Source organism: Limanda limanda, chromosome 20, assembly GCF_963576545.1.
Source record: "Limanda limanda chromosome 20, fLimLim1.1, whole genome shotgun sequence".
In the NCBI taxonomy this organism is placed as follows: Eukaryota; Metazoa; Chordata; class Actinopteri; order Pleuronectiformes; family Pleuronectidae; genus Limanda; species Limanda limanda.
The window spans coordinates 2,541,664-2,685,842 of record NC_083655.1 but is presented as its reverse complement, the minus strand read 5'-3'; the positions used below and the strand labels follow the sequence as shown (position 1 = coordinate 2,685,842).

The 144,179-nt window shown below is 43.0% G+C and overlaps 8 protein-coding genes across 9 annotated transcripts in view; 4 read left to right on the top strand and 4 right to left on the bottom strand.

Moving 5' to 3' along the window:
- Positions 1-11,668: 11,668 nt before the first annotated feature.
- ptchd1 (patched domain containing 1) lies at positions 11,669-22,803 on the bottom strand. The gene is made up of 5 exons (XM_061094332.1): positions 22,456-22,803; positions 17,075-17,789; positions 13,238-13,659; positions 12,914-13,042; positions 11,669-12,769 (listed from the first exon to the last, which is right to left on the bottom strand). The coding sequence occupies exons 1-5, from the start codon at positions 22,801-22,803 to the stop codon at positions 11,669-11,671; spliced, it is 2,715 nt and encodes a 904-aa protein (XP_060950315.1).
- A 10,653-nt stretch (positions 22,804-33,456) lies between these two features.
- Positions 33,457-46,723, bottom strand: phex (phosphate regulating endopeptidase homolog, X-linked). Its single transcript, XM_061093591.1, has 22 exons — positions 46,527-46,723; positions 43,517-43,573; positions 43,263-43,424; positions 43,069-43,152; positions 42,711-42,937; positions 42,507-42,575; positions 40,840-40,956; positions 40,543-40,626; positions 40,041-40,183; positions 39,777-39,870; positions 38,692-38,820; positions 38,188-38,289; positions 37,383-37,460; positions 37,026-37,129; positions 36,702-36,760; positions 36,420-36,474; positions 35,966-36,033; positions 35,605-35,735; positions 35,407-35,472; positions 35,100-35,204; positions 34,326-34,402; positions 33,457-34,214 (listed from the first exon to the last, which is right to left on the bottom strand). Exons 1-22 carry the CDS (start codon positions 46,648-46,650, stop codon positions 34,112-34,114), a joined length of 2,238 nt encoding a protein of 745 aa, XP_060949574.1. The 5' UTR covers positions 46,651-46,723; the 3' UTR covers positions 33,457-34,111.
- A 2,792-nt stretch (positions 46,724-49,515) lies between these two features.
- Positions 49,516-60,311, bottom strand: mbtps2 (membrane-bound transcription factor peptidase, site 2). Its single transcript, XM_061093672.1, has 11 exons — positions 60,009-60,311; positions 58,530-58,678; positions 57,424-57,562; positions 56,213-56,316; positions 55,776-55,903; positions 53,514-53,632; positions 53,190-53,370; positions 52,055-52,158; positions 51,402-51,600; positions 51,105-51,180; positions 49,516-50,511 (listed from the first exon to the last, which is right to left on the bottom strand). Exons 1-11 carry the CDS (start codon positions 60,081-60,083, stop codon positions 50,289-50,291), a joined length of 1,497 nt encoding a protein of 498 aa, XP_060949655.1. The 5' UTR covers positions 60,084-60,311; the 3' UTR covers positions 49,516-50,288.
- A 3,288-nt stretch (positions 60,312-63,599) lies between these two features.
- On the top strand, positions 63,600-68,979 carry smpx (small muscle protein X-linked). The gene is made up of 4 exons (XM_061094210.1): positions 63,600-63,722; positions 65,552-65,611; positions 68,424-68,510; positions 68,830-68,979. Exons 2-4 carry the CDS (start codon positions 65,576-65,578, stop codon positions 68,977-68,979), a joined length of 273 nt encoding a protein of 90 aa, XP_060950193.1. The 5' UTR covers positions 63,600-63,722; positions 65,552-65,575.
- A 4,907-nt stretch (positions 68,980-73,886) lies between these two features.
- LOC133027183 (kelch-like protein 34) lies at positions 73,887-75,689 on the top strand. The gene has a single exon (XM_061094213.1). It carries the CDS (start codon positions 73,887-73,889, stop codon positions 75,687-75,689), a length of 1,803 nt encoding a protein of 600 aa, XP_060950196.1.
- Positions 75,690-79,003: 3,314 nt separating this feature from the next.
- cnksr2a (connector enhancer of kinase suppressor of Ras 2a) lies at positions 79,004-114,653 on the bottom strand. Its single transcript, XM_061093990.1, has 24 exons — positions 114,590-114,653; positions 103,483-103,646; positions 102,338-102,540; positions 96,619-96,706; positions 95,983-96,024; positions 94,464-94,583; positions 94,276-94,335; positions 93,846-93,914; positions 92,898-93,044; positions 92,129-92,241; positions 91,836-91,990; positions 91,133-91,222; positions 89,431-89,645; positions 87,742-87,793; positions 85,377-85,552; positions 84,750-84,823; positions 84,559-84,630; positions 83,952-84,019; positions 83,688-83,785; positions 82,946-83,164; positions 82,715-82,856; positions 82,297-82,521; positions 81,405-81,592; positions 79,004-79,204 (listed from the first exon to the last, which is right to left on the bottom strand). The coding sequence occupies exons 1-24, from the start codon at positions 114,651-114,653 to the stop codon at positions 79,004-79,006; spliced, it is 3,045 nt and encodes a 1,014-aa protein (XP_060949973.1).
- A 3,080-nt stretch (positions 114,654-117,733) lies between these two features.
- On the top strand, positions 117,734-132,430 carry LOC133027230 (uncharacterized). The gene is made up of 7 exons (XM_061094262.1): positions 117,734-120,257; positions 120,463-120,580; positions 122,376-122,616; positions 124,014-124,069; positions 127,450-130,043; positions 130,256-130,373; positions 132,182-132,430. The coding sequence occupies exons 1-7, from the start codon at positions 117,734-117,736 to the stop codon at positions 132,423-132,425; spliced, it is 5,895 nt and encodes a 1,964-aa protein (XP_060950245.1). The 3' UTR covers positions 132,426-132,430.
- A 10,649-nt stretch (positions 132,431-143,079) lies between these two features.
- The window catches only part of LOC133026731 (toll-like receptor 13), a 4,430-nt gene continuing 3,330 nt past the window's right edge, over positions 143,080-144,179 (top strand). The window contains exons 1-2 of one of the 2 annotated variants that reach the window (XM_061093669.1): positions 143,080-143,239; positions 143,359-143,870. In XM_061093669.1, the coding sequence (XP_060949652.1) occupies positions 143,429-143,870 (442 nt within the window). In that variant the 5' untranslated portion in view covers positions 143,080-143,239; positions 143,359-143,428. Of the gene's footprint in view, positions 143,240-143,358 lie in introns of both variants that reach the window. The other variant, XM_061093668.1, reaches the window with a different exon arrangement.

The following is a 144,179-nucleotide window of genomic DNA, read 5'->3' as shown; positions in this document are numbered from 1 at the left end:
TTTTTTGAGAATTTTGAGAGAGGATATTTAGGTAAAGTCTTGTTTTTTGTGTGGAAGTTTAAACTTCTGCACACACACACACATCACATCTGACCCCAAACCTAACCCAGGTCCACTGGTGTTTATTTGATGGTCCTAAAGAGGCAGCAAAAACAAGTATACACTCAAATGTTTGTACTAAGCTTAAAATGGTCCTCACAAAGATAAAAGTAAAGGAACACACACACACACACACACACAAACTGCCTTGACTTGAATGTGTTTCTCTGCCTTATTCAAGTGTCTGCATTCCTGTTGGTGTTTTGCATACACAGAATGTTAATGTGCATTTGCGTGTGAGGTGTGTTCTCACTTTGTAAGTACAGGTGTGTTTGTGTTCACACTATCGTGACCATATGTGAAACTTTTCATATTTTGATAGTTTATTCATTTTTAATTCCGGCTTAATGTCTTTTTTTTCTGACCTGCTGTTAACAAGCTGAAACTGAACTGGAATGATTGGGACTTGTGTTGTGACGGATTGGGAATAAACAACGACTGATTGATGAGTTCTCACCGACTCTCTCCACCTCTCCCATGATACTCGCTCGTGCCTTCTCACTTCCCGCTTGCTGCAGTGCAGGCGCTCCGGCGAGCTGCAGATCACACGCTGAGACGGCGTGGATGAGCTTCAGCAGCACGCCGCAGGTCGTATTTCTGGAAATAAAAGGTTCAAGTCAGAAAAAGAAATCTCAAATACATGTATACAGCAAAAATACCGTGTGACATGATTTACTTCATGTACCTTTGTTCACCACAGGAAACCTCGACTACCTGAGAAGAGAGAGAGAGAAGAGTTGCATGTGTCTGTGTCTTCTGGGGGAAGTTTTATTCTGAAAAGTGCAATGATGTTTCCTGTTGCTGTGACACACTGACCTGAACATTTGTTCCACCCTCACAGAAAATCTGTGGTGCATTTACTCTGCAGCCGAACGCTTGGGTCAGCTGTGAGTGAGATGGAGAGACAGAGGCAGACAGATGCTGAGATGACAGCAAATAAAACACACATACACTTATATGCATACAATAATCAGGAGTTACAGCCCTAGATAACTGGAATCATCTCGACTTTAGCTTCAAACAGAACTCTGTACAAAAAGGGTCACGATGCTGGTTCATCTCACTCAGTTTGAGTCTAAAAATTCCATGTTTCTTAATTTCCGTGTGTTACACAACTATAAATGTTCCCCAGAACAATTCAAAACTAATTTCAGGTGATTCACATGCTTGGAATGTTCTGTTATTATGGCACGATTACGCTGCTGCTCTTACCATCTAATCCTGGGCCTGAAATACTTGTTTGTGACAATGAGGCTTTTAAAGTTATTAATAAGAGACGACAGGGTGGAGACATAAAGTTCACTGAAAGAACAACAAAGAGGATGAAGTGAAGATTTCTCTCTCACCAGATCTGTCACATCTTTTCTGATTTCACTGCTGTTTCCGGCCTCAACACTTAGGAACATCCAAAAATAAGCATCTGCGGAAAGATCAGAAATTGTTTGCACCCAAATATAGGATTGTATTAATAAAACGTCCTGATGGGACACAGCGTTAATATTTCTCACCTGAATCGGAACAGAGTCCACTGATGTTACAGTTTAATGGTGGTGAACCTAAAAGAATCGAGAAAACAATTAGACAACATTATAAACTATATATACACACTATGTAATATAACTTTTTGTTATTTGAAGTTATTGTCATTATTATGTTTCCGGAGATACAAGACATGATGCACAAAACTATAAAAAAATAACCACAAACTGATTTTATCTTTAATCTCTGCCATTGTTTATCCTTAAGTGATATTATTTTGCTATCATAAAACCATTAGGGGGAAATTCTTATACTAAATTATACTTGATTGTATAATTAGTATCTTTTCAGCATCCTTGACATTAGAAAGTTATCATAGTTTACATAAATGATGGGAAAAAACTTTTGACATTTTACTGTTATATTGTATAAATAGAACAGATTGCCACGATGGACAAAAATAGTGGGATTGAAACTATTCTTAGAGTTATACACCTTTTTTTTTGATTAACCGAATAACAAAAGTATTTAGTCAGACAAAACAGGCTTTGCTCTCTCCCACTAGACGATGTGTAACTTCTGCCTTGATCTAAATTAGTTTTAAAGTCTTTATGGTTCGTCGTCTCACACAGAGACACAAGGAGTCTGACAGCGTCTGCATCGCTCACCTGTGGTCGTGGGCGTCTGGCTGCTCAGGAGAGAGGCAGCCGTTGATATGACAGGACCTGAGGTAGTTTCTGCTGACGGCAGGGAAAAGGAAGCAGGAAGACACAGGTCGAGTAAGAATGAGAATTGAATATTTTCATCTGAGATGTAATTATAAAAAAGGACACTTACCTGGTGGAGGTAACAATATGCGTTGAAATGAAGTAATTCCTTAAAACAACAAATGTCATTAAAGATTTGCTGCTTCAACAATCTTCTTCTATCTGTATATCAATCTTGAGATTAAAACAACAAAACCGATTTAACAGCCCTCTCCCTGTATCACAAACGTACAGACACACAAGCATATACACACAACATGCATGCGAGTGTGTAGGTCACCTGAAGACGTGTCATTAGTAACACTTCTGCGAGCACGACCTCTCACCCGTCTGTGGTCTACAGGAAACATGGAAACATGCAATATTCAACAACTAACATGCTCTACACACACATGCACAACTACTGTACAGACAAGTGTTGGAGATGGAGACACAAGCACAGAGGAGCCGAGAGTATTGTTCAAACCTCATATGTATGTTCATCTATAGCAGTATTTCACTTTCCTACGCATTTCTAACTATTATGTCTGCACATGTATTACTTTGCAGATTTGACTCTATCATTAATCATTGAGTTTTAATGTTTTACCCAGAATTGTAATGTTTTATTTCACGCCTCTTCTTGAAATGCTGCCGTCACATAGGTCGTCATAGGTTTCATGAGAACTTGACAACTGGAATGTTTATTCTCTCTCATGTTTTGTTTGTTCTTTTATAATAATATTTTACATGGATCTATGCCAGTTTTTCTTTAGATACATCATGTGAAAGAACTGGCTTGGAAAACATTCTAAAGCTGCTTTCAGACAAGCACTGAACTCCAGAGAACCTCCGGACTATCCCTGAAGTCAGAGCTTCTGGACTTTCTGCTGGTTAAAAATGGGAGAAATAATAAAGACAAGACGAATATCTCAGGATGAGAAAGTGGTAGGATACACGTACAAGACGCAGAAGCAGACGTCAGGAGAGATTTTAGTGATAAGGTCAGACTCCAGGTTCAATGACCTTTGACACGCGATGTCCACAGCGGAATTAATAGGTTACATCCTGGCTCTGCTGGCTGCTCCACCCCTCACCTGAATGCTAACTCAGGAGAAAGTGCGGAGTCTTATTCTGTGGACACCCTCCAGAGATCATGCTAGAATAAGATGCATGCTTGAAAACTTCTAAACATCATCATGCGAACATCCAGTGCTTTGTCTTCGGTTAAACAAAGCAGAGAGAATTCATGAATTCTATGATAAAGACAAAGAAAATACAACCTTGCATTCTCTGGTAAATGCAAATTCTATCCATGCACAGAATCGAAATGTCTTTAAGATCCAGACAGGTTCATGCGTGTATCTCTCACCACATGGAAGGTACTGGTCCGTCTGTCTGGCATTGGGACTGATGACACCCCAGTAACGGGAGTCCCAGCCGATCACGGTGCCGTCCTCGCAGAGGTCATGGTTTTCCAGGTCGTCCCAAATCCGGAACATGTACAGCTCCACTCGTCCGAGCCGGGCCACCGAGTGTCTGTCTCTGAGACGGCAGCCCAGCCGCAAGGAGCCGGAGGCCGGGATGGCCTGAGCGACCACGGTCCTCTCGGCCACCGTTTGCAAATCGACCTGGAACATTCACACAGATCTGGTGTCATGAACGAGAAAGTCATGAAGTGAAAGTTCCAAGATTTAGTCTGGAAACCTGGCTCCTCTAGTTGTCAGTTCTACCAGAAAAGGACCTTGCTAAATGGACGTAAGCTAAGTTAAAATGTATAATATATACTCTAAGTATGATGCTTCATATCTTTCATAAAAAATTGGGCAAAAAATGACTCACTGTGTACACACACTTGTACACAGCAGATATTACCTCCAGGCGGAAGGAGTTGCGTCCTATGTCCCTCCTGAGACACACCCTGTGCCAGCGCATCAGGGACAACCGGAAGGGAAACCGGTGTCGGACCCTGAGCAGCCACACGTACAGCGCCCCGTCGTCCCCCTCCAGACCCAGGTCGGGCCGGGGGGCGTACACCGAGCTGTAGGAGAAGGCCACCCAGGATCCAGGCACCAGCACACGGATGTCCACGCACACGGTGGTCTGGTAGAGCAGAGGCATGGCGTCCCTGTCCTGCAGGGTCCAGTGGTCCTCACAGCCGTTTAGTACCGCCTTGGTGTCTCCCAGGAAATGGCCATGTGCTGTAAAAGGGAGAAAGACATGCAGCTGTTAAGGTATAATTTTAATACGTGGCTGCTCTCGTTGCAGAAATAGTCTCATAAACTCTCCGATCCACAGTAAATAGTTCACCTTGCTTTATAGAGATATATAGATTTGAATTAAATGCCTATTTCTTTGTATAAAATAAATATTCACAACTAATATCTCTAAACGAGTCTACCTCTGGGTGGAGCAGCTGCCAGCAGCAGAAACCAGGTGACCAGAAGGAAAAGGTGTTTCCATCTCCATCGTTCTTCAAAGCCATACATTCTCCTGAAAAACCAAAAATACATTTTTACATAAATTCACATTAGATGAGACAAGGTTCTTCCTCTTTCCACCGAATATTCAAATTTCCTTTCCAGCGTTATTTAGGTTGACCACAAAATGGCTTCTGTCTGTCTGTGTGTGTTTGTGCCAGCTTCTCGTGTTCCTGTTCCTATTCCCGTGGTTGTGTGTAGCTGATACCTACAGTGTGTGTTCCTGCTCTGGGATATCACAGGAATTCTTTTTAAGAGCTCGTGAACTAAAACGATCAAGTTTTATCTGTGGCTTTGTCTGCAGCGGGGGGGTGAGCTGCAGGGCAGGGCTGGACTCAGCAGATTGGGTTACAGCTCGCTAAATTCACACCTTTATAAGTTACAGGTTATTGTTGCGTGTGTCTCTGTGGTTGATACACTTCAGTTTACGCCTATAAAACTTAGATATGATACAGGAGAAGACAATACGCAGAATGCTTCGTCACCTAGATGCGGAAAAAGGGGAATTCAACAAGGAAAAGACATAAAACAACATCGACTCTTTGACCGTTTTCCTCTGTGTGTTGATTTCATTCTATCTATTTATAGGAAATCAGGACAAGGCCCTCAGAGGTCCTTTATTTTTATAATCTCCAGAAAAAGAACTGAGCTGATTGTGTCGTGTCCTCGCTGCATTAGTTTCCTCTTCAGGTGTAACAGTAATTGCCTGAGCAAATATTATGATTGAACTGTTTGTTACAAACAAACTGTTCCTTCAGCCCTGTTCTCTTACCGTAACCTCATCTTAATTAAAGTAAATGCGTCATTAAAACAATTAAGGGGATATTTGCGTATACATTTACACACGTCATGATTTAATTCCAATGCAGGGAGTGGAGGATCCAGCAGCACACGCCTTTTGGAAGTTTATCCACATTTGATTCTGTTGACCCATAAAATGACTCAACAACTGTCTCATTTAGTCTCATTTGACAGTTTGGAAGAATTAAAGTCAGAGTCAGTGCTGCAGATTCAAGTTTAAATCAGATATTAGGTTGTTTTTTGTCTTTGCTTGATTTGAAACAGACACAGATGTCGAGTAACATCAGCAAACATCCTAATTACTCCGCTGTGGAGACAGAGCTGTGTGTTTGCATGTGATCATTGTGTGTTCTGTGTGTCACCTCAGAAGGAGAAACCCTGCCCGCCTGTCGGAGCCTCATGGCGACACAGAAACCACTCAGTCATTGTCATGCTTTAACTTCTGTTCCCACAGTCTGACTTTCTTTGAAGTTCAAGAAAAGCGTGAAAGAAAACTCCGCGGACACATTTCTTGAATTTTTCTTTGTGTTTCCTGATCTTCCGCAGAGCCACTTAGCACTTACCGTGGTTACAAAAACAAATGCACAACCTTTAATGTGTTAAATGTGTGTTAAAAAGATGAAATATTAAGTTGCAGCCGTGTCCCACTTAAAGCTGTGTGTTAGTTATGTTGTGTTTTCTTGTTCTGTGTTGATGCTCCGGAGCTTCTTCAGAATTATGAGTCGTGCTCAAACGTAACCAGAGCTTTTTATAAAAAGTTTATTTTGCAGAGTGAAGATAGAAAACGTTGTGTTCATCCTACCTGGTTTATCTGCAGTGAAGATTCCTGCTTTATTATTATTTACGTGTGTGATTTATTTATACATTTCAATGATCTTCTGAACTGCTGTTAATCTTTCATTCATTGTTAAACAAACGACACAATCTTCAAACCCAAATTTGAATTTAATTCGATATAAAACACTGAACCAACAAAACAATCGTTGAGCCTTTGCTTCGAAGAGAAAGTGCCGAACAGGAAGTGATAAAGTGGATGTTGTTGCCATGATGGAGATTAGCATTCATCGCAGTTCAGTCCGTCCCTGTCTCAGTCCGATATGGTGAAATAAATATAGTTTGGTGGCGATTTATGAACTTAGGTTTGATCAACCGACCGCTGCTGGAGTTTATCGGAGGACACAGAAGAAGACATGTTGAACTCTTTTCGCAGAGGGAAGACACACAGGCCCACTAACTGCTACAGAGCGCTTGTATATTAAATTTGTATTATCTAGTTTCTAAATTGCACCAAACTCTGAACTGAACTTCCCAGAACCACCAAGAACACACAGGCCCAGTGTGAAGTTGATTAAATGACCAGTTTGTGAAATATGAGTTCCACGTACAGATGTTTGTGGAATTAGGTCGATTATCAAGTTCTTTTCTCAAACTCAAGAGTATTTTCTACATAAGTGTGAAAGAAGTCTTTCAATTTCTTACCTGATGCTTTTTAGATGCATCCTCAGTGTTTATACGTATGTTACTGATATATGTGAGTCCTATGGAGGAGGACTTGTCATCACAAGTTGCTCTGGTTCCTCCATCCCTCCCTTCATCTCGTTCATCCGCCTTTCATGAGTCCAAAAGTGCCAAGATATCTCTCTCTGTCTTCCTCTCCTTCTTGTCTTTCCTGGTGATGCCTCCCCTCCCTTCTTCCCTTGTCTCTTTCCTCACTTGCTCCTCGCCGTCCCTCCTGTGTCCACCTGTCTCTTACATAGAAGTATCGTCTGTCAAGTCGTGAACTCGGGATTTCTGAAATGTGATTTCTGCCCGAGGGTAGACGGCTCACGTAATGATGACACACCTCCACAGAAGAGAGGGAGGAGGGACGAGTCGACAGATAATGACTTCAACCAAGTTTGACAAATGTGTTTCTGTTACAGGTTTTACAGGATGAAGGGTCAGACAGGTCACAGACAGGACAGCCTTTGTCTAATGTGTGTTTATGTGTGTGTGTGTGTGTGGTCTTACATGAGTGTTTGTGTGTCCTTGAGAAAAAAGCACAGTGATGGCGATGAGAAGAAGATTGTACAAAACCAAAAGCAGAAAGAAATGGCACAATAGATTATGAAATGTTGAATTCAATGTCGACAAACTGGTTGAACGTCTTCTGCTTCTTGCTTTGTGTCTTACTCACTCACACACACCCGCACACACGCGCACTCTCACACTCTCCCACACGCATGTGGCCGGGCTGTGAATTTGAAGAATGGAACCTGACGTTGGACGTAAAATGAAACCAAACAAGAAGTGAGACGCCTCAGAGTGACTCTTCAAATCCGTGTGTTTTAAACTTTCCTGCAGCCTAATGTCTGTGAGCGGGACAGAGTTTTACTGATGTTGTGGGGACCGACAGGAGTTTACCCAGTCTAATAAAGGGGATTTGTTTTCCTTATGGGGACACGAGTCTATAAATCATTACATTTCTATATGACATGTATTAAATGTAAGGTTTAGGTGCAGAGAACACGACTGTGTGAGTGTGTGTGGTGACAAGGCGACTGGATCCTTGAGGTGTTGACCATCTTGTTGCCACAAGGGGGCGATGAAGCCTACAGTGGTTCCTGTTTTTTCCACTGGGGCTCAAGTATCAGCCTTTGTTCATTTTTACTGAGGGATGACAAAACAGTATCAGATCTGCGGAGCTCGTCGCACGTTACCGCTCGGCTCCGGTGACGCAGCATTCTTGGGCGTGTCCCCCAGCAGCGTGCATGTAAGTGTGTCAGGGACAGACGGCAGACGGCAAATTATTCAAACTCATTGCGGTTTGGTTGGAGTGATACAATCTAGAACAAGTGACGCTTTGTCAGAGCACATGTTAAGATTTGCATATGTGCTTCCTGGGCCAGAATTGGAATGGTTATGTTTTTCATATGAACCAAAGGAGACGCAAAAATGGCCAAGACAACGACAAGCAGACACAACATGAAGACAGAGAGATGACAAACAGCCACAAAGACACTTAATACGACAACAAAGACACACAGGAAGTCATTTGTAGTCACTTTGTGTCCCTTCCCGTCCGGGTGTCTGGTTTCCGATGCGGTGACCTTTCACGTGTCTGTTCCGTGCTGCACCCAGAGGCCTGTTGTCTCACCATCCATCTCCACCACTGTACTTGTGAAACCAAACAGTGGACGCAACAGGGAACAGGAGTGACAGCGCGTGGGAGGTGTCGGCGTTTCCTCAATCTTTAGTTTGAACCGATGGGTCATTAGTCAAAGATTGCTAAACACTTCTCGAGTACTTCACGGTTTTGGAATTCTTTGTCCCAGCTCGTTGTGCAATGAAGACGTTTTCCAAAAAGAAAAGAAAGTTCATGTTTTATCTCACAGCAGATCAGCAGATTCTGTGTGTGGATACAATTTACAAAGAGCTGCATCAGCTCTGTATTTTTCTAAGCGCTCTAAGAACCAAGGGCGATGCAGCCCACAGCTGGTGGTCCCTTCACCTTGAAGCTCACGCACGTGCTCTTAAAGAAAAACCATCAGGCGGTGACTCCTGCTTAGAGCCTGAACAATACTTTCATTCAGCCGAGTGTCAGGGAGGAGCGTGGATCAACAATAGCGAGCGCTCCCACACACAGACCTTCAGCCAGCGAGACGCATTCAGGAAGAAAAAGGCAACGAGCTCCTTCGCTTCAGGGGGCGAGATTCACAGGAGGATGAGAGAGAACAGCACTTCCATCGGCTGCTGGTTCCTCAAACCATTAAAACAAGGTCATGAATTTACAGCGCTGAGGCAAAATGTGTCACCACAAATACATTGATCCAACACACACGGTGAATAACACGTCCATCTGTATCTTCACCTCGCGATGGAGAAAAGAATCGAAAATAATAACATTGTATTGATGATTTTGCAGTTTTGAAATGAGCTTCTTGTAATTATGCTCTGGTTTTTTGGTTTGTCAGCAATGTTCTGATTGGATGCTTTCCCAGTTTGGGATGAGATCTACAGCTCTCGCTCCGATGTAGTTGCTGCGAGTCGCTTTGGACTAAACAATCTGAAGTAATGATGGTTTCAGGGCGATTTCACACCCATGTTGTTTGCTCCGGACCTTCTGCCATGTCTGTTTGGTGTCGCAACCAAAATAAGAGGTGTGAAACGCGCCCCAGGCTAGAGTCTGGACCTACGCACCAAGATTTCATCTAACCTGAAGGGGTGGCTTCACACTGACCCAGGGTTCGGTTTGTTTGCAGTGAGAAAACACACTGTTCTGAGTTTTGGACCAGTTGCAGGAAGTTGAAATATCATTAAATAATAGAAGAAGAGAAAGATGAGGAAGTGTCTCGCTGGATTGTTTCCAGTCGTCACCAAAGACAACATCATGTTTATACAACGTTAATGTTGCTGGTAGTAATAGCATCATGTTAGAGTAGGTTTATTAATGTTATTTATTAAAGAATTGCCGATTTCAGACGCAAACCCATCTACAAACCAATCCACGTCAAGTATAGGTGATGGCAAGATGTTTGTATGTAAAACATATTTCATAAAATCTCATTAGAATCATTAAAACCCAATAAATGATTTAGACAAAACACCTTTTCATCCAAAAATACAAGATTGTTCAAAACATCACAGCTGAAGAGGTGTCTTCAGTCTGCATCACACTGACCCAGGGTTCGGTTTGTTTGCAGTGAGAAAACACACTGTTCTGAGTTTTGGACCAGTTACAGGAAGTTGAAATATCTTTAAATAATAGAAGAAGAGAAAGATGAGGAAGTGTCTCGCTGGATTGTTTCCAGTCGTCACCAAAGACGACATCGTGTTTACACAACGTTAATGTTGCTGGTATTAATAGCATCATGTTACAGTAGGTTTATTAATGTTATTTATTACGAAATTGCTGATGTCAGACGCACGCCCATCTGCAAACCAATCCACGTAAAGAATAGATGACGGCAAGATGTTTGTATGTGACACACATTTCATAAAATCAAATAAAATCTCATTAGAATCATTAAAACCCAATAAATGATTTAGACAAAACACCTTTTCATCCAAAAATACAAGATTGTTCAAAACATCACAGCTGAAGAGGTGTCTTCAGTTTGCATCACACTGACCCAGGGTTCGGTTTGTTTGCAGTGAGAAAACACACTGTTCTGAGTTTTGGACCAGTTACAGGAAGTTGAGATATGATTAAATAATAGAAGAAGAGAAAGATGAGGAAGTGTCTCGCAGGATTGTTTCCATTGGTCACCAAAGACAACATCATGTTTATACAACGTTAATGTTGCTGGTAGTAATAGCATCATGTTACAGTAGGTTTATAAATGTTATTTATTAAAAAATTGCCGATGTCAGACGCAAACCCATCTACAAACCAATCCACGTGAAGTATAGGTGACGGCAGGATGTTTGTATGTAAATCATATTTCATAAAATCAAATAAAATCTCATTAGAATCATTAAAACGCAATAAATGATTTAGACAAAACACCTTTTCATCCAAAAACATAAGATTTTCCAAAACATCACAGCTGAAGACCAAGTTTCCTTCATTTGATTTTATTTGTCCAGAATTAAAGTAGAAATACTGGAGTTATACAGATGATTGCCTCATGTCGTTGTAGCTGAACTTGTGCAACTTGATAATGTGGACAGAAAGCAGGAGCCAAACAATGTGATCGGATACAAAGCAAAGTTCTGGAGACGAGCGAAAAGTGCAACACTTCCTCTGTCGTCGGGTCACATCCAGGGGGCGTGACCTCGGCCCATCCTCCACTCCTGATTGGCTACTTAAGAAAACAAGCCTCATTAACATGCCACACAGCGCTAGCAACAAGCAGGTAACCATGGATACACTGCGCTGGAAACCTGTCTGTTGTTTTACTGGCCTCCTACTCTCCTTCACTTCCCTCTCGACCTTCACACTCTATTCTTCCTCCCAGCGCTCTCCTCCGTTTCTTCCTCTCTCCATTCTTGTCTGCAGTGTGCAGTGGCGGCTACTACAATCAACCGCTCGCCAGTTGCCGTGGCAACCGGGGGCCTGAAAAACACAACACCGCCGTGTGATCAGACTGTGGTGATCTGGTCGACCACTCGTGTGCTGTCGTTCATCTCCACACACTCCACCTCCTGTCTCGGCCCCTCCCCTCCGGGCCCTTGGCCCTCGGTCTTGGAGGGGGGCAGGAAGGTGAGGAGCGTGGGCAGGAACGCCAGCGTGTGCAGCGCCGAGCATCCGGCCGTGAGCGTGAGGCAGCGGAACAGTGTGTGTGTGAGGTTGGACCGCACGGAGCCAACCGGCACCAGGGCGGCGCCGTAGCAGATGAGCGTCTGTAGAGAGGGAACGCCGTGTCTCTCCAGCGCCACTCTCACCCAGCGAGTCCTGCTCTCGCCCCGGCCCGAGGCGAAGCCACAGAGGAGGGGCCCGCTGCAGTCCGCCGAGTGACCCAACGCCGAGATCAGACACAGCACGGACATGCAGTCCAGCTCCACGCCCCACAAGGTCATGAAGCCCAGCACGCCGAACTGCACGGAGAGCAGGGTGAGGCCCAGCCAGACGGAGACCAGCGGCTCCACCACGGCCAGCGAGGACAGACCCAACAGGAAGAGCACCGCCAGCAGTGAGTGTCTGAGGGGCGAGCTCACCGCCGCGGCGTAGCGGTCCAGGTAGACAAAGGAGGGGTTGAAGATCAGGAAGCGAACGCGCGAGGTCAGTGACAAGCGCCGCAGCGTGTCCAGCAGCACCGACATCTCCTCGCGCTTGTTCTCCGTCGTCTTGGCCACCAGGAAGATCCTCGACGCCGCCACGTCCGGCTCCTCCCCCTGACCGCGCTCGGCAAATATGATGTCGTCGGCGAAGTGGGCGAACTGCGGCTCGTGGAGGAAGGCGTGGCGGAGCGTGTGGGTGAAGTTTTCCCGCGGCTGGCTGGTGGACAGGTTGCGGTCCGACAGGTAGTTCAGGTACGCCTCCAGCCAGCTGATCCTCTGGAAGCCCTTGGCGTATTCCAGCAGGTCCCGCTGCACCGAGGCATTCCAGTAGGGGGCGCTTTCGTAGATATAAAATCCAATGACGGGGGAGTACGAGCTGAAATACCGCTGCTGGGCACGGGTGTACAATACGGTCGTTGTATCCATGGCAACCAGCGCACTGGGGTCCGAACCCTGCGTCACCTGTTGACGACAGAAAGTGTTAGTGTCAGACTGAGGAGAACATTTCTGATGATGTGTGTGTGTGTGTGTGTGTGTGTGTGTGTGTGTGTGTGTGTGTGTGTGTGTGTGTGTATGTGTGTGTGTGTGTGTGTGTGCGTGCTTCACCTGCAGAAAGCCCATCAATCCAAAGGAGATGTAAACCAGGTACAGCAGAACCACAAAGGGTTTGACGTAAGTGTTTGTGATCCAGTCTCCATAGCAACGCCTCACGCACCCCAGCAGGAGGTGCGAGTCCTGAGGATGAGGCTCGGCGCTGAGCGTGGTCTGCGTGTGAGCGGCGTGGGAGGGCGGATGGACGTGCGTGGCGTTCTCCACATGTTCGTGTCCGTGTGAGTTGTGGTTGTTCCCGGTGTGAGGGTGCGTGTGTGCGTGCGTGTGCGTCAGGTTGGGATTGGGCGGGTGGGCGTGGCTGTGGGCGTGGCTGTGTGCGACCCCGTGTGGCGCGTTGGTGGTTTGGGTCTCGTCCTGGTAGCGGGTGTACATCAGACACCGGTACCAGGCCGGTTTAGAGTCCAGCCGGTCCGGTTTGGGGACTCTCCGGCAGAAGCAGCCGTGTCGGTATCCCGTCTCCAGGTAGCCGGTGAACACCAGGCAGGAGCTGTAGAAGGACAACATGTAAACGTAGCTGATGGTGACGGCTAAGGCGGCGGTGCGGCAGAAGAGTCTGACGGCCTCCATGTTGGTGAGCGGCGAGGCGGCCAGGCCCAGGGTCATCAGGTGGAGCATGGTGGAGCCGGAGAACCGCAGCATGACGTCCTCGAAGACGCTCGCCACGCGCTCCTTCACGTGCTGGTCCTCCCGGGTCCGTCTCCACGACGACAGCATCTCGAAGGAGCCGAAGAGCCCGTGACCTGACGGCAAACAGAGAGAGAGAGAGGGAGGATTCATATCGGAGGGTTGTGCTTTATTACAGATGTACCCAGACGAAATTACTCAAGGGTGACTTTTATGTATTTATAATTTTAAATCTGCACATAATCGATGTTTTTATAACAGGAGCTGATAGAATTAGAGTTAAAGAGATTATCCTAATCCATCACGGGGAAGGAGACGGGCGAAACGAATTTCCGAAGCCACCGGACGAGCACTTTGGACGAAGAAAATCATCTCCTAACGTTAAATGGAGTCACGCAGCGAAAACTCAATGCAAAGGTCCATGACTTTGCAGTTTCCCTCAGAGCTAACAAGCATTTTTGATTCTTTAAGCTCATTGACTCACAGACTGGAGTAACTCGTATTTAGATATGTGAACCCAGCACCTGCTTCCTGACAGTTGATGCAGCTTTAAATAACAACTTAAAGATTTGTTAAAGGCATCTCTGCATTTCCTTGAAGAGGAGCAGCTGCTTGATCCAAAACACGTCGCTAACTGATGCTACGCTAACCTCAATGTTCAACGTTTCTCTCCAAAGCACACACTGGATTTGTGCGAATAACAAGACAAAATAAAGCCTAAAAATCAAGGTTTTTCCTCAGAAGCCTCGGCGCTATAAATCCGAGCTTATTTCCAACCAACCCCATTTCTTTTTATTGATCCCATTTGGCCTCGTTCTACGTAGCACGTGGAAGTGGAAGTGGAACTGAGCCTGTATTTTATATGTCACATCTCAACTGTAAATATGTGAAACGCCAGATTAAGATACATTTATTTATCCCACACACATGCACAGACATGCAAAGGCACACTCATGCAAGGGGAAATTTAACCTCTGCTTTTAACCCATCTGGTGCAGGACACACAGAGCAGTGAGCAGCCATGTACGGCGCCCGGGGAGCAGATGTTGGGGCAGTAAGGTGCCTTGCTCAGGGGCACTAGACAGGGTAGGGAGAATCCTCTTGGATTTTTGGACAGATCAATCCAGGTTCGTCTTTTGTTGTGGATTCCAACCAGAGACGAACCAGAGACCTTTTCTGCCCATAGTCCAAGTTTCTGCCACTAGTCCACCGTCTATATAGATATAGATGTTACATATACAGATGTTACACACCATGGAAATGCTGATTTCTCCTGACTTTGTGGATGTTAACCATTGCAGCAGCAGCAGCATAGCAACACAACTTATTCCCAGTTCTACATGAATAAAGCTAAAGGTTTTGAAACCTATGCATTGATGAATATACAGATGTACAGCTTCTAACAGGTAACATCTGGAAACGTCACTGCTCATTTGCCGGTCGACGCCGCATCTCCTGTAAAGACGTCCACTCTCATGTGAAGGCACATACGTGTCAATATGCATGAAGCAGATGTTTTTTAATGGTTGCCTCGCCGGTGGTTGCCATGGCACCCGTGAGTCACCAGTGACACAAGTACCTCCCCCTCCCTCCTTCTCTCTCTCTCTCTATTGACCTCGTCCATGGCAAAACACTTAACACCTTAGCAGAGGGCTTAACATAACAACACTTCGGGCGTGGGTGCAGCCGAGGAAGTCTGCAGATCTGTGGCGCGTGTGCAAAAGAGCTGGATCTGCCTCGTGAGGTAATTCATAAAAACAAAAAGGTGCAACTCGAAATGAAACAACAAATACAGACCAACGAGTCATCTGTGAACGTGGGATCACTGCAGAGTTCGGTACGAGGGAGGAACCGTTGTCTTTGCGATCGATACACGGCTCCACCCCAGTGAGGATTTTGATTGAAAAACTCGATTTGGGCTAAAAACCGGCTGTGAGTAGCATCACCATCACTATCATTTGACATCGGACACAAACCCCGAGCAGCTCCAGCCTTCACTTTAGAGACGATAGTGTGATATATGTGTTCAATAATTAAGTTATGACTCCCTCAGAAGGAAAAAGGATTCCCCACCCGGGCTGCGGTTTAACCATTCACCACATTAACGTCTATTTATGTTGGAAACAAGCTTTGCAAATTAATAAGTCTTAAAACGCGTCTTCATTTACGACCACGTCTTATTCTTATCCTTCACAGTAATCCAGCACATTTGTCCTTTTTTTCTCTCCTCACACTTCCTCCCACCTTTTTCTTTCTGCCCACCGGCATTATGAAAAATCCCCGCCCCCCCTCCCACCCCCCCCGCTGTCTGCTCGTCTTCCTCCTAACTTCATTTTCTGCTCAGAGAACCTGTATCTCAGGAGTGATATTCCATCAAACCCCCCTCCTCTTCATCTCTTTTCCGCATGTTTCCTCCGTTCACTCTACGGTTATTTTAAGCCGGTAACAGCAGCTTCTCCTCCTCCACATTACACAGTAATTATGGTATAGACTACATGTGTGCATTAGCAGCTACACACAGCACATCCCAGTGTGTAGTATTTATGCACCGAGATAAACTGCCTGTTCTCCCTCACATGCGTTTCCACTTTACTCCTCTTTTGTTCACATTTTAATTACTGCATCATGACTTCTTCTGTCTGCTGTTTAAAAGCAGTTTATATTAACAAAGCCAATTAAAACATATAAATATATATATATAAATTTATAAATCTTTATTGTTAACATCCATGTTTATTTAACCTGGTGATATCTTTCTCAGTTCATCATTTATACAGCTGCAAATCAATAACTGAATATAAGGAGCCATCCCTGAGTAATATCCCTCATTTTCTATTCATGACAGATACTGCAGCCAGCCACCAGGTGATTGAGACACTTTGGCTTCACTTTTGGAAGATGTCCATCTTTATATTCAGTCTATAGGAGAAACCCATTTCATTTAATTTAAGCGTGGATCTGCACAATGTTGCAAATGGGGCTAAAGCTTTTTTAATTTATGTAGCACTAAGAGTTATTGCCTTTGACAAATATGAGCTTTACTGAGTCCAACTCTGGTTGTAGAGGCTTGGACGGCGTTCACAAACCAATTTGTCATGTTGCTGCAGATAGAAACATCAAATTATAACATTTAAATCACTTTGTTCTGAAAGTCAAACCAGGCACAGAGTGGAGGATCTTCTGCTCTGGATTGGATCCAACTCAACCACTTTGATTTTTTAGAACCTTTCCAGTTTGAGCTTTCTCTCCCTGTCAGAAATCCGGCCTCCCCCTCACCGCCTCAACCACTTGTCAGTCACATTGATGATGTGTCGACTTTGAAATGGCGTTCCGCCTGAGGCTGGCATCTGCAGGACCCGTCACAGGTGCTGAGAGAGCCGACCACAGACAGTCTGGGACTTACAGACAGAACCACAGTCGCTCTGTCGTGTAGCAGCTTCGCCTTTCTGTGATTTCTCTCTTTCACTTTTATGTCGTTGTTGCTTATTTATTTATTGTTTAACCATCAGAAAATATCCGTTTGAAACTCACCCAGCATGACGAAGGGGATCCCCAGGTACGTGGAGTTGTAGGTGGCCCCGGTCAGGTTCAGTATCCCAGCAGCAGTGAGGCCCGACAGTGTGATGGACAGTAAAGCCAGGAGTCCCAACCAGGGTTTGGACCTCACACAGTCCCTCATCGAGCAGCAGAGGACGGCCAACACGCCGCACGCCCCCAAGCTGACCAACAGGGGGCGATGTGCCAGCACTGAGGAGAACTGGAAGTCTGTCCTCAGAGAAGAGGACGTGGAGGGGTAGAGCCCCAGCTTGGGGTGCAACGCCCCAAAGTGCTGCAGCTCTGCACAGAAGGCCTTCTCCCATTGGCCGGCCACCCGGTCCATGAGGCCGCCTCGGGCTTGGAGGTAGTAGGTGAGCTGCAGCGCCCGGGCAGAGCGCACGCCTTCGCCTTTGCCCCCCGTCCCCAGACCTCGCACCGCCCCGCTGGGACCCCACCCCTGCACCCCCCCCAGCTGGTGCCCGATGTACGCCTGGCGCCCGTCCGCCAGCTGCGTGATGGGGTACCGCAGGACCGGGGCGGAGGTGTTGGAGCTGCGAGCGGACTGGATCTCCTCCATGGCGCGGATGATGTCATCGATGATGCAGACGTTCTTGTCGTCCGGGAGGCAGAGGTAGGAGAAGGAGTAGTTGAAGCTGTTGAGGCCTGAGGCCGGGACCGTCACCTGCATCTGGTAGATCCGCCTGTGGAGCTGAAGAACACACACACAACAAGGAGGTTCATTAAGTGAGCTCAGCTTCCTGGAGCCTAATTCCATCTGGATAAAGTGCAACAGGCTTAAAAAGAAAGATCCATGAAAGGTTCTCTCTGTGCAAAGGGAGACGACTTTGTGTATTTTGACTTTGCAGGTGTTTGTGTAAAGGACGTCTGTGGAAATGTGTGTGTTTGTCTGTGTGTCTTCACCCGACAGCAAAACAATAGTGGTCTCTGAATCCTCCTCCGTCCACCGAGAGGACAGCAGTGCCAGCATCCAGCACAGAGCTGGTTACTAAGCAACAGGCCTGATGCCAGTGTCTGCCACAGCCAATATGGGTGGCTTGTTGTGTGTGTGTGTGTGTTTGTGTCGTGTGTGTGTGTTGTGTAGTGCGTGTGTGTGCAGGAAAGTCAGTTAAAATTGATTTATTTTGAAAGTTACTTCCTTGAACCACCCTGTCCTGATGTTGTAAGATACAAACGTTGATAAAATTGTTCATTTAATTTGAATGATTACGATCTTTCGTTAGTAGCTTCCTGGTACCAGCCATAAAATTCCTGGACATGAAATGCGATGATATTGTTTTTCATATAGGAAGAATGTAACAGGAAATGTTTCTGCTCAGACTCGTTCACAACAACAGGGAAAAGACCCAACACTGCACACAACACATGCTAATGATATAATAAAATGATTTTAACAACCTTGTAGCTGTTTGGACTTTAAGGGTTAGGGAACATTTGTTTAAATGTGAATATTTTATATAAAAACATTGAATGCAAACTGATTTTACTATGATCTATCTCAATAGTTACCAGAACAGTTTACTTAAAATCCCCAATGTGCACCTCATGGTTGTCATGGAAATTATTAAATCTAACTGTTCTCTTTTGAAATGTAACACAAACATGTTGTTCACATAGCTATGCTCAAAGTACAGGTGGAATGACCTAAAGAACATCGGTATAAAATCTAAGTAATGTTTGCGTCTGCCTGATACCAGTAAATGTCTGTTTGTTTGGCCATGGATGAACTTGATACTATTTGATGTTCCAAATGTCTATTCCCTCAGGAGAGGAGGATGACTGTTGCCTCTTTTCTGATAGGTTCCAACCACTGAACTCATGATGTTCGCGTGGTATCGGAAGATGATGTAGGGACCGTCAGATTGTGTATTTAAGACAGCCTTCCTCTCAGCCAAATTGTCAGACCTTCAATACCTGCAATGGTGTTGAAAGCTCTGTCCCACTTGGCCAAGTGCTCGCTCAGAAACTCTGTTTGTGTTCAACTCTATTCTCTGTAAATTGTTTTCTTTACCATTAATTAAATACTTTGATATCATTGAATTGATCACTCAGTCTGATGGTCTATTTCCTCACCTGGGAATTAAAACAAAATTCCCAGCACAATGGTGGCGCTACAGGAGGAGTGAGGTGAGGACGACAGTCAGCCATGACTGTGACTGCAGTGTTTTATGGGAACAGCTGTGGAGATATTTCAGTCCGGTACAAAGAGACCAATAAAAAACACTGCTGCAGTAACCGAGGCCCTGATGTTTGTTTGTGTGTCTTCACGTCACATTAAGAGAAATTTAACACGGCTTTCTAATACAATGGAGACGTGTGCAGGCAGCAAACATCTGTCTGAAACATCTGCAGCGAAGGCCCGAGTGTTTCCTGCTTGTTCAAAAAGCATCTTCAGACTCACACGGCTGCACAGACACTAATCAATGATGCACAGAATAAATAACAGAAGAGGAGGACATGTCTGTGTCTTCAGCTCGGCCGAGTGCAGTCAATGGTTGTGACTCACAAATCCTACTATTATTTCAAGAGCTGGTTTCACAGCTCATGCAACCGCAGCTGCAGCAGCTTCCTCTGAGAGCGAGCGCATGCAACAAGTACCCGGGCAGAGAGGGGCCGCTGAAAGGCATTCTGGGAAATAAAAAGAACTCGCACCCTGCAGTAGACCAGGCAGCGGAGACAGAAGATGAGAAGGGATAACAACAGAAACAATGTAAGGTTATATAACAGTGGATGTTTCTCTTTCAGGCACCAACCTGCTTCCTCTCTCTGTGGCGGTAAACAGAGCCTTAAAGCAACCGGGCTCTAAGTGTGGCAGTCCTCCGTGGACCGGCGCTGTTTACTTAAACTGGGTCACGATAAAGCATCTTTCAGGCGTGCACCGGAGTCTGGAGGTTTTCCAGGACTTTTTCCTGCCAACCTCCAAGTAAAAAGGGCTGGAAAATGTCCAAGTGAGCCCATGTGAGAATAGTAGGGCCGAGGATGAGGGTCACGTTGAAGGAAGAAGATTTCAAAAGTAGAAACTTACGACAATAAATTCGTAATATTACAAGAATATGAATTTCTAAGTCTTCCCGGGCGCCGCCCCTCATCTGAATGTTCCAGACAAACCTCTGGAATATGTCTGGACTCAATTTTCCAGAGTTGATGCCTGAAAACAGCTAAAGAGACCCATGGAAACACAAGCTCCACATTAGAGCTCCACATTAGAGCTTTAAGACTCGGGCCTGTTAGTCAGCACGCTCTGATTACAAACTCATAACTTCATCAAATCTTTTGACTAATTGCTCCAGAGGTGTCGAGCTTCTCCTCGTAAATCAGCCATAAGAAGACCGGCGTGGAGACAAGAGGCGTCTGTGCTCCTCTTTGTAATTAAAATGCTCCGCTCCATAACTTTTGAGGTTGTCTGGGACGCTTGGAACAGGACGCCGGCGTTACGTTTAATCACCGTCAATCAGCGAGGACGGAGAGGAAGACACGTCCACCGGGTTGGTGCTCGGGGCCGGCAGACGCTGACCTTCGACCCCAGTGTGTGTTTATAATGGTTTTTTTTCTTACAGCTTGACTGGAGTTTTGATGTGACGTGTTTTTTATGCAACTTAAAGAACTAAAGTGGCAGATTGTCCTCCTTCTGCAGCGATGCGTGGATGGAAGCAGCCCCTGGGACCTTCTCCAGGGAACTTTACAGTCCTCAAATCACTGATTAAATGTGTGTGTGTGTGTGTAGTTGTCTGAGAGAGAGAGAGAGAGGGAGAGAGAGAGAGAGAGATGGTGCATGCCCTACAAACATTACCTCTTTGAAATAAGAAACAAAGCAATTTAAAATGTGAAAATTATATTTTGAAGCTGCTCCATTTATAATTTTGACTCTATTTGATTTTAATACGAGACTTTCTACACATGATGTTACTGAATTAGGCTAATTATATTTTATATGTTTTTCAGGACCAATATCCATTAAATACCGTTGACTTTATAGAAATAGTTTGTAAATGTGTCTTTTTAAGTCCAGATTGAAAACAGAAGTGCCTTCATCTCAACTATTTAACTAAATCTAAGGTCAAACCATCTTTGCATTTTATTTGACCGTTTGTTCTTACAGCTTGACTGGAGTTTTGATGTCACGTGTTTTTTATGCAACTTAAAGAACTAAAGTTGGAGATTGTCCTCCTTCTGCAGCAATGCGTGGATGGAAGCAGCCCCTGGGACCTTCTCCAGGGAACTTTACAGTCCTCAAATCACTGATTAAATGTGTGTGAGAGAGAGAGAGAGAGAGAGAGAGAGAGAGAGAGAGAGAACTGAGACGTTGACTTTATAGAAATAGTTTGTAAATGTGTCTTTTTAAGTCCAGATTGAAAATGTAAGTTCCTTCAAGACAACTATTTAACTAAATCTAAGGTCAAACCATCTTTGCATTTTTTTTGTTATTTTACATATTTCAATTAACTGGTTTTTTTACAGGTTTCTCATTTAAAATGTCTCTGACCTCTTTTGTTCTTCTGGTTTTAACTTTCTTTAACCTCCTTTCTGATTTTAACCTGATTTATCTTCTGCCCATGGTCGTGCAGTGCGCGTGCACGTACCTTCAGGATGGTCTCCAGGTGACCCGGGTCACCTGGATAAGGTATATAAGATAAGGCTATAATTACAATTTATATGTTTTTCAGGACCAATATCCATTAAATACCGTTGACTTTATAGAAATACTTTTAAAATGTGTCTTTTTAAGTCCAGATTGAAAACGGAAGTCAATCAATTAATCAATCAAATTTTATTTGTATAGCCCACATTCACAAATAACCATTCGTCTCATAGGGCTTTAACATGGTGAGACATCCTCTGTCCTTAACCCTCAGCAAGAGTCAGGACAAACTACTAAAAACCCTTTTAACAGAAAAAACTACTAAAAACCCTTTTAACAGGTAAAAATATGTAGAAACCTCAGAGAGACACATGTGAGGATCCGTCTCCCAGGACGGACAGAAGTGCAACAGATATCAAGTGTAGAGGAGAACATCATCAGGATTAAAGTTTTTAGCAGCATTGATGAGGGTAAACATTTTTGAAGGATAACTTCAATACTATATGTCAAGTAGTCCTGCTGCATCATAGTCTGTGATCAAGTGGCTTCATCTCAACTATTTTACAGAATCTAAGGTCAAACCATCTCAAACCATATTTGACTGTTTCACATATTTCTATTAACAGTTTTTTACAGGTTAATCATTTTAAATGTCTCTGACCTCTTGTGTTCTTCTGGTTTTAACTTTCTTTAACCTCCTTTCTGATTTTAACCTGATTTATCTTCTGCCCCTTGGTTCTACCTGTGTCTGTGTCGTGTCTGCAGGTCGTGCACGTACCTTCAGGATGGTCTCCAGGTGACCCGGGTCCAGCACGCTGCCCTTCCGGCTTGTGACGATGACGCGCCCGTACCTCCCGGGGGTCTGCAGGTCCGAGTAGAGGGCGTGCTTGGACCGGTTCACCGGGAACAGGCTGTCCACCAGGTTGCCCTCGATCTTGGCCAGGCTGTGCTTGGGAGCGAGCAGGTCCTCCACGTCCTCCTCCACCCGGTACCGGCTGAAGCTGGCGCCCAGCAGGATGGACAGGAGCACCGGCGCCGAGGCGAAGAACACCGGGTGGCTGGCCACGAACCGGCCCAGCGCCCGGAAGCAGGTCCGCAGGCCCGAGTGCAACACCTGGCGCAGCATCCTAGCGCCCGGCCGAGGCTCGAGCCGCTCCCACCGACCGGAAAGCCCCGGAGCACCGGAGAGCATCAGGGGCCGCCGGACGCATGGGGGGGGCTCCGTGGCTCTCAGGGAGGAGAGGTGCCGCCGGGTGGTGGCAGGAGGAGGTGTCCCCGGAGCAGGAGGTCAGCAGCCGGGGAGAAGCCAGCCCGAGATCCCCGGGGTTCTCTCATCCGCTGGAGGGACACAGAGGAGACAAGAGAGCGTTAGAGGACCCGGGGTCTGAGCAACATGTACCGGGGTCTCAGGAGCCTGCAACCCGGGGTCTCTGGAGCCTGCAGCCCGTGGTCTCAGGATCCTGCAACCCGGGGTCTGAGCAACATGTACCGGGGTCTCAGCAGCCTGCAACCCGGGGTCTCTGGAGCCTGCAACCCGGGGTCTGAGCAACATGTACCGGGGTCTCAGGAGCCTGCAACCCGGGATTCAGCAGCATGCAACCCGGGGTCTGAGCAACATGTACCGGGGTCTCAGGAGCCTGCAGCCCGGGGTCTCAGGAGCCTGCAACCCGGGGTCTGAGCAACATGTACCGGGGTCTCAGGAGCCTGCAGCCCGGTATTCAGCAGCCTGCAACCCGGGGTCTCAGGATACTGCAACCCGGGATTCAGGATCCTGCAACCCGGGATTCAGGATCCTGCAACCCGGGATTCAGGATCCTGCAACCCGGGGTCTCAGCAGCCTGCAGCCCGGCATTCAGGATCCTGCAGCCCGGCATTCAGGATCCTGCAGCCCGGGATTCAGCAGCCTGCAACCCGGGATTCAGCAGCCTGCAGCCCGGCATTCAGGATCCTGCAGCCCGGCATTCAGGATCCTGCAGCCCGGGATTCAGCAGCCTGCAACCCGGGATTCAGCAGCCTGCAGCCCGGGATTCAGCAGCCTGCAACCCGGGATTCAGGATCCTGCAGCCCGGCATTCAGCAGCCTGCAGCCCGGGATTCAGGATCCTGCAGCCCGGGATTCAGCAGCCTGCAGCCCGGGGTTCAGCAGCCTGCAGCCCGCATCAGAAAAAGCATCGCAGCGCCAAATCTCGTCCGGTAATTGGCGGATCACACCTCGGACTCCCCGCTGTGCAGCCGCGCACTCGGACAGGTTGCAGACACACACACACACACACACACACCGGCTGGGGGGGTGGGAGGGGTGGGTTAGGTTGGGGGGGTGCACATACCTGCAGAGGGGAACCAGGGGGGCCGACCCCGTGATGACGGAGTGGATCCTCTCATCCATCGCGTCCAGCTCCACCCTTCATCCTCCCGGTGTCGTGGTGGTGTCGCGGTCCGGTCGCCTGGCTGGAAGTGACGCGGTGTGGGGGGGACGGGGGGGACGGGGGGTGGATCAGGCCGGTGTTTGGGTTTTCCTCTGCGGCAGAAGGCGTCCCTGTCCTCCGCCCTGTCCTCCTCCTCTTCTCCTCCTCCTCTTCTCCTCCTCTCCTCCTCCTCTCCGCTGGTTGTGCTCCTCCGCCGCCGGGCTGCTGTCTCCCGGCAGCTCTGCTCCGATCCGGGGGAAGACACGTCACTGAGCACCGGCTTAGAACCGGGGACCGTCTCTCTCTCTCTCTCTCTCTCTCTCTGATTCTCTCTCTCTCTCTGTTTCTCTCTCTCTCTGATTCTCTCTCTCTCTGTTTCTCTCTCCCTCTCTCTCTATCTCTGACTCTCTCTCTCTCTGAATCTCTCTCTGTTTCTCTCTCTCTCTCTCTCTCTCTCTCTCTCTCTGATTCTCTCGGTTTCTCTCGCTCTCTCTCTCCCTCTCTGTTTCTCTCTCTCGCTTTACTCTCTCTCTCTCTGAATATCTCTCTCTGTCTCTGTGTTTCTGTCGGTCTCCCTCTCTCTCTCTCTCCCCTCTCTCTCTCTCTCGCTCTCTCCCCTCTCTCTCTCTCTCTCTCTCTCTCTCTCTCTCTCTCTCTCTGTGTGATTATCTCTCTCTCTGACTCTGTTTCTCTCTCTCACTCTCTGTTTCTCTCTCTCTCCTCTCTCTCTCTCACTCTCTGTTTCTCTCTCTCTCCTCTCTCTCTCTGACTCTATCTCTCTGATTCTCTCTCTCTCTCTCTAGCTCTGTCTGTCTCTCCTCTCTCTTTCTCTCTCTCTCTCGGTTTCTCTCGCTCTCTCTCTCCCTCTCCCTCTCTCCTCTCTCTCTCTGACTCTCTCTCTCTGATTCTCTCTCTCCTCTCTCTCTCTCTCTATCTCTGTCTGTCTCTCCTCTCTCTTTCTCTCCATCTCTCTCAGTCTCTCATTCTGTCTCACCCCCCTCTCTCTCTCTTTCTCTCTCTCCGTGCCCTCTCTCCTCTCTCTCTCTCTGACTCTATCTCTCTGATTCTCTCTCTCTCTCTATCTCTGTCTGTCTCTCCTCTCTCTTTCTCTCTCTCTCTCTCTCTCTCGGTTTCTCTCACTCTCTCTCTCCCTCTCTCCTCTATCTCTCTGACTCTATCTCTCTGATTCTCTCTCTCCTCTCTCTCTCTCTCTCTCTCTCTGTCTATCTCTCCTCTCTCTTTCTCTCCATCTCTCTCCCCCCTCTCTCTCCCCCTCTCCTCTCTCTCTTCCACTCTGAGACCCCTTTCTCCTGCCCCGCCCCTCTCTCTCACTTTCTCTCTTCCTCTACCACAATGCAGAGGAAGAGAGAAACAAACAAACTAAAAGTCATTAGACTGAGTGGCACCAAGTGTGTGTCTGTGTCTGTGCAGAGATGATACTATAATATTTCTATCAATCCAGATAAATATATTTTCCAGCATTTTATATTGTATAGTGGCTCTAACACAATGTCAAAGTCAAGATAAAAGAAAAGCAAAAGAAAACAAAAACAAAAGCACAACACAAATAATTAAACACGACAACAAAAACATTAAACATTAACTATTGAACAATACACCAAAAACACAACAAATCACCTAAAACATACAGAAAAAGCATGACAACCAATAATCAAACAAAACACAACAACAGAAACACAACAAATCAAGTAAAACAACAAACAACACAATAGATCACAAAACACAAAAAATCACAAACCACAGCAGCATAAACTTCTGACAGAAGTAGCTGCTGCTCGTCACTGATTGGACGAACTCAAAGTCTTTTAAAGAAAATGCTGACAAAGCGTGTTTGTCGTTGTGTTTGGTTTGTTGTGTTGTTGTCACTTCATATCTGCTAAGAACTACTTTAACCTATTGTGTGTTTATAAATGATAGAAAGTGAGTTTTATTCTTGCTGCTGTTCTGAGGATTCATGTAAAATGACAAGAAACATAATCCTCTATATATTTTATATTTTATTTAAACCTGTTGGAGTTTTATTTTGTATTTTATCAATTTACCCTTTGACATGTGCAACTTCATAAATTTGCGAAGTCACATATCGTCATACAGCGACAAGTGTGTGTGTGTGTGTCTGTGTGTGTGTGTGTGTGTGTGTGTCCTAGTTGAAGATTCATGAAGCGTCTCTTAGGTTTGATGTTGAGTAGCCAGTTGCTATGGCAACCAGACAAATTACTTTTTTTTTTTAACACAGCCCAGGTTCCCATGGCAACGTTGATGCCACCCATCCCCCCGAAAAAAACACACACATACTAGCACACCCACATTACACCTCCACACATACACACACACCTTCTCTCTCTCTTTGTGTGTCTGTCACACACACCTGCTGGCTCTCAATCTGCTTATAGAGTGGATGTGTCAGATACAAAAGAGAGAGAGAGAGAGACACACACACACAGACAGACACACACAGAGCAGGGAGATAACAGTGTGATGTAGACGTACGGAGATCACACACTCTTCCCGTCTGCCTGCGTATTTAAACCCATGAAATCAAATGGACAAACTGTGTGTAATGGTGCACACGGGGACACACTAATGGCTCCGGCCTCACAGGGAAGCATCAATCAGGGCGTTGTGTAATAAAAACATCCAGATACGCACAGAACAAGCTTTTCTTTTACCTGTTCGCATTCACAAGAAGAACAAAAGAAAATCTGTTTCACAAGCAAAGAAAACTCCTAAAATCCTAAAAATAGAACATTTAGCAATTGTGTATCTGAAGAAAAACAAGGACTCACAACACTCACATTCACGGAGAAACAACATTCATCTTACCGTTATAAATGGGGAAGTTGGAAAATTTATGTATTTTTCATTGATTTCTGCTGCTGCAGTAATTGGTTTATCGGTGGAGAACCCACATCCATCTTCAGTGTGCATTAGCCATTACCTGATATAACTCATTTAGTTAATAAAGATGATTTCATTATCCTGTTAAGCTGCATCCACTGCCTGTGCCCACCTGTTGCTGCTGCTCCGGACCCTTTGAACCAGGGTCACTCACAGTTGATCAGGAGTTTTCACCTGAATCTGCAGCTTCGTGTCGACTTCACGCAGCTTCACGCTCTTTGCTTCACTCGTTCTGTTCCCTCTCGCTGCTGCAGGATCATGGGAAATAATGTGGTTTTGGTTGAAATGTGAATAATTACATTCACTCCGACCTCGCGGTGAATCTTTCTCTCTGTTATCCAAGGCCACAATCTTTTCTCTCACCTCAACTAAGTGCTGCGGGCGTCCAAACATCCCCAAAGTGAAACCATGCTCTCGGCACTGCGAGTGGATTATTACACGGCACGATCGGAACATTTTAAATTTGATTCAAAAATAGGTCACGAGCGTAGAATGTATATATAGATGGACGAGATGACATCTATCCAAAGGTGAAGCTGAAACATCTTGATCGCCATCTGGTGGCTGGCTTTGGTATCGATCATAAACCTCACCTTCTCCGTGTTAGCAGATGGGACAGCTACAAAATAGTTTGAGTACATTTAAGTACAGAGGTTTGTTCCTGTGTTTGATTTAATTAGTTATTTGACACTTTATATATAAGGTCATGCTTGACAGTTGACCTTGACTCCGGATTGGTTGAGGACGTCCAGACTAAAGTGTCAAATAATGTCAAAAAAACACAAAATGGCAACACCTGTATCCAAGATATGTCATATTTGTACAACAGGTGAAACTGATGCATCTTGATCGCCATCTGGTGGCTGGCTTTGGTATAGATAATACATAAACCTCACCTTCTCCATGTTAGCAGATGGGACAGCAAAAACAAAATTAAAGTACATGTTTAATACATTTTATTCAAAGATAGTTTCTGTCATTTTAGGTAGTTTTTAATCCAAAGAGGTTTGTTCGGATGTACATTTTGTTTTTTGACACTATATATATAAGGTCATGATTGACAGCTGACCCTAACTCCGGATTGGTTGAGGACATCCAGACTAAAGCGTCAAATAATGTCAAAAAAACACAAAATGGCAACACCTGTTTCCAAGATATGTCATTTTTGGAGAAAGAGGAGAAGTGTTTATATATTTATATACACTGCTAACTACTTTGCACAATCCACCAATGGGCTCTTTTTTATGTAAGGGGACAGTTTCTCATAATAACTCAAGATGAGCAGCTATTACTTCAACAAGGTGTTAACATGCTTCTGAGGGTTAATCCGCCTGTTGGGAAAAGGAACACGAGCAACGGTTCTGAGAAAAAACCTGGATTAAAAACTGGGAAAAGGCAACAACATCTGTTTATACACGTTCTAATCCACTATTCAATTAGGCGTCAATTAGCCTTTAATCCCCATTAGCCGTCCGGCGCGAGACGAGCGGAGCAGGAATGAATGAGCCAGCGTCCCCCCCCCCCCCGGGGAGGAAGGAAGAGCAGAATGGAAAATGAAAGACTGCAGAGATATACGGGGGCTCGAGGCAGTTTCTGATAAGAAAAGTACTAATTAGTGTCGCTGAATGATTTATAGAAATCAGAAGTGTGTGTGAGTGTGTGTGTGTGTGTGTGTGTGTGTGTGACAGCGAGAGGAAGGTGGAGAAAATGAATGGGCTCCATTTTTACCGGGCTATTTTCAGCACCTACAGAAACAAAGGAGGGGAAAATCCTCCAGGGCTGGAAAGCTGTGACCTACGACGTACTTCAACACACAGACCCACATTCACACAAGAGGAGGGAAATGGTTCTGGCAGCAAAGAGGAGAGCATCAGGTTGTTGTTCCTCTTGTGTTTGTCAATCTGCCTGACATCCTCCCTCTATTATTAAAGAGCGCTATATGGACGCAGGGTCGGTCGAGGGCCGGTATACTTTTATACATTTGTAGAATCGGCTCCTCCCTCTGCGTCCACGCTCCTCCACCGCCCACCTTCCTCTTTCTTACACCCCTCCCATCCCCCAATCCATCTGTTTTGGTTGAGGCCATCTATTAATAAAGAGTCTATCCCTTCATTTTCCATTTCCCCCGTTCTCCTGTATTATTTATTTACCCATCTATCCGTAGTTACATGGGGCAGATACGGTTGCCAAGATCGGAACGCATCCAATCTGCCTTTCTGCGGGGACAAACTTTACCCGTTATGAGAAATCAAGACTTCATTTCACCCCAACTCCTCAAGTTGGATCCCAAATATGTTAAACCCTGAGCCGCTGAGATTTATAATTTTAGCACAGGCTCAGTTTGGCAGCTCTTCATATTCAAATGAAGAGAATCTGCAGAAAGTGTTACAGCGGCTGAGTCAGTTCAAACGGAGAAAATCTTCCTGATCAGAGGGATTTTCACACTCCAGCTCCGAGGAGTCACAACGTGGCAGCTGGAGGAGGAGATGGTGGAAATGTGTGGTTTTTTTTTTTAACAAGCTAATAACGGTGATTAACTACTAACAGCACCTGCAAATGTGGGAGAGGCCTCAGAACAGCCGGATGATAATCAGTCATAATGATCATAAACCTGAGATGAAGCACAACTACAGTAGTATAGGTAATACAGGATAATATGCAGAACTGCTTAAAAAATTATTAAATGACAGGATTAAAACGAATCTCCCTTTGCTTTGTGCAGCTGCAGCAACACTGACGCAAGGCTGAAGAATGCAGAGACTTAGAAAGGTGACGCGGGGTCAGGGACAGAGAAGAAGAAGAAGAAGAAATAAGAACAAACTCAAGGATGATGCTTGTGCAAAATGTTTATGAAGTCAAAGACAATCTGCTAAAATCCTCTTGGCTGTTCATACACCTGCTGTGTCCGTTTGTGAGTCAATAATATAAATATCTTTACTTTGAGTCGACTGAATACAACAATAGACGACATGACAGCTCCTCAAAAGTGAAGCCAAAACATCTCCTGCGCCCCCTAGTGGCTGGTTCAAGTTAGCAGAGAGATGCTTGAGCGTGCGTATTATATTCAGGCACAAGGTTTGTGTGAAAAATGTCGTTTTAAATGACACGTATATGATTTCAGATATAAAGAATCATCTTTTAAACACACATAACGTAACCTCAGAAATGACTGAATGTCCTTACTGCACCATAAAAATGTCTGTGTCTCACTGAACATGACACTTTCAGTCTGAGAACAGAAGCTCTCGGCCGGGGGGGCTTTGCAGAGAGGATGGATTTCTCTTCAGTTTCCACTCTGCACACATGCTTCTGCAAAACACTGCAAATTCCCAACGTAGGAACACCAGGCTCTCTCCCTGACGGCCTGTCTGTCAAACTCAATCTCGTCACCTCTCAGCTCGACTGTTCTCCGTGACACCATCTGGATCTCTGCCTCCTTCCATGTTTCCACTTCATCCGTCCATCTTCGTTTTCCACTCTGCTATTTCTGTGCGTCTACGTTCTGCTTCCTCCCGGTGGGTCGGCAGCATTCGTAATTTCTAAATGTCATTTGGACATTAGCTCACGAGGCCTGCAGGCAGGATGCTGTAAGCAGCGGGCTGATGGAGGAGGGAGGTCATTGCGAGGGGCACGAGCAGGGAAATAAAGTCAAGTGGTGGCCTCTCGGAGACTCTGAGATCTGATTAGAGAAACAGAGATGGATGCAGATGGATGCAGATGGATGCAGATGGAAGAATCGCTCTGCTTCGTCTTCACCTGCAGAGAAAAAGATGCAGAGGCGAAGCAGCTGATGAAGAAAACACGGAGACGCCCGACGACCTCTGCAGCGCCGGAGGAAAACCCGAGTGGGGGGGAAAGGTCGGAGTGTGAGATCCGAGAGGAGCTGCTCTCACCTCCGAGAGCTAAATTTAATCTGTCTGATCGCTGGGCTCATCTGTAACATGTACGCCATCTCTACCAGGGCCTGGAGGCAGGTTTAACTGCCCCTCGCTGGACAGAGGCAGAACTGCAGGCCTGGGTCAGGCTGCAGTGATCCAATGCATCACACCACGACTGAGCCTCTGTGACAAACAACAAGCACGACTTGATTCTCCACTGTTTGCTCACATATTGATGTAGCTGTGTTGAACAGGGACTGATCCCGGTGACAAATCACAGGTTTAATCACTGGAGCTGTCATTTTTACTCCGGCCTCTAAAGCAGATTTATGTGGATTCGATGAGGTAACGGCACAGAGTCAGACTCTAACTCATGTTTAACTGCTGCAGCCTCACAGGGCGTCGTGGCGGCTGCAGGGACAGTTTGTCGTGTTAGGCGCCGGCGGTGGCGCCTCAGGTATCGAAGCCCAAACAACAGACACATGTATATACTGGGAATTAAACTTGAAGGTACCCAAATCAGTTGGGGGCATATATTGCTTTCAGGGAGGAGAACATTAAATTTTAAACATTTTAAAAATTAAATAATCTGCTTTTTGGGACTTTTGAAACACATGAAGGAAATCTTATGATTCTGTGATTTATAAAGTATTCTGTCAATAAATAATATGCATAGATGACAATTTAAAACAATTGTAATGTACTAAAAGCTGTGTTTATTTTGGACTCCATCTTTTAGGCAATGATGAAGATTCACAAGACAAAATTGATCAAAATTTAATTTAGCACAAGTCTAAATTTTGATATTTCAAGGTCCTACGATAGATAACTGTATATGTATTTGTTATTGTTGGTTTTACTATATATTTTTTACTATAAATAGAAGAAAATTTACATTTCTCTTATTGATTATGTTACTGCTGCTTGGATCATTTTCTATAGCGTGAAATGTCAGGATGTTGATGTTGGAGTTTGTTAAATACAAAAAAATCCGATTACACAGTGTTTCCGCTGGAGTGAATTAAATTCACAATGAAATATTTGCAATGAAAATTACAGAAACAACAAAACAACACTCAACAAACATGTGACTGTAATGTTTTCAGGAGCAGTAGGAAGCTGTGGCCACATGCGGTGACATCACTGTTTCAACTTCCCATTGATCATTGATGTAAGAATATCTGCCTGATTATTATTATTTACACATCTAGTAAAATAAAATCTCAGTTCATTATCATCCATCTCACTTATTCCCTATCTTTGTCAATTAATCACCAATCCAACACACACCCACACACACAGACACACACAGACACACACCACCATAACAGACTAGGCTCTGGACTGATTTCTAATTGGTGTGTATTGATGTTACTGTCGCTGGTGTTGCCACAAATACACGTCATTAATGTTTCCTCGAGCCTGATGCTGTGTGACAAAGTCAAACACACACACACACACACACACACACACACACACACATCTCAACACAGAATAAGTTGCCATGGGAACTGCTGACATAAATGAATGAGATATGATGTGTGTGTGTGTGTGTGTGTGTTGTCAGGTCTGGAGGTAAATCAATGAATGGACATTCTCTCTGTTCCAGCCCCTCTCTCTTTACCTCCTTTGTCCTCCGTCCATCAGCCCCTCCAGCCACTGTCCGACACCTCGCTTCACTTCTCTCTCACATTTCCCACCTCGTCGTTTCCCCCAAGACAAAGATACGAGGTGAAGGGAGAGCGCAAGAGTTTTATTGAGACACACACAGAAAGAAATGGAAACACAATGAACCACAATCACAAGAAACACACACAAATAGGTCCAAGAACAGTGAGGGTAATAATTCGTCCCCATTACACAAAGAAAACATTTCAAAATAATAAAATGTAAATTAAAAAAATTGGATTCTGTTACATATCCTACAGTGGTTTCAGTTTATTTGCACTGCACACACATGTTATTTTGCAGGCGTTAAATAAAACTCATAGATTTATATTAATTGCCGCCGATCGCGTTAATCGATTAACTGTTTAATCGAAAATCTAAATTGACAGCTGTGCTATTTTGTCAATAGCACATAAATAATAATAACTAGTCTACGTTTTAATTAACGAAGAGCTGGGGCAGACGGTTTGTGTGACAGTTCAGCAGCGGCCAAAATAAACCTGGACAAAGAGTTTTTCTTTAAATCACAACGATAGGAAAAAAAAAGATTAATTAAATGTAGAGAAACAAGGTGACAATCACTTAAATACACAAAACAACCTGGAAATTTGATTTAGAAATAAAAAAAAAGTGTTTAAAACGATAAGAGCCTATTGTGATTTTCTGACTAACTTGTTGAATCTGGTAAAAATCCCTCCAGGACTCCAGAGAAACATCAAGTAACTCAAGGACTTTGTTCAGTTCAGTGCCACGGACGAGAAGACCAACGATGGGAGTTCATCTCGTTATTCGAGTTCCCGTGATTCGGAGAGTTCAGCAGCTTCAGGCTTAACTGAGGCAGACAAACAAAGTCCAGCGGAAACCAAGGACTTATCAAGAGAGAGCCCCCCCCCACCCACCCACCCACCCTCACACAAAGTACAAAACACATTAAGCCTCATATAACGTCTCAGAAATAAACAAACTGCTTTTCTCGTACATTGTCATGAATCAGGCTTTCACAACTATTTGAATCTTTAAAATATGTTTCTTATTTTTTAGATTTAGTCTTTGGTTTGACGGATGCTGGGAATCCATCGACTAGGCCGCTCATAAATACGTCTACAGATGTTGACCTGATATATTTCTGCTTCTCACAGTTACTGTAACATCTGGAATATATGTTCCTGTAAAAATATATATAGCCATTGAACCTTCTCCCTGATGTATAACTTCTTTATTCCCATAGGAGAGGCTCAATCTTATCTACTCACACTTACAGTGCATATCCTGAACATCTGTTGTTATAGAAATCAGCAGTTTTTACAACAGCTTGCAAAAAATATCTTTGCCAAACATAATTGATAAACTATGACTGACAAAAGTCTTGAGTCATGATTTTCTTCTGTAGCTGCAACTTGTGCAGGAAAAGTTCCTGTAAAATGGCTTCAGTTCCTAACATGTCTATGAGTTCAGAGAATAACTCACATCACATGCAAACTAAAGGCTACGTCCGGCATGTTCAGCCTTTTCAACACAGGCCTCCTGCTCACAGCCAGGGTCAGGCTGAGGTCAGAGGTCAAAGGTCACCACACCCGGCAGGACTGTGCTCCTCGGTTCATGACCGACGCCTCCGGGCAGCTGAACACGTTCTGAAACTCCTCGTAGTTGCTCATGGCTCCGACGACTCTGCAGGGTAGACAAGAACGGTGGAGATGAGGTTGTAAGGGAATGCATGTTCATGTATTGTGTGTGTGTGAGTGTGTGTGTGTGTGTGTGCATGGCTGAGTGCGTGCACACCTGTATTTGGGCGGACTGTGGGCTCCGCTCTGGATCTGATCCCTGGCTGCTTCCGGTCTGTACGAGTTACATCTCACCTGCACAATACAAACGGACACTTCATTAGCAGATGGTGCAGCAGCCGGATGATAAACACGGGGAAAGTAAATAAAAACTGTGCTGCAACCAGACTGTGTGTTAAAAATGGACACACAAGTGGATGAAAACTGTGATCCTCGAATGACCAGCAGAGGGAGACTTCTCTGGTTGCTGGATTTTTAACATCAGAAAAAACTTCTTCAATAAAGAATGTTAATTTTGAAAATTAAATTGCTCCAACGTAGACTGACAGGCGTTGACACTGTGTACCTGACAGCCAGCACCATCCAATGGGTGGAGGTCTCAGGTGCAGGTGGGCGTGTAGAGTCTCAGTTAGGCTCCACCCCTCGCTCCTCTAAATATGGGTACTTCCGGTTTAGAAAACAACCAAGATGGCGCCGGACAAAATGCCAAACTCGAGTGCTCTGAATGGCAGCTCGCAAATTAACAGGCGCCACTCAAATGATCTTCTTGAACTTCATTAACAATTCAAGACTATAATTTAAATGTCAGAAACACACAGTGTGGATTTGTACGAAAACTTAAAATCATAATTTACCTTCAACAAAACGAGAGTAAAACCTAAACAAAACATTATAGAGCAACATGGACCAAAGTCACCTCCTCAGGATCAGAAGCCTGTTCCTGATGCATGTGTGTGTGTGTGTGTGTGTGTGTGTGTGTGTGTGTCCTTACGTGTGCGTAGCTGAGGAAGAACAGCTGGTTGTTGTTCAGCCCGACTCCCGGCAGCAGAGGCTCCTCCACACCTCCTCTGCTCTCCTCCACCCACCTCCTGTACGCCTACACACACAGGGAAGAAGAGTTTTCTACCTTCACTCACCAAGGACGTTCAGACCGGTGAAATACAAGTGAAATTCAAAGTGTCGGAACTCAATGCAATAAAGAGATCATCAATTTTCCATATAACAGGTCAGAATATCGGCAAAAACAAAGGCAAACCATATTTCTTTGGCGAGACAGATTATCATAAACCTTGCCGTACCCTGAACGCTTCTCTTATTCCTCCATTGTCGGCTATATTTTCTGCCAGAGTCCTCTTCCCTCGCACCTGCGGAGCAAAAACATCCACAAAGCCGTAAAACACTTCTACAACAATATGATCAAAGAAGTTGATTGATTAGGAGTTTGATAAATAATGCATGTTCCTGCTGGAGCAGCTGTAAATCCTGTGGTTCCTCACATTCAGGCCGGCCTCCTCCCAGAGGTAGCCGTTATACTGGTCTATCATGCACTGGGTCTTCTCAGTGAAGGCTGTTATTGACGAGTTGCTCCACCACTGGTCCAGGTTTCCATTCTTGTCATATTTACGACCTGTTCAGGGAAGCGTCACACACATAAAAATCACACACTCGAGTGGAGATATGACAAATATCCAGAACCACTTTCTTTTAATCAATCTGATGATTTATTTACTAGGTATTGATTCAAGGTGCCCGGGCGCTGGATCATTTCAACCTCAGCTCATGATCCCTTTATAATCTTTATCACAAAGTGGTATTGACGTAATTCTGAACGCTGCCTGAACAAACAAGTGTTTTTACCGTTATTGTCGAAGCCGTGAGTCAGCTCGTGTCCGACGATCACCCCGATGGCTCCGTAACTTAAAGACCTGAAAGAGACACAGAGAGAAACATTCACAGCAATGAAGTAATAATATTTAACAATCTGAATATGCCTGATTTGATTTAACTTTCAAATTAAACTGCAATATTAGTCTATCATCTGTAAATGTGAAATATTTACTCTAAACTGAATATGAAATGAAATTTTATTTCTAATAAAACACAGTTATTTCATGATCTGTGGAGAATGAGGTGTAAAATAATGGTGCTCGTCTACAGGCCTCGTTTCGTCTGTGTGATTTTTCTATTAGCCAGGCTCGTGCTGGAGAAAATCCCGTTATTAATTCAGAGCTCCTCGCTGCTCCTCTCTGAAAGCGTGAGGTGGCATTTCTCTGGTCCGTTAACAGAGCGTGTCACATTTCTTTAATCTCACCTCGGATACTCTCTCCCCCAGAAGAAAGGCTTCTGCAGCTCTCCAGCAGGAAATCCTAAACGAGAGGATCAACAGGGTTTGAGTCTGAAGCTCTGTCCGGATTCAGTCAGAGCAGAAAGGTCAGGCAATTTAAACAAGTCAATTCCCATTACTTTGCAAATTTAAAGACATATTAATCCCACAAATTCTTCCTGGACTGAGGTAAAGTAAAGATTTCTTCTGTCTGGATTGAATTTGAAGAATAATTGAATTCAAATGATGTCAGATGTTGTTGTATCTTACGGATTTGATTGGTGGAAGAACTGTAGAAGGCGTTCACAGTTGTTGGGTTTGTAAACCACCTGAAAGATAAAACACAGTCAGATGCAAGTCAACAAGAGAATCACACAAGTCAGCACAAAACAACACCCACTATTGTTATAATCATACTAGTAGTTGGTTTGTTTAGATTAAACTTAAGATGTGAAAACTTAATGTGACCTTTCTATCACACACTTTATGTACATCAGGATTTATTTGATTTGATTTGTCTGTTTGCTTTTATTGATAAGATTTGTTTTCTTGTCCAGTTATTGTCATTCTGTAGAGATCAGTCCTTGTACTCACTCTGTACGTGGGACGCTCTTTCGAAGCCAGGCGACATCGGACTTGGCGATGAACTTGAGCGTCTGCATCACGTTGCCATAGTAATCCATCTCATTGAACTTTAGCTAAAACACACAAATACAACTATCACTCAAAGTCAAGCTATGTAGTTCAAATGTGTTGAATCCAATTAAGACATTTTGATTCAGCAGTTTTCCACCTTGATGTCATTCCTCTTCTAAACTGTCCAGATGTTGAAAATAAAACTTGGTTCTCAGTTAAAGTTACTCGTCATAAACAGCTGCATCTTGGACGGATTGAACTTGATGGTTTGAATAAAGTAAACTTAACCCTCCCCTGTAACGTAAAGGAACCAACCTCCTTGAGATCTTCGCTCAGGTAGGTGTCGTTCAGGATGAACTCGGGGTAGCCGACCTTTGCCAGGACGGCGTGAGCCTGGAGAGACGGCAACAGGAGAGTGAACGTTAACAACAGCTTCAACTGATAAATCTGATTATGATTATGTACAAGTCAGACATTTATTTAGTGTAACTGACAGATAGAATAAGATTAAATCTCATCACAGGGCACGACGAAAGAGAAAAGAAAAAAGACAAAGCCTCAGGGCTTACATCAGATTTATATGGAATTAAAGTGTTGAGCCAATCCAGACAATAAAACACTCTGAGGGAAGAGTTTTTGTCCTTGTTGAACTTTAAGTCTTGTAATATGAAACAAATAATGTTGCTGCACCACAGTTGGTCGATTATTAGTACTTTGGTTCAAAGAGAAAAGTAATGAATTAAACATAGAATGTTTAAATGAGCATTTATATATCTGCAACTCTGTGTACACAGAATTACTGTAACGTATATGACACTAAATAGATAAAAGAAGTTAGGATTATTACCATTCAATGGCTAAAAAAAGCAGTTTGTGCAAGTGTGGCTCCTTTCTCTATTAGGACATGTATAGATCCAGTTATTTCACTTGGTGGAAAACCAACACAGAGCTGCCCCCTAGTGGTATCACAGAGTTAAAGCTTTACTGGAGGATACAATTTAGTGTTGAGACACAAAACAACTGTGTCTTGAATAAAAGTGTGTTCTGGAAAATCCTGTGTGTTGCAAAGCAATGTGAGAATAAACCCGTGACTGATATCAGAGCTGACGGCTCGTCCTGCCTTTTCTACGGCTCTCGTCTTCGTCGACTGATCCATCCACTCGTTCTCTTTCTGCAGAATGTCGATGAACGCCCAGCGAATGCCCCCGATCAGCTCCTCCATCTGAGACAGACACAGATTCAGGAAGGACACAGGAGGAGAAAGGAGATCAGAGGACGTCCAGGAAACACATGTTCTCAGACAGTGAGGACATTTTGGGTCGGACTTCACTTTGGAGCAGAACTTCAGGCTCTTCAGGTCAATTACATAGTTGTGATTGTTGGGGTAAGAGGCTTGGGAATGCAATAAGTCAGAAAGTGTCCTCACAAGGATAGAAATGTGTGTTTCCACCGCACAATAAGAACATTTACAAAAAAATGAAGTGCTCGGTGTCACTGTGACATAAACAAACACACAATTAAATAACCTAATCGCCAGAAGACACACATCTGTTAACACACACACGAGTTGGACTCTTGACCCGAGACGTGACACATGAAGTTCACGTCAGGAACGCACACGCACCATGTGTTTCTTGTCCTCCTGGAAGTGTGTGTCGACGAAGAGGCGCCCGGTGGCGTAAACAAGCGAGTTCTCCACGTAGTTCACGCACTTATCCCAGCGTGGGGTGAGAGAGGTGGTTCCCGTGGTTACCTGGTGGGGGTACAAACTGATGTTTACATTTGACATTTTAAGATCAAAATGAAAGAAGGTTGGAAACGTCAACATGTTGAATTTATGCTTCACTATTAAATTCATCAGGAGCTTCCTCCCTGGTCTTGAAAACAGAAAACAAAGTTTGATAAGAAATCAAGCAACTATCACATGTTGGAGTCTTAAAATTTTAAGGGGTACTTTCATGTAAAAAAGTATATTTTGTATATTTATTGAATGTTCAACCTCTTCTTTTTCTACCACTTTGAAATGTGCTACTGTGAATAAAACCTTGACTTATTTATTTATGATACACAATGCAGTGTGTACAAAAGAAGGAATCCTTCCAAATATTAAAGCAAAAGCTCTTTGGCTCACATCTTGTACTATTTTAAAAGATATAGGTCACGTTTCTTCCCTTGCAGAATAATTGGATTTTCAACTACAAAGCTCTGTTTACAAGGCAAAACAGACACTGAATTATTTATCAATACATTTATTTGTTGGCCTAAATGTTAGCACACTGAAATATGTCAAGCTTAAATAACCTGCACAGCTTCAGTTACTTTAAAGTGACAAGAATAGTGTTTGAGGCTGGTTCAGATTTATAGTTTGTTAAAATAACTCTGAGATCAGGATTAATTAAAACATAAATCACATAATACGAGAGTTAAAATTAGAGAAGAAACATCCGTATCTAAGGTCCTGGTCTTTCTGTTTATAGTAAAACTTCATAATACTACGTTCCAGACATGAAATACACAGAAGGAACTTCTCAAACAGCCGTAAACCATGGATCTGCAAACCGTCAACTCGTAAAATAAGAAAAACAACCTGATTTAAAGTTTCTCTGGGGTTTTTCCAAAGGATTTTTCTGGCTCTCGACCAATGAAGGAGCATCTCATACAGCAATGACCAAACCAGGACAGATTTTGGAACGAGCTTTGTGTTCGTACCCGAGCGTAGTCGAGGTATCTGTAGAGGAAACGACGACTCAGAGTCGTGATCCTGGAGAAAACCGTCCTCCACTGCACGTAGTTCGCTACGGTCCTGAAGAGAGAGAGGACAATTCATTAAATCCCTACATGTAATCTCATTATACACCATACATCACTTATAACGAGAGACAGGAGCCCCGAGGCCTCAGTGTGTGTGTGTTCCTCTGTCTGCGTGTTCATGTGTTCATGTGTGTGTGTGTGTGTGTGTTCATGTGTGTGTACCTGGGGTCGGTGGCGTTAATGAGCTTGAAAAGTTCCTTGAAATACTGCGGCGCTCGGACGATGACGGGCTCGGAGGAGGAGATGGAGCGAGTCGGGTCGCTCTTAGACTCCACCACCGCTTTGACAAAACCCAGCCAGTCGAACTACAGAAGAGGAGAAGCAAAGATTAATGGTTTCTTACATAAATCAACTACTAAAAACAAAGTGTTTCTCACATTTTTGTCTCCGAGCTTGGTCATCTTCATGCCAATCAACTATTGCCTGCTACATAATATTATTCTGAAAATGGAAAAGCTATGAAACGACATTTGAATCATTGGTAAAACAAACCGCATTTTATTAATCAATTCATAAATAGATGGATGATCCTATTGAAGCCATTTCCGTTTTGGGTCTAGCTCAGCAGCTCTCAGTCTGATTGTCCTAAAGATATTCATGGTCCCCAGAGGATGAAGTCTACGTTCTTCCAGAATCACCCTGAGTTGAATCTGTTCCTTGTTACCTGTGGAACGGAGCGCTGCAGGCGAGACAACGAGTATCTGTTGTACATGTTCTCACTGGTGCGGTTCTCGTAGGGAATCAGGATCTGTCAACACAATGAGCAGGTTTACAAACACACACACACACACACACACGACTGATGATTCATGCATTAAATTGTCCTCCCTGAATCAGCTGCAAACTTCATGTGTGATAATACTGAGTTTTAATGAGCTCCAGAGACACGGAGTCGCCGTCAAATCATTTCCATACATTCAATGAAGATGATATTTGACTTAATGTGACTTGACGTCTTTACATGAGCCAGTTTGGTCTCGAAGGCGAGCGCCTTCTCCATCTGGGTCAGCGCCGAGGACTCTGGAGCGCCCAGCATGACGGCCGTGTCCGTCATCAGGCTGAGCAAGGCCGCACGGTACTGGAGAGAGAGGGAGAAGGAGAGAGAGTGAGACAGAGAGAGAGAGAGAGAGAGAGAGAGAGAAATTTGTTCATTGCTGTGAGCTACTGTGACGACCACGACATCAGCTGCCATCAAACATCAAAGCCCTAAATCTACACTTAGATAATACTTCACTCCTTTATCAGTATGTGTCATTCATTTTGGTAAAATTCATGTTTTTCTTATAAATAACGTTTTTAAGAGCAGCAGAAAATATTCATTGAATAATCCAGGTTCAAACACTAAAGATAAATGTACTGATAAATCAGTGTGATGTTCTGATAAAGCACCATAAGGTTAATAAGCTGTAACTAATTGATTTTATTAAGGCCACTTTATGGATATATGCACTTGATGGGAAAAGGTTTAACATAATTATAAACATTTACAGCCACAGACTTGATGGATTGTAGAAACCTTTATAAACAATCTATTAATGGAAACCAACTTTAAAACTCAAAACCCTCGATAACATCATTAATATATTTATAAATGCAAATCTGAAGACCTATTACAAAGTGTGAAAAACTGATGAAAACAAACTTCCTAATAAAGATTTCTGAACAATTTACAGCTGCTGACTTAATAGTAGAAACACTAAGAGACTCAAAGTTGTTCTAACAACCTAATAAAGACATTCATTACTTTTATAAATTAGTCAGAAAGTGTTTAAGCGATAAAATATATTTAAATCAACGACACAAAACAAATGAATCGAAATAAACTATAAATTACCAAAGCGTCAAGAGTGTGATTATCCAAGCTCATTAAACAAAAATGATTTACTTTGCAATGTTAATTATATATCATTTTCCTGACATATGTTTCGACAGTAAAAACAACTTATCACAGTAAGACTAATTTAAAGATGGTTAAAGATATGTTTGCTATGTGGAGTTTGAACCCTGAGTCCTTGTATCTGCTGTAAGTTTGCAAGTGAAACATTTTCTCATGTCATGACCCTAATGTAAACTCTGGTATTTACAGTATGTGGGTACTGTACGTCCTGTAGAGCAGAAATAACTACAGATAGAGACACTGAAGTAATAACAAGATAGCATTTTTTTTTTAGGGCTGGGCAAGTTAACTCGTTTTAATCGAGTTAACTCGTTTTAATCGAGTTAACTCAAGTGATGAGTTAACTCGATTGTTTATCCGCCAATTATTTTCTTTTTTCCTGTTCTGCAGCAGTCAGCAACAGACTTTCACAAAATAAAAGCCTGACTTTCACAATAAAACAATAAATAATCAAACCTGAGTTAATGCGAGATAAAATAATTAATCGAGTTAACTCATCACTTGAGTTAACTCGATTAAAACGAGTAAACTTGCCCAGCCCTATTTTTTTTTAACATAAGAAATCACCATCCACTCCCTTTTCTCAAATGAAGTTCTGTCCTAATGACCGTCTGATGTCTCATATTTCAAACGGCTGAAATTAACCTCTGCAATAATTCATCCCTGCAGCCGGAGGAGAAAAGCTGCTGTAGGAAGACGGACTCTTTAAGACGGATGAAGCAGAAACTCACGGCCTGGGCAGAGGACGTGTTGGTGGTGTAGTCTTCCCTCGAGGGCAGAGACAGGGACGCCTGGTCCAGCTGCAGGAAGACGGATTCACAATGTTTTAAATCATGTATTTGTCTAAAATCAAGTGTACGGTCAATCTGTAAAATACCTTGATGACATGTCTTTGTGATAAAGGTTTGACAGTAACGGCCGTGTGGATATCTGACCTTGATGATGTACTTGGAGGAGTTCTTGTCGTCAGGCGAGACGTACAGGCGGAGCAGGACGCTCTTGCTGTGCTGGTTCCTCATCTGAGCCAGAGTCTTCAGGAGGCTCCACCGAGCGGAGGACCACTGGTACTCCCCCCCGAGCCCGTCCCCGACCACGGGCCAACGGAACTCCGGCTGTTTGAGAGTCTTCAGCATCGGTTTGGTGTCCATCTTCTCCAGCATGGCTTCGTGAAGAAGACACAAAGAAGGTCAGATTAGGAGCTGGAGGAGATATCAGAAAACGACTGTCCCTAAAGGTGCTGTACGAAGATTTGTGTTTGTGAGACGAAACCCAGTGGACGTGTGTCGGACTCACTCTCGTTCAAACAGGAGCGGTAGAGGACCTTAGCTTTGGTCACTGCCTCCAGTTCATCGGGGTTGGATGGAGCTTCCAGTAACTCTGACAAGGAAACAGGAAACAGTGTGGGTCATTATAACAGTTCCTCTCCACGATCAATACTCCACAGACATCATAAGGTCAAGATGGCCTCCCTCTCTGCTCCCAGTCACCTTTGAGCTGGATGTCCACGTGCTGCCGCAGCCAGGGGTAGATGCCGTACGAGGAGGAATCTTCGGGGATGGGATTCTCCTTCAGCCAACCTCCACAGGAGAAGCTGTAGAAGTCCTCACAGGGGTCGACTGCCCGATCGATTTTAGCTAGAATGGACCCGGCTGCAGGAGGGAGGAGACACGTGAACGTTAAGATACTTTGGTCACGACTGGTGCTTTACAAACCCCTGGTGGAAGCTCAGGGAACTGCTCACCTGCCTCGATGCATTCTGGAGTCAGACAGAACTCCTCCTGACTGGACTTCTGGGAAACTGAGGAGAGAGGAAAAGAGTGGAAGGATGAAGGGCGACAACCTACAGTCTGCTCTGACTCACAGAGCTGTGTTATTCTGGTTGCATGCATGTCTATATACAGTACGCCCCCCCCCTCCTTGAAACCACATAAACGTACAAGTCTGCCGGTGACACAACCAGCTTTCCAAGAACAACTCAACAGTGGAAACTTAATGTGGAAGTCGACAAACCACATGTGACCCCAGGAGAGTGGAAACACCTTTTTAGGCAAATTCAAACGTTTGAGATCCTGAAACCACTTGATATTTTATATATTGGATTTAAAAATGACAGGAAAAGCCTTAGATCGACCACATCCTCCGAAGGACTTTTGTCTTTTGTTATTGCTTTTATTGAGAAACAGAATTCGCTTCCTGTAGTTTATCCTTCTGACATCGTAATCACCGGGTTTGTCCAGTCACTCCTCTTCCTCGAAAGTGGGCTCACGGATTTAGAAAAAACCAAATGCACACTCACAGCTTCGACCCTGCACGACCCACTTGGCCTGGAGCAACCTCAACAACCCCCCCTCCACAAACACACACAAACACACACAGCTTTAAACACACCCACACACACATATGGATGTCTGAGGCTCCAGTGTCACTGCCAAAACCCCACGTTCGTCACTGAGATACGAAAACACGCCAGGGACACAAACACGCATGTAAACAAACACACGTCTCACAGATGAACTCATTAGAAACAAATATTAATTAAATTAAATCAAAGCAACCACTTGGCATTCCTGTGTCCGGTCAATCGCACGGCTGGCTTGGAGTGTTTCCATCCCAGTGGGCGTGTGGTGCTACATACATAGACACGTGACATAATTACACTTCAATGCCGCCACAAGAATGTTGGCTTCCCTCAATAACAAAAAAAATAGAAATCTAAGGACCCCTCCCAACCTCGACCATCCTCACAACCACGCACGACTCAAACTACCAGCACACAGGAAGTTCATCTATATGTTAAACCTGAAGCTGTAGAGCCAGGAGACCAGCTCCTCTAAGGCTCAACAACACGTGACATTTATAGATCCGTTTGTTTAAAAGTGAAATGGTATTTTAAACTTTGGACCATGTGAAGTTTTACCCCTTGTTTCAGTCTTTAAGAAAAGTTAACAATATAAATATATATTAGCATGCTGATTGAGGATTGTTCATCTGATCATCTAGCCTATTTCCATTCATTTATCCATCAATTGTAAAGTATTTTTACAGACGATTCCAATAGTTTGGCTAACTATTTATATCTCTGGCATTGCATTAGTGTTTTTTTACAAACTTTCTTCTCATCTTATTCTACAGAACAATGCCACGTGCACTCTCTCATGTGTGGAGACATTTCACCTCATCCAATGTAGAAGGAAAGGCTGTGTACATTTGCAAATACTGTGCAAAGACCTATGTTAAGAATGACACAACGATGCAGAAGCATATAGTCAAGTGCCCAAAGTTTCCTCAGGGCTCAAATCAGCCTATGACACAACAAAATGTTTATATTTATGTCTGTATATGACAAGGTAAATACAGTTAGTATAAATTACCCACAACATTTCCAGTTTATTCCCGTTAATTCCTGTATATTCCCGTTAATTCCCATGGAAAGTTTCCAGCTTTGAATATTCCCGGAATTTTGCAACCCTATATATGAATCACAGAGTTACACTGGTGTCAACCTGTCTTTTGTGAGACCTTGCTTTTCCTTTCCTGAACCAGTTCATTGAGCTGAAACACTGAGAAAACTAGAGTGGCCCTACAGTCCCTTTAAATTCAATCAAGCTGCTATTAATTTCACATCAGTCCCATAAACATCCCTGATATTTTCCCATCAAGATTCCATGAATTACCCGCTGGGAAACCAGAGAAAATCTCACAGTGTTAAAGATAGTGAGAAAGAATTCCTGGATCCGCCCCCTGATCTGGATCTGCACCAAAATTGAATGGGTTCTTTCCTAATGCACAAAAACCACATCCTTCCACCGACTCTCGTGGAAATCCACGATAATCCTGTAACTAATCAGTTCAGTATTAAACATCGTTGCCGCATGAAAACTCACCATCTGTTTTCACGCTTCACAAACTGGTAAACACAGAGAATGTTAAGGCTTTTACGTGAACACGTGTCTTGAAATTTAAGATTTTTGCTTCTGTGATCCAGTTCATTGAGCATTGAGAAAGAATATGTGAAGTTGTCCCAAGTCCCTGTGTTATAACATTAATATGCAGCTAAATTAAACCACCAGGACAAACTGGTTCTTTCTAATCAACATAAAATCAACATGTAAACTGAAAGGGATTTACATAACTGATGTAAATCCCTTTCAGTTTACATAAAGCTCTTGTGGCCTTTGCTTCAAGTTCTTCTTCTGTTGTTATCTGCACTACTGCGGCAAATCACTGGTTTAATTTCCCAAACTAAACTATATTCATGTATTTTGAAAGTTACCAGTGTAAATTAACATCTACTGGCCTTTATAAATAAATAAATAAACACACACACACACCCTAACCCACCACTTCTCTGCCCACACAGCTCCTGCTAATTAATTTCTCATTCTGCAGGAGACAATACCCACAAAGTGTCAACACACACATTCCTCCCTCTCTTCCCAGCGTCCACTGTGACTCCCACAGAGCGTTACGAGGTTGTGCATGTGTGTGTGGGGGGGGCGTATATATACGAAACCTTATATGGACCAAAAATAGTTTGACACAAGTTACCCGCGAACCCTCCACACAGACCTTTGCTCCCAGCCAGTGCACTGGTGTGTGTAATTTACAGTTGGCGTGAACTATAATCTGAGCGTTCACTGTGAAATACGTTTTCTGCGGAACTCCTAGCAAATTATAATGCAGCATGAGGACAAGTGTGTGTTTATGTACAGTGTGTGTGTGGCTGTGTGTGTGTGTGTTTATGGACTTACCCAGTATGAGTGCGAGCAGCAGAACGGCACACAGACACACACACATGGCCAGGGCGATCTTGAAGAGACGAGTGTTGCCCTTCTCGGGTTTTACTCCACCGCCGCCTAAATGCTCCTGCTCCATGACTTACTAATATCACACACACACACACGCACAAACAAACTAACACACAAAAAAATCTCTTGACAGCTGGAAAAACACAACAAAAAGTGGAGAAAACTGAAGAAAAAATATGAATTAAATGGACGAAATTAAATCCAGAAGGTTTTTAGTGCATGTTCCTGATTTTTAAATGAATCTATATTCTACTTTAGACTTTCTCTATCTGTGTCTGCTGCTATCTGAGTATCTGCAGGACTGTAACTTCACCCCAGCTCTTCAAACTGTTCCTCCCTCCCTCCCTCACCACTCCTCCCTCCCTCCCTACTCCTCCTCTCCTCCCTCCCTCCCTCCCTCCCTCCCTCCCTCCCTCCCTCCCTCCCTCCCCTCCAGGACACCAGGGACCAGGCGTCCCAGTGGAGAACAGAAATCATTTATCAAAATCATTGGCTAAAACCAGAACATTGTGTGTGTTTGCTTGTGTGTGTGTGTGTGGCATTAGGGGCTGCAGACCCTGTCAGAGGCATAAACGTACATGTGAAGTGTGTGTGTGTGTGTGTGTGTGTGTGTGTGTGTGTGTGTGTTTAATCTCATGTTAAAAACAGCAGGGTGCTCTGCTTGAAACATTTATCAGATCAGACAGTCAGTAGACCAGAATAAAATTAGATTCACACACACACACACTCTCTCTCTAACACACGCACACACACACCCTCTCTCTCTCTAACACACACACACACCCTCTCCCTCTCTCACACACACACACACACCCCCTCTCTCTCTCACACACACACACACCCTCTCTCTCTCACACACACACACACACCCTCTCCCTCTCTCACACACACACACCCCCTCTCTCTCTCCCTCTCTCTCTCACACACACACACACACTCTCTCTCTAACACACGCACACACACACCCTCTCTCTCTCTAACACACACACACACTCTCTCTCTCTCACACACACACACACACCCTATCTCCCTCTCTCTCTCACACACACACACACCCTATCTCCCTCTCTCTCTCACACACACACACACCCTCTCTCTCTCTCTCTCACACACACACGGGAGACACAATCGATTAACCCGATGATGACGCTGCCTGTAAAAACACATCAGTGTTCCGGTTCATCACTAATTTCTAAGAGGAGGTGCTGATGATAATAAGGCCGCAGCTCCTGATTGGTCCACCTCCTCCTCGGGGGGGAGAGAACGTGCTCTTTAGGGTTGTGGGTCGGCGGCGGCGGCGGCGGCACGGTCCCTATATAGACTCGTCTTCCTGTGCTGCTGCAAACCAAACACCCATTCATCAAACCCAGCCCTGTGACCACGATGCTATTGTTCAGCATTTCTGACTCCAGATCATTTGCGTCCTGATTTAATTCTCATTGTTTTTAAATCTTCTGAAAACTTTTCGCTCCACTTCTCATTGTCTTAATTCTGCACCGGGGCGACAGATTGCTGGTTCGGGCTCCACCGGCTATGAAATGATTTATTTATGCTTTGATAACACATTATTTATTGATGCAGTTAAATGTTTTGGACCCAATGTTTCATTATTTGACGTATGGTAATAGTCCTGTGTAACTTAATTTAAAACTTTCAAAAAAAGGAGTAACTTCATTAGTAAACTGCACTTACAGAATTCCAGGTCAGATCTGTGACTGGATTCCATTTTATCTACGCAGGTTATAAATCAAGCGAGTCAAATCCAGGGCATGTGGCTCAGTATGAACCAGTCCTGTCCTCCTCCTCCTCCTCCTCTTCATCATCATCATCCTCCCATGTCTGTTTATACAAACATCCCTGCAGGCTGTCATCAGCGCGAGATAAGCAGCAGAGACACACACACGCAAAAACACATTTGTGATCATTTTCAACACTGATTGGGGGGGGGGGGGAATCAACCTTATCTGAACAGACACATAAACACGAGAAAGAGGCGAGAACCATGTTCTGAATCCTCCCACGTAACTTCTCTAATCGCACAAAGTCTCCAGAAGATAAATAAAGCAGCAATTTTGAAACCTGCTGACTGAGGTGTCTGCTCATCCCCGCTAAACACACCTCTGTGGCTGAGCTGGGGGCCGATCGGTGTTTATACGTTTGTGGGAAACACCCTTCGAAATTACAACGTGTCGCCTCCATCGCCGACACACTCAGGAAAAACATAATCACCGCAGGACTCCCTGGAAAAGACTGAAGCAACACACTGAGGCTAAAAGTGAGGCCAGTGGGCTTTGGTTGCTCTGTCTGAGGAAGACAATGAGGAAGAGTGCTGTGAAGACAAAGGGTATGAAATAAGAGCAGTGATCTGTTGTATGGTGGAGAGCAGCAGGGACCAGGACGTGCAACTCTCACTATTAACAATTACATCTGCTTGAAACTACATCAAATGGAGTCAAAGATTATTCCTTGAAATGTAGATTGATTCACAATCTTAGTGACTTTTAATTGATGTGAAAAGTTGCAGCTCAACTTTCCTTCCAGGATGAAATGTTCACTCGTGACAAACATCACACTGGAGTCCGGTTACACTTAAATATTATAAAACTACATGACACTTTGCTTTCAGATTTGTCATTTGATTTTATTCTGGCTCTCGCCCTCCACATGTCCGGTTGCACTTCAGCCTCGAATGACCCCAAACAGATCGATGGATGGATCCGTGACCTCTCGCTCCCTCGGACGAGAGCAGAGATATTACAACAGCAGAGAACGTTACGACTATACATTATCTGTATATGATTCATCATAGTCATTTAGTCAAACAGTGTCAGGAAGAGGTTCACACAGATAATCAACACAAAAAAAGAAAACAAAGGAACTGGGAATGATTTATCAAGACTTATTAAAAACAGCTTTTAAAAAAAGAGAGCCCTTAAATAAAACAGGTTTTTATTCCACAGCTTTAACAATGAACTTTTACAACCAGGTCACAAACAGTTCGAGGCCGAGAGTAAAGATTAAACTTTGGGAGGAAAGAGTTCAGTCGCTTCCGGCCACGATGTCGAGGAAGAGAAAGAAACTGAACTGAGCTCACGTTTCATTTCAAATATTAGTTTGATTGTTGCCTTTCATGAAATCATTAACAAATGTTCACACTTACATAGAGGCAGTGATACGTGGTAGTAAATCAAAGTATTGCCATGCATTAGCCAATAGAATTAAGGCTTTTAAAACTAAGGTTAAACTTAGTTTACGCCAAAACAAACACTGTTGTTCAGCAGGGAAATATGGCTTCTAGGAGTCAAACCTTTAAGAACCACGATGGTTTTTCCTCTCAGTTTTCACAATCAAACACAGTATAGATATTTGAATTGGTAAAGACTGTTCAGTCTTTGTAAACAGTCACACAGGACGGTGCTTTGCAACAAGCGCTTTATTTGTATATGTGCTTTAGTGTCTATGACGGAAACAAGGTGGAGGAAGTGAGTCGTTGATGGTTTTCCTTGGTGGATCAGAACAAGCCGAGAGAAACGTTCTGCTCCACAGATTCCAGAAGTGTGACAGTATAGTTTGGTATCGCAGTCTGTTCCCTGTAGGTTCACAGTTTTATGGTCTGCACGTCTCGAGCTCCTCAGAGAAACATCTCTGTCCACGCAGGGATCGATCTACACATTCCATTTGTTTTTAGATAGCTGACCGCTGCGGTTACCGCGCCGTGACCATCCACAGGCCCAGCGCCACGTTGGCCGCCAGCAGGGCGCTGCCCGCCAGCAGCAGGAAGAAGCCGATCAGCTCGCGCTTTTGACGATCCGTTACCACGGAAACCAGCGTGGCCTCCAGCAGAGCGTTGAGCATCCACTGACCGTCGAGGGCGAAGCACGGCACGGAGTTGACTACGGCTAACGCACCGGAGAGGGACACCACGTATCTGAGAGGCGTCAGCGTCAAGGACCAGAAATCAAAGATCATTTATCTTTACACAGTCCAGGAGTTCGGCTCCTCCATTGGTTTATACGCTAAACAATAAAAAACTGAAAAAAATTAAGATTCATTAGAGTTTTTTGTTGAATTCATAACATAACATCCCAGAGGCTGATCTAGATACTCAATTTCTACCTGATTAATTCAAATTCATCAATAAAACATGTTGTAAAGGACAATTTAAGATAAGATAAAGAGCGACAGTGTTTTATAAGATTCAGATTAAACATTACTAATCATATATATAATGAATATTAAGGCTGATTTAAGGGTTTTCAGGGTCTGGAGGTCAACTGACAAATGTTTCCATTTCTTGTACATCAAACTTCCAGGGATTTCTCTTCTTGCTTTTTATTGTGAAACTATGTTAATCTGGAAAACCCGAAGTATTCTATACAAATTAAAATTATCGTTAGAGATGAAAAAGTGTGAATTTTGTGCTGTTGACAGAAGTGTTGACTTTTCTAAATCCACTGTCTTGTGTTTCCATCACCTGATTACAGCTGCAGCCTGGAGAGTCTGTGAAACATGGAAGGATACTTGCAGAAGGTCTCCAAGAAGACGGGCAGATCCAGGTGGAGGAAAGTAAAGCGAGGGATGAAGTTGGTCAGACTCACTGAGGAAAGAGGAGAAAACGTAGGATGGATTTTCACGTCAAGTCTCGACCTGCTCGCTCACTTTATTTCACTGAAAACTGAAAAATCACCTCAACACCTAAACTGTAAACAGCGATTAGATGATAATAACAGACACAAGGTCCCACAACCCTTAGAGGGAGAAAACATTGAATTTGAACAATGATGAAATCTATAACACACACACTCGTACTACACATACCTGCGTACTGAAGGTGCGGCGGATAGCCCACAAACAGCATGTGTGTGTTCGGAGGGTGTGTGACCCGGATGAAGCGCGTCTGGTTCTCCAGAGACGGGCGGACGCACACGCTGACGCTGTGGGTGTGTGCGGCGCAGTCGTTGTCGTTGTGACACACCGGCGTCCCCGTCACCATCTTACGCACCGGCATACAGGCGAACTGCACAGGGTCACAAGAGACACACAAATACTGAATAATGTGCGATATCGTGCAGCAAGGATACAGGAACTGAGATCATCAGCAGAGTAAATCAAACAGGAATGGGAAAGTTGACGGAGAATATTTGACATTTTTATCTTTTAACATCATATTACTAAACTGTAGCTTGAATGTTATAATGTGCAACAAAGGTCACGAAGTCTCAGCCAAAAATGGGAATAAGGAAGAGAGTTGAATAAAGGAAGTTAGAGATTTTGGTTTGGCGACAGGTAAAATTGGTTTGGAAACTTGTTCACATGATAAACGAGTCATAAATTCTCCCCTTCTGTGAGTCTGTGTTAGTGTGTGTGTCTCTGTGTGTGTGTGTGAGTCTGTGTGTGTCTCTGTGTGTGTGTGTGAGTCTGTGTGTGTCTCTGTGTGTGTGTGTGAGTCTGTGTGAGTGCCTGTGTGTCACCTCCTTCTCCCGGCTCCGGCCCTGTGGCTTCATGTAGGAGAAGCAGAGATCCGTGAGGCTGTTGTTGCTGCAGCAGTCCATCGTTCCATCCAGACGCTTGAAAGCTTCAAAGACAAGAAACAAAGAAAAGAATGAATGATTGAACTGATATTATATTATATTATTGCAGTAGAAGATTTGACAAGAACAGAGCGTCACACACATAACGATATAACCTCGTATGTCAACACAACCTCGAGCTGCTTTAGAAAACAATACAACAAAGTTAGTCGGTTTGTTAGAGAAGGTGAAAAACCTGAATCCTGGATCCGCCCATTTATCCATTGAACACATTTAATGGAAACTCCCTTGGGTCCAAACCACAGACCACGTATTATTATCATCAACTACAGGTAAATACTAAACAATTATGCAACCAACAAATGTAAAAATGTAAAAGTTTAAATGGCATAAATGCAAATATATATACACACACACACAGGGTGACCTGAGTTCATGAATAATAATTAGCAACAGCAGCAAATGAAAACTAGAAGCATTGTTAAGTGATTGCATGATTACATAAAGGAGAGTTCAGGCAGTGGCGGGAGTGTGAGTGTGTGTGAGTGTGTGTGTGTGTGTGTGTGTGTGTGTGTGTGTGTCCAGGATAGAAAACATATTTAGCTGCAGATTCAGTTATTAATATTAAATATCTAAAGATAAAAATGTGTATTCATCATCTCTTTTTAAGAAAAGAACAACTTCCTCCTTTTATAGAAGCTGGAAGCAGAAAATATTTGGTGTTTGTGAGAAACACCTGAAACAATTAATAATCCATCAGTTGCTGTTAAATGTTCTGACAAATGACTAATAAACCAATTATTGTTGCTCGTCATGAAACTATGGTAATTTCATAATGAAGGTTTCTGTTATTTATTCCTTAATTATGAAATCTGGAGTCTGGCACTGGAATAATTAGACAAGCAACAGGAGTTCTGACTGAGGTTTTCAGTAATAAGCTTTGTTTTTATAAGTCATTTTTAAAATTTAGAATCACGAATCATATTTTCTGAAGCTACTCAAGTTAAAAAAAAGTCTTTAGTTTCATCACTATTACTTTAAATATGTCGTTCTCTTATTTTGAAGGTACACGCACCTCTTCCATGAGCCCAGCTGGGCTGCAGGCTGGCGACAGGGACACAGTATCCGGTCTGTGGCGAGTGAGAGAGGTGAGACAGGCAGCTGCTCCAGTCCTCCACCCCCCCGACGGGACAGTCCTCCAGCCCCGTCACGATGTCTCCGACTGACAGACCCCGGGGACCGTCGGCCGCAGAGCCCTGATGGAAACACACAGTCAAGACACACACGTGATTTATGAGAAGGAAGCGGACACACATCGTCCATCTTTATCCAGATAGATAAAGGATAGAATATCTTAATGACTGCTTTAATGACCACGTATAAATGTTGTTGCGCTGACCTGCACGACCTCGATGACCAGAGCTCCGCCTCCAGTGGAGTACATGGGAAGGAGAACGATGGGCAACAGGAAGAGAAAAGCCAACGCCACCACGCACAGAACAAAGTTGTGCCAGACTCCTGTCGAGCAAAAGTAAATACAGAAAACTTATTTTATATTTTTCAGCCTTGATTTAATAAATGTTTTGCAATAGTTAACATTATGACATTTTAAAGGGGACATATTATGCCCATTTCACCACAGTTGATATGGTTCCTTGGGGTCTTAATGAAATGTCTGTAACATTTTTGGTCAAAATACCACAAGGATCATTTAAAACAGCAGCCTTTTTACACTGTCTAAAACAGCCCTCCTCAGATTGTCCTGTTTTGAGTGCTCCGACTCACTCTAGCTTATAGTTTCTGACATAAAGGAACCACAACAAATCGCTGGAGGTTTTTTTTTCAAGAGTTTTTGGGACGGTAGACATGCCAGATACCCAAATTAACGTGTAGAAGCACTACAAAAGTGGAATTTTCATAATATGTCCCCTTTAAAGTATACATTTTTATTACAAAAGGGCTGCAACTAACACTTGTCCCTATTATCATAAAGTCAAATTAATGATTCCTGGATACAATGTCCATTAAATGTCAGCAAACAGGAGAAAAATGGCAAAAACAAGTAGGTGACGTCTTAAATTAACTTATCAACAAGCGATACAGCTCAATTCCCAACTCTTCAAACTTTTAGATATTGCTGATGAATGTCGTAAAGATCAGGAACATCATTAAACGTCATTGAATCCCCCCCACAAACAGGAAAACAAACTGAAGCTACTGTAAAGCCGACAGTCACAATCTGGGGTTTCCCTGTTTACAGCTGTTTTCCACATGTTCGTGCTGCATGATGTTGTTGACAGTAACCGCCGAGCACTAGAATTAACCGTCTACACGTCTCCAGCATCCTAATTATGAAACAAGACACAGACAGTCGCCCTCAAACCACACGAGGAAGCGTCTCATTGCCTTATGAGGTCAAGTCCCAGTGTTTAGGGATGAAACTCAGTGTTTGGTACAAATTCAGTAAACAAGCAGGATGATGACGGCAGCGTCGTGAAACAGAAACTAAATGAATGGTTTAAGATTGAGGACGTTTTACAGGAAATTGTTTTCCTGTTTTTATGTCAGACTTTGATGATTGAAATTCCACAATTGAATATACTTGTGATATTGTCTTTACAGGAAACAAACGAGTGGAGTTGAATCACAAATCTCTCCAGCGATAAATAATAAACATGTTATGTCAGAGAACTGTGGACAAGAGACAGAGAGAGAGAGAGAGAGAGAGAAAGATAAATAAACCCAGTTATGTCACCATCTCTGCAGTTTGTCATATGACCGGACTGAACGTCTCAGCTTCATGTCACCACCAAACTTATTCTCTTCTCACAATAAACAAAAGACTGAAGGAAGTTTCCTCCACTTCAAAGACACAGATGGGTTTTAACAGCAGCTCTTCGCTGCCCTCTAAAGGTTCATGGCGGGAAAAGAGTATATCTTTAAACTCCCACTACAAGTCCTGCATTTACTATTTAATTCAGCATAAAAGGATTTCAACATCATAATGAGAAAGTTAAAACTGTTTAAATTTATAACTTAAACAGTTGCATAAATATATTGTGCATAAAATCATAATTTGCAACATACATATAGACCTACAAGTGAATATTTAAAACTAGAGAATATTTAAAATATTAAATCTGTGACCTTCTCTTTCCTGAGGGAACTGAGTTTAAAGCTTTTTAAGACTTTTTCAGACATGCAGGTTCATGTTTTTGTCATATTTCTTATATTATCAGTATTTTTTTCCAAACCTGCTTTCAAATCAAAAACCTACATTATATCTGTCAACCACACAGTCATTACCGGGCTCCCGCTGATCACCCACAGTCGCCCGCAGGAGGCATCAGCTGCACCCATGCGTGAGTGAAGTGCCAGCTCCACCAGTCAGTTCATTAAAATATAATTTTCTTGATTGCAGACTGACATAATTTGATGTGAAGCTGGCGTCTGGTGTTCAGGAATAAAAGACCTCGGGGGTGACCTTCACCGGAGCGACTCCAACAAGTATTTAAAGTGACCCCTTGAATAATTCTGATTAATAGCTGTGATCACATTAGCTGGGAAAAATAATCAGGATTATCCACTCTGCCTTGAGGGAGTGATCAGCTGATCTCTGAATTTATATATATATATATTTAATTAAAACAGAAAATCGTACCGGCACAGAAGATGCGAAGCTGCTGCGTGGGCGACACCAGGTTGAGGTGAGTGGTGAACAGGTCCACGAAGGCACCGGGGTACAGCACAAACACAAACATGCCGAAGCCGTTCACCCGCACTTGTTCCCTGAGGGTTAAGTGAGAGAAGGACACGACATTAAACACACAACTCATCACAGGTCTGAAGGTGACGAAGGTCAAATGATTTAAGATAAACCCGGAGATCACTGATAAGACAGAAAAACAGCAAAACCTTCCTGAAGAATATCTGTAGTTAAATATGAATGTCAATCATCTTAAGTGTGTGTGTGCAGCAGTATTTCTACAGCACCCACTGCAGAATACACACAATTAATCTCAATGGCCACTGGATGATCATGAACCCTGCTGGTTGCCACGGTAACTGTTCAGATCATTGGGAAACCGAGTCCGTTACCTCAGTGATGCCACCGCGTGGCCCAGCTCATGTATGACTCCACTGAGCAGCAAGGCGCTGAAGAAGTAGCCGAGCTGGTTCGTGGGCAGATTGACACCAGGGACCTGAAGACACAGACCACAGCAGGAAGAGGAAGAGGAGGAGGAGGAGGAGGAAGAGAAAGAGAAAGAGGAAGAGGAAGAGGAAGAGGAAGAGGAAGAGGAAGAGGAAGAGGAAGAGGAAGAGGAAGAGGAAGAGGAAGAGGAAGAGGAAGAGGAGGAGGACGAGGAGAAGGAGGAGGAAGAGGAGGAGGAGGAGGAGGAGGAGGGATAGGAGGAGGAGGAGGAGGAGGAGGAGGAGGAGGAGGAGGAGGAGGAGGAGGAGGAGGAAGAGGAGGAGAAGGAGGAAGAGGAAGAGGAAGAGGCGGAGGAGGACGAGGAGGAGGACGACGAAGTGGAAGAAACATAACATTAAAAACAACCCTTTGTACACTGTGCAAATAAACAATCCGCATGTATCATTAACATGTATTTAGCTCTTATTAAGACATTAAAATCCTATTAAATGCATTTAAATTTAATCAAAATGAATTCAAATCTCATTAAGACATGTTTAAATCACATTAAGATCTATTTAGACATATTTAAATTGATTAATACTAACTTGAATTTCATTATGATGTATTTGAATCTCATTAAAACGTATTGTATATCCCAGTAAAATGTATTGAATTCAAATGAAGAGTTGCTTAAATCGCACTGAGACATATTTAATTCACATTACAGTGGAGCTGTAATTGTCACAGAAGCCGTGTTTGTCTGTGTGGTCTGAGCTTCCCTCCTCTTGTTGACTGGGTTGTGTGTGTTTTTCTTCTTTCTCCAGGCTAAGTGCTATTTACCATAAATCTGCTGCTAATGGCCGCCCATGAATCACCTACAAAGGTCCTCGGGGAACAGCACTCATATTACCACGCGGCTACTTGACAGCGCAATGAATAAAAAGGGAACAGGAGGAAAATGCTTAATAAGAGCCCTCGTCATAACCTGAGGCTTTTTCCAGCCTCTCGTCTGAATTTATTGAAGCTTTGAATGAACTTTCAAGGACATTTACTCTCTGAGCGTCACAAAAAACAACGTTCTACCAGATCAATTTAAGTAAATATTCCTGATTTATTTATTTCACCTGTTGTAAAAGCTCATAAAGCTCCAGTGCGGTGATGTGTGTGTACGTACAACCACTTGCAGCGCCTGTTGACTTTCCATCCGCGGGTTGTCTGAGGTCATCTGAGCGAGCGTCTGCTGCAGCGTCTTCACCAGCAGCCCCACAGATCCCACCATGGCCACGATACCAAACACCAGACCACTGTTGAACCTGGCGGAGGCGACGCAGCAGAGAATTAAGGTCGAGCATCAACGTTTGTTCGTTTATCTTCAAATAAATGTGATAAATCTGTAAGAAGAAGAGAAAAGCCTGCAGGGATTTTATCAGGAATAGGGCTGCAAAGGGGCGGAAAGTTTCCGGTAAATTTCCGGAAACTTTCCATGGGAAGTTAAGCTCGGGAATTTGGGAAATTTTGAAAAAAAAACAACTACGCAAATTAAACGCTGAGCAGTAAAAACATCATTCAAAACTCTATTTTAAAGATGTATGGAACGTTGAGTTCCAACCCTCCACTGTGCATTCTTCCATCACATGCACAGATAACTCCCAGCATGCTTCACTCTACAGCAGGGCTATTGAGGCCTGCTGTAGAGTGAAGGACTAGTCAGGTAAGTTTCCATGATATTACTGGGGAAATATATTAGCATGCTGATTGAGGATTGTTCATCTGTTCATCTAGCCTATTTCCATTCATTTATCCATCAATTGTAAAATATGTTTACAGAAGATTCCAATTGTTTGGCTAACTATTTATATCTCTGGCATTGCATTAGTGTTTTTTTTACAAACTTTTTTCTCATCTTATTCTACAGAACAATGCCACGTGCACTCTCTCATGTGTGGAGACATTTCACCCCATCCAATGTAGAAGGAAAGGCTGTGTACATTTGCAAATACTGTGCAAAGACCTATGTTAAGAATGACACAACGATGCAGAAGCATATAGTCAAGTGCCCAAAGTTTCCTCAGGGCTCAAATCAGCCTATGACAAAACAAAATGTTTATATTTATGTCTGTATATGACAAGGTAAATACAGTTTCCAGTTTATTCCCGTATATTCTCGTATATTCCCATTAATTCCCATGGAAAGTTTCCAACTTTTTAAATTCCCGGAATTTTGCAACCCTAATCAGGAAAGAGGAGAAATGATGCAGGAGCAGCCGTGGGCGTCCTCACCACAGGTGGAGGGCTCGGGGGTTGATCCGGGCGCAGTACGCAAACAGCCGGTTGAACATGGTCGTCTGCCACCTCACGTGGAAGGGAGACAGCATCAGGCCGCGACTCGCCAGCCATGACTCGTACCGGATCCTGTGTGTCGATGACGACTGAGGGACAGAGCGTAAGGTACAGATTAAAAAAAAGCAGATTTCACAGTGGACGATAGACTGATGGAGAAACTACACTTATGTCACACATCTTTATTTATGTCTCAGGTATTTATCTTATTCATTGCTCTGTGGAATCTGCATATTTATTTACAACATGGATTTGATTTATTGTCTCTGTCAGGTTCACTCTGTATGAAGATAACTGAATTATTAGGTCTGAATCTTTTACACAGTCGTCTGTGCACATAAACAACCTTCAAACCAAACAGATAGAAACAGATATATAAACCAGTCATGCTGTAGATGAAGGATGATGATAATTGATGCAGCTGAGCTTTTTAAAGAGGAGGAAGTATTTGGAAATATCACTGAGGTGAAAGAGTTGTGATCAGTTTCACTAAATATGAGTAAACTGCTTTTAACACATTGAAATTCACCACTTAGCTGCAGGATTAAGAGTAGAGCCAAAATTTGTCTCTGCATATTGTCATTATGATTCATTGTGAAAGTCATCTACTCTTTAAAAAATGTATAATTCCAGCTTCCTATATATCTATTAATATGTTGTTGACCTATTTCTGTATATTGTATATAATGTAGAAAAAATATATGCGATAATAAATACACTATAAATAATACAAAATAAGGCTATAAATATATATATATATATATATATATATATATATATATATATATATATATATATATATATATATATATATATATATATATACATACAAACTAATACACCTACATAGCAAAAATCCAATATAATTAGAAATGTTATTTATAGCAAAAAGAGAAAAGGATAAACGAAGGAATAATAAATAAAAGGATTTGTATTTACAGGTACTTTAAGGAGGATGTAGCTGCAACAACAATATGAGTTCCTCTCTAGATAACTGTAGTAATCTTATATGAACACATAAGCTTTGTTATTTATGGTAAAAAAGAGATGAAGATAAATATTAATACAGAAACAACAAATCTCCTCTTCATCCCTGCACCTTGTGAACAACACATCTGTATTATTAAGGAGGCTGTAGCTGCAGTAACAATATAAAGTCCTCTCTATATGACTGTTGTCATGTTATATAAACACATTTGCTTTGTGATTTATGATAAAAAGAACAATAATTCATACAGAATCTCCTCTTCATCCCTGCACCTTGTGAACATGTCTTTATTTCCAGGTGCTTGCAGGAGGCTGCAGCTGCAGTAACACAACGACCTCCTCTACACGACTGTTGTCCTCTTATACAAACACACACAAACACACAATAAGTGACACAGACACACACTAGCAGCAGGAGGAGGAGCCACTGACCCTGAGCAGCGTGTCGGTCAGGTACACCACGCACCAGACCCCCATCACGACCACCAGCAGAGACACTGGGATCATGGTGCAGCTCCGGAGGGGGGGCGGAAGGATCAACCCAGTGCTGCCGTCTCCATCGCTCCGTCGGCCCGCGGCTCCTCTCGCAGTTACCCGCTGTCCCTCGCCTCCTTCACCGGGTCTTCATGTCCGGATTCGTTCCTTTAACTCGACGCAGGACGATGGAGGAAAGTGAGGTTCGTTCTCACAGGTGTTGAGATGGAAGAGGAACCATTAGGAGAGATAACACTTCCGGTTTCTTCTTCTTCTTCGTCTTTTGCTTCTTCCTCTTCTTCTTCTGCTGATTCTTTACAGCGGAGCAGCAGCGAACACACAGAGCACACTGCCCTCTCGCCCCACCTAGTGTTCAGCTCCGGGAGTTGCACTTTAAATTGTCTCTATTTTCTTTTCTTTTTTTGTGTTTTTCAACTTCTGTTTATTGGAATTTCACATGGATAATTCACAGAGTCAACATTTGAAGTACATCCTACATAACTTCAGTCCCATGTGCCCCCCCCCCCGAACCCCAACCCAGCATCCCCTTCACAGACAAACCACCAAATATTTTATAAACTTCTGTAAACAATATTGAGTAAATAACACACAAAATAAATACAATAAATAAATAAACATATAATATACACTCCTTATAAAACTAAGTACATCAGCACTGTGCTATACTATAGGAATTATGAATCCTCCCATTCTGTTATTTGGGTTAGATTGTAATAGTATGCAAGAAAAGGGATATTTTATTTTCTTTACTATTGTTTCCTTATGAAAATCACAAAAAGCAGCAGGAGATAAATAAACAAATCAATATACCCATTAAATTAAATTGCATCAAATACGGTGTGCACCACTGGAGATGGAGAGCAACGAGTTTATAAGTAGTAATTTGCATTTGAATGCCGAACTTGTCTGTAAAATGAAGCCAAGACCAATCAATCAGAGCCTGTAAGAGCTGCAGGGATAAAAATAAAATAATTATAAAAAGCAAACTGTGGGTCCAAATATTCAATTTCGTGTGACCAAAAGGTCAGGAGGGTAAAAGGACACCAATAAATGTGTGTGGTCTGAGTCAGACGTGACAAGAACAGCCAGTCTGACTCATGAAGCCATAAATGAAAACAGCTGCTTGTGGATAAAACTTTATTTGTTGACCCATGAAGCCTCCACTCTCTCAGTACACAGGTTTCATCGCAAATACACAATCTTTGTTTCTGTGTACGACTACAATGTGGATTGGAAGTTAAATCTGTGCTTAAATATATATTCTAAACTATGTTCTGATCCCTGCCCCAGATGTAGGACTCATTATTCAGTTGGCTGCGTTCGGTAATTTAATCTTGAGGATTCTCTCTGCACGCCTCCTCTTTTATTACCTCATTTACATTCTGGTAGGACCTAAATCCACAGCCCGTCCGGCCCCTAACTGAGCCGTCTCATCCTCGAACTGGAGTTCTAGTCAAGAAAAAAGCTTATTTAAGGAGTTCAAGGAGACTCTCACTGCACAAACATAACCACACACACATTAAAATGCACTGGGAATAAAGCTTTTCCAGTTTAAAAGCTGCAGGACTAGAGGCCATCATGGTCAAGTCTTCTTTTCTGTGTTGCTGGTTGAGGTTAGGAGGAAGGTGAGGGTAGGGTTAGGCATGGATTGGTCTAGTAGCTATGACGATAGGCTCTAAAATGAATGACAGTCATTGTCCTAAAGTCCTGATACGCCTGTGTGGGTATGTTTGTGTGTCTGTGTGTGCGCACGTGTGTGTGGTTTGTATTTGCATACCTTGAAATATAAAACAAGCGACAGTTGGAGTTGCTTCATTATACTACCCGGGCACATGACAGATTAATTTTCATGAAGTCTGATCAGTGGGATGCAGTGAAGTTGAAGAACTCTGAGCTCTGAGCGACACAGTGACAGACAGGTCGGTGGCATCAGCAGACACACACACACACACACACACACACACACACTCCAAAAGAGAATTTAAAGACACACACACACACACACACACACAGGGACAGAGGCTGGAAACTCATTCTGCTTTTCTGATGCTGGGTCGGGTTCCTCTCAGGGAGGAGTTTCCTGCTTCTCGGAGCCAATCAGGCCGAGAGGAAGCAGGTCAGGTAGCCGAAGAGGACCTCAGAGGCAGCGCAGGCCGGGCAGAGCAGCCGCACAGCAGGAGGTAAGAGAGCACACACACAGATACACACACACACACACACACACACACACACACACACACACACACACACACACACACACACATCTTTAACCCTGGGAGATCACTGTGAGGATGCACATCAATATATAAAAGCAGGAATACCAGCTACCTCTGTGTGTTCGTGTGTGTTAGTGTGTGTGAGTGTCAGAGCAGAAATAGGGCAGAGCCATTTTAAGATGAGGACGAATGTTTTCAGGATTCAAGTGTCAGTGTTTAAAGAAGATGCTGTCAAATGAAGATGCTCGCCTTCTCTTAATATTTGTGGATATCGTACAAGGAAACAGTTTTGTGTTTTGGTGTCAGATGGTTAAATGTTCAATTATCTGAATGAGGTCCCTTAAAAATATGTTAAATTCAGGAGTTATGCTTGTCCTTTTATAGATATGTGTTGGTTTTTCACAGTTTGATGCTTAAATGTTCATTTTTCTGAATGGAGTTTGGTCCGACAGGAAAGGTATTTCATTCATTAAAACATTTTTAATATAATTTTTGTTTAAAACACACTTGAAAATGTGTTTATAACACATGTTGTTGTTGGATAGATTCAAAAACCCTGTGAAAATGATAAAAGCAGGGATGATTTAGGGATTTTAATTCTTCACGTGTGAAGAGATAAGAAAGTAAAACCTGTTGGCAAAGGCTCTGTGTTTGTACCGAAGAGGAATCAACAATAAAAACATAAAGAGATTAATAAGAATAAAAGATACTAAAGAGATAGAAGAGAAACAAAAGACTGAAGTTCTGTTTCTAAAACCTTTTGATGGTCTTGAGGCTTAATGTTTAAATTTTTGAATGAAGTTTGGTCCTGAAGTTAAATCAATTCCCTCATTTTAACTTTTTACTGTCATTTTAGCTTTAGATATGTTCAAAAAAGGGTTTGGGTTTTTTATTATAAACATATTAAATTACTCCATATGCAGAGAGTTTTGTGTTTCATTGTGTCAGGTTTAAAAGTTAAATGTTTTTAATTCCTCACTGGAATATAAAAATAAAATGGTTTCTAATTAGTGAGATTCAGGTGTCCTGTGCCTCTGTTTGAGTGTGTTGTGATCTGTCTCTGTGTGTGTGTGCGATGGGTGTCCATGTGTGACGAAGTGTGTGTGTGTGTGTGTATGTGTGTGTGTGTGTGTGTGTGTGAGTGTGTGTGTGTAGATAGAAAGCAGGTCCCCTCTGTGTATCACTCGTCTATTTATAGTGAGAACAAATCCCAGATATGAGAGGAATCCTTCTACCACTTACTAGGAGAGAGGGGGAGGGCAGGGGGAGCGGGGGCGGAGAGAGGAGGGAAAGAGAAAGAAAGAGAAAGAGATGGAGAGAAGAGCCGAAACAAATCTGTGAGAGAGAGAGATAGAAAGTACAAGTGAGCTGGAGAGAAACGTTTAAGGGAGTTTCAAATCAAGAATTAGACAACATAGTGTTTTGTCGTCAACAGGTAGGTTACAGCTGCTTTGTGTGTGTCTGTGTACGCATGTGTGTGTCTGTGTGTGCATGTTTGTCTCTGTGTGTGTCTGTATAAGCATGTGTGTGTCTGTATAAGCATGTGTGTGTCTGTGTCTGCATGTGTGTGTCAAAGTTTTAAGCTGGTGGGATATAGCTTCAGAGCTTTTAAAGGGAACAACCAGGTCATATCAGTGTTAATATCAGAAGAGAATTTAAACTGTTTTAACAAAAACAAAAATCATATTATTCGTGTAACTTTCATTTTCCTTATTATTAACAAATACTTTACAAAATGTCCTTAACTGTCTGTCTCAGTCTGTTATAACTTCAGATTTAAATAAAGTATATTTGTCCTGTTTATAAAGCGAATATAAAAATGGACGTGGGTTCTTGGAGAGAAACCTGCATTCTCTTCAATGACCAGCAGGGAAACTTTCTAAGAAGTAGAAATGAAGGCAAAGGGAATTCATGTTTGTACCACAAATAGCGACTGACGGGATCTTTAAGTGTAAATCTTTAAAGGAACAGTTCAACGTTATAGGAAACTCTGTCTGAGACGAAGAGGGAACTTGATATCACTCTTGTTCTCTGTAAACGCTCCGATGGAATCCAGCCAGCAGACGTTCATTCATTCTTCCTCACGAGCAGCTTCACACACATTCCTTGTTGATATTTGGAGAACATCACAAACAACACAAACACACACACAGACACACACAAGGAGAAGTAATATGTGTGTGGGTGTGCATAGACTCCAACATGTGTGAAAGTGAAAGGGCTTGTGGGGCTTTGCAGGCCGGCGTCCGAGGGCAGCTGCAGCTCAGGGCCGGCATAACTACGAGTGTGTGTCTGTGGTTGTGTATCTCTGGGGACGGGGGGGGGGGTGTGCGTCCAGGCTTTTGCTCTCATGTCAAGGACGTCAGAGCCGCTGCTGTGTGTTGCTGCACAAACAGCACCGTGGCAACTGAGACTCATCAGCCTCACTCGGCTTCTCTGCTGCCGCTCGGAGCCACTTTGAGATAAGATAAATAGGACATGGAAACTTCCCCCATCAGGAACCTCTCGGGCCGGTGTTGATCTGTGAGACAGCAGCAGGAGGAGGGACCGAGGCAACATGAAGAGGAAGAAATATATATTAAAATATGTCCTGTTTCAAACCTTATTTCATAAACATATTTACTTTATCGTGCAGCACATTGATCAACGCCGGCTTTATTAATAAACGCATGTGTGTGATGAGTTTTAGGAATTTATATTGTCATTGAGAGGAAAAGACTTGAAGGCCACAGACTGAAAAAATGTGGAATGATGTCAATGCCACTTTCAACTACAATAGTAACAAGATAAACATTTTATCTCCAACTAGAATCTGTATTTTCACCATTGCAACAAAAATACTTAAACTATGAGGTAATTTGGTGCAGAGAGAATATTAGAATAAGAGACTTTATATGGTTTGTTTGGGTTTAAACTGAGGCCAGTGTGGCAGATATTTACTCTCTGTAAAATAACCTCTGGAGTGTATTTATATTCAGACTCACCATCGAGTAAACCTCTACAGTACTTCAGTAACTGTGCTGGACTTTTATTTTGACGTTCTTTATGTCTCCTGGTCTCATAAATGATTCAGAGAACGTGTCCTCTACCTGCATCTGTCGCCAAGCAACTGAAACGCTATCCCGGCCCTTTAAAACCACAGAAACAGAGAGTCCCAGTACCCCCATTATACACACACACACACACACACACACACACACACACACACACACACACACACACACACACACTCAGCTGAATGTCTGTGATCTGTGCTTCCTCCAGGTCAGTGGACTCACCGGGAGGATTATGTCCAAACCTTCGTCCAACGTCAAAGCCCTTCAGGTAAAACATTTCCTCCTATCTGCATAATATAGTGTGTGTGTGTGTCTGTGTGTGTGTATGTTTGTGTATGTGTGTGTGTCAGTAACTCAATAGTACTGAATATTTGTACGTATTATTTGTCCTGTGCACAGCTGAAGGAAGTATTGCAATCTTTTACTGAAGCCGATGTAGTAATAACTCAAGTAAAAGATACTCCATTACAAGTAAAAGTATACAAACATGAGTACTATCAGCTCGATATAGTACTTATTTGATTATTTATAACTGTAATATTTTTAATACCCCTTTGCTTCTGTTTCATTTCACAACATCACACCATATAAACATGAACTGATCACATGACATCATAACAACTAATCCGGTTATAAAACAAGTTATAAAAGACTTGATTCATTTATGATGTTAGTTTAAGTTTGGTCACAATTAAGGAAATATCATAAATTAGTTTAAAATTATATTTTTTAACAACCATCCTTTTATTTAATAATAATATTATCTGAGCTGGGTTCTTTTATTTCCTAACAACTTATCTGTATTAATAAACAAACTTATGGTGTGTCAACAGTAAAAAATACTGCAGAAAAGAAGAATAACATAGTTTTTAAATAAAGATACTCAAAGCAAACCTCAAAATTTAGTAAATTGTAGATAGTTATTTTCCAATACGAGTCCTGAGTGTGTGTGTCCTTCGTGTACATTGTTTATTCCCGTGAAAATGAAACTTCTTCACAAACACGGAGGCAGCAGAAGTGTTTCCACGTTACAGTATTTATTGATAAAGGCAGATACAGAGCTCTGACTGTGCATATACAGCACGGAGGCTTCATCAGTGCAGAGCTGCAGCGCAGGCGGAGGGATGCGCAGTCGTCTGTGTTTCTGTAGCTATGCCCCCCCCCCCCCCCCCCCACGTGTGTGATCCCTCTTCTTCTTCGTCCGTCTCTCTTTTCGTTTGTGCTCGTTTTCAGTTCTAACCATGGGACAGGCATCAGAACAGAGGCGGGGGGGGTGTTTAAATACCAGGTACAGTACAAACATGAGGTTGTTGTAGTCCAGTCTCCACCGTCAGTTTAAAACATAATCACAAACAAGAACAGCAGCACAGCTTCACAATATAACTTATTGAGAATCCATTGAAAAAAAAAAAAAAATCTTTGTAGAAAACACTTTAACTTTTAGGGTCAAAGGTCAGAAGTCCATCCAGAAGCTTCTCTCTGAGATAGAATCAAAACACATGGACGACTTCAGTGTGTTCTATTTACTTGTGAATTCATTTTTAAGGGTCAGTGTGAGGATTAGATTTTTAATTTATGGTAAAATATTGCTCTAATCTTTGATTGTGCACAGAGGAATGTTAGAGGATGATTGGACAACAGGCCCCAGACACACAATCACACAACAATGGAACCATGTTTGTGGCCTGTGCATCTTCCTGTGGTCGGTGTCTGTGCAGTCGCCTTGAATGTCTCAGTCGCTGTTTCGAGGCTTTTTGCTTTCATATAGATTCTCTTTGTGTTTGGTTACAGTCTCTTAATGTTTATTTAGAGTCTCGTGGTGGTCGTTGTTTGTCCCTGTGGCCATTTAAAGTCTCTTTGTGGTTGTTTTAGTCTCTTTTTAATCATTAAAAGTCTCTTTTTATTCATTTATGGTCTCTTCATGACCATTAAGATTCTCTGTGTTGTCGTTTAGTCTGTTCGTAGTTGTTAAAAGTTTATTTTTGGTCATTAAAAGTCTCTTTGTGGTTGTTTAGTCTTTTCCTGGTCATTTAGTGTCTCTCTACTAGTCGTGCCTAGTCTCTTTGTGGTCCATTAGTTGTTTAAAAGTCTAATTTTAGTAATTTAAAGTATGTTTGTGGTCATGTTTAGTCTCTTTTTAGTAATTTGAAGTCTCTTCTTAGTCTCATAGTGTAGTCATGGTCCGATAGTCTTGTTTTAGTTGTTTAAAGTCTATTTTTAGTCCTTGATTAATCTATATGTGGTCATTCAGTCTCTTTGTGGTTGTCATGGTCCCTTTGTGGTCGTTTTCTGCCTCTTTGTTGTTGTTAATTCTCTTATGATTTGGTCAAAGTACCTTATTACTCATTTATAGTCTCTCTGTGATCATTAGGATTCTCTCTGTGATCATTAGGATTCTCTTTGAGGTCGTTCCAGTGACTTTCAAACAGGAGATGTTAACAGTCACTTGGAACAGAAGCCCTGGCTGCAGGAGCCCACAGGTCCTGGTGGGTCTGCTCACTGACCCTCTCATGCTAAGCTGGAGCACGCCAAGCGATAAAGACAGTAAACAATCCCAGCCCAAGCAACATTACAATATTACAAATCTTAGCAAACATGCTGTGAATGAGGCGACTCCTTCCAGAACTTTCCCCTCGAAACTTTAAACCTTAATCTCTAGAAAAAAATAAATAAAACTCTCTCGTTGAACAATATCCAGCATCGCACAGCACACACTCATCTGTACAGCTGTACAAGGTCAGCATATATACAATACAGTACAGTACAGTAGCATACAAAACACGTCAAATACAAAGATGTCAGGGCACGCAGCAGTAGAACATCTAGTTAGCAGGCCTGTGTGTGTCTCTGTGTGTGTGTGTGTGTTTGTCAGTTTTAAAAAGACAGAAGTCTCTTGTAGTGACATGATGAAAACAAGGAAACATTGGTCATAATCAAAACAGGGGATTTTGAGGAAACAGCAGCCGTTCACCCACGTGCACACACGTGCACACACATGCACGCACACACACACACAGACAGGAAACTGTGTGTGTTTAAGTGATGAAAGTGCCTCATTGGCTCTTCTCGCCGTCCGCCAGGCTAATTTGAACATCCCGATGGGAGGTCTGCGTCCAGGGGCGGGACATCCTGTCAAGAGGAGAGACGAGTCAGTTGATATAGAGGAGGTGAGACAACACAGGACACACACACACACACACACAAACACACACACACACACACAGATACAAACACACACAGACACACACAAAAGAAAACATGTACCTGCAGGTTTTTGTAGCTTCAAAAAAATGCCACATGCAAATTCTATAAACTTTGTGTCTTTCATTTTTGCACATATTTTGTTTGATTTGAAGTATTACTAAGTACATTAGTAGCAGTAACAGTAGTAATTGTATTACCAGATTCTAGTATTAGATAATAGTGAGGTTGGTGATTTGAGGAATCGTGATATTTTTTTGTTTGTTGTGTTATTTTTCATTTCAGGCTCAATCCCCAGAGCAGCCCAGCGTCGCAGCCCAGACGCCGGAGGAGAAGAAGGCGATGCCGGGCGCGGTGAAACTGCCGGGGCCGGCTGTGAACCTATCAGAGCTGCAGAACGTCAAGAGCGAACTACGATATGTCACCAAGGATTAACACGTAGGTCGATGATTCCAAAGAAAAGGATGCAAATCAGAAAACAGGCAATGTTGAAGAAGCACAGAGATGAGATTACGGATCGAGTCAAATTTGTGATGCAAATGTGAATGAAAATAGCAGGTAACTAACTACAGGTTTACAAATAGAGCGAAAGCAGCTTCTGCAAACGTCTGATTGTGTTCAAACTTTTAAATACACATCAACATGTCTGCAGGTTCTATATCTACTAATCCTGGGCGGAACATGGTGACCAGTCCAAATACTGTATCTATGATGTCGTAACAAAATGTCCATATCGACATAGGATGGCCTGAAAAAAACGTTTAACACAAGAGTATCATAATAACTGGTAATAATACTGATTTGTCTCTATTTTCTATTTATGTGTATCTATTTATAGCTTATTAAATAACAAAGTACCATAAAAATGTAAGTTAAAGTCAAATCACCAATGTCACTGCTGAACTATGGTGGATTTAAAATGCTCATTAAATACCTAACAATGCATATTGAGTGAATAATATTGTTTACTCCAGATTCTTTTTTAATCTGACACTCGTTAATGTTTCTATAATATAATATATAATAATATAGTATATGTTTGATAAATCCTGAGGTTCAGGTCGAGGATAGTATGACTCCACAGTAATTACATGCAGTGGTTGGAGCTCACCACTGGGGGTCACTGTGGTCTGCTCAGCCCCTATGTTTGGGTCAAGCAGTGTGTGTGTGTGTGTGTGTGTGTGTGTGTATGTGTGTGTGTGTGTGTGTGTGTTGATGACTGGTGTGTGGGCAGAGGGGGGTTGAGTCAGGCTCTATATTTATACTTTATTAGTGTGTGTGTGTGTGTGTGTGTGTGTGTGTGTGTGTGTGTGTGTGTGTGTGTGTGTGTGACTTTCTCAGTGGGACAAATGAGCGAGAGGTGGAGAGAAAGAAGCAGAATCTGGTTGAAGTTTTACTTCTAAACTAATTCCTCGGACAAAGTGCTACTCTAGAAAAAATAAATATCACTCCAATCTATTTCTGAGCAGGGTCAGAGTCTGTATCTGCTTCAGGAAAGTAACACATTTACAATCCGAGTGTCTTTATGATGGACATTACTGGTCCTGCAATGCAAAGCTGAAATGAAAAGGGTCAAGAGAGCAACACTAGAACCGCAAACACACACACAAACCCCACACGCACACGCACACGCACACACACACACAAACACACAGATGATAGATATGTCTCCACAGCGGACCTCTGGCCTTCCATTGGTCAGCACCTCTGAGACCTCTGATAGCAGAACTCCTTCACAATGTCTCTATCCATCTTCCTCCTGCAGGACCCCCGGCCCCCCCCGGCAGAGAGGAGAGCTGATAATCTTCATAGACACAGACTGGCCCACTGCTACAGAAGGCTAACAAACTACAAGCTAATCCCAACATGTTCAGAGACACACAAAGCTTCCTGCCCAGCCGGCGTCCGCAGGAAACCTCCAACATTTAAACCTCTGCTCCCATCGAGAAGCCGGCGTCCAGGAACTCTCTTCCAACGAGCGCGTCCAGCAGCTTCACGTGTTTCTATCATCAGATGCAAATTTAAATGGTAATTTATTCAATTAAAAAGTGTTGTAAAGATGAAGAACTTGTTTTTGTTGCAGCTGAGACGTCTCTTTAGAAGTCACAAAATATTTATTTCAAACAAAAGCAATTGTTTTATTTCAACTCTGGGTCATTTGGTGACAATCAACATGATCGACTGTGCTTCCTCTTCCTCACTCGGTCGTTTCCATTCTGTCAAAACTCTGATGTGCATCTCCTCAACCCTGATTCATCCTGACGCTTTCTATTAAAGCTGGAGTGCGGGACTTTAACATATAAATGAACATTCAAGCCCTCGTCAAACAAGGTCACACTAAACGTCTCTCAGCACCACAGGAGATTTAGAACCTGGCGTCTGTGGCAACATTTGTGCTGCGTGCGTTGGTCGTCGTGCGTTTTACATCTACAAGCAATTTACTAGAAGCAACCGTGGAGAAAGCATCTAGTCGCATGGCCGGAGAAACGTCCAGATTAAAAAAGAAAAGTTGGCTTTAGGAGGAAGGATTTCAGTCAGTTATTCATTTTCTTAATGTCGTTCACGTGTTTCAGATCAGTTGTGTTACTTTTTAGAGGGAAACTCTGAAGACAATGTTGTTGTTTCATGGTTGTGATGATTGATATCTTCAGGAAAATATGGCAATAAAATCAAGATTGTTCTAAAAAGTCCAACGTTGACGTTTTTTTCTGTCTGTTCTGTCTGTTCTCTCCACCATGTTGCTCCCGACTGAAATATCTATAATATCTATAACTATTGGGGGGGATGTAATGATATTTTTTATTTATGTGTCGTGTCCGGGCGATAAATCCTCCTGACTTCTGCTCACCGAAGGATTCACAATGTCTCGCCAACTACTGGATGGATCACCGTGACATTTTGTTGGAGACATTTGTGTTTGCCAGAGGATGAACATTATTCCAGCAGCACCAGCATTACTTCAAAGATTTTGTTTGTACTAGAAATCTAGTGCAAACATATTTTTTCCCAACTTTTCTCTCTGAAGTTGTCTAGCGCCACCATGTGGACAAAATATAAAGGTCCAGTAATTTGGTTTAAAAATAGTTACCTGCTAAAATAATGATAATTCCTGTCAGCATTGGGTGTAGCACTAATTTGATCATGTTAGCATGCTTATTAACATTAAACCATTGACTAAATATAAAGATGTACGTGAAAACAGCTCTCTGAAAGTGAAACTAGTTCATCTGGATCGCCCCCTGGTGGCTGGCTGCAGTATAGGTCATAAACTCTGCTTTCTTAATATTAGCAAATCGGCCATAATAAAAAGTCTAAATACACGTGAAATCTATTCTAAAGATGATTTCTACCATTTAAGTAGTTCCTATGATGCCTCCACTGTGATTGACTTATATTGTTATATACAAATCTCAGTCATGTGCAAACTCTGGCACCAAATAATGTCAAAAGCACAAGATGGCCGCACCCATATCCAGGGTATTTCGGCTTCATTACAACAGGAGGAAGTGGAGCGTGTTAGGAAGCTACCTCAGCAGTTCTGTTTCTTCATCCTCACCTCCAGCTCGATAACACGGCTGAAGTCTTTTCCTCATGTTCGTTGTCATTTTAAAATGAAAAAAATAATAATCTGGCCGGTGCAGTTGACAGATGTTCCAGCCGACAAAAGACGTCCCCACTGAGACGAGGAGAGGACATGACAGAAACGTTTTCAAGGTGACGTGATTAAAAGGTAATTTTTCCCATCTGAGACTTTCTTTTATGTTGTGTGTGTCAGGACATTGACAGGAAGAGGAGCAGGAAATAATGAGTGCACCTATTTTCAAGAAGAAATATCAAACCTGAAAGCCCAGACATAAAAAAGCTTTTCAGTTATTCCTGTGTCTCCGGCCGTAATAATCTTTTATTATGTTCACACATAATGGGTGTTAGAGGGTTTTAAGTAGGAGTCGCGGCTTTTATGAGCAACGGAGTCACAAGGATCCTGAGCTAAACCAACAAATCCACCTGTTCCAGAGCAGAATGCCACATCAAACCGAACACATGCCATCACACCAGGCCACATAACCTCTAATCTCTCCCCCGCATATCCATCTTCACATCACATGTCCTTTTGCACACACACACACACACACACACATGGAGCAGCTGTAGCTATGTTTAGCGCCCATCAGGTCACGATAGAAGCAAAACATAGCCGGTGTTTTTACAACCATGCGGGAGGATCTGACAATTAAAAACTCTTTTTACGAGAGGCTTATGTGCTGAATTTTGATAGTGAGTGCAAAACATACAAACACACACACACCTACACACACACAAAACCACACACTCATCCGTGAGTATGAGCTATTCAGAGACAACGATCGCTACAAAATGTGCTTTGTGGAGAATGTTAAAGTGATGTGCGTGTGTGGTGTGTGTATTTGTGGATAAGACAGTGGCATTAAACTAGACAGTGAACTCATGAGCTAAGAGAGGAAATAAATCTGACTCCATCCCGGCTCCTCTATCAATCAGAATGAGGTTAGATGCTTCCTAAAGGCCACGGCTTACTCCACCAGCGATCGCTACGTGCTACTTTTGACACGTGCACAATCTTTGACAGCTTTGGGAAAACTTCCACGGGTTTGATGCGTCCCTCTCGTCGAATCCGCCGCCCTGTGTCGGTGTTTCTATTCCTGTCGCCATAGTGACAAGGGTGCAGATAGGTGCCGTGGCAACCGTGACCTGGAATCTTGGTCGCAGACTACAGCAGCTGTATTTACCGATGAGTTCATCCTCCGGGATAGACACTAAAACCCTGCCAGGCTCCGTCGTTCCTCTTCGCACACACGTGTGTGTGGAGTGTAGCTGGGACGCATGTGTTTGGGTGATACTCCCCCCCGGTGTCAGCGAGAAGGGCAGCGGACAAACACAATGCCAACACAAGTGGGACATCGCAGACAGAGACAGGAGACTTTGGGACGGACCATGTTAGGGAGAGGGGGGGGGGCAGTTGTTAACTTTCCTCTCGTGGTGTCACATGCTCGCCGCCGCAGACGGAGCAGGACGACAACACAGATGGAGCGAGCTGGACCACGGACACGCACTTCTCTGCCTCCTCCACTCCTTCTTTTTCTGCTTCTTGCCTTTAACGAGTCATTACCCTGCTAATGTCTAAAGATTTCCTCTTTGGTGACTCAGCTCTTTTTGACTACACTAATTCTCCTGTGCTTCCGTGTGTCATCCTCCAACTTCCTGACATTTCCCCATTACTCGCTTCCCTGAACCTTCCTGATGAAGACTCTTCTCCTCCCCTCTATCTAACACCTGTTCTTCCCACCTAGCCTCCTCTCTTTTGGATGGATAGCTACTCCGTCCTCTACAGTTCCTCCCACAGAACCGGACTTCTCTCCGGCTTCCAGCGCCTGCGCACCGAGGGGAGGATGTGTGATGTCGTCCTCGAGGCCGGCGGCGTCTCCTTCCCTTGTCATCGCGCCCTTCTGGCCAGCTCCAGCGAGTATTTTTGGGCTCTGTTTGGAGAGACTACTGCTGAGAGATTAGCAGGTTCCATTAGCCTCCCGGCGCTAACACCTCAGGGTTTAGACGCCATCCTGGACTTCCTGTACTCGGGCTGGCTCAGCGTATCACCCTCCACGGTCTCTGGCGTCCTGGAAGCGGCCAGGTACCTGCAAGTGGAGACGGCTGTGGCGATATGTGAGCGCTTTATCATCGATGGTTTAAGTGTCGAGAGCTGCTGCTGCTATGCCAACCTGGCCGAACGCCACACGCTATCAAACGCCATCGAGGCTTCAAACCAAACCATTGCTATGGAAATGGGGACACTGCTGCAGGAAAGCAAGGACAAGCTCCTCGAGCTGAATATCCAGTCGCTGATGTCGGTGCTCGAGTCTGAAGAGATCCCTGGCGTCAAGGAGCTTGAGCTCATAAAGCTGGCTTTGGATTGGCTCGATGAGAATGGACCCCTCCCGCTGCTGAAATCAAATCTTCTTCTGAGTCGCCTGCGCTTCGGATTGGTCTGCGCGTCCGATCTCGCCAACCTGCATCACAGAGCCATGGGCACGCCTCTAATCAGAAGTCAGCTGACCCGAGCGGTGGAGTACCACAGGATGGGTTCAGCTCAGCCAATCAGACAGAACAAGCAGACAACGCTCAGAGCGTCACCCAATCGCGTGCTGCTGGTGGGCGGAGGGTCCGGCGCCGAGTGTCCAGAGCAGCAGTTGTTGGCGTTTGATCCGAGAGGAAAGAAGTTCTCATCCCTGAGCTCATGTCTCCCGCTGCGGCTGAGGAATCACTGCGTGAGCTCAGTGGGGGGTTTCCTCTTCGTGATCGGGGGGGAGGAGGTGAAGGAGGGAGATGAGGACGGAAAGAAGTCCGTCACCACGTCGACAACCAACCAGGTGTGGCGGTACGATCCTCGCTTCGACCGCTGGGAGCAGGTGGCGTCCATGCTGGAGAGGCGGGCCCAGTTCAGCTGCTGCGTGGTGGAGGATGTGATTTACGCCGTCGGGGGACGACGCACACGACCGGACACCGACACACACACCTCGGCCGCGTCGGTTGAGTTTTATGACATGACCACGGGAGCGTGGAGGAGGGGAGCCACGATGCCCCGCCCCCTTTACGGCCATGCGTCCACCGTGCTTGACGGCAGCATCTACGTGTCAGGCGGCCTCCCCGGCAACCAGGGCACTATCCGGGGCAGTAACCACGGTGATAACCAGGATGACAACAGGGAGAGCAGCAGGGAGGTCCTGTATTGGGACCTCAAAGGTCGAGTCTGGGAAAAGAGGGCGTCCATGTCTATCGCCCGCTTCGGTCACCGCTTGGCGACGGCCCACGGCTTCATCTACGCCCTGCTGGGGATGTACGAACCTTTCTGCGACATCGAGCGATACGATTCACGCTCAGACCACTGGACACGCCTCCGACCGCTCCTCACTGGATCCTTCAACTACGGGATGGTGTCGACACCATCTGGGAATCTGCTGGTGTTCGGAGGGAGGCGATGGAGCGACGGTCAGGAGGTGGTCGTGAGGAGTGTCCTGGAGTACGACACTAAGACAGACAGCTGGAGAGAAATCTGCCAGCTCCCGAGACCCCTCACCGGGACGGAGTGCACGCTGCTCCCCCTGCCAGACTGAAGAGTGCTCAGAAATATTATCATAAAGTGGATCCTCAATGTTTATGTGACAAAGTTTCTCCACAGTCGTACAAACTGAAATAGATTGATTGGGTTTCAGTCATGAAAGAAAAGAGGGAAAATATATCCATCTCAATAGAAAGCTTTGTGCTGTGGAGTGAAAGTAGGTTGGCAGAGATGAAATGTTTACCACCGGCCCAGACTTTACTTTCCAAATGACTTTATATATTTCCGAAGACAGATGGTGTTTGCATAGAGGAAACCAGGTGGGCATTATTCTTCTGTCATAAAAAGAGGTGGAAAAGTGTTGTGAAAAAAGTGTAGAGTTTTTTTGTAACCTGCTCTTTAGCTCAGTCTGCTGCTACTGTAAGAAAGTAATTCTGTTTTTTATTACAGGAGTAGTTTGATATTAATGATGAAGCTAGTACCAGGCTACTCAGTTTAATACCTTCCCATAAGTAGAGAGTGAACGACCATCACACACACGAGGGAAGAGAGACGTCCAAACAGCAGATAAAGGTGATGAAGGAGGAGGAAACAGGAGCCAAGCTAAATATTTCATAGAAGTTGAAGATAAAAGTTGTGCGCATGTGACATTCCTGTTTGTTTGATAAATAATTTAGGTTTTCTAAAAGATAAAGTAATAGAAGCTAACCAAAGATATCGAGTGACCTTATTCTCGTTCCACTCGTATCTATCTGCACCGGCAACTTTACTGTAAATCATATGCATGATTTGTGGCTATTAGCTGCAGAATTCATGGGCTTTTAAACTTCATACGTTCTGTAAAACACGTTTTATAATATCTGAAGGTAACATTTGTTTTCAAGAGTTATTGTGTGCCTCATGATTTACTGGAGTTATCTTTTATTTTAAGTGTAGTGAAAGTGTGGTGTTAGAACTTAAAATATTACATTTATATTCATATATAAATCATCTTTGTTGTCTATTATCTGGTGGAAATAATCAACATTTATGAATATATATTATTAATTATGACGGATCACATAAATGTACATCTGTTAAATAAGATCAGGAACCCCTTGAAAATATATTAAAAAATTCCATTAATATAATTACTAATTGAACTGAATTGGCAAATTGGTATATTACAGTGTGTTGATTGAATTGATCTCAGTTTTAGTTAATTGGAACAAAATACTCACTGCTCAGACAGATCTGCTGAGCTAATAATTTATTTCCTGCTCGTTCAGAACTCGTTAAGATCAAAAACCACAAAAACACCTTCATCCAAATGATCAAACTTTATTGATCCACCCTCTCCTCCCCCTCCGACAGCAAAATAAATACTGTTTTTAACCATTATATATATATATATATATAACTTTAACATGAAACAATCTTTACTCAGTTACAGTCTCCTCCAAAAAAGACCTGATAGAGTTCGAGAACGTGATCCAAGACACTTTGTTTGCACTCTACTAAGAGAGACATCTTCTACTGCATCTAAAGATTCAAACACAAAACGGAAAAAAGGAATATCGCGTTTTATCTACAACAAAGACATGCGACCACGACCAACCACAGGCAGCAGCATAGAGAGAGCATTCAAACCGAGTGTGCTGTGTGCTTATTAGTGTGCGTCTGTTCATGTGCGTGTGTGATTGCTTTTATAGTTTTGTGCAGCGTCTCTGAGTATCAAGTAATTTGGCAGCAGCGTACAAATAACAAACTAATATATTGTTTTTATTAGATCCATACTTCTTATGCAAAATATTTCCTCATGTTCTCTATGTTGCATGCAGGATACAGAGACGGTCTCTGAGGAAACGTCCACCCTGGGAAACCTTTACACTGTTAGACAGAGAATAATCAATGAAACTATCAGAGGATATAAGTGCTTTTAGGATTAGTTTCATGTCTCAGGTGTGATGCTGAGGATGCAGCTGCAGATTAAAGCTGCTAAAAAATGAAAGGAATAAAGTCAACGTGACAGAGAATAGATCCAGAGGCGAATTGAAAGAATCCAGTCTGCTGCTTTTGAAGGTTCTTCTTAAATGCGTGCAACCTTGAATGTTGTCTGCTCTCAGAAAATGGTAAAAACCTTCTTTAAAACTCTTTCTTCAATTTCATACATCCTGATATTCAAAATGTCATGAAAAATTACCCTATAGCTTGAATGTAACTGGAGACCTTCCGTTTTCAAAATGAGATTTATACATATAATGGCCTCTAACTATCAAAACAACTAACACAGGTTCCTGAATGCAACATAAACAGTGTTAAAGAGTTCTGAGGGTGGATTGTTCCTCTAAATGTTTCCTATCGAGTGTGCATGCTCCAGGTCCAGCCGAGCACAGAACCAATCTCTACCAAACCAGAACAAGTCTCTAAAACTAGATAGAAACTAATTCTAAGCAGATTTTCTTTTTTTTAAACAATGAACCCATTGTTCTCTGCTGTAATTGTCACTCTACAGAAAAGTTTCGTCACAGACATCAAGTGTGAAGATGCGTTTCCACCTCAGGAAGTTTCCCCCGAGAACTAGGATCCTTTGTTTGAATCCCTTCGTCTCCACCGCAGGGAACTGGGTCCAAATTTAGTTCAGGGAAAAAAAGGTGGAACACTTTTTTTTTCAATTTCCGCAGTAACTCAAAAATCAGTTTCCTTTCCGTAAGTTCAGAATCCATTTTGTTACTCGTTCTCCTCTTTTTTCCAAATCATATGAATCTCATCCGAGTTTGTTGTCGCTTGATTTACACAGCGCCATCATCATCGGACAATCTTATGCATTATCGCCACCTGGTGGACTGGATATGTACAGGTTGTTGTAGCTGTCGGTTTTACATACATCAGCAGGATAATTTGGTCTTTGGACCACGGTGGAAACGCAGGCAGACAACGCGGCTTAAGGCATGATGGGAAACCATGTATGAGGCTATTGGACCACAGTCAAACTGGCACAAGAAGCAGAATGAAACACTGTGATGGCGAAACTCGTGAAATCTGTCCTCGTCAAAAAGGACCGAGCAGACAAACATCGTCCAGAGGAAGTCGAGTCAATCCCTTATATCCACGGGTTTTAGAGTAAAGAGCGCAGAAGCAAACACTTAATGCTGTAGAGCCGCTGCAGTGGTTCAACCAATCAGCTCGTTGACATGACGGCGTCTTTCCAGAAAAAATGTCCTATTGCACTTGAACGCCGCGGCTGCAGAAAGCCATCGAGTCCTGAATCAGGTCGTCCTCACTTCGGCTGCAGCTCGTTCAACTCGTTCCAGAATTGGGAAATGAGGAGTTTGAGTGTGTGGTTCCGTGTGTGCGTGTCTGTGTGTGTGTGTGTGTGTGTGTTACAGGTCAGACATGGGTCTCGATGTAGGAGTGTGTGTGAGACAGCGAGGGGGTCAGCGGAGGGGGGCCGGGGTCTGATTCGGCGGCGGGGTCTGGCTCTTGAGAGAACAGCTCCTGATAGGCTCTCTTCCACTCCTGGAACTCAGCCGACGACAGCTGGGGATTGGCCAACAGCCTGTCAATCAACGCTAGCTCCCCCTCCCTGTCCTATAGGGAAACACAGGAGGAGCGGGTCACTTTTAAAACTGTTCCTTTTAAACCAGTGTTCTTTAAAAAAAAAACGCAGACAAACGAAAAGCAGGACACACACTTAAAGGGATACACCGGTTGTGGTGGGATTTGACATCAGAGAGTTTGTCAGTTTGTGAGAACGCAGACAGAAAGATTCTCCATGTGCTCGACAATTAATACCTCCACCAAGTTTGTTAATTAGCAGAGATAAGGAAGATTATCACTAAACTAAATAACAATGTAATAAAATCTAACAGATTATCTATTTCTACCAATTTATAAGTAAGGTTCATTTCCTAAATAGTTTATTAGTTACCATTGTGCAGTAAATCAATTAGTTCATTATGAAAACAGCTCTTTAATTGGTCAGGAAGCCACAGAAAAATGTACTGTTATTATACAGTTATTGCACTTTTGTTATTATTTACTTTCCTCTTTAAATTGACTAATCCTCTCTTTTGTTGATGAAACATGGGATTTGACATCAGAGAGTTTGTCAGTTTGTGAGAACAGAGACAGAAAGATTCTCCATGTGCTCGACAATTAATACCTCCACCAAGTTTGTGAATTAGCAGAGATAAGGAAGATTATCACTAAACTAAATAACAATGTAGTAAAATCAAACAAATTATAAGTAAGGTACATTTCATAAATGGTTTATTAGTTACTGTTGTTCAGTAAATAAATTACTTCTAAGCCATTATAAAAACAGCTCTTTAATTTGTCAGGAAGCCACAACAAAAATGTACTATTATTATTATACAGTTATTGTAAGAACCTTTATATTTTTGACTTTCCTCTTTAAATTGACTAATCCTCTCTTTTGTTTTGGTTCAGTTTTGAAACATGAAATGACTTGGAAAGAAATTTGCATCTTCGGTGTTTCCACAGCAACCGGAGCAGATGAGTTATCGCTGCCTGTCCACACACATAAAGCCGCCTCTCTGGTAAATGGCGCCCGTGTGAAGAGGCGACGGCGCGGCTGACTTTGTTTTCCGCCGCGTGCTCTCGTTATTTTTCATCCCAGCTCCCCTTGAAACTCGGTGTATTCCTTTGAGGAAACGCAGGACAGGGCACAGGCATGGAAGCTCCTCCACTCGACGCATACCGGCAGACACAGGGAACAGCCAGAGCCACAGACCCCCCCCCCCCCCCCCCAGGGAACAGCCAAAGTAGCTACAGGCACAAGGGACAACCCCCCCCCCCCCCCGCTACCTGTCCACGAACACGGAGGAGGAGGCGACAGAGATACAAAACTCCAGAGACAAGGAAAAACAACAGCCACAGCAGAAAGGAAGCCGAGCCACTTACAGGCCCCCCCCCCGCCCCCCCCGCCCCGAGGAACATAACCAGAGCTCAAGTAGCAGGAAGCCACAGATGGCTGCTCGACGGAGCTCGAGAGAAAAGACTCACAACAAAACCGAGGAGACAGACTAAGACAGATGACAGCACTAAAAGTAACAAAACAGAGACATTCTGCAGCACGGCTCAGTGTGTGTGTGTGTGTGTGTGTGTGTGTGTGTGTGTGTGTGTGTGTGTGTGTGTGTGTGTGTGTGTGTGTGTGTGTGTGTGTGTGTGTGTGTGTGTGTGTGTGTGCATATGGTCAGAAAATGAACAGTGAATCACAACTAGCTCCTTAAAGTGAGATGCATCAGCCTCACACAAAAGACAAACATTCAAACTGAAGGAGGGATAAAGGATCTGAATTCATCTGTTTCTGTGGAAGTGTTTGATGTTTTAAATATGACGGATTTTTAAGATTTCAATTAAAATAAAACACACGAATTTAGATTTATGGTTTAAATAATTTCAGCAAATACACCAAATACTTCAGAGAGTGGTGGGATGTAACAAGGTACATTTATTTATTTATTTACTGGTACTTTTCACTTTTTACTTTTATTACTTAAATAAGCAAATATCTGTATTTTCTACTCTCCTACATCTTTTGTTACATGTTCACACTGTGAGCCGAGACTCATTATGGTCTATTTATCTGCAATTTTACTTTGAAAAATGTTTGAGTACTTACTCCACCACTGCTGAAAGCATCCAAATGGCGAAACAGGGGCTGGCTTTTATTTTGTAAGTGTAAAGTGTCTTGTTCTGTCAGTGCACATTCACTCCTCCTGGTCTGTGTGTGTTTACACCGTGATGGAGAAGAGCATGAACCGACCTTCAGCGTGGACGTCAGGATCCGCAGGCGGTGCAGGCGGTCGTTGAGCTGAGGGTCGGCCGCCCGTCTGAGGAACGACTGCCTGAACTCCGACTGACCTTTGGCCTCTGACCCGCGACCTAGAGGGCAAACGCCGCTCTGCTCGCAGGCTCGAAACAGGTCGCCCAGGGACGCACCTTCACTTCCACCTGCACCGGAGAAATTAAAATTCATTCAAATCCTTAAATAACTGCTCTGGGTCACAAGATTTAAAGTTTAGGTTTCGTATCTGAGGGGATTGATCTATTTCTCCGCGCAGCCACTAGAGGGCAGCACTGCACACGACAACACACCGACTACGTGACGTCAACTAAACACAGAGAAAATTACTAATGATGGTAAGGATCCTGTCCAGCCTCAGGGGCGTCTTCTCCACTTTTTCCATTTCCTCTGCCTCACGATGATTATTATACTTCATCGTTCGTGTCTTAATCTACTCTGATAATTCACCTGATTACATATATTAGTCTTGTTTACTATTTCAGTTACTTCCTGTACGCTGCTGGACTCACCTTGGCAACCAGTGCACCCACGTCTCATTAGCCCCATTAGACGAGTGTGTGACTGGAGTGTGTGTGTGTGTGTGTGGTTATGTGTGTGTTACCCTACTTGATACCGACAATGATTATAATGTGTGTTTCTGCCTGAGAGGGTTTTTTATTTCTGGAACATGTATTGACGTCAAAGTCTTCACCTTAAAAAATCTTTTCAGTCTCTGGTGGCTGTCAAGACACATTTCTGCTTTCACCTGACGGCCACCCACACCCACACACACACTCACACACAAACACACACACACACACACACACACATTACAGCACGACACCACATGCATGATCCTGGTTGGACTCACCATTGTACGTTTGCTGCACTTCTTTCGCAGGAGGCGAGAGGAGTGTGTGTAGGTTGCTGTCTCTTGGCAGCGTGAAGCTGCGGGGTTTCCCTCCCTGGGTTGCCATAGGGATCAGCCTCTGCATCGCCATGGGCAACGGGACATTCCTCTGTGCGGGGAGAGTGTAAACGGCTCCGACCGTCATGATCCCACCTCCTGGACCGGGCTCGGCAAACACTGCGTCCTCTGTGGTAACATAAGACATCGCTTAGTGTTTTGTGTCCTGACTTCAGAATTTGGGATTTAAATTAAAAGTCATATTCTTCTATCGTTAAAGATAAAATGTTTTTATGCAGATGTTTAGAAGCATGTCTGAGCCTCCTGTTAAATATCTTTTTTTTTTCCGGTTGTGTCCACGAAGCCTCTAACAGGACGTTACCTAGCGGTCCGGTTTGTAAGTAGTGCAGTCCGGCCTCGGTCAGCGGCGTCTCGATCAGGTCTTGCCAGGAACGTCTCTGAGAAGATGACGAGCGACCCGGGGAGCCCGTCTCGCTGCTGCCCCCTGCAGGACTGGACCGGTACTGTGGGACGCAATAGCCGAGACAAATAAACGGTTTACTAATTGAGAATAAATTAATCTAAATGTTTGATGCTTGACACCATCACACACCTCTACAGGATCACATCGGTACTGCACGTCGCTGCTGCTGCTGCCCCCTGGCTTTCTCCCGCTGTGCGTGGTGCCTCCCCCTAGGGGACCAGGGTGGTACTGCGGCTCGGCGGCCACGGCAGGTGGGTCGACACACAGGAAGTCCTCCTGGGAGGAGCGAGAGCGAGACGTCTCCGTGGAAGAGAGTCGAGTGGTTCTGCCTTCCAAGTAGGCAGTCATCTGACGGAGGAGAGGAAAGAGAGAGGATCATTGACACACTTCAAACAGGATGTGATGACTTCCGAAGCGGGCGAGTTGATTGGATGAGTGTGTGAGAGGGGGTGTAAGAAACAGGAAAGAAGAGGGTATGAGTGTGTTTGAGATTTTGCAGAAAAGCCAAACACCAAAGACTCCTGATTATCATGATTTCAAACTATTATCTCAAAAACCCAGTGGCGTGTGCGTGTGGTGCTGTCATAGCTGTGATTGTTTTAGTTTTTCGAAGATTATCCAAGGCTGCGAAAAAAGAAAACAAAAACGCCCCGAGACAAAGATGTTAAATGTAGAGCAACCAGATTCTGAGCCAATTATAGCGACAATTATCCCAAATGTGGCCTTAACGACTCCCTGGAGGTTTAATGGGCGATAACTTCAGCCGATAAAATGGACCGTGAAGAAGCACTGAGCGTGAGTTCTGCCTTCACGTACAGTACGAGCTTTATGTGAGTGTGTGTGTGTGTGTGTGTGTGTGTGTGTGACTCACTGATGGAGGCCGTGGGTAGGTATCATACGGAGGTGGGGGGCTGTCCTGCTTGGGGCTGGAGGTGGTGTCCTCCTCATGCTCGCTCTCACTCCAGTAATCTGCTGGAAACCCACACAACAAACTGTCAGAAACACAAGATCTCATCTATTCATGTACAAACCTCCGCAGACATATCATCCAAAGATCTTAAATACACCACAGGAGGGAGAAAATAAACTAAAATTAATTTACTGGATGTGTTTGATAGCTTGGAAACACCCTCACCCGTCTCCTGACGCATCCTCTCACGCTCAGCGTAGCCCAGAGCGGCCATGTTGAGACGACTCAGCCATCTGACAGAAGAACATCCAGACAGAAACTCAAGGTTACATTTATATAATCGATTGCCGACTGTACTTTTTGAGGTGTTTTGTTATTTTACTTGAGTATTTCTACTGCTTAATATCTATTTTGTATTTTATGTGAGTGTGTGCTATATTTCCCGAAGTGTCAAACATCTTTTTTAATTGCATAAGCTGTTTAAAAAGTACTTATGTCCAAATGTATCTTGAAATTAAAAAAAACACGTTGATAAGATGGTTGAGGAGCTCAGTATATTATTTGTTTTCATTATAAACAAATTAAATCAACTAATTAAGTTGATCTCAGCTGCACTTTACCACGAGCAGATATTTAATTTCACCCTCTGAGGAAACATATTGCCAATGTTTTCAGAACCACTCGTCCAATATAAACTCAGGCCTCCTTTTATTATTTATTAAATGAAACGTTTATTTTTCCGATGTGTTTGGTGAAGGTAAACAGGAAGCTGCTCTTTGGGAGTTTGCCCTCTAGCACGACCTTGGTCCGTGTTTAGCACACACGGCTTTACCTGTTCATGTCGTCCACTCCATCTGCTGCAAAGTAGAAACTCTTGACCTTGGGGTGACACGCTTTGAAAGCACTAGAGAAACAGAGAGAGGGGGGGAGGGGGGTATTTTTTTTAAGAGCACATACAGTAAAATGCACAAGCAAAAGTAAATACACATAAATATGCAATAGAGCTTTTCATCATGCACTTACTACTTCTTGCGACATTCACTGGCTCGGTCGATCTTGAACTCTGGAAGACTCACAAAACCCTCGGCCTTCTCATCCTGAACACAGAAATGAACAATATTCATTTACAGAAGGAAAAAGTTTAAAGGGAAATGACAGATTAAGGAAAATTCAAAGTATATTTAAGATCTTACTGTAAAACTATGGCCTTGTGGCTCTATGTCTAACGGTGTCTATCAAATCAAAAGCCTGCATCTTTCCAAATAATAAATAAATACAATTTCATACCCCCACATTTATAAACACAGGACCCAGGTTGAAATATACAGGACTGCCTCTGATTGAAGTGAGGAGCTCAAAGTACAGATCATGTGAGATGTGTTAATATACCGGATGTACCACTGAGATCTACTACGAGTGCGTCAAACACTATTTGGTTTTCCCTGGAACTCGTCAAGCAGAATTTCTTCTGCCTCCTGCTGGTTGACAACAACATCATTTGTTTTTTCCAAACAGAAATGAAGTACGTGTTGATTTGCATATAGAGCAGCGAAGTGAGATCTAATCAGAAAGTGTGAACGGACATAATAGGAGCCACTCGCTTCTGATTAGCTCGCCCGGGGTCTCGGTGTAAACCCCCCCCAGACTCACCTCCTCGTTGATGTACCAGTACAGGCAGTTGTCCTTCAGAACAAACCAGTACTTCTTCCACTTCTGGGAGAAATAACCCTTGGCGTCTCTCTTCCTCCACAGCCAGCCCTCGCAGTCTCCTCTGCCCAGCGCCTTGCAGGAAACACGCCTCCGACTCAGGGAGGTCAAACCTCGTCCTGGAACCACACACGCGGCAAAGAGAATACAGATTAGAACAGAAGCTCATTTTTAGCCCCTTTTGTCGTGGTGTGAATAAAAGCATTCATAAATGTCCTAGTGTTCCACTGATTCTTGGCAGGATTCCCCGAGCCTGGATGTGACGGCACACTGCGGCACTGCAGTGAGGTGAGAGGTGTTTAATACAAACTGCCTTCGCCTTCTGGCATGAAAGCCCTGTAACATTTTTCTCAGCAGGCTCCTCATTAGAGATTACCGAGCAGAGCTGGCTCCCAGTCGCCGGAGAAACTTTTATTGTGCTGTATCCTAAAAAAAAAAAAAGGAAAAGGCTTGCAACTCAATATTCCATTTATTTTCTGCGGCGATGGAAAGTGCAGCGTGTGGTGCATCTGTAGAGGAGGGAACTTTCTACCACGGTGCAGGAGACGAGAGAATTAAAGCTCAAACGTGAAAAGAGGAGAATATGGGGATGATTAATAACTTATAAACTCAGATAGAGAAGAATCTGTAAGTCAAACAGAGATAATTTGCTTTTTGTGCAGCAGCCTCAGCTCCGACTAATAAACTGATACCATCACTAAAACCCCCCGGCTGAGGGAGAGACTTATTTTAGAAAATAAAGATCGTCTCAGCCTGGAGAGAAGAAGTAACTAATATTTCATTACTTGTTTGACAAAGCGGCTGTTCGCTGCTTTTAAAGCACCGATTCATCTTTGTTATCATTTTTAAAACTTTGCTAGCAGTGAAAAATCTAAGCCATCGTGGAAAAAGGGGCAGATGGAGCTGAAGCTTTCTGAGTTTCTCACAACGGCAGATGGTGAAACGAGTGAAAGGCCAGTGGGAGAAAAACAAACACGTCCGATTCGGTCAAAGAGGAGGAAAGATGCGAAAAAGGACAATCAGGGGGTGAAATTACCCAAAAGAATAAATAGAATATGAAGCAATTAATCATCGTCTGAGCCGTTTGTACAAAAGTAAAGAAAAAACTAACAAAACTGTGATTTTTGAGAAACATTTGACCAAAACATGAGTCGATTTTTGTGCCTTCTCACGTTAAAAATAAATGCTGAGTCACTGGATTCATCATCTGGACTAAATGTACAGTACACAGCAAACAGTCCAATCTGGACTCATCACAAAAAATCTGTGAAATGAGCAACGACGTGTTAAAATGCAAATTGGCCGCATGTGAGGAAAAATGTTTTGTCCTGACTACAAAATGATTTTGTTGCAGAGGCTCGAGCTGAAGCAGATAAATAATTGAACATCTCCAGCAGGATAAAGTCCCAGCGGGTAGAGGATATAGATCTGAGCGGTCTGTGAAGTTTTAATTTACGTTTCACCGGTTGAAAGACACACAAAAACTGTGATTTATTACCACCAGTATATATTTAGATGCACGATATGAATAGATTTCTGCATTAATTTGCAAAAAAGACAGTATTAGAGTGAATTTGATAGGTAATTACTCATTTGATGCAGAAGTTAACCAAGATTTTGCAAAATAATTAACAATTATAGCGTTTTGAGCAGCAGTGCCCTCTACACGAGCGATTAAGTGGTTTTCATGGCGAGAGAAAACAAAGTCTATCATTTGATATTACCCATGATTCCCGGCTTCTTGAACCATAGGCTGCTATTTTACAAAAGTTGCATAGAGCTGCTTTAACATGAAAATATACCAAATATGCAGTAGCTCCATCTTAAGGACATTTTGGGAAATTATGGCATTTGTCTCAGCTTTGTGACATTAATTGCTAAATCTTGAAAACAAATATACATCTCTTCCATAAATCCTACGCATTGTAGCGTTGTATAGATTGATGTAGGGATTGATGTATAGATTGATGTAGTAAACAAAAGCAGAAAATGTGAATAAAACACGTCACTGAGTCGCTTGACAAACGGAGCAGAAACAGAAAACTCTAAATAATGTATTTGTGTAAAAACTGATCTTTTCTCTGGAAATCAAAACATGTCCGAGTTTTCCTCAGTTTTCTTCCTGACTGCACAGATGTTTCCAGGAAGCAGCAGCTCTCGTACTTTAACTCAGCGTCCATTAGTTCTACCCCCCCCCCCCACCCACCCCGAGGGAGTGAAGCAGTGAATGACCACAGCTGGCGAGCATCTGGGCGTGACGGCAACTCCTGCTCGAGCTGAACCGAAACGTGTGGCTCTCCCTGCTTACCTTTATTCTTCTTCCTGGTCTTTGACTGCAGAGAGGTAGACTGCTGGTATGTCTGTGAGGAAGAGAGAGAGAGAGAGAGAGAGAGAGAGAGGGTCGTCAGGATGAGTAAGTGGCCTTTGTTTGCTGCAAAGGATCATGGGACAGAAAAGATGACAGAAGAACAAGAACACAGAGGGGAAAGTCGCTCTCTCGTTATCTCTCCCTCACACACACACACATGCAGGGATGATAAAGTCGACCTCATGTTGGACTTCAGCTCTCACACGTCTAAACTTAGAAACAGAGGGGGGGGGGGAAGCGGCAGGACGTCCAGGTGATGGAGGAAAGGTGAGAAAATACAGTTCAGGGCCTAAAGAGACAAAATGTGAAGGACGAACACGTGACTTCCTTTTCTCCGTCCTGCCACAGCGCCGGTTAGTTCACGTCAGCTCATAACTTTCAATATATTGTCCTAGAGAATAATCTCTTTGTCCTGGTACTTAGCAGTGAAGTACCAGGACAAAGAGAGGTGGTATTAGATGTAATGAGGACACCTGCTGCAGCTAACACTCTATGAATCTCCCTCATAATTAGAACAGAACTGTGGGCATTTCTTGGAAATATCCGAGTAATTAACAGATAATTCCTGGAAAATATGACGTAAGTTTTGAGGCAATTTGCAGGAGAATGAATGACCAGACGATTTCTACTGACGTATTTGGACATTAGATGGTGAAATGAAATCCCAACACACGTGCATCATGTTTGTGGGTTCAGATTTGACAGTTGTGACTCAGAGGAGGACGATGACACGGACGTCCGGCCCCTGCAGCGTCTTCTCCTCACGCTTTTACGACGTGACCTCTCCACAGGTCAGGTCGACCACAGACGAGCGCCCATGTCACAACATTACACATGTCACAACCTGGAGCTCGGCCACTCGCGGCCCCACGCTCAGCAAGACAGATGACACGGACCCGCCCACACCCGCTGACACGCCATCTGCCATCCCAGCACCGAGGCTCAGGGTAAACACGCGGTGGTACAGGGCGGCGGCGGCAGGCAGACCCACACATGCAAACACGTTTTCATTTCCAAAGAGATGCTGTCAAGATGTATAAGGTCAGCGCCGGCCGCAGTGACGGCGTGGACGGGCGAGTGACGAGCTCAGACAGACAGGCCGGGAGGACAGATGTCATGGAAGTGACGGGGGGGTAATAACAAGTCAGCACTCGCTCAGATCACACTTCACTACCGAGCTTTTTCATCAGGAGGGAAAATATATTTTTCATTTTCCCCACATCTGGAACCAAGGGGAGGAACATGAAGTTTAGCTTGATCGTCATTTTCACATGTTGAACTAAACATATAAGGGACACAAGAGACCCACAATGCAACACTCAACCGAAAAACAACTGTAAAATATGGATTAACATAACGGTACAAACAGCACAAGGTCTAAAGGGAACGAGCTCGGCCCGTTAGCAGCTGGCTCGGCTGTAAATAAGGTGCAACGATATATATATTTAAATAAAACTCCTGTAAACAGATGAGCTCATTTCATACAAAACACTGGGTCACAGGATCGCTCACACAACATTTTCTATCTGTACTGGTTTGTTCTTATATATAGAACTCAAAAGATATAATAAATATGTTGATGTATACTATATAAATATATGTCTCATAAAGGAGGGAAAGAGAAATTACATGATAGATGGAGGCGGGGTCTTTGGGCGGAGAATCCCTCTGATTTGTCTGCAGGACATAGTGGGAGGGGCTTTGGCTGTGGTGGCTCCGCCTCTTGGCTCGTTTGGTCGTGTCATTGGTCCGTTTGCCCGGACGAGCCGTGTGGGAGGAGTAGTCGTCGGAGGCGGTCCGCTCGTCGGCAGCGGGAAGCCCCACGTAGCGCATGAGTGTCGCCTCTGTTCAAACACACAATCAATGACTCAATGATGATATATATTTTATTATTTGTATTCTGTCACATCCTGTTTAATCAATGCTTCCTGTGAAGAGGTTTATAATCTCCGAGAGGTTCTTTCAGGGTAAATTAGAGACTAATTTCAAAATGATAAAAGTCAAAATGTCAGATCTTCAAAATTAGACGACTGGTGTTTAAAATGAATCATAATAAAGTATCAAGCTTTAATCAAATCAGCGTAAATTTGCAAATTTCATAATTTCATCTTTGAAAATATCATGTTAATTTGTGCCTGAAGAGTGAGAAACATGATTTGATTTCAGCAGCTACTCTTTGGACGTGAAAGCATCGTCTTTATTTCTCTGGGTCTGTTTCTACCTGCTGCTTTTTATCTAATCGATAATCTTTTTCATCTCAGCCAAGGATTGCAAGAAATCGCTAATACGGAGGTTCAGTTCTGATCCGGTCTTTTGCTGCTCGTCTTCCCTGCTCTCGCTCTATAATCTTCCCCTTCAATAAAGAAATGTTAATGCACATAAACAAACATGGGGATAGAAAACCTTGTTTGTTATTTTCTCATTTTCCTTTTTGCGGTTAGTCTCTCTTATATTCTTGTGCCCCCACGTTTCATCACAATGAGAGATGGAGGTGGAATTAGTTGGATCTATAATCTCCCTGTGCATGTTGACGTGAACGACTGAGTGTTTATTGAACCTGTTCACAGACGCACTCTGTTTAAGAGTCTTCCATCTTTTTTTTTCTCCACCAACTTCTTTCCACCGGAGAGGAAACCCAGGTTTCTCTCTCCTTCTCTCTCTCTCTCTCCTCAATGGTTCCCACCCTCATGTCCTCCCCTGGTTGCTAGGCAGCGGCCAGAGGAGAGTGAGACACCGAGAGGAGCTGCTGTCAGCGTCGCCATGGCAACTGTGTGAGGGATTCAGGTGGAGGTCAGGGGGAACCGTTATATATATTTAATTTGTTTTATTCTGCTTTCTTTCCTTCCTCCTTCTCTCCACCAGCCCACCTCTCTCTCTCTTCCTTTCTTTCTTTCTTTCTCTCTTTCCCTCACTTTTATTCTTCCTCTCTTTTATTTTCTCCTCCTTTGTGCCGACGCTCCGCTTTTCTTTTCATCTCCTCATCCCCTGATATTTCATTTCTCTGTGATGCTCATCATGCAGAGAATTAGAGAAAGAGACAGAGGTGCATTGATCTCCACACACACACACACACACACACACACACACACACACACACACACACACACACACACACACAAACACAAACACACACACAAACACACATTCAGACACTCACACAGATCTATTCATAATACATAGCGATGGGAACATTTAATAGACTCTTAACAGGCTCTTCAGCAGGTGCACACATACACACATACACACACACACACACACACACACACACACACACAGACACACAAACACACACACACACACACAACCACACACGCCACACGCCGACACTCACCTCGGCGACTTTCTCTGTTGAGCTTGGCTGGGTCTTCATAGTCGCCCACCCAGTTACACTCCACAGGCATGGAGATGGGCCTCAGTCTGCCTATAAACACACACACACACACACACACACACACACACACACACACACACACACACACACACACACACACACACACACACACACACACACAAAACATAAATTGAAATGTATAAGACAGGAATCTGCTGGGATACATTGTCTTCTCTGCCATCCATTTAATTACAAGAGGCAACAGGTCTTCATTTATCGATGTGCAATAAGTGCTCTCTGTGCCGTCATTACTTTTATATTCTTCCTTTTATCAAACACTGTTTAAGCCGGACTCGCACTGTACGATCTGACTCAACCCCAGAGACTAGTTTGAGAGTTTCAGCTTTGCAGTGCTCAGGGCTCTCGGGGACCAATCAGATGTCTGGGGCCAATGGTTCAGTGTGAGCAGTCAGGTCAAAGCTTTGCAGTGTGACCACACAAATCCTGAGCTGAATCTCTCCATTGCAGAGGAATGAATCTTTTTCTTGAATTGTCTGCAATGAACCAGTGATTTTAAAATCCTCATTTGTCTTATTGTGATTTTCTGGTCTCTTCTCTTCTGGGACTTCAAGGTTTTATAGGATATTTGTAAAGTCCTCTTCACATCGAACTCTTCAGATTGTCAACAATCCCATGACTTTACCATATGTGGGCGTGGTGCAGTACACAGGCTCCTCCTCCTCTTGCCGGTGAGACTCTTGGTCCAGGAAGGAGTTCGGTGACTCGGAGCGTTTAGCGAGGCTGACGACGCCATGGTTACGAGAGGCTTCGTCTCCAGATAAGGCTCCCGTCTCGTCTCTATGGCAACAGCGGAGGCGCAATTACCAGGAAAAAGAGAAAATCTGTACATCAAATTCAGAGCAGCTCTCCTCTGTCTATGTCTTTGTTCTACGTGTTATAAAATGATGTTTTATCCTTGACACAGAGACACGGTACCTGGGTGTGTACGGCTCAGCGGGCGGGGGGGGGATGTAGAGGTCGTGGAGGGCCGAGGTCTTGGTGGGCGTGCCTGAGGGTGTGCCGGAGCCGCTGCCTGGACTTCTGGTTGGCTGAAGACAAGAACAACAAATAAACAACACACAACACAACTGTCTGAGACAACAAACAAGTGATGTAGTCAGAAGAAGCAGATTCAAGTTTAGACAAAAGACACATTACACATATTCATAGATACCAGAGCCTTAAATATGCTGATTTTATTCATCAGAATCCATTAATCACTCCCTGGGAAATTGGTGAAAATGTCAAAAACATGTCCTATTTAACAAAGTAAAAGAAAGTGAAATTGAATGGGCTCCTTCTCAGCCCATGACCCATCCTTCCACTTAGTTTTTTGAAAATATATTGAGTAGGTTTTGCATAATCCAGCTCACAAACAAAGATATAAGATCCATGCTGGAGGTGGATGTGGCATCGGAGGTTTTCCCTCGTGTTTGTGATTGTGCAGATAATATGAGTTAATGATGATATGTCTCATAATTCACCGGAGCATGGGGGAATGTGGGTGGAGGCTTGTCATCAGCGTTCCCTTCCCATTCAGTCCGGTGCGTTTCAGCTGGCAAACCAGAAACCACGCTGAGCCACAGAACCCTGACCTAATTACACACTTCGCCTGCCGCCGTGGGGGGAGCACGAGCACCACCGGGACTCATGTGGGCCAGCGTGGCGCTTTAATAAAGTCTATAAAAGGTAGAGCTGGCCCCACCTGAAGAGCCAGGGGTTTCCAGCGCATGTTCTTCAGCAGCGCGGGGGCGGAGCTCAGCGTGCTCTGCGGACGCTTCTTCAGGGTCAGGGACACCACGCCTTTATCGGACCTCAGCGAGCCCACCAGGTTACGCAGCTGCCAGCCCACCTGTGGATGGGAGGGGACAGTGGGAAATATCTTGATCTGGATAACGAAGAATAAAAACCACAACCCTGAGTTATACACAGTGTTTGTGTTCTGGAGTTCTGTCCACGTCGTGATCCGATCGGGCTTGTTGAGCCTTCTGCGCCAGGCAAATGGGTGTGGAGGTGGAGTCTATCTATAGAGCTTTCATGTGATGTAACCTGCCCTCAATGCAAAAACAATCGCTTCTTATCATTTATTCCTCCTCATTTCAAGGCACTTTTTTGCACAGAACTGTAACAACGCTTCTGTTTGTGGGAGATTTGTGACCAAAAACATCCTGGAGACAAGAACAGGAACAGGTTGTTTGTTGTTGGAGGCAATAACTTTCTCATTAAAACCAAGGAGCAGCTCTTTAAATTGCATTTGCTCCACTGATCTGAGATGTGATCGTGATGCAGCCGGAGCTGCAGGAAGGGTCAGAGGATCTGATTACGTTAACAGAAATGCACGATGCGTCTTCACCTTGTGAACTAAGGGCACAATCTGCAACACAGATCCGAACAGAGCGGTGGCTCAACCAATAAACGTCAACACGCCCAGATTTAAACGAGATGCATCAGCAGGGATTTATCTTTTCTGATGATGTTAACTTTCAACTCTGCAAACAAAAAGATACGTTGGTATGTTTTTCCTGCTGTGACGTCGGTGCTTCAGATCTCTAACAGCAGCAAAACAGTCAAAACGACTTAATCAGCAGCAAAAAACATATTCATAATGAAAATATATATTTAAACACACAGACACACACTGTAGGAAACCCACCACAGTCTGGTGATTGACTTGAATGACTTCATCTCCTGCATGGATCTTCTTACAGCGGTCGGCTGGAGACTACAGAGCCAGAGAGAGAGAGAGAGAGAGAGTGAGAGAGAGAGAGAGAGAGAGGCAACAGAAAACCATGAAATGATCTAAACTTATCGATCTCTGAACACAATAGAGGGCAAGTTTCACAACAGATCGCACTTAGAAGGTTGTAACACAACAGAGGAGACGCCTCGAGGAGTCGTCCCTTGAGTTGGTCCAGCTTTAAATATCAGTTCTGCAGATATTCAGAGGGAGACTCTGTTTTGTTTATCATACGATCTCGGTCTGGAGGTAAATCTATTTCACCGGGTATTTATTTATGTAACAGATTCAGCGATGATGAGTGTTTGGCTGTAATAAACGATGTGAAGGGTTTTGATCCTCTCACCCCTTCAGTGGTTCCTGTGATCACGTGCAGGCCGTCGTAGGTCGACTTGATGTACATTCCCTGATGGACAGAAGAACAGAAAAGAAGAAGGTTTTGTTAAAATCAGGTCAACAAGGAACAAGTCCACGAATTTTAACTTAATTTTGAGAAATTCGGCAAACCAGTTCAAAGTCAAACAGGGTCATTACCAGTCCGTCAGAGGATTTGATGTTGGTGAGGTGAACCAGCTCCAGATGAGCCGACTGGGAAACCAGAGGATCTGAGGACACACACACGATGTGCTCACACACCTCGGACAGGGTCTTACACTGCAGAGAAGAAGAAGAAGAAGAAGAAGACGTTAAAAACAGGTTCACTGGTTCTGCTTTATTAACAAAACACAATATGAAAAACTTGTAACTCAGATTTGTCAAAATAAGACTTTCTTAAATAATCACTGGTCTTGTTTCTTTATATATTTAAATGTTTTATGTATTATGATTTCCTCCATATGTCGATACAACAGCTGCAACAGCTCTGGTTGACTACTGATGATTGTCGTAGCATTTTAAAGGGTTAGTTCAAATAACGTAAAGAGTAAGTAATATTAAGTAAAAGTAACCTTAGTTCTTTTCTGCAGATGATGATCTGCTTTCAGTATTTCTGCCTCCACACTAACATAATGAAGTTGAATATTTGAAGTATATAATAAAGTGCAATATAGGAAGTGATCAGATTAAGAAAATAATAATGTCTTGTTCATTTTTCAGCAAAGATTTTAGAGTGACATGCAGTAGGTGTGAGTTTATTCTAACACTCACTTGTGATACTCATCATGTTTTGGATTTTTGCAGCAGGTGCAGAACCGATTTTTATTTTCTCCTCATTATATAAAAATAATCTCCATCTTGTTCCACCGCAGGCACGTCAACTCGTCGTAATGAGGCTCAGGTGGAACTAACCACAGAGGCGCCGGCGCCGGTTCAGCCATTACTGCGCCGCACCGCAGCAATTAGTGATGTTATTAGAGACACCTGTGTCTGCTGCGAAAAGGTCAATTAAACGTACGCGTCTCTTCAGGAAGCGCCGACCCAGAGAGGACGGGACCTGGGTTCTCCTCTGGGAGGAGGAGTCGCTGATGAGTCTCTTAAATGTGATTTAAGTTTAACAGACTTTTTATTATATTGGGATGGAAACGAATAATACAAATAATTCAAATCCTGCACAAGGAAAACTAACGGTATCTGCACAATAAGGATTCATTCCAATTCCAATTCATGTTTCTTGTTTTATGTTTGAGAACATGACACTTAAAAAATCAGTTTTTGAAATAACATGTAAATAAAAGCCAATAGCAGCACTCACATTGTTTTTTTTTTAAGATGTCGGTGCAAGAGAATTTCCAATATTTGAAGTAAAGTGTGAGAACCTCAAAACGGTACTGAAGTACACCACTGTTTGTTCCATCCAGGCCAGGCTAGCTGTTTCCCTCTGCTTACAGTATCTATGCTAAGCTACGCTAATCACCTCCTGGCAGTAGAAAAGTTTAAATGAATTTTAAAATGCTACTGCAATCACCGATCATATTCATTGAAAGACAAGAACAAGAGCTTTAGTTTCTGTTTGTCAATATAAGAATGAAATTGTAGTAACAGAATAAAAATAAAAATGGAAGATTCCCATCAACAGAGCAAATAAGCGACATCTGGCCGAGGAAGCAGGACTCACCACATGAAGGATTTTGTTCTCCGTCTCAAACACGGTACAGTCCTGAGGGACAAGCAGAATTTAATGTAGCGCAAGCAGAACATCCTGTCTTGCACACGCACACACTGACACACAAACACAAAAACACAAAAACACACACCACCCCATCCTGCTGCCACTTCTGTGCACTGTCTGGGCCGCACACTGCTGAACCGCACACCTGCACACACTCTCGTCTGTACCCTCGAAGACAAAAACACGCCCACACAAACAAACACATTTATCTTTTTATTCTCTCACACACACACACACACAAACACACAACACACAACACAACAGCCATGCAAAAGACAGAAGGTAAAGACGTAAATAGCAAAGACTCATTCAAGGATGCAGCAATAGAGTCTGAGGCTGCTGCATCACACACAGACACACACACACACACACACACACACACACACACACACACTCACACACACACACACACACACAGACACACACACACTGTTCTTTGGGGGATATGACAACCCTCTGCCTCAGACTTGAAGTAGAGGAGAATAAGAGCTATCAGTCTTCAAAAATACACACACACACACACAGCGAACACACACACACACACCCACACACACACACACACACACAAACAATTGCACACACCTGCTGTACAATGGTGGTGAGCTCCAGGCAGAGCTGAATGACATTATTTCGGGTTACTGAGTAGTCTGCCACTGCAGCAAACGGAGACCTGGGAGGAAGAGATAACACACCGGTGTGTCTCATAATGATTCTGCTGCATTAGATAATGCACAGCGAGAGACGGACAGCAGCATTGTTAGAGAGAGGGGGGGGGGGGGGCAGGCACACAAACACATGACAACAGTGTCTATACACACAAACACAAGAAGTGGAAGTCAGTGGTGGATTTCGTGGAAGTTGTGTACGACTCGGTCAGTTTTCAAGCAAAGCTACTGAACATCTGCTGCTTCCTGTTTCTTCAATCTAACATTTGCGGCTTTGATTTTTCATCGTGAAATCAGGAACCAGCGTTTAGAGGTGGCCTCGTCCAATCAGCGGGCTGCCAATCACCCCGAGATGTCAATCAAACCAACCCACCCCCACCCAGACCTGCCACTGATATCTAATTAATTATGAAATTATTTTCAGAAAACACTGATTAGAAGGAGCAGATTGAGGTATAACTCTTTAAGGTAACTTCCGCTTTAGTGTTACTTATTAGACCTGGATTCTACCTTGAGTTTTATACACACTCTGTGGTTGCAACCTTGCTTTTTCAGCTATAAATTGATAATTGGGGGATTAATAAATTATAAATACAATCATGAATTGTTTATTATTTATAGTTTTTCTCAAAAGATTTCAGACAAGACAAAAACTGCAGTTTATAGCCTTTCAAAATTTAGATTTTCTGCCTTTCAGTTTTATAAACTTAATATATTTGGTATTTTACAATTTGTCGGATATAATAAGACATTTGAAGCCTTTGATTTACAGGAACAGGGGAAATTAATGCTCCTCAGGATTTTCCTCCATTTTATTATTCCATTAAGAAACTAATCTGCACATTAATCAATAATGAAAATAATCACAAGTTGTAAACACAACTTTCACCCTACAATAAAAAACGCGTCTTCATAATAAACATCCCTAAACCTGGAAGAGCTGCACGTGTGCACCAGCCTCAGATTGCATTCCACCTAATTAACCACTACAGTTAATTAAAATGATTAATGTTCTGTCCAATGTGAATATGCTCAATGTTTACAAGGTCAGAAAAATGTCAAATACAGCGGCCTCAGTCTCAGAGAAAGAGCTGCTGTTCCCTGGTCTGTGGACAAAGGCTCTAAATGTCCAGAATAAACATTAATTCTCACAAAAGAAGAAATGTAAAGTGATATCAGTGTGAGCACTGCAGGCAGACCCGGGGGAACACTGGAGAAAACACCCTCTCGACGTCGAGCCTCTTGAAACTCACAGCAGGGAAGAGGACACGGCTCCGGTGGATGAATGAAGCTGCATTAGTGAAGCAGGTAAATGGGCCACCCTGTTCCCAGCGCTCCAATTTACACAGCTCCCTCTGACTACTTATCATCTCAACCCAGGGGTCGGAAACAAACAAACAGAGAGGAGCCCAGCTTAGGCCTGGATGTTCTTTTGACTAAAGCAAACTGAAGGACGGAAACGTTATAGGTCCACTTTGGATTTATTATGCTTAACAGTACTTTGCCACTGGCATCATCCGTGTTTATCGTGTTTTCGATGAAGAGCGAACATTCTGCCGTCAAGTTCGTGTTTCATAAAATCCCATTTTCCTGAGAGAAGAAGGTTTTGATATGAGGGTCTCTGTGCAATCACAAGGTTTCCTAATGGGGCCCCTGGTGTATTGTAACATAATAGACTATTCAGGTGTGAACCGGGTGCGAGCGATAAGGAAATGTGCTGCTAATGATTTCATGCACACACAATGGGACCAATGCATGTAAAGTGTTTCTGATACACAAAGTCATTACGATAACACAACTCACATTCAGGCTAATGTACATTATGGCTACAAAAAACAATTTGGTGATAAAATGACACCCAGAGACACGCACCATTACTTTCACGTCATTGTTCTAGAGACCCAGATAAAAATTCGGCCACAGCCTCTCGTGTATGATTTATCTGTGATGTGTGTGTGTGATTTGGGTCATCAGTATTGAGGCTGAGTGCTATATATACGCAGGACCTAAGGCTACACAGACTGTTTGCTCACGATCAGCCTCCAACCCGAGACAACACTCGGAAAACGCTGCTCCGATGATCCAGCGAGAGAAATACCTGCGTCTGACACGTCAGGCAAACGTACTTAAGGTCAATTAGGTCACGGAAAAACCTTTTGCACCCGATTGCCCCCATTGCTGTCGAATCTAGTGCCACAATCAGGTCAGATCTGAAAACTCGGACATGATTCATGATTTGTTTTTATTCAGCGGGACGAACGCGTTCTGAGGTCGTCAACTCCGACCTCTAATGTGAGCAGACGTCCATAAATCCACTGAACAGCAGATCTCAGAGACGACTCTTCTAGCAGCCAATTATCTGGCAACACAGCGACATTACATATCTCCGTTGTAATAACACAATTCAGCATCAGTTTGGAGTCTGGGGTCACATGACATGGAAATATCTGATTTATGAAATATGAATTATCATATACAATAGAGGACACACATTTTTCTGGGAAATAATCGGAGAAAACCCAATTTAAAGGAAACAACCTTAAACTAAAAGGTCAAACAACAAGTTCCTCTCGTCCCTCTGAGGAGAAAACAAGGACATAATAGAGATTTCTGCTCGATACAGATCTGAACACATCTTTCCCTTTTTCCAGTGGTGAATATCAAGTGCATGTAAAAGCCATAGTACACCTGAAGATTCCCCAAATAGAAAAATGAGTCACTGTTCTCCTCCTCCTCCACATCATCTGATACTTGAAATTCTAACAAAGTGAGTTCATGACTTACACAAGACAAAAGCTTGGCAGGGCCGACGCTCGGTGACTCACACACTTGACACTTGTGTGTGTGCGTCCCAGAATATCATCACGTTAATTCTGAGTTACTCGTCAGTGGGTATTATCGATTCAGTCGATACCACTCAGCCCTGTCCTCCACACTGGACGGGAAATTTATAGTCTCCTCATCTACTATATCGGTTACAAATAGAACTACAACTGCATTTTGAGGCAATCAGCAGAACACACCACACGTTAAACCCCAGTCTGCCTGGTCCTGTTATTAATTCATAGGCAGACGCTTTCAAATATGCACATAAAGAAGAAAATGAGGAGTTCAAAGACGCAGAAACACGACTTCCAATTTCAGTCGTCGTTGCAGAGATGAACCCACTTTCCTCCCCGACAGCTACAGAGAGGACGGGTTCTCCTCCTGCTCTGCTCGGCGGTCTGATGTCTGCGCGGAGACGAAGATTGTGTTCGTCACCACAAAGGAAGAGGAAAGTTCATACTGTAGATTTAAAGAGACATCGGGGGGGTCGGAGGGAGCGGGAGAAAAGAGAAATCATCGGCAACGTATCCGAGGGAGATAAGAGTTCATTTGTAACTCGCTCTGTGCTGAGTTGTAAACCCATTAGGGGGGGGACAACGCAGATTAGGGCCCTAACATGCATGGAAATCATAACCTTTTCTACATCGTTAGTGTCAACTAATGAATTCAGCACATCGCCCACCACGCGGCTTTTATTCCTTTTATCCCGCTTGTTTCCCTTGCTCATTTGCTATTCTTCAGCAGTGGAAATCGATTCCAGGAGATGATGTTCCACTGGAATGAAAGCTGCTCTACGATCGTACGCTTGTTAAATCTGCTCGTGTGACCTCCCGCAGCTGGAAAACGCTTGTTCCTCCACATTCGGTTTGTGAGAGCAGCGAGCGCAGAGCCGCAGATCTGTGGAGTCTCTCTCTCTCGCTCGATGTCGCTTTGCCATCACAGTGGCATCGCTCTGCGTGGGCGACCCCGTGTGCACTTGCATTAAGTGTGTGTCAGTGCGTGTGGAAGCGTGACGGCGTGCGTGTGTTTGTGCGAGTGTGCGTGGGTGTGATTGTGGACATGACTGCATCTTTTTTATACGCGTGTGTGTGTGTGTGTGTTGTGTGTGTCTAAATGGCCGGAGGACAGATGTGGGTGCCTGGCATTTCTAGAACCGATGTCAGAGACCTTTAGTTCAGTATCTGCTGTGTGTGTCGTGTGCAGGAGATCTCGGCGTGTCATGAATAAATGAAGTGACAGAGAAGACGGGAGCGAAGGAGAGAGAAGGAAAAACATGGTGAGAAAAGGGTCTGACATGATCCCTTTGAAAAAGAAACATATTTCTAAAAAGATGTCAACAAGCAGCAGCTGCAGGAGAGCCGGTGAACACAGAAGCATATGGTAGAAAAAACACATACATTCACCAGTGCTGGATCAAAGACAGATCAAAGACAGAGAAGACATTAATCAGGAAGATTAATAACGATATTTCAAAAAAAATGTAGTAGTTAATTAACTCATTTTGACTTTAACATGTAGAAAATAATAAAAACCTGAAAATACTTACATTTAAGAGCCCAAAACCACTCATATGAGATGTTGATTTTTAGAATATTATATAATATCTAGAAATAAACAATATTTTTGGGAATATCCTAATCTGCACAAATTTGCTGTGTATAACAGTCCATTTATATCCTTGTATAGTGTATCTCAGATTGTAGTTTACTTATCTATCTATCCATCAATCAAACATGGTTGTCCAGTATTACTTTAGTTTAAAACTTATGTTTATTTATGAAAAAGTTTGGGAACCATCTTTATCTAGATTCACTGCTCTGGCCTCCTTGTGCTGGATTAAATTTTATTTCTCTTTGGACGTTGGAGGCTGTGGGTGGATCACGTTTCCTGAGGGAGTTTTCTTTCTTCTTATGTTTGCTTAAGGAGAAGTTTGGTGTTTCGTAGACAAACAACACTTTGCTGATTTGTATTCATGGAGCCTCACTCACTGTCTGAAGGTCTGTTGTTCTTTATTCAACTGACAAACAACAATCTGATGTCCCTCAGTGACAAAGCAAATAAAGAACAAATAGTTGACTGGTTGACTTGTAGGTTGAATAATTGATTGACTGGCTGGTTGATTGATTGACTGGTTTCATGAATGGTTGATTGCCTGGTTGAATAATTGATTGGCTGGTTGTAGACTGGTTGACTAGTTGATTGACTGGTTGTTTGACTGGTTGATTAACTGGCTGGTTGGTTGATTGACTGATTGATTGACTGATTGATTGACTGGTCGGTTGGTTGACTGGTTGATTGACTGATTGGTTTATTGCCTGTTTGTTTGAATGGTTGGTTGATTGACTGGTTTCATGAATGGTTGATTGCCTGGTTGAATAATTGATTGGCTGGTTGGTTGATTGACTGGTTGTAGACTGGTTGACTAGTTGATTGACTGATTGTTTGAGTGGTTGTTTGACTGGTTGATTAACTGGTTGGTTTATTGACTGGTTGGTTGACTGGCTGGTTGGTTGATTGACTGATTGTTTTACTGGTTGTTTGACTGGTCGGTTGATTGACTGGTTGATTGATTGACTGATTGACTGGTCGGTTGGTTGATTGGCTGGTTGGTTGACTGGTTGATTGACTGATTGGTTTATTGACTGCTTGTTTGACTGGTTTCATGACTGGTTGGTTGACTGGTTGGTTAACTGGTTGGCTGTTGACTGGTTGATTGCTCGTATTTAAAATCCAGTCTGCATTAGAACTCAACACATCATAACAAATTATGTGCATAAAAACCACAGAGAAGCAGAGTTTTTGTTTTTCACCTGTCCAGCCAGGCGAGCAGGCTCTTGGCGGCGGTGATGAGGTCGACCACAGAGGTCAGCAGATCGTTGGGCAGCCGCCGCGAGGACCTGCTCTCTGATTGGCTGCTTCTGCGGCGACCGGAGATGAAGTTCTGCAGGTTTTTGGCCGAGGCACCGAGTTTGTGAGCCAGAGTCCTGACGCTCTCCGTCTCCAGACCGGAGTTCTGAACCCGCACAGACACAGGGAGAAACAGAGGAACTCAAACCCCAGACAGGGAACCAGGAAATGTAGATTCTTATTTGTCAACATGTTTACCAGGTTTCTTAAGAAGTCGGCTGCATGTTAGAACTTGATATTTTATATTTAGAGGAGATAGAGAGAGAGAGAGAGAGAGAGTCATCATGCTGACTGCAACGAGGCAGTGGCAGAGGAGGAGTATTACTTTGAATTTCAGAGGGAAATGTACTTTTTACCCTCCCACATTTATTAGACAGCTATGCAGCTTAGTATTTTCTATTATTTATTTCATTTTCACCTTAAAACCACAGTTAGCTTTTATAAATATGATGATTTGTTATAGATGTGGTGTCTAGAAACCAACAGCCACAGCATGAAAATGGTGCTCATGTTGTTATCAGTAAAAATATTATAATACATACAATTGAAATTGGTACTCTGCTATTATAACTTCAGTTTTTATAGTCATTTTTATTAACTCAACAAAACAAAGCATTGAATAACACACAGTATGTACACAATGCAATAATGGATGTGATTAACTTGTCACATTCTGAATTTAGTAATAATTGACTTGTGTACTTGTTTAACCTTTTTTATTTTACTTAATACATTGGGAAGTGCTTAAGGATACCTTTTTTTTTAAAGTTAGGATCTTGCATTTGAACAAGACATGATATTCCTCTCTTTTACAGATCCAGGTCTTTGCAACTATCACTTATATTCAGGATGTTTTGACTCATTAAGTTAGAAGCAGCTTCTCTGTAGCACTGTAACTCTTTGTGGAAGTGACAATTGGGAGATTAACAGATAAAACGCAAGATGCTGCAGATTTACTTCCTGCAGCATCGAGGCAGAACAATAAGGTTTCGGCTGTAAAACAGTCCAGTGCAGCTCTGCAGCCAAACTACAAAACAAGCAAACTCACCAGAGCGCAGAGCAAGTCCACGGCCTCCAGGATGAGCTCCTGGTGTCCGATCCGAGAAACTCCCAGTTCCTCCAGCTCGGCGTGGCTGATCCTCAGCAGCCGCTCCCCACACACCCCCCCGCGCTCAAACACACACACGTACTGCTGCAGGCAGTCGTCCAGACCTGGAGCAAACACACACATTGTCAAAGTCAGGGCTGCTGCACACCAGAGGATTCTCATGTCCTGAATCGATTTTAAAAACGTGGGGAACATAACGACAGATTTAAAAAGATAAAAAATAAAGAGTTGACAAGGGCGTTAGTCGAGCTACATATTATTTCATCCACCTATTTACTATCTACTACATTTCAAATCAGATTTCTTCTGAAAGCCTGTTATAGTGCCATCACAGTGAGGGGTGAAGGTGCTTTTAAATCACATATAATCAAATCTATTTTTATGGCAATTATGAGAGAACACACAAGGAAGCTGGAAATGATTGGCCCCCAGGACTGGTGGTGACACTCATCCCCACAAACCCCCATCACTCTTTGTGACCCGTCCACATCTCAGACACTCTTCAACTGTGTCATTCCCCCGATCGATAATCAGACGCATCCCCTCTTGAAATTATAGGTTTCCGGCTTCACTCCACAGGCGCTAATCAGCTTCCTCTTCAATACTCGAGGCACCAGCAGTGATCCTCTTCCTCACTCTGTCTGTGGGGACGGCAGATTTCTTTTAGACTGCACGAGAGAATGTACGACATCTTTCTGCTGCGTGTTCCACCGCCTCTCAGATGATACAACAGCTGCCGTGTCACCTTTTATGAGCCATTTCAGCTTGTTTGCCGTTTTTTGCAGATTTCAACTCAACATGGCTGCAAAACCAGAGGCGGATAAGGAAGAATCACGATATCCAGTTTGCTTTAAGAGACACCGATGGGTATTTTAAGGTTTTTTGTTTCCTTCTTACTCAGCCCCTGTCCACTTAAGGACTGATGAAGATATGAGTTTAGGCCACAAAGGTTCACTAATTCAAAATTTAGAGTATAAAAGGGATTTTCATCTGAGTTTGTGCACTGTGAATTCAATTAGTCGTCTTTTGAAACTCGTCACATCTGGATTGTTAGAGTTGTGAGGCAGATTCATATTAAAAGTCTGTTGGTTCAAATGAACTATGATGTGTGAGGGGTCAGTGTTCTGTCAGTCACAGTCATCGTTGCATAAACTCTGTCCAGTTTACAGCTTTTGCCAAACTTTTAAACAACAGTTTCAGGGTTCGTGCTGTTTTTAGCTATGTGTGGTTTTTGGTGCAGAACCACTTTAATGAATCCTTTGCACTTAATTCATTTTTACGGCATCGAACTTCTACATTGTCAGCAATTTATCCTGGAAGAGAACCACTTGTGCACGCTGACCCGTGACTGCTGCTGTCCACCTGTGACCAAAACGCCAGCAAACGAGAAAATATACGACATTTTACTATAGTTCTATAAACAAAGTGGCCTCAGATCAGCAGTATTTACTGCTGCTGGAGCCAAAGGACCAAAACAAAGTCTTGTTCCTGAACCAGGAGTCAGGAGACAGGAGCAAAAGGGGTAATGGACGTCTCTGATTGTGTTGTGAGTGTGTGTGGGACAATCTCTCTACAATTGCAAGTGTGTGGGTGATCGTTGGTGTTTGTGTATGTGTGTGTGTGTGTGTGTTTGTGTTCGTCTGGCTGGAGCAGGGTTTGCTGAGTCAAAGGAAAGCAGATCAAGACAGAGCGGCTCAGCTGCAGCCCCTGGCTCCCAAAACAATGAATGTATCCAGCTTCGAACCTCTTAACAAACAGCACAACTGGCAAACACACACTTCAAACACACACACACACACACACACACACACCTCTGAGGAACGGGCATTGATTTCCCCTGCTCCAAGTCCCTGCTTTATAATACAGTCATCTATCATAACCACACTATCAAAGATGGGGAAAGAAGCAGGATGGGAAGCGAGTGGAGGAAGCAAACGAGGTTAAAAAAACAAAAAAGTCAAATGGGGAAAAAGATAAAAGCTCATAAGCCAGCTGCTAAATTGCATGCAAACGATTTCATGCACACGCAAACGCACACACACACAGACACAAACACACATGAACGCACAGCATCTCTCATCAGTGACAACCAAACAACATTTGTCAGCTTCTGCACCCTCCAAATTCTTCCTCCCCTCCCCCAATCTGAAGCAGAAGAGTTTGTAAAAGAAAAATATATATAAATGCCTGAAATCCCATCTTTATTTTAGCTGTTAAAAGATAAAATCAGCAAAGCTTTTCATGATCTTAAAATGAATAACACGGCAATCGGTTTTCAAGATTAGGAAACGTCTGTTCGACATTATCTGACTTTGCAAGGAGAAGCGACAAATTGATTCCATTATCGAAACTCGTCAAGTTGATGTGAAATCTCCAATCGCAGCTTCGTGTGGCGCATAACAATAAGACTTGATAAGAATAAAATAAATAAATAAGCCTCTCAAAGGTGATTTGTTTCTTTGCTTTTATGTTAAAGGTCATCTCAGGTTCACTCAGGGTTTGGAGAAGGGCTGCCAGGGGAGAGGGAACCAGAGCGGGACCTGTAAAAGTTGATGGATGCTCTTGGTCTAAAATCGGATTTGGGTGAGAAATGTGCACAATATCCATATGGCAATAACCTCCAGAAAAACTGTGCTGATTAAATCATAAATAACCAAATGTTGTGTGTTTCTTATTGTTAATAACAAACTGAGGCAGGAGTGAGTGCACCCATCTTAAAGGCTTAAAGCTGCCTTATTAATATATGCAGAAGAAAACAACTATTTGTGGCTTTTTCCAGCCGTATCATGTGAACCTTGTTATGTGTTGAGGAATATAAAATATTAATCAGTCGGCCTTTGAGGTGTTGCTCGGCTTTTTCCTTTTCCTCTGATACACAATCTTTAATCCTCTCATCCAACACTTATCAAGGAAGCAAATAAGCATATTCCCCAAAAGTCAAATTAGACTTTTAAACTACCCGACAGAATCAAAGCAGCCAACATGTGAAAATGTTGCTTAAATGTTCATGAATATTTATGAAAGTGAAAAACCATATCACTCTAAAAGGAGGATATTCTGCATAATGTATAATTTGCCTCATATATACAAAAATTCAGATTCTGAAAGCAGGACTTGTGCTTGTAATTGTGTGGATGAAATGATGTGGACATGCAGTTGAGCCTAGTTCCCTAACTGTCAAGGAATACGAATGGGCCTGCAGTGCCCATGGGCAAAGAACAACCCAACAGCTTTTGGGATCAAGTGAAACAACGAATACAAGACAGATCGGAGTGTCCAAAGTCAAGGGACACATCTACTTCCCTCATTGCGACAACCGAGACAAACTGAACGAGTAAACTGCAAAAGACGTTTTCAGTTTTTTTTTAGGGTCCCAAAATCCAGCAAATTCATGTTTCAAAGATCTCTACATGTGCAGTGTTCATGTTTGACTCTTTATTGGATATTAAAAATTTGTTTTTTACACCATTTTTACTCAAGTACAGCATCATAGCGCTTCTTCCTCCAACAGCCACACTTGTGTTTTATTGGGTGTTAATAGCAACTGATTTTTGAATAGAGGCAAAGCTGATTAAAACAATGTCGGCTCTCACAGTCAAAGTGTTACCACCGCTGAGAGAGACAGACAGAGGCAGACGAGAGGGGAAGATGCACATCGTGGCAAAAGTTCACTGATTATCGGCGTCGCTTATCGCTGGCGGGAAGGAGAGCGTGAACGCTGTGAGTACCGAGGAGTCCGATTGTAAGCGACGTGCACACACACCCACGCAGACAGAGACAGACACTGAAACGGTGCCGTGGAGTTAGTTCACAAAGAGGATGGCTGCTGCAGTAGAGGACGAGTTCTTCTTCTGCAGTGGTCTTGTTTTATTATTTGTTAAATTCTCCCTCACAGCCCTGACGACGCCATTTATCATCCACCTCTCCATTAGCCAGGTCAACAGCTAAATTAGCTCATTTAAAAATTGTCGTTACTTTTATCAATTTCAACTGTTTCTTTGGAGTAATACATCTTTTACCTTCAGCTCGTAGTTTTAACCTTTTACAGATTAGATTTACCTAAAATTTTCTCATGTCTAAAGAGGCATTTTTGCAAAATCATCCATTTTACTAAAACTTTCACCGATCTGACTTCTTTAGTTTGAAGATATTGTCGTTAATTGATGACTTCTGGGTTCACTAATCCCTCAGTGACTTTAAGATCCCTATTTAATTAGATTTAAATATCAATTCAAACCATTTAATCATTACTTTTAAAGGTCCAGTGTGTAAGATTAAGGTGAAAGGGATCTATTACTAATAATCCTAGCAATGTTTTTACTAGTGTTCCATCTAAATTGTATGATTTGTTGTTTTCTTTAACCTAAAATGAGCCTTTTATATTGAAATACTTTATATTTAAACACTTTATATTGAAATACTTTATATTTACTTGAGGAGTGGGTCCTCTCTACGGAGGAGGCCGCCACCCCTTTTGCTTTTTTCACATCTCTCACACACATTCCCAACGCTTGCTGAGCTGTTAGTTACACAATATGTATTTTTTTGGCTGTTGTTGTGTTGATTATTCGACTTTTTTTTATTGTTGTACGTTTAGTGAATGCAGGCGGGGGACAACTAGCCCCAGGCTGAAAATCCATCATGCAGTACAAATGCTGTTTTCCTATAAACTGATCTCCAGTGCAGTGTGAGTGTCTGTGTGGGTTCGGTGCCTAATCTCTAAAATCTCCGCATGTGCAGTATGTTTACGTGCACATCCATGTGTGTGACTGTCAGATAGTTCATGTGTGTGTTTGACTGATGCAGGAGAAGTGTGATTCATAGCTGACTCACACATTTAACTCCCACAGAGGCACACTTTTCACAACAGCAGGCGAGCCAAACTCCCACAAACACCCTCTTTCTCTCTGTCACACACACACACACACACACACACACACACACACACACACACACACACACACACACACACACATCTAATAAAACTCAATTTTGCGGTGACTTCTGGGATGTTCGAGAGTTCTATAAAAGACCTGGCCCTCTCTGTTGGGTTATGTGTCATCTGCTCCAAACACTGAAGCTTCGAACAATAAAAGTTAGACGAGCGCTCACTGTGTCCCTGAGATTTGAATCTGCAGGATGTCAGAAGCCCGGAAGCTATTTGAGGTGAGCCTGTGACAAGGGGGTTGCCAGTTTGAATCCCAATGTCAGACTGGGGAAACTCATCCATGGATAATTGATGTATTTTAGCTCTATCACATCAGTCTTGTGCCAGTGTAATTAGACAAGCAAGAAAAATAAAGAGCAAATGCCTCATGCATGAAAAGTCTTTGAAAAGTCAGCACACAGACTCCTTTGTTAAAACAAAACCAGAAAAAGGATCTTATGCAATTCACGCACATGTACTTTAAAGACCAAAGGCTAAAGCAAACAGGTCTTGAGGCAGGAGCCAGATAATGATCCATGTAGAAGACACAGATATATAAATATTCTTCCACTACAAAATGTTAGAGTTGTCAGCAAAGTGCAAGTTCATACCTGCTGAAATGCCAACAGGTGACCTTCATACATCTGTCTCCATTAGGAAAACTTTACAAAGTCCTTTACTTGGTTCTTGTTGAGTGCGCTGGCAGAACAAGGTTCGACATAATTGAACAAAACAGAAACTGTAGCCGGCGGCAGCATGTAAATGGACAGAGCCGTGTCATGCTGCCGTGACTTTTAGAGGATCGCCCGGACTCTTTGGCCTCCGAGTGACTGAAGCACTTCAGACCTAATTTCCCAAAGCACCACATGTTCACGCCGTGCACACAAATGAACCAACAAACACCGGGCCCCGGCTCTTCTGTCGGAAACTGACAAATGTTTTACATTCTCAAGAGTCTTATCGCGTCCAGCAATTAAATTCATACAGAGGAAATTAGGTAAAGTGTTCCCTGGCTTCTTGTGTGAGCCGAACATGAGGGAACAAGAATTCCCACCATTCCTTCCAATGTACAGTAGGATCTCACATTACTATTGAAGTGAGCCACTCCCATCAGCCGTGCCAACGCAACACTGTCGCCAAGTCAACAATGCCCAGACCTTTTGGCCCCAAACGTCTGTGGTATATGTGATCTGTATGTTATGGTACAAGCACACACACACGCACACACACACACACAAATACACACACACAGTATCCAAATACTGTATATCACGTTTCACCTCTGTCGCCACAGACACACCCCAGAGACCCAGAGTTAACCGAATACCACACTAAGGCATGCCACGTGTAATGTGTGTGTGTGTGTGTGTACACTGTATGGAAGTGTGTGCGTGTGTGTGTGTGCGCGTGTGTGTGCAAATGTCCGAGGACCCGGGTGGAGCCTTCTGTTCTGAGCAGGGGGGGGTGTGTGTCTGTCAGCTGTTCTGCACAGACGGTCTGAGACGAACAACTCACCATCCACCCACAAACACACATATATACCATATACACACACACACACACACACACACACACACACACACACACACACACACACACACACACGGGCAGTTATAAACACATGCCATATGCACATGATGGGTTATCAAGCGATAACCCATCCGATGATGAGGATCTGCGAAAAGTACATCATGTAAATATCCCCATTTCATTTTATTGAGGCATGTGATTCAGAATAAATTCCCTGACGTGCTTTTATAAGCATGAAACGTTGATGATGGAGATGATTCTCCATAGATGATGGAGAACACGCGACATGTTTCCTAATATAAGTTGCGTTAGTCATCTTTCTTTGGACGGGGTTGTGTTTGGTGGATCATAGAGCGATGACGCATCTCGATGCTACGTCCCAACACGTGAAAGATTTCACCGCTTTCGCTTGTAAGGTCAATAAGTCAAATTTGCATAAAAATGAATGAATAACACCTTTGATGTGTCTATAACTTTATACTAACTGGCCTGATGGGGGCGCTGTCTTTTCAGACTGCTAAAACAACTGGTCAGAAATGAACTTGAAATTGTGAAACCAGTTACATATCTTCTCCTGGTACAAAAGGAGGGATATCGTGACTTATTGACCTTATGTCCAAACCGATATAACAAAACGAATGTTCGTCCAATAGACGGAAGGTGTTTGGTCATAAAAGGGAAGATCTACAGCTTGTTGTGAAACCAACGCCAGATGACTAACAGCAAAGAAGGGACAAGGTTAGTTCATCATTTCAAGCTGACAGTTGAGCATGAGGAGAGTCGATAAATTACAGGCCTTGACATCCTGAGGAGAGAGATGTGATGTGAGAGCGACCAAACAAATCATATAATAGTCTGCATCAATATTAGAACATTTCTCCCAAATGAAGGAAAATAACCGTCCAGTTCAAGATGGCCTGTTCAGTATGTGTTTATAAAAAGTAGCACAGATCTTTGTCATGATACAATGTTAAAAAAGTGTGTTTTAATGGTGATACTGGTCCAGTGTCACGGTATAAACCTAGAGGCTGTTTCACTGTCATGGAATATCAAGATATTTACAGAGACAATAGAATCCTAAATCGGTTTCACCTTTGCTTCTCCTGCTGTGACATGTCAAAATATGTGCAGTGAAAACAGACTGGAGGTTATTATAGCTGCTGTGAATCCAAACAACTGCTAACTTTTTACAACCTGCTTTTTACGCTTGGAGGTGAATGAGAGTTTGACAGAGAGAATCTCGACGTTTAAAGACCCGACCACAAATATTGTTTTAGCACCGAGTGACACCGACTCGATAGAGTTCCTTCCGACTCTGAGGTGACTTCAGGAAATGTCAACAGCTGGAAACCTGGAGGAGATTTTTTAGGAAGTCATGACACCGTCCACTGCTTTCAACAAGAAAGACTTACAGCCTCTGAAGAATCCTTAATTGCTTTTATGAACTGAATGGACCCTTTTGAAACGACCTTCACGTCGAAGCCATTTCCGCACAAATTGGACGTATATTAATTGCTTAATGGAACTCGCAGTATTGGCAGCACGGCTAAAACTCTTAACTAAATTTAAACTAGATTCATTTAGCTAATAAATCTCCTAAATGGGCCGGTCTTCACCGAGACAGGTCTCCTCTTGGCAGGTGTGCCCGGGGGAAGCCTGGCGGATACCGACGCTGGGATGAGCCAACATACAGGTCTTTCAAATTATGTTGGCAACAAGTCAAACTGAAAATGTTTTATGAGTGGTACGTGATTGATTGGTGTGTCGTATCGTCTACGTTGGACCATTAACCACAGTAAAGATATAAAAAATGCATTGTCTAGCAGCATAATGTATTTGGGTAGCTCTGTCACGATTTGTAAAATATTAATATAGTAATTTAGGCTTTTTGTGTATTTTATATTGATTTGTTGCTCCTTACTCACTTATCACTCTTAAGATGACAGGAATGAGCATTTTTCAGAATCTCACAAGAAGCTTTAAGACTAAAAAGATGAGGAAATTTACCTCAATCCTAGTTTGTCAGTCGTTTCATGCTCAAAGCCTCTTTTCTCAGTCAGAGGAGAAGCCCGGCTCCCTGGTGCCCCCCCCCCCGATCCCAGGGTGTGAAAGTGAGAGGATCGCTGTTCAAGGGGGGAATCTCGCAAATAAAGAATTTGGGGGCATTGTTCAGACTTTGAACCAGCAGCAGAGGTAGTCACAAAACCAAACAGACACCGATGTTCCATGTCACGCCTCTGATTCCAGCACGATTTGTAAAATCACACACGGGGGCGGCATCATGCCAGCTCTGTTTAGTTCAGTGTAAACAAGCAAAGGCTGCATCACGAGGGGGGGGGGGCAACAATAGAAGATGAGCTCCTAGTTTAAGAGGATGTTCAGGCGGTGTTAACATTTCTTGTTGGACAGTGACAAAATGCCACACACTATTAAGGCTCCTTTATACTTGTCCGTTTTTTCGGACACGGACAGATAGGACCGCCCTATCCGCCGTGGAACGCCCTCTCCGAGCGCCTCGGACAGCTTTTCGTGCACCTCTGATTTTTCTAACTGTCGGTGTTTATTTCGGAGACCCCACGGACAGACCTTGGCTGTGATTGGTCCGCGAACGACATCATTTCCGTATGACGTCATTTCCGGATTTCACATTTCCGGACCTCAAACTTCCTGCTTCACACTAAACACAAACACAACTACGATTCTACGATTAATGTGACGTGTGTGTTAAGCCAGCGGAGTTGTCCGGCTACCGGTGGCTCGTTAGAGCACTGACGGCATGTGTGCACGATCACATACGGTTATAACGAGCTTTCAAAACGGTGCTAGCGGGCTAGGCTAGCGGGCTAGCCACCATGCTAACTGCGGTGGTAACGGTGCAAAAACCCGCCGTCACGACTTTTAATTAATAATTGAAGTGGAATAATAATTCCACTTCTATCATGACACTGTTTCTATAATACCGTCAGGTTAGAAGCAAACACTGGGTAGTAGTTAGTGTCGGGAGTCCCTGCTGACTGTGTGTAGAAGCTGGGGGGGAGCTAGCTGGCTCCGTCTAGCTTCAAGCTACACGGAGCTTCAAGCTGTGGGATTAGCAACACAGTTCGGAAACAAGACCGGGGAACCGCTGCGCTAAGAAACGATAACATCAGCATTTTGACCTGCTCGGTGTCACTTTATTTTATTTAGTTGCCATCGTAGCTACACTGTGTGTGAGGAAAGTAGGGAGTAAGTAAATAAACAGCGTGGACTTCTTCTGATTACTTGTGAGGTAGGCTTCTCCAAGCTTGTCTTCCGTTGCGCCACCTACTGTTCTGGCGGTGAATTGTTTTCAACACGGAGAGGTATAAATTAAAAAGTGTCCGTCCGATCTGTCCGTTCGTCCGTCCCTAACGGATTCGTAGTAGCATAATGCAGCCTTTACAAAGTGATGCCCAATTACAGCAAAATAACAAAATAACACAAACAATGCCATGACACAAGGTATCTTGCGCCGTCTTAAGTCTTAATGTATAACATTTAACACTTGGTGTTGGTGTGGAACAAAGTGGGAGTGGCCAACGCTTGGTGCCAGTGCGATCATCATGACGACAACACTCACAGTTTCCTGCTGGGAACACACAACATGGCTGACTTTCATGCCAACATGCATGCTAGCTATCGATACAAAACTAAAGAGAAGTACACGGGAAATAAAATCCTCAAACTCACCAACACACACCAGGTCAACCAGCTGCCTCACCTTCAGTATCTATGTGAGCTGATTGGCTGTCAATTAAACTTGTTGGTTTAAACACGATTTGATTGGATGGTACGGCGGAACCACAACATATGACATCACGCCATTCACAATGAGTCAACAGCATTTTGGATGAAGCCTCTAATGTGTACGTACGAGTTATTCGTAAAGCGAGGCTAATTAGTTAATGATGTGTCAATCTGAGTTGTATGTCACAGGAGCACTTCTTCTATGGTTGGTTTATCGGCAGGTGGCCACCAACAGCATTACCGCCACCTTCTGTGCTGGTTCCTGGCGGTACTGCAATACCAAGTCGATAAAATCCCTTAATAGTCCGTTAATCCTCCAGCACACTGTCGTACTTGACGACACAACTGTCACTTCATAGATGTACCCATTAGTTTTTTCATTTAAAATCTGAGCTTTACCATATTTTTTACTTGTTTGCCAAATGTGACCCCCCCCCCCCCAACCCCCCTTTTGAATCTGTGGCCCCCAAATCTAAAGTTCCTGCAGCCACCCCTGCACCCAGCATTGAAGTTCGGCTGATTCTCCTCAGGCTACTTTCACATTACATCACCATCATCATCACCAGTGATCATCAGGTGCCTGGATGATGCACGGACACACACACACACACACACACACACACACACACACACACACACACACACACACACACAGCTCCCACGCAACATAACATCGCCTCTGTCTTCATTATTGTCACGATCACTCAGTGTGTGTGTGTGCATCCAGGAGTGTAATTAATTAATTAGGGATGTGTGTGTGTGTGTGTGTGTGTGTGTGTGTGTGTGTGTGTGTGTGTGTGTGTGTGTGTGTGTGTGTGTGTGTACCTTTCATCCAGTCCACCACCTGGCTGGTGCTCCACTTGCTCACCGGCTCCATCACCAGCGCCATCGAGGAAACTTTACCCGGAGTCTCCTTTGCGCACAAGCGGCGTCGCCAAGCCGAGAACAGAGCTCCGTGAGGCGGGCACACACCTCCCCAGGACCCCTCCCTGCCTGCCTCCCTCCCCTCCTCCCTCTATCTGCAGCCAGGTGACTCCTTCTGTCCCCCCCCTTCCACCACCCTCACCCCCAGCCCTCCCCTCACACTATCCCGGTCCGGACCCCCCGTGGCGCCCGGCACGGTCCGGTGTCGTGTCCCGTTAACGAGTGTGCAGAGGAATCCGGTTCATTCCCCTGCGCGATCCCGTCTGACATGTGTCGCCTCTCTCTCTCTCTCTCCCTCTCTCTCTCTCTCTCTCTCTCTCTCTCTCTCTCTCTTTAGTGCATCAGCCCGATCCTGGCTTCCCGGTGTGTGCGTGTGTGTGTGCGTGTGCGACAGAGATGGAGAGGAGTGTGTGTAGGTGTGTGTCCGTCACCGGCAGCAGCAGCAGTGGAGAGCACTGTGGATAAGTCAGACTGGACTCCACATATACGACTGCACCTCTCTCTCTCTCCCTCTCTCTCTCCCTCCCTCCTTCTTTCCCTATCTCTCCCTCTCTCTCTCTCTCCAGATATGATTATACCGTGCACCCAGTGGGTGGCTCCACGCACACTACACATCAGTGCATTCCCTCTGGGAGACGACAGAACCGTGGAGATATGAGGGAAGATATGTTCTCAGAAGATGTTTAATAAGGAAGGTGTGTGTGTGACAGAGAGAGGAAGTGTGTGAGTGTGTGTGTTACACAGGGGGAGAGAGAGAGAGAGAGAGAGGTGTTATTTTAGATTTTAATGATTTGCAAACATCAAACTTTCAAATTGAATTGAGCATCACCCCTGGGAACACGTCCACATGATGTATGGACTCACTTTCCGCTGTGTGTGGAAACTTCATTCCTCAGCCAACCTCTCCACCTCCCACACCTCCACTCCATCAGATCATTTATCTGCATTTACATCTCATTAGCTCGCAGTGATGGAGGGAGCCTAAAGTCCAGGTCGGGAGAGTTTTGTTCGTCCGGCTGATTCAATTCCAGATCAAAATAGGATGAAGTTGAGACTACAGGCCCTGCAGTCCCCTTCAATTCAATTGAGCTGCACCAAAACACAGACTCACAAGTATCAGACCTGATGTTTTCATCAAGATCTGTTGGAATATTCACAGTGGAATCCGTGAAACCCCGTCTCATAATATTAAAGACAGCGGTTCAAATATTTTCAGGATTTACCCCAAAATTCAATGGGTTCTTTCTTGGTTTTAGTTCCATCCTTTCACCTAATTCCATGGAAATCCATGCAGTAGTTTTTGTGTAATCTTGTTCACAATGACACAAACAAATGAACGAGAATGTCCCTCAGTAGAGCTCATACCTCTGCCAAGGCCCAACAGGGATTCTAAGTTCGTCCCATTATTGAAAGACGACATGTTGTATACCAATATGTGTGTGTGTGTGTGTGTGTGTGTGTGTGTGTGTGTGTGTATGTGTGTGTGTGTGCATGTATTCCAGTCACATTTCAAACAGGCTGAAACGAAGTCACACAAGTTCACTGCAGACACAGTTTAGCTGCAACAAACGGAAGAAACAAGTATCACTGGAGATAAAAATCAGATCTGGTTTCTAGTGATCTGATTCACTGCTGCGTCATCTCCTCTGTAGGTGGATGTATGCACACACACACACACACACACACACACACACACACACACACACACACACTATAGAGGCTGTTATCCAGTCGACGGAGGGAGGCTGGTTTGCGTTTCCTTTCCCAACTGTGACCTCTGCTGGTGAAAAGGGAAACCGATGATGTTCAAGCTCTGCTACAGCTGGAAACGTAATGATTGGTGGGATCATGTGTTCAGAGCACATCAGAAGTTTGGCCTTTTATGGCAACATTCGAATACAGGATATGTTGGCTGCATTTCTGGACAATGGGAGGAAGTTGAGATGTGTCGGCCGTCCTCTGTGGTCAAGGATATAAACTAGGAACTAGAGACGAGAGGTTTAAAACATGTCCCCAGTTTAACCCCATATGAATAATTGTACATGAACTGGGATGTGAAAAGGAGAAACAAGAATGGCCGGCCCACACAAGATTTCCTACTATCAATACCTTGTTCCGCCCTTACTGTAGCAGAAGCCATGTGACCACTGATTTTGAAGAACTGTTCGAAAAGGAGCAGCCTAGTTCGGTCTTCAGATGCAGCCTCCGAAGGATGCAGGCCCTGAACTGGGACCCAGCTCAGCGTAGCCTTTGAGTCTCTCTACATCTGTTTCTTACCGCACCACATTTTTATGTTGTTTACATAAAGTTGCACAGTGACAAATCTCAGAAGTCCATGTATTTGCTGTCTGAAGGGACAGTGTCAGTAAAGCAGCAAAGAAAGGGAAAGTGTTGGTTTTCAAGTCTTCTTGAACATGTAAGAAAGTAAGGGAGAGAATTCAGAAACAGCTCTATGTTCAAAGAAGGTAATTAACACTAACTTATAGATACAATAAAAGCATAAGAGTACATGACCCTGAATGAAGTATCAACAAAACTACAAATTTAACTTGTTTCCTGTTTTTGTTGAGTGAATGCTGAACTTCAGTGGTAAGATGTCGAACCCTGCTAACAACTTTCACTACCTAAAAAACGCCTCCATCGAAAATAAAAAGATATGAATGGCGGAGGAAAGGTGTTGAGCTGCACAGCAAGACAAACACTTCTCTCATTCACACTGGATATTTGACAGAAAGAGATCTAATTTTTATCCTAATTTTTAATTGACAATTACATTTTTTTGGGTGAAGATAATTAAGCTACAAGACTGGATGGTGGATTTAAGATGGCTGATTAATTTCTTCTTTATTTGACACAGTAAGTATCAAACCATTGTTCCTCTTATGTGTCTATTTCCACAAGATATATTGAATCAGACTTGTTTATACTCCCTTTATTATAATATTATGAGTTTTTCTGTTTTATTGCATTTTCAGTGTTTTATCATCAACTGGACTAAGAAGTGGAACTATTGGACAGACTTCATTCTGTAAACAACATTTAAAAATGGGTCCTGGAGTGAAAGAGCATGAAACAGAAACTGGAGGAAGAAAAAATGTCCGACTCATCTCTTTTTTCTTTTTGCTGAATATCAGCAGTTTGCCCGCTCCAATCTCAGGATTTGCAATGAAGTCCTGCAAAATCAGTTACAACATTGCCATATGTAACAAGTTGAAACTCACAGCTGTTCCTCTAGATATTCCCTCAGCGGTGATACGTTTTGAATTGTCTGCAAACAGGATTTCAAGAGTACACGTGTTGGATTTTGAAAATCTACCAGGTTTGACACAGCTGGACCTCAACGGCAACTCCATTTCGCAGATAGACGACGGTGCCTTTGCCAATCTGATTTCCCTGAACAAGTTAAAACTAAATAATAACAAACTTTCGGAACTTGGAGCAGATCTTTTTCACGGTTTGAGCAACCTCACCGAGCTCAGAGTCTCTAGTAACAGCATCCAAGCTGTGGCAGAGACCACTTTCCAGCCCCTGAAAAGCTTAAAGTTTTTGGACTTTTCTGTCAACAAACTGAAACACATCACGAAAGTCAAATCAATATTACAGCATCTGCCAAATCTGCGAAAACTGCATCTAAGAAGCAACGGTTTTACCACTTTTTACTCAGAGCAACTGACCAACAGCTCCTTGGTACTTAAAAACCTCGACTTGTCCCTGAATCGAATCACAGATTTTCGGATCACTGCAAACGTTTTTCCAAATCTCACCTGGTTCAACATCGGCGGAGATCCTGCAGAGACTGCGATGATCTGGGACGTGCGTAACAAGACTTTCTTCAGTCGAGTGTCTACTCTTGATATTAGTGGGCTTCGAATGAATTTAACTGACATGAAAACATTGCTGTGGATGGTAAACTCATCACTAACATCTCTAAGGATCAATAATATGAAGACAAACTTCACAGTGCTAGTTCAAACTGCCTGCACCGTCCCAACACTGTCCGTGCTGCAGCTCCGCCGCAACAAATTCTTTTATGTTAGTTCACATTTGTTCAAGTTGTGCTTCAATGTAGAAGAGATCGATTTAAAAGAGAATAAGATCAAAGCCATCAAAGACGATGCGTTCAGATCTCTTCACAGTCTAAAGATCTTGAGTCTGAGTAACAACAAACTTTCATCGGTTCCATGCGCGACAAGGAATCTATCAAATCTGTCAAAGTTGGATCTCAGCTCCAACAACATAACCAAACTTGGATGTGATGACTTTGCCAATCAGACAAAGCTAAAACACCTAGACCTTCATCAGAATCAAATCGCAGCTCTCCCAGAATGCGTTTTCAAGGATTTGAAACAATTACAAGGTCTAAAGCTGCAGAGCAACGGCTTGTTCAATTTAAATGGTGCTTTCAAAAGTCCCCTGCCAAATCTTAAGAAACTGCTTTTAAACACAAATTATCTCACTGCCATTACACCTGGGGAATTCAGCGGGTTGTGGCCCCTCCAGAACTTATCATTGCATGACAATCTAATATCTCAACTTTCTATTGGGAGTTTCGTCGGATTGACAAACCTCACAGATCTCGTGCTACAGAAAAATCTGATTAAAAAAACCAACTTAAGCAAAGGTGTCTTCAATGATCTGATAAATTTGAGAAATTTGGAGCTGAGGAACAATCTCATTAAATATAGCGATACTAAATCTTTGCTTCAGGCGCCGTTTTCTCAGCTGTCCCTTCTGGAGAAGTTGGCTATGCCTACCCAACATGGCAGGGGGGGATCTCGATTGCCTCGTAACTTACTGCAAGGTTTGACCAATCTGTTGGATTTCAACATCAGGGACATTCACCTTTTCTCTTTGCACAAAGACATGTTTAATTACACGCCACAGCTGACGAACCTCGACATCAGCTCTAATGAACTTGAGGATCTCTCCCCAGACTGGTTTTCCCAGATTCCAAACCTTAAAAGCCTTTATATTTCCAGAACAAGTCTTACGTCTCTGGACTATCTAACAGATGCCAACCTTACCAAGCTGGAGTTCGTGCAGGCGAGAAAGAATGGATATTCAGTTATCAGTGAAGATATAATAAACTCCTTGCCAAGTCTAGTTTTTGCAGATTTCCAAGGGAACGGTTTTACCTGTGACTGTGGTAACGCCTGGTTCATCCAGTGGATACAAAACAACAACCAAACTCAGGTTTTTGACGCCTATAACTTCAAGTGCAACCTTCCCGTGAACCTTAAAGGCATGAAACTCCTGGACCTTGACATTCGTCTCTGCTCCGTGGACACCGGATTCATCATGTTTATCTCCACCACGTGTTCAATCCTCGTGTTTATGCTGGCGTCCTTCACCTACCATTTCCTGAGGTGGCACCTGGCCTATGCATACTACTTCTTCTTGGCTATGCTCTTCGACACAAAGCATAAAAACAAGACACCTCCTAATCAGTACGACGCCTTCGTCTCCTACAACGCTAATGACGAGCCCTGGATCATGAGAGAGCTGCTGCCCAAACTGGAGGGAGAGCAGGGCTGGAAACTGTGTCTGCACCATCGAGATTTCATGCCAGGTGAGACTTTACACCCTCTTTGCGCTCTTTAATGTGTGATTCAAAATGTAATAAACTGATAATGAAGCATCTGAAATACTGATCGTAAGAGAATGAGTTTATGGTGAATTAGAAGCAAGGGTGGCATAGAATCTTTCTCCAATATGTGGCCATCACAGTGCACGGATCATCAGCAGCATTAACATTTAAGTTTTCCCATCCTCAGGTAAACCCATCGTGGAAAACATCGTAGACGCCATCTATGGAAGCAGGAAGACCATTTGTGTGATCAGCCGCAGGTACCTGGAGAGTGAGTGGTGCTCCAGAGAGATGCAGGTCGCCAGGTAATGTGTCAGCTCCCAGACCGTGTGTATGTAGGACCATACATGACTTAAGTATAAATTAATTAATTAATTAATAAATGAATGAATAAATACAGAAATAAATAAAAAAGGAAATACAGAAATTAATACAGAAATAAATAAATAAATACGTTAATAACAACAGAAATGTCTAAATAAACTTCTTAAATATATTTGCACATTTATTTATTCCCTGATTTATATATTTCACGATTTCAGTGTCCTTATGCTAATGAGCAAGGCAGTAATCCTGACTGTGAGCGTCACGTCTCGTGTTCTACTGAGCACAAGGAGAGAGCAGAGAGGAGGAAACAGAAACTCCAGCTCGGTACAAACAAGCTGCAGCTTCTGCTCTGCCCATGAAGCAGCTGATCTCTGAGCAGATGTGACCAGAGAAACTCGGTGTTTTCACTGTTTCCACTGTTCTACGTCACTGAGCGGCTGCTTCGCGGTGACGAGCTCAAGTCACTCCTTCTGTCTCTGTGCGAGTGTGTGAAGGGAGCGGAGACCCGGTGCCTGTGTGTGCGTGTGTATAGCTCAGTTGACCAATCCTGCTCGAGACTGAGTTTGGGACCTCCTACCTCATTTACATAAAGACACTTAAATGTTTCAAAAAATAAATGTTTCAGTAAATAAATGTGGAAAAAGATAAAGAAATAAATGAATCAATGTGTTAAACTTATTACCACATTTATTCCAACTTTTATTTATTGAAACATTTATTTTTTCAATCCTGCATGAGACTGCGCCTAGGCCCGCCTTTCACATTAGCATAAGGACACTGAAATCGTGAAATATATAAATCAGGGAATAAATAAATGTGCAAATATATTTAAAACATTTTTTTAGACATTTCTGTGGTTATTTTTTGATTTATTTCTGTATTAATTTTTGTATTTCCTTTTTAATTTTTTTATTTATTTCTGTATTTATTCATTCATTTATTTATTTATACTTAAAGGAGACATATTATGGCCATTTCACCACAGTTGATATGGTTCTTTGGGGTCTTAATGAAATGTCTGTAACATTTTTTGGTCAAAATACCACAAGGATCATTTAAAACAGCAGCCTTTTTACCCTGTCTAAAACAGCCCTCCTCAGATGGTCCTGTTTTGAGTGCTCCGCCCCCCCCCCCCCCCCCTCTCACAGCCCCGCCCCACCAGATCTCCGCCTCCGGGGGGGGGGGGGGGGGCTATGCCATGCAGACAGACTGTGAGGTCACAATCTGGTGTTTTCCCATTCGACTCACTCTAGGTTATAGTTTCTGACCAAGAGGAACCACAACAAATCGCGGGAGTTGTTTTTTTCCAGAGTGTTTGGGACGGTAGACATGCCAGATACCAAAATTAACGTGTAGAAGCACTACAAAAGTGGAATTTTCATAATATGTCCCCTTTAAGTCATGTATGGTCCTCCATACCGTGTGATGCATGAAGTATAATGTTAGTCCTCCATACAGATAGTGAATTCAAATCTACACATGTATGGTTATCAAAGCTTAACATAATAATAATGGAGGTATAGATAGATTCTATATGTGTGGTTTTAAGTACTGAAAACACGGACTCTGACGGCATTCAGATGCCTCTCCACCCGCGGCTGGGTCCAATGCCCGAGTGGCAAGGCCTCCAGCCTAAATTAGTTTAATTTACAGGAATAACATGATTTCATAGCATGTAGTTGTCGACCTCAGAATCAGATATAACAACACTTTCACATGCAGTTCCTGTTTTGCCTTCGTAAGTTTCCCTCCAACCTTGTTCCTCCCGTCTAGTTTCCGCCTGTTCGATGAGCAGAAGGACGTTCTGATCCTCGTCTTCCTGGAGGAGATTCCCATTGGCGAGCTGTCTCCTTACTACCGCATGAAGAAACTGCTGAACAAGATGACCTACCTGAGCTGGCCTCGAGCCGCCGGCCACACCGAGCTGTTCTGGGAGAAGCTGCGACAGGCTCTGAGGACCGGACAGGACCGAGTGGACGAGCGCTTCCCCCTCAATGTGGTGGATAGTCAGCGATAGAGTGGAAACTCTCACTGGTTCAGGTTTCCAGCCACTATAATTGACTGGTTTGAGTCATTTTGGCCTCTAATTAGGCTATTTTCTAACAATAAAAATGGAATAAATCTATCCAGAGAGGGCTATCATTACTAATTATGGCCAAATATTGCATTGATCAGCAAAAATTGATGAATTAACGAATCAACCATAAACCTGTGAGCTATGTAACCCTTAAAAAAGCATTTTTCTGTGCAAGTCTTGTTTTCTACCCCTTGTCTGCATCTCATGCTCAGAAGTCTATAAATCTGACAGATTGTCTGTTACTGTATCTCCAAGGCCGCAGAGGAGAGGAAGTGTCGGGGCTGTGGGGTGAAGTATCTTTTATGTTATTACAGTATGATCATCACTTGACCTCTAAGAGGAAGTGAGCAAAATAACTTCTTCCTGCCAATAAGTTAATAATTGCAAAAAGATTCCCCTCAGCTTGTGATGTACTTTGAGGCAATAAACAAATGTCTGCCTATTTACCAGCAGTAAGTAAATACTTTCAGTCAAGTGTTGTAGCCAAGTACAAATTTCCCAAATGTAGATACTTTTGAGTAAGTCACTGTTTTCTTGGCACCGTCTGTTTATGTACATTTATCCTAAATAAATGTATTCATTTATATATAAATAAAATGTCAGTTAATGGGAACAAATATTTTTTTATGTCATTTTATTACTTCATATTTCAGACTATAACTATGTAAAGTAAGTGTACTTGATTGTACAGAATTTACTATGCTGTGTAACTTTGTGCCAAACTTTTAAATTCTTGTTACATGTTCTATATCGATTAAAAAGGAATTGTTTCATGTTGTGACTCGTGCGGACATTGTGAATGTAGAAAAGATCCAAACAAACATAGTGTTGTGCAATAATAGATAGACCTGATGTTGGCTAATTCTTAATAATCACAAATTATGATTATTCAAATAATAAAACTATTAATTAAAAATAATACAACTATTTATTAAAACGATAAAGTAAGCATTAAGAATAATGAAATTATTAATGAAAAACATTACAATTATAAATTAAGAATAATACAATTTGTAATTAAAATTTAGAATCGACGGGGCACCACCCTGGTAACAGGGACCAACAGTCAGTCTGTAAGGATCAGTCTCATTTAGATCTAGTTCAATTAGAAACCTCAATATTTACTATTAAAGATTATATAATGAACAATGAAGGTTATGGAGTTCTTGACAGTGTAGAGGTTGGCAAAATTCACGTATGCATCATTAATGAAAGAACATTTGTGAAAGAATAACATTTATTATGAATATGATAAAGTATAAAAACACAAATTACTAACAACGTACTAACTAAACAAAGATGTGTATGTGAGTGTGTTTGTCTATGTAAATCAGGGTGCTCTCAAAATGGTGGCTAGCCAGAAGAGTAACGCCGGGTTTACACCGGACGCGTAAGCGCTAATCCCTAGCGCGCCAGCGCTTGGCTGGTCACACCGGACACCCTTAAAGCCGTGGCGGTCATCCTGCGACTCCTCTCCGTGATCACACAAACAGCTGATATTTGTCATTAACTGCAACGGCGTCCCAGCATTTGTCCTTTTTAATGTTGTAAATGGATTTATATTTATATAGCGCTTTTCTAGTCTGATGAAGACCACTCAAAGCGCTTTACAGTACAGTTTCACATTCACCCATTCACACACACATTCATACAGTGCATCTACTTGCAGCACTTTGTTATTCTATGGGGGGCCATTTAGGGTTCAGCATCTTGCCCAAGGACATTTCGGCATGCAGATGGTTCAGACTGGGGATTGAACCGCCGACCCTAAGGTTGGAGGACGACCACTCTACCCCTCAGCCACAGCCGCCCCGGCACATGTTGTCTTTATACAACATGTGCCGAGGATCATACAGCTCACTGTATTACTTCTCCACTTCAATTATTAATTTAATGTCATCCATCTTTAAGAACTTCTCCGCTGTTTGCTCCGTTCAATGTCGGGTGTCGAGGGTAAATTACGTATTCTCCACTCAAGCCTATGGGAAACGTAGACCCCCCCCTCTCTCTCTTTTTATCTTTATGACTGCTTGTGTGTCTGTATGGATGGGCAGAGGGGGACATTTGATAATGTGATTGGTAAAATTGGTAAAATTAAAACTCCAGGACAACAGAAGGGGAATACAAACTATGGGATGCATATTTGATCATTTATATCATATAAAATATGTCATCAATATCGTTTAAAATAATTTTTCAGTGTGTTTCCTGCAGCGATACGCTCACGTCAAGCGCAAAAAATAGACTCGACGCCGAAACGATCGCTGCACGGCGCTCGGCAGCCTTGGCGCAGCGCTGCACTTCAGCCTCTGGTGGGACCGGCACAAAGGATTAACATGGGAGTGGATGGGAGTCAGCTGTTATTTAACGCATGGCGCTGCGCTTACGCGTCGCTTCAGCGCCCGGTGTAAACCCGGCGTAACACCTTTCTGTGGGGTTCTAAGATGGTCGCTGACCCCCTTAAGATAGCAGCCCCCCCTTTTCTTCTGAAGTGGCTTTACGACAGGTAGCGGGGGAGGAGATAACTAGGTGAAGAGATATGCGTGTGTCTGTGTAAATGTTAAGTCAGAGAATGAAAGGGTCAGAGAGATCCTGTGAAGATCATAACTAACATTAACTTTCAAATAACTTGTAACCACAATATCACAACACATATCAAACTTATAAACCGCACACAGTATCAAATAAACTGTCTTGCTTAGCCTAGTATAGTTATTAAGCCCAGTTATGCGGGTTGAATCTTACCTGCAGGACATCGAGTCGCTGCTAGGAGTTTGGAAGAGCTTGATTTGAGCGGAGGTTTCCTTGAAGAGATGAGTTGGAAGCTGGATGCAGGAAGATAGGCCGGCAGCCTTCCTTCTTGGAAGGTTGATGGAAAGAGAGAGAGATCGGGGGAGACCCGGTGTAACTGTTGCCACTATATTACTTTATGTTGTAAAGGTTTTCAAATGTATATTTTGTTTTTGTATATAGCATTATTGTGTTATTAGAGATAAGACTTTTATTTTGACGCCTCCGCTGAGCTGCTTGTTAGAGGCGGAGGTGCTTGTGAGAGGGAGAGACACAGAGAAGCAAGCAGAGGTGGTGACACACAGGGAATAAAGCAGAGGTGGTGACACACATGTTTAAGAGTTTTTAGAAGTTAAGAAGATTCCTTTTCAGAGCATGCAGCCAACAAGGTATTTTGTCTGTTTGTTATTTACTTTAACCTTGATTGTTATCATTGATACTGTGTTGTTAACTAGCTAACGTTGTATGTTATGTCTTTGTTACCGTGTATTACCTAGTTTTCACGGTTTGATGTGGAGAACAAGACTTCATTAAAGACCCGTAGAGGAAACCATTTGCTGTCTGACTGTGCTTGGGAGGGAGTCACACCTGGCCTTATATTGGCCCGGTGACCTCATAGGTCCACGAGTTGCATACGCAGTCAGCAACAAGATCACTAGCTACTGATTAGCTTAGCATAAAAGGACAAATTGAAGAAAGAATGGAACCAAATGCAGAAGTCAAGATTTTATGAATGTTTGAAGCATGAGTTCCTTTATTTATTCATTTAATGTGGATTAACTGTGAGCAACCATATGAATAATCCTACATAAACAGGGAAGTGAAAAGGAGAAACGAGAAGGGCCGGTGGCCGGAATGAGGGGATAAAATTACTTCCCATAACAAATGAGCCATCTGTGAACCGATGGCTTTTCTGATTCCGTGACAACAAAAGGACCAAACCTTACTTCGCAAGCTGTGATTTAAATCTGTAATATTTTACATTACTGCTACTTTTGTCGTGATTTAGAATCATCGCTGAGTCTCTGTTGTGATGAACATCAGCTCACAAGAAGGGACATTTTCATCCTGTGACATCATTTCATAATTTTGAAATTTACTATATTACTACAGCACGTATTACTCATAAGGGAAACTATGGTCTTTCAACAAGTTACACTGTTCCACAATCATCAGAGGACTCGGTTTACAAAGGAGTAGAAGAAGACAAGGACATAAACCATGAAGGCAGAACCATAAATCATCCGGCCTGGTCCAAAGGATGCAGCCCCTGAACTAGGACCCAGCTCAGCATAGCCTTTGAGTCTCTCTACAGATGTTTCTTACTGCACCACATCTTTATGTTTTTTACATAAAGTTGTGTTAGGGAGAGCAGAGAAAAGGGGAAGTGTTGGTTTTCAAGAACAGACTCTTTCTTGATCATGTATAAAGTAATGGAGAGAATTTAGAAACAGCTCGATGTTCAAAGAAGGTAATTAACCCTAACTTATAGATACAATAAAAGCATAAGAGTACCTGACGCTGAATGAAGTATCCCCAAAATTACAAATTTAACATGTTTCATTTTTTTGTTGATTGGATGCTAAACTTCAGCGGTCAGATGTCCAACCCTGCCAACAATTTTCACTTCCTAAAATACGCCTCCATCGAAAATAAAAAGCGATGAAGGGCGGAGGAAAGGTGTTGAGCTGCACAGCAAGACAAACACTTCTCTCTTTCACACTGGATATTTGACAGAAAGAGATCTCATTTTTACCCTCATTTTTAATCGACAATTACATTTTTTGGGTGAAGATAATTAAGCTATAAGACTGGATGGTGGATTTAAGATGGCTGATTAATTTCTTCTTTATTTGACACAGTAAGTATCAAACCATTGTTCCTCTTATGTGTCTATTTCCACAAGATATATTGAATCAGACTTGTTTATACTCCCTTTATTATAATATTATGGGTTTGTCTGTTTTATTGCATTTTCAGTGTTTTATCACCAACTGGACTAAGAAGTGAAACTATTGGACAGACTTCATTCTGTAAACAAGATTTAAAAATGGGTCCTGGAGTGAAAGAGCATGAAACAGAAACTGGAGGAAGAAAAAATGTCCGACTCATCTCTTATTTCTTTTTGCTGAATATCAGCAGTTTGCTCGCTCCAATCTCAGGATTTGCAATGAAGTCCTGCAAAATCAGTTACAACATTGCCATATGTAAAAAGGTGAAACTCACAGCTGTTCCTCGAGATATTCCCTCAGCGGTGAAAGGTTTTGACTTGTCTTCAAACAAGATTTCAAGAGTACACGTGTTGGATTTTGAAAATCTACCAGGTTTGACACAGCTTGACCTCAACCGCAACTCAATTTCGCTGATAGACGACGGTGCCTTTGCCAATCTGATTTCCCTGAACAAGTTAAATCTAAATAATAACAAACTTTCGGAACTTGGAGCAGATCTTTTTCACGGTCTGAGCAACCTCAGCGAGCTCAGAGTCTCTAGTAACAGCATCCAAGCTGTGGCAGAGACCACTTTCCAGCCCCTGAAAAGCTTAAAGTTTTTGGACTTTTCTAAAAACAAACTGAAGCACATCACGAAAGTCAAATCAATATTACAGCATCTGCCAAATCTGCGAGAACTGTATCTTAGAAGCAACGGTTCAACCACTTTTTACTCAGAGCAACTGACCAACAGCTCATTGGTACTTAAAAACCTCAACTTGTCCCTGAATCGAATCACAGATTTTCGGATCACTGCAAACGTTTTTCCAAATCTCACCTGGTTCAACATCGGCGGAGATCCTGCAAAGACTGCGATGATCTGGGACGTGCGTAACAAGACTTTCTTAAGTCGAGTGTCTACTCTTGATATTAGTGGGCTTCGAATGAATTTAACTGACATGGAAACATTGCTGTGGATGGTAAACTCCTCACTAACATCTCTAAGGATCAATAATATGAAGACAAACCTCCCAGTGCTAGTTCAAACTGCCTGCACCGTCCCAACACTGTCCGTGCTGCAGCTCCGCAGCAACAAATTCTTTTATGTTAGTTCAGATTTGTTCAAGTTGTGCTTCAATGTAGAAGAGATCGATTTAAAAGAGAATAAGATCAAAGCCATCAAAGACGATGCGTTCAGATCTCTTCACAGTCTAATGATCTTGAGTCTGAGTAACAACAAACTTTCATCGGTTCCACGCGCGACAAGGAATCTATCAAATCTGTCAAAGTTGGATCTCAGCTCCAACAACATAACCAAACTTGGATGTGATGACTTTGCCAATCAGACAAAACTGAAACACCTAGACCTTCATCAGAATCAAATCGCAGCTCTCCCAGAATGCGTTTTCAAGGATTTGAAACAATTACAAGTTCTAAAGCTGCAGAGCAATGGCTTGTCCAATTTAAATGGTGCTTTCAAAAGTCCCCTGCCATATCTTAAACAACTGCTTTTAAACACAAATAAACTCACTGCCATTAAACGTGGGGAATTCAGCGGCTTGTGGTCCCTCCAGAACTTATCATTGCATGACAATCAAATATCTCAACTTTCTATTGGGAGTTTCGTCGGATTGACAAATCTCACTGATCTCCTGCTACAGAAAAATAAGATTACAGAAAACGACGTAAGCAAAGGTGTCTTCAATGATCTGATAAATTTGAGAAGTTTGGAGCTGAGGGACAATCACATTAAATATCGCAATAGTACATCTTTGCTTCAGGCGCCGTTTTCTCAGCTGTCCCTTCTGGAGAAGTTGGCTATGCCTACCCAACACGGCAGGGGGGGATCTCTATTGCCTCGTAACTTACTGCAAGGTTTGACCAATCTGTTGGAATTCAACATCAGAGACATTCACCTTTCCTCTTTGGACAAAGACATGTTTGATTACACGCCACAGCTGAGGAAGCTCGACATCAGCTCTAATGAACTTGAGGATCTCTCCCCAGACTGGTTTTCCCAGATTCCAAACCTTAAAAGCCTTTACATTTCCAGAACAAGTCTTACGTCTCTGGATTATCTAACAGATGCCAACCTTATCAAGCTGGAGTTCGTGCAGGCGAGAAAGAATGGATATTCAGTTATCAGTGAAGATATAATAAACTCCTTGCCAAGTCTAGTTTTTGCAGATTTCCAAGGGAACGGTTTTACCTGTGACTGTGATAACGCCTGGTTCATCCAGTGGGTACAAAACAACAACCAAACTCAGGTTTTTGACGCCTATAACTTTAAGTGCAACTATCCAGTGAACCTTAAAGGCATGAAACTCCTGGAACTCGACATTCGTCTCTGCTCTGTGGACACCGGATTCATCATGTTTATCTCCACCACGTGTTCAATCCTCGTGTTTATGCTGGCGTCCTTCATCTACCATTTCCTGAGGTGGCACCTGGCCTATGCATACTTCTTCTTCTTGGCTATGCTCTTCGACACAAAGCATAAAAACAAGACACCTCCTAATCAGTACGACGCCTTCGTCTCCTACAACGCTAATGACGAGCCCTGGATCATGAGAGAGCTGCTGCCCAAACTGGAGGGAGAGCAGGGCTGGAAACTGTGTCTGCACCATCGAGATTTCATGCCAGGTGAGACTTTACACCCTCTTTGCTCCAGGCGCTCTTTAATGTGTGATTCAAAATGTAATAAACTGATAATGAAGCTTCTGAAATACTGATCGTAAGAGAATGAGTTTATGGTGAATTAGAAGCAAGGGTGGCATAGAATCTTTCTCCAATATGTGGCCATCACAGTGGACGGATCATCAGCAGCATTATCATTTAAGTTTTTCTATCCTCAGGCAAACCCATCGTGGAAAACATCGTAGACGCCATCTATGGAAGCAGGAAGACCATCTGTGTGATCAGCCGCAGGTACCTGGAGAGTGAGTGGTGCTCCAGAGAGATGCAGGTCGCCAGGTAATGTGTCAGCTCCCAGACCGTGTGTATGTAGGACCATACATGACTTAAGTATAAATTAATTAATTAATTAATAAATGAATAAATAAATACAGAAATAAATAAAAAAGGAAATACAGAAATTAATACAGAAATAAATAAATATATACGTTAATAACAACAGAAATGTCTAAATAAACTTCTTAAATATATTTGCACATTTATTTATTCCCTGATTTATATATTTCACGATTTCAGTGTCCTTATGCTAATGAGCAAGGCAGTAATCCTGACTGTGAGCGTCACGTCTCGTGTTCTACTGAGCACAAGGAGAGAGCAGAGAGGAGGAAACAGAAACTCCAGCTCGGTACAAACCAGCTGCAGCTTCTGCTCTGCCCATGAAGCAGCTGATCTCTGAGCAGATGTGACCAGAGAAACTCGGTGTTTTCACTGTTTCCACTGTTCTACGTCACTGAGCGGCTGCTTCGCGGTGACGAGCTCAAGTCACTCCTTCTGTCTCTGTGCGAGTGTGTGAAGGGAGCGGAGACCCGGTGCCTGTGTGTGCGTGTGTATAGCTCAGTTGACCAATCCTGCTCGAGACTGAGTTTGGGACCTCCTACCTCATTTACATAAAGACACTTAAATGTTTCAAAAAATAAATGTTTCAGTAAATAAATGTGGAAAAAGATAAAGAAATAAATGAATCAATGTGATAAACTTATTACCACATTTATTCCAACTTTTATTTATTGACACATTTATTTTTTCAATCCTGCATGAGACTGCGCCTAGGCCCGCCTTTCACATTAGCATAAGGACACTGAAATCGTGAAATATATAAATCAGGGAATAAATAAATGTGCAAATATATTTAAAACATTTTTTTAGACATTTCTGTTGTTATTTTTTGATTTATTTCTGTATTAATTTTTGTATTTCCTTTTTAATTTTTTTATTTATTTCTGTATTTATTCATTCATTTATTTATTTATACTTAAAGGAGACATATTATGGCCATTTCACCACAGTTGATATGGTTCTTTGGGGTCTTAATGAAATGTCTGTAACATTTTTTGGTCAAAATACCACAAGGATCATTTAAAACAGCAGCCTTTTTACCCTGTCTAAAACAGCCCTCCTCAGATGGTCCTGTTTTGAGTGCTCCGCCCCCCCCCCCCTCTCACAGCCCCGCCCCCCCTGTCACACCATACACGCTCCACCAGATCTCCGCCCTCGGGGGGGGGGGGCTATGCCATGCAGACAGACTGTGAGGTCACAATCTGGTGTTTTCCCATTCGACTCACTCTAGCTTATAAAAACTGACATAGAGGAACCACAACAAATCGTGGGAGTTGTTTTTTTCCAGAGTTTTAGGGACGGTAGACATGCCAGATACCCAAATTAACGTGTAGAAGCACTACAAAAGTGGAATTTTCATAATATGTCCCCTTTAAGTCATGTATGGTCCTCCATACCGTGTGATGCATGAAGTATAATGTTAGTCCTCCATACAGATAGTGAATTAAAATCTACACATGTATGGTTATCAAAGCTTAACATAATAATAATGGAGGTATAGATAGATTCTATATGTGTGGTTTTAAGTACTGAAAACACGGACTCTGACGGCATTCAGATGCCTCTCCACCCGCGGCTGGGTCCGATGCCCGAGTGGCAAGGCCTCCAGCCTAAATTAGTTTCATTTACAGGAATTACATGATTTCATGGCATGTAGTTGTTGACCTCAGAATCAGATATAACAACACTTTTACATGCAGTTCCTGTTTTGCCTTCGTAAGTTCCCCTCCAACCTTGTTCCTCCCGTCTAGTTTCCGCCTGTTCGATGAGCAGAAGGACGTTCTGATCCTCGTCTTCCTGGAGGAGATTCCCACCGGCGAGCTGTCTCCTTACTACCGCATGAAGAAACTGCTGAACAAGATGACCTACCTGAGCTGGCCTCAAGCCGCCGGCCACACCGAGCTGTTCTGGGAGAAGCTGCGACAGGCTCTGAGGACCGGACAGGACCGAGTGGACGAGTGCTTCCCCCTCAATGTGGTGGATAGTCAGCGATAGAGTGGAAACTCTTGAGTCATTTTGGCCTCTAATTAGGCTATTTTCTAACAATAAAAATGGAATAAATCTATCCAGAGAGGGCTATCATTACTAATTATGGCCAAATATTGCATTGATCAGCAAAAATTGATGAATTAACGAATCAACCATAAACCTGTGAGCTGTGTAACCCTTAAAAAAATATTTTTCTGTGCAAGTCTTGTTTTCTACCCCTTGTCTGCATCTCATGCTCAGAAGTCTATAAATCTGACAGATTGTCTGTTACTGTATCTCCAAGGCCGCAGAGGAGAGGAAGTGTCTGGGCTGTGGGGTGAAGTTTCTTTTTATGTTATTACAGTATGATCATCACTTGACCTCTAAGAGGAAGTGAGCAAAATAACTTCTTCCTGCCAATAAGTTAATAATTGCAAAAAGATTCCCCTCAGCTTGTGATGTACTTTGAGGCAATAAACAAATGTCTGCCTATTTACCAGCAGTAAGTAAATACTTTCAGTCAAGTGTTGTAGCCAAGTACAAATTTCCCAAATGTAGATACTTTTGAGTAAGTCACTGTTTTCTTGGCACCGTCTGTTTATGTACATTTATCCTAAATAAATGTATTCATTTATATATAAATAAAATTTCAGTTAATGGGAAAAAATATTTTTTTGTCATTTTATTACTTCGTATTTCAGACTATAACTATGTAAAGTAAGTGTACTTGATTGTACAGAATTTACTATGCTGTGTAACTTTGTGCCAAACTTTTAAATTCTTGTTACATGTTCTATATCGATTAAAAAGGAATTGTTTCATGTTGTGACTCGTGCGGACATTGTGAATGTAGAAAAGATCCAAACAAACATAGTGTTGTGCAATAATAGATAGACCTGATGTTGGCTAATTCTTAATAATCACAAATTATGATTATTAAAATAATAAAATTATTAATTAAAAATAATACAACTATTAATTAAAACGATAAAGTTATCAATAAGGAATAATGAAATTATTAATGAAAAACAGTACAATTATCAATTAAGAATAATACAATTTGTAATTATAATTTAGAATCGACGGGGCACCACCCTGGTAACAGGGACCAACAGTCAGTCTGTAAGGATCAGTCTCATTTAGATCTAGTTCAATTAGAAATCTCAATATTTACTATTAAAGATTATATAATGAGCAGTGAAGGTTTATGGAGTTCTTGACAGTGTAGAGGTTGGCAAAATTCACTAATGCAAATTAATGAAAGGACATTTGTGAAAGAAAAACATTTATTATGAATATAATAAAGTATAAAAACACAAATTACTAACAACGTACTAACTAAACAAAGATGTGTATGTGAGTGTGTTTGTCTATGTAAATCAGGGTGCTCTCAAAATGGTGGCTTGCCAGAAGAGCAACACCTTTCTGTGGGCTTCTAAGATGGTCGCTGACCCCCTAAAGATAGCAGCCCCCCCCTTTTCTTCTGAAGTGGCTTTACGACAGGTAGCAGGGGAGGAGATAACTAGGTGAAGAGATATGCGTGTGTCTGTGTAAATGTTAAGTCAGAGAATGAAAGGGTCAGAGAGATCCTGTGAAGAGCATAACTAACATTAACTTTCAAATAACTTGTAACCACAATATCACAACACATATCAAACTTATAAACGGCACACAGTATCAAATAAACTGTCTTGCTTAGCCTAGTATAGTTATTAAGCCCAGTTATGCGGGTTAAATCTTACCTGCAGGACATCGAGTCGCTGCTAGGAGTTTGGAAGAGCTTGATTTGAGCTGAGGTTTCCTTGAAGAGATGAGTTGGAAGCTGGATGCAGGAAGATAGGCCGGCAGCCTTCCTTCTTGGAAGGTTGATGGAAAGAGAGAGAGATCGTGGGAGACCCGGTGTAACTGTTGCCACTATTTTACTTTATGTTGTAAAGGTTTTCAAATGAATATTTTGTTTTTGTATATAGCATTATTGGGTCATTAGAGATAAGACTTTTATTTTGACGCCTCTGCTGAGCTGCTTGTTAGAGGCGGAGCTGCTTGTGAGAGGGAGAGACACAGAGAAGCAAGCGGAGGTGGTCACACACATGTCTGGGAGTTCTTAGAAGATAAGAAGATTCCTTGTTAGAGCATGCAGCCAACGAGGTATTTTGTCTGTTTGTTATTTACTTTAACCTTGATTGTAATCATTGATACTGTGTTGTTAACTAGCTAACGTTGTTATGTCTTTGTTACCGTGTATTATCTAGTTTTCACGGTTTGATGTGGAGAATAAGACTTCATTAAAGACCCGTAGAGGAAACCATTTGCTGTCTGACTGTGCTTGGGAGGGAGTCACAGTGAAAACTCGGACTGTTCGTCGACGCAATTTCAACGTGGTGGCTACGGTGCTTGGAACGATCATGTGGATGAGTCGAATTCACGCACTTTCACACAGTTGAAGACGCACACACACACGCTGATTGAGCAATTGTTTGAAAGCAAATCCATAAGAACTTGTGCACTAATAAGAATGGGCTAAGAAGAGGGCTTTGCTAAAGTTTGCTCAAAGGTTTCTGTGTATGCTAAAATTTAAGTACTGTTGTGTGTGATGAATGCAACTTATTTGCTTATTATACAAGTATAACTGAATCTTGCCATTTACTGTACAGCCAGTTTAAAGAAGCTAAAGGCTTAAAGTTGTAGGCTACATACCTTTTCGTTTTGAATTTCTAATATATAAATTTAAAGTGTGTTTTGTTGTTATACTAAGTGAAGGCTATTTGCCATTTGATGTTTAAGTTCTCATTAAGTGTTCCAAGGGAACCGAGATTTAATTTATACATCTTCTAAGTGCATTTACTGCTCTTGATAATCATAGCTTATGATAATATTTTCAGTTTAAATATTAAAACACTGCAGATACACACATTTAATACAAATTTGAGTAAGCTTTAGTAATTCATCCAGACATTTATTATACTCCAGAGTTCTTTTATTTACAATTTACACGTAAGCTAGGGTAAGCTATAGAGATGAGCCGGATACTCGGCTGAAACGAGTATCCGGTACGGATAAAGCACTTTTGCCGATTACGAGTATTATACGAGTAATCGGAGTCATTATCTGTGCTCGGACTGAATGAAAATCCTCACACAGCGTCACAGCGCTCCTCCCGTCACACACGGCTCTGCTCACTCACTCACAGAACAGCTCTCTGTCTCTCAGTCACTCAGGTTCACTGCGCATCGGGACTGTTCCATAGGCTCAGTCAAGGAAGCAGAAATGATTCGTTCATTTCCCGACTGGGTCTTCGGGTACGAGTCTTTGGAAAAATTTTCACGAGACCTGCATTGGCTCAGTAGAGGAGCGCTGGAGATGCGAGGGACGTTCACTGTCTCCCGGAGAAATGAACACTCTGTGTTTTTAGTATAGAAAGACGTGAATTATAGTTGTTCACAAGTCATAATGACTGGTTTTGTTATTTTCACTATACATTTACACTTACTTTACAGTAAAGTAAACCTCTATTAAATACAGTACAACATGACAGTTTGTATGGTTTGAAATTGTCATCTATTATCACACTGGCATTTAATTATCACGGCAAACAATTACACTGCACTAAACTTTAAGTGTTAATGTAAAGTGAAAATAACAAAACCAGTCTGTATGACTTGTGAACGAATATAATTCACGTCTTTCTATACTAAAAACACAGAGTGTTCATTTCTCCGGGAGACAATGAACGTCCCTCGCATCTCACCCACACACACACACACCTGGTGTGGAAATAAATTTAAAAAAAATAAAAATAAAAAAATCATAAAAAAATTTCAAAGCTAAAAAGAAAGTTATGTTGAACCAGCACACTTCCGGGTTAAATCACACCCACTTCCGGGTTAGGCCCCGCCCACTCCGAGTACGGATACGGTTAATTTATATGGTTAACAGATACAGATAATGCTGTACTCGCTCATCCCTAATGGCTATTTCCTACTTGGGACTGAATCTGCCTATGTGTCTGCATGGGAGATTTTGGAGGAAAGATATGGAAACTGTTGCGGATGGAAATCAAATGCAGGAGTCGTCGTTCTCAAGGTAAAATTAAGCAGGTTTATTCAGAGGTCACAGGTCAGGAAACTGCTGTGTCTAGCAATTGGACATGCATGGGCCTCGAGTCCTAAGCAGTAGGCTGACAGGAAAAAAGGCGTTTTTACAAAGTGCGCATATAGCTTATATATCGATACTGGGTATGACAGAGGTTCTTCTTGGAATGGGATTGGTCGAGACTAGACGGAAGCTGCTGCATATTACACGGGGCAATGCCTCGTTGGCTGGTTCACAAGGCAGTCCTGCCTTCCTGGCTCGTTGGGTCCTCCTCCTGGCGTTGCGTGATGATGACGTTGTATGTGCACGCCACTGTTGTGGCCACCAGAGGTCATAAACATGTTGCCTGAGTGTGTGTGCTCAGTATATGGGTGAGTGAAGTGAAACCAGAGGTCATAGTGTCCCGGCCTCAAAGCATTCTAAGACTGATTATTTCACAGGAGAGAGGACATCTCAGAATTTAATATAATGAAGTTATTCATGAAAGCACTGTGAGAGAAAGCCTCCCCTACGTCTAATCTGCTGTGTGTCAGACTCCTTGTTTGATACGGAGCATGAGAATGTTCAGTCTTGCAACTAGCTGGAGATATGTGTGTGTGTATCTGAAGATGAGAAGCAGAAGAAGAACTACATGACGTAATGTGTGTGTGTATGTGTGAGGTGCATGAAACTTAGGGTTTTGCCGAGGTCTGATCCACCTCCTTGTGTGTGTGTGTGTGTGTGAACAGTGGTGTATTGTCAATAAATCCCCCTTTCCACACCTGATAGGTGTGGACAACACGGGGAAGGCAAAGGGCAGAAAAGGGCAAGGCAGAAAAACAAACCCAACTTAATACTAAGTAAAACACAAAAACAAAAACGTCAAAACATAGCTGTGATTAAAAGAATCACAGCCAGCAAAACAAAAATCTCAAAACAAACAATCCATCTTAATATAAAAACGTCAAACTATAGCTGTGATTAAAAGAATCACAGGCAGCAAAACAAAAATCTCAAAACAAACCTGACTGTAAACATTCCGAACAAACTGAACCCAAACAATGTCATACTGACTTTGCCCCAGGAGAGGCAGCTCCTGGAAATCTGTTTGTATATGTGTGTGTGTATCTGAAGTTGAGAAGCAGAAGAAGAACTACATGACGTAGTGTGTGTGTGTATGTTTGAGGTGCATGAAACGTAGGGTTTGGCCGAGGTCTGATCCACCTCCTTGTGTGTGTGTGTGTGTGTGAGAACAGTGGTGTATTGTCAATAAAACCCATTTACAGTTGCAAAGGCATACAGAGACAAACTCCAAGCATGGCCCAGGATCGGCACTAAGGAGAGCTTTGAGCTCAGAGAGTTTGTTGATTTTCTCAGAAGTTGCGAGGCCGCAATGGTCCTAATCAAAGCATTGGAGATTCAAAAGACTGCAATGAAAACAGAAAAATACTGTTAAAGTTACCTGACTGGCTGACTGCAAGATGGAATCGGAAGGTCATAGAAGCTGAAGAGACAAGCAGCAAGTTCCCCTCCTTTAGTCAGTTTGTCAAATTTCTGATAAGAGAAGTGAAAATTGCTTGTAACCCAGTTACATCATTGCAGTCACTGAAACAAGGTGAAATTGAAAAGCCAAAACAACAAAGATATCAAAGTGTTAACGCAAAGACACTGACTACAAGCTCAAATGAAGACAGTGTGAATACATGCACTTTCTGTAAGAAAACTGGGCACACTTTGCTCAAATGCAGGAAATTTGTGGAAAAGGCCGTCTCAGATTGAGTCAAGTTTGTTCAGGCTGTGCTACGGTTCCCTTAGGCCCGGTCACCTCTCAAAGAGTTGCAACAAAAGATGCGTTTGCGAACCCATGCAACAGGCGCCATCCTACTTGTCTGCATGAAGAGAGAGACAAAGGCCAACAAAGAGCACCACAAGTCACACAAAGTTCAAGTCAAGACAGGTCAACTACAAGGCAGGAATGGAGTAGGGAAAGGCCCCAAGCAACACAACGTGAAACAATTGCAGGAGCTACTTCAAATAGAGTAATCCTTGAGGATACTAATAAACAAACATCTGCAATAATTCCTGTCTGGCTGTCATCTGCCGCTCAACCATCAAAAGAAGTACTTACATATGCTCTTTTGGATTCACAAAGTTACACGACCTTTGTTCTCAGTGAAGTAGCTAATGCTTTGGAGGCCGACAAAGAGCAAGTCAAGTTAAAATTCTCTACTATGACTTCAAGAACAACACTGGTAAGTTCTCAGAGAGTAAACAACCTTCATGTCCGTGGCTTTTACTCCAACAAGAAGGTCTATTTACCACCAACCTACACGCGTGACTTTATTCCCGCCAACAGAATTCACATTCCAACAGCTAAAACTGCCAAAGCTTGGTCCCATCTAGAACACCTCCAAGATAATGTGGCACCTTTACAAGACTGTGAAGTAGGTCTACTCATTGGGTACAACTGCTTGCAAGCCTTACTCCTACGAGAAGTTGTGTCTGGTGAAGAAAATGAACCCTATGCACAGCGCACAGACCTTGGGTGGAGCATTGTCGGCCATGGGAATGCCTGTGTAGATTATGGAGATGCCATCGGAATCAGCCATCGCATAGTAGTGAGGCAAGTGACACCAGGAGTTAACCCCTCAGTCAGCCTGAAAACTGAAGTACACTATGTGAATAGAACCAATGTCAAAGAAATCACCCCCTCAGACATCCTTAAGGTCCTTGAATCAGACTTCTCAGAAGGAGCTGGAGAAGAGGATCCTGTGTCTCAAGATGATCTCAAGTTCCTGTCAAAGATAAGAGAAAACATCAGACAAAAGGATGATGGGCACTACGAAATGCCATTACTGTTCAAACAGGAAAGACCAAAACTACCGAACAACAAGATATGTGCAACACATCGTCTTAATTTTGTTCAAAAGAGGCTAAAGAAGAATGAAGCATACTAAAGCCCCAGTGGGAGTCTTGGATCAGAGACCTACCAAATCTAGCTGAAATGGAAATCAAAAGATGCTACTAACCTTCAAGTTTTGACAACATTAAGAGTTATGAACTTCATAATTTTTCCAATGCAAGCACCTCTGGATATGGTGAGTGTACTTACCTGCGAGTCATCAATGAGTCCAATGATGTGCATTGCTCTCTATTAATGGGAAAATCAAGAGTCTCACCAACCAAAGTGACAACAATACCAAGACTGTAGCTCAGTGCAGCAGTAGTTGCAGTCCGCACCAGTGACATGCTCCGCAATGAATTGGAAATTCAAGACCTTCAAGAATACTTTTGGACGGACTCTAAAGTCGTCCTCGGCTACATAAACAACGATGCAAGAAGATTTCAAGTGTTTGTAGCCAACTGCGTACTAAGCGTTCCCAGATGAGATAAAGAGCTTGAAAGTGAAGAAAGTGATCTGTAAGACAAAGCACAGCAAGCTGTACAAGTTATGTCCATTTTTGGATGAAGAAGGGATCCTAAGAGTGGGAGGACGTTTAAGTCAAGCCACGTTAGACCCATATGTAAAGCATCCAGCAATACTTCCAAGAAACAGTCACATATCAGACTTAATTATCAAGCACTTCCATGAAAGAGTTCATCATCAGGGACGTGGAATGACTGTTAACTGCGAGCTAATGGATTGTGGCTCCTGGGATGCAGCAGTGCAGTGTCATCACACATCTTCAAATGTGTCAAGTGTCGAAAGTACAGAAGATGTACTGAAGAACAGAAAATGGGTAATTTACCTGAAGCTAGAATGGAAACAAGTCCTCCGTTCACCTACACTGGCATCGACTGCTTTGGTCCAATCCATGTTAGAGAAGGAAGAAAAGACATTAAAAGGTATGGACTTTTACTTACCTGTCTATGTTTAAGAGCTATACACATAGAGATGCTTGATGACATGATGACTGATGCGTTCATAAATGCCTTAAGAGCATTCATTGCTACAAGAGGAAATGTTCGTCAACTTCGAAGTGACCAAGGAACCAATTTCATTGGTGCAAGAAGAGAGTTTGCAGAACTCATGAAGGGAATGGATGAAGACAGAGTAAAGGCTCTAGGATGTGAATTTCTGATGAATCGTCCAGCGGCAAGTCATATGGGTGGCGTCTGGGAGAGGCAAATTAGAACTATAAGAAGTGTTCTCACTGCCATTCTTGACCAGTCAGCACAAAGACTTGATAGCTCATCTCTCAGAACTTTTCTATATGAAGTGATGGCGATCATTAATAGCAGACCACTTACCGTTGAACACTTGAATGACCCATCCTCACCTGAACCTTTGACTCCAAATCATATTCTTACAATGAAGTCCACCATCATTCTTCCCCCACCTGGACAGTTTATCAAGGAAGATCTTTATCTTCAAAAGAGGTGGCGTCGAGTTCAATATCTAGCCAATGAATTTTGGATTCGATGGAGAAAGGAATATCTTTTGAGTTTACAACCAAGACAAAAGTGGCAGAAGAACAGAAGAAACCTAAAAGTAAACTACATTGTGCTTTTAAAGGATGATCAAGCCCCACGTAATAAATGGAAGCTGGCCAGAATAACAGCAGTTCATCCAGGGTCAGAAGACAGGGTGAGAAAGGTAAGATTGTTAGTTAGTGACACCACATTTAATGAAAAGGGTAAATCCACTACTAAGACAGTTTTCTTGGAGAGACCTGTGCATAAGTTCGTTACTCTGCTTGAAGCAGACCCAGTTTAATATGTCTAATGTTTATCTTCATTCTATGGAAGAAGTTTAATGTTTATCTTTGCATTCCATACGTAATGGTTAATGACAGATGTGTAATGTTTTAAGGTCAAAGACTTTAACTGCAACAGTCAGTATGTATGAGGAAATCTCAGAGTAAGGTTTTGTGATTTGGTGGGAGTGTAACTGTTGCCACTATATTACTTTATGTTGTAAAGGTTTTCAAATGTATATTTTGTTTTTGTATATAGCATTATTGTGTCATTAGAGATAAGACTCTTATTTTGACGCCTCCGCTGAGCTGCTTGTTAGAGGCGGAGCTGCTTGTGAGAGGGAGAGACACAGAGAAGCAAGCAGAGGTGGTGACACACAGGGAATAAAGCAGAGGTGGTGACACACATGTTTAAGAGTTTTTAGAAGTTAAGAAGATTCCTTTTCAGAGCATGCAGCCAACAAGGTATTTTGTCTGTTTGTTATTTACTTTAACCTTGATTGTAATCATTGATACTGTGTTGTTAACTAGCTAACGTTGTATGTTATGTCTTTGTTACCATGTATTACCTAGTTTTCACGGTTTGATGTGGAGAACAAGACTTCATTAAAGACCCGTAGAGGAAACCATTTGCTGTCTGACTGTGCTTGGGAGGGAGTCACACCCGGCCTTATATTGGCCCGGTGACCTCATAGGTCCACGAGTTGCATACGCAGTCAGCAACAAGATCACTAGCTACTGATTAGCTTAGCATAAAAGGACAAATTGAAGAAAGAAGGGAACCAAATGCAGAAGTCAAGATTTCCTCACCTGTCAACGCCATCGCCCTGTTTGTCTAATCGGAGCTTGTGAAATAAAATAATGCAATAACTTCATGTTGGTTTAAAAACTCAGATTACAAACTTACTTTTAAATCTCACAAAAAGGCTTAGATTCGAGTTTATGTATGTTTGAAGCATGAGTTCCTTTATTTATTCATTTAATGTGGATCAACTGTGAGCAACCATATGAATAATCCTACATAAACAGGGAAGTGAAAAGGAGACACGAGAAGGGCCGGTGGCCGGAATGAGGGGATAAAATTACTTCCCATAACAAATGAGCCATCTGTGAACCGATGGCTTTTCTGATTCCGTGACAACAAAAGGACCAAACCTTACTTCACAAGCTGTGATTTAAATCTGTAATATTTTACATTACTGCTACTTTTGTCGTGATTTAGAATCATCGCTGAGTCTCTGTTGTGATGAACATCAGCTCACAAGAAGGGACATTTCATCCTGTGACATCATTTCATCATTTTGAAATTTACTATATTACTACAGCACGTATTACTCATAAGGGAAACTATGGTCTTTCAACAAGTTACACTGTTCCACAATCATCAGAGGACTCGGTTTACAAAGGAATAGAAGAAGACAAGGACATAAACCATGAAGGCAGAACCATAAATCATCCGGCCTGGTCCAAAGGATGGAGCCCCTGAACTAGGACCCAGCTCAGCATAGCCTTTGAGTCTCTCTACAGATGTTTCTTACTGCACCACATCTTTATGTTGTTTACATAAAGTTGTGTTAGGGTGATCAGAGAAAAGGGGAAGTGTTGGTTTTCAAGAACAGACTCTTTCTTGATCATGTATAAAGTAATGGAGAGAATTTAGAAACAGCTCGATGTTCAAAGAAGGTAATTAACCCTAACTTATAGATACAATAAAAGCATAAGAGTACCTGACGCTGAATGTAGTATCCCCAAAATTACAAATTTAACAGGTTTCATTTTTTTGTTGAGTGGATGCTAAACTTCAGCGGTCAGATGTCCAACCCTGCCAACAATTTTCACTTCCTAAAATACGCCTCCATCGAAAATAAAAAGCGATGAAGGGCGGAGGAAAGGTGTTGAGCTGCACAGCAAGACAAACACTTCTCTCTTTCACACTGGATATTTGACAGAAAGAGATCTCATTTTTACCCTCATTTTTAATCGACAATTAAATTTTTTGGGTGAAGATAATTAAGCTACAAGACTGGATGGTGGATTTAAGATGGCTGATTAATTTCTTCTTTATTTGACACAGTAAGTATCAAACCATTGTTCCTCTTATGTGTCTATTTCCACAAGATATATTGAATCAGACTTGTTTATACTCCCTTTATTATAATATTATGGGTTTGTCTGTTTTATTGCATTTTCAGTGTTTTATCACCAACTGGACTAAGAAGTGGAACTATTGGACAGACTTCATTCTGTAAACAAGATTTAAAAATGGGTCCTGGAGTGAAAGAGCATGAAACAGAAACTGGAGGAAGAAAAAATGTCCGACTCATCTCTTATTTCTTTTTGCTGAATATCAGCAGTTTGCTCGCTCCAATCTCAGGATTTGCAATGAAGTCCTGCAAAATCAGTTACAACATTGCCATATGTAAAAAGATGAAACTCACAGCTGTTCCTCGAGATATTCCCTCAGCGGTGAAAGGCTTTGACTTGTCTTCAAACAAGATTTCAAGAGTACACGTGTCGGATTTTGAAAATCTACCAGGTTTGACACAGCTTGACCTCAACCGCAACTCAATTTCGCTGATAGACGACGGTGCCTTTGCCAATCTGATTTCCCTGAACAAGTTAAATCTAAATAATAACAAACTTTCGGAACTTGGAGCAGATCTTTTTCACGGTCTGAGCAACCTCACCGAGCTCAGAGTCTCTAGTAACAGCATCCAAGCTGTGGCAGAGACCACTTTCCAGCCCCTGAAAAGCTTAAAGTTTTTGGACTTTTCTAAAAACAAACTGAAACACATCACGAAAGTCAAATCAATATTACAGCATCTGCCAAATCTGCGAGAACTGTATCTTAGAAGCAACGGTTTAACCACTTTTTACTCAGAGCAACTGACCAACAGCTCCTTGGTACTTAAAAGCCTCGACTTGTCCCTGAATCGAATCACAGATTTTCGGATCACTGCAAACGTTTTTCCAAATCTCACCTGGTTCAACATCGGTGGAGATCCTGCAAAGA

Bases quoted from the DNA above. Each gene is read 5' to 3' on its own strand.
- LOC133027183 (XM_061094213.1), top strand. From the start codon at position 73,887: ATGGATAGCTACTCCGTCCTCTACAGTTCCTCCCACAGAACCGGACTT.
- cnksr2a (XM_061093990.1), bottom strand. From the start codon at position 114,653: ATGGCGCTGGTGATGGAGCCGGTGAGCAAGTGGAGCACCAGCCAGGTG. The intron at 96,707-102,337 runs GTGAAAAACAAA...TCTTCCTCCCAG, and splicing joins CTGCTCGCCTGGCTGGACAG to GTCTCCGTTTGCTGCAGTGG. The intron at 82,522-82,714 runs GTAACGTCCTGT...ATGTTACCACAG, and splicing joins CTTACAAACCGGACCGCTAG to AGGACGCAGTGTTTGCCGAG.
- smpx (XM_061094210.1), top strand. From the start codon at position 65,576: ATGTCCAAACCTTCGTCCAACGTCAAAGCCCTTCAG. The intron at 65,612-68,423 runs GTAAAACATTTC...GCCGTCCGCCAG, and splicing joins CCAACGTCAAAGCCCTTCAG to GCTAATTTGAACATCCCGAT. The intron at 68,511-68,829 runs GTGAGACAACAC...TTTTCATTTCAG, and splicing joins AGTCAGTTGATATAGAGGAG to GCTCAATCCCCAGAGCAGCC.
- mbtps2 (XM_061093672.1), bottom strand. From the start codon at position 60,083: ATGATCCCAGTGTCTCTGCTGGTGGTCGTGATGGGGGTCTGGTGCGTG. The intron at 55,904-56,212 runs GTAACGGACTCG...CTTAACCCTCAG, and splicing joins CACGCGGTGGCATCACTGAG to GGAACAAGTGCGGGTGAACG. The intron at 51,601-52,054 runs GTGACACACAGG...GACCCTGTGCAG, and splicing joins GCCGGAGCCGGGAGAAGGAG to TTCGCCTGTATGCCGGTGCG.
- ptchd1 (XM_061094332.1), bottom strand. From the start codon at position 22,803: ATGCTGCGCCAGGTGTTGCACTCGGGCCTGCGGACCTGCTTCCGGGCG. The intron at 17,790-22,455 runs GTACGTGCACGA...TGTGTTCTTCAG, and splicing joins ACCTGGAGACCATCCTGAAG to CTCCACAGGCGGATCTACCA. The intron at 13,660-17,074 runs GTGAGTTTCAAA...GTTTGCCGTCAG, and splicing joins GATCCCCTTCGTCATGCTGG to GTCACGGGCTCTTCGGCTCC.
- LOC133027230 (XM_061094262.1), top strand. From the start codon at position 117,734: ATGGGTCCTGGAGTGAAAGAGCATGAAACAGAAACTGGAGGAAGAAAA. The intron at 120,258-120,462 runs GTGAGACTTTAC...TCCCATCCTCAG, and splicing joins CCATCGAGATTTCATGCCAG to GTAAACCCATCGTGGAAAAC. The intron at 120,581-122,375 runs GTAATGTGTCAG...CCTCCCGTCTAG, and splicing joins AGAGAGATGCAGGTCGCCAG to TTTCCGCCTGTTCGATGAGC.
- phex (XM_061093591.1), bottom strand. From the start codon at position 46,650: ATGGAGCAGGAGCATTTAGGCGGCGGTGGAGTAAAACCCGAGAAGGGC. The intron at 42,576-42,710 runs GTCAGATATCCA...GTCTTCCTGCAG, and splicing joins CCTCCAAGTACATCATCAAG to CTGGACCAGGCGTCCCTGTC. The intron at 40,957-42,506 runs GTGAGTTTCTGC...CTCTCTCTCCAG, and splicing joins ACACGTCCTCTGCCCAGGCC to TACCGTGCGGCCTTGCTCAG.